This window comes from Oryx dammah, unplaced genomic scaffold, assembly GCF_014754425.2.
Source record: "Oryx dammah isolate SB20612 unplaced genomic scaffold, SCBI_Odam_1.1 HiC_scaffold_8, whole genome shotgun sequence".
Classification (NCBI taxonomy): domain Eukaryota; kingdom Metazoa; phylum Chordata; class Mammalia; order Artiodactyla; family Bovidae; genus Oryx; species Oryx dammah.
The window spans coordinates 35,700,469-35,808,384 of NW_024070192.1; the positions used below are offsets into that span (position 1 = coordinate 35,700,469).

General features: G+C 51.4%; 9 protein-coding genes and 1 non-coding gene across 27 annotated transcripts; 4 read left to right on the forward strand and 6 right to left on the reverse strand.

The window, feature by feature from the left end:
- Positions 1-6,043: 6,043 nt before the first annotated feature.
- Positions 6,044-10,732, forward strand: GP1BA (glycoprotein Ib platelet subunit alpha). Of its 2 annotated transcripts, XM_040243645.1 has the most exons (4): positions 6,044-6,680; positions 6,917-7,837; positions 9,234-9,348; positions 9,747-10,732. In XM_040243645.1, the coding sequence occupies exons 1-3, from the start codon at positions 6,519-6,521 to the stop codon at positions 9,312-9,314; spliced, it is 1,164 nt and encodes a 387-aa protein (XP_040099579.1). In that variant the 5' UTR covers positions 6,044-6,518; the 3' UTR covers positions 9,315-9,348; positions 9,747-10,732. The 2 variants fall into 2 exon arrangements, with proteins under 2 accessions (XP_040099579.1, XP_040099578.1); XM_040243644.1 differs by lacking the exons at positions 9,234-9,348; positions 9,747-10,732 and having other exon boundaries at positions 6,917-9,049.
- SLC25A11 (solute carrier family 25 member 11) lies at positions 10,727-13,713 on the reverse strand. Its single transcript, XM_040243649.1, has 8 exons — positions 13,430-13,713; positions 12,680-12,832; positions 12,387-12,593; positions 12,110-12,200; positions 11,938-12,028; positions 11,753-11,852; positions 11,609-11,660; positions 10,727-11,469 (listed from the first exon to the last, which is right to left on the reverse strand). Exons 1-8 carry the CDS (start codon positions 13,522-13,524, stop codon positions 11,314-11,316), a joined length of 945 nt encoding a protein of 314 aa, XP_040099583.1. The 5' UTR covers positions 13,525-13,713; the 3' UTR covers positions 10,727-11,313.
- Positions 13,714-13,724: 11 nt separating this feature from the next.
- Positions 13,725-18,366, forward strand: RNF167 (ring finger protein 167). The gene is made up of 10 exons (XM_040243648.1): positions 13,725-13,976; positions 14,113-14,614; positions 14,698-14,778; positions 15,960-16,085; positions 16,180-16,267; positions 16,427-16,517; positions 16,741-16,846; positions 16,989-17,082; positions 17,711-17,791; positions 17,870-18,366. The coding sequence occupies exons 2-10, from the start codon at positions 14,531-14,533 to the stop codon at positions 18,166-18,168; spliced, it is 1,050 nt and encodes a 349-aa protein (XP_040099582.1). The 5' UTR covers positions 13,725-13,976; positions 14,113-14,530; the 3' UTR covers positions 18,169-18,366.
- Positions 18,367-18,840: 474 nt separating this feature from the next.
- On the reverse strand, positions 18,841-22,760 carry PFN1 (profilin 1). The gene is made up of 3 exons (XM_040243652.1): positions 21,438-22,760; positions 19,806-19,998; positions 18,841-19,191 (listed from the first exon to the last, which is right to left on the reverse strand). Exons 1-3 carry the CDS (start codon positions 21,567-21,569, stop codon positions 19,094-19,096), a joined length of 423 nt encoding a protein of 140 aa, XP_040099586.1. The 5' UTR covers positions 21,570-22,760; the 3' UTR covers positions 18,841-19,093.
- A 148-nt stretch (positions 22,761-22,908) lies between these two features.
- On the forward strand, positions 22,909-29,500 carry ENO3 (enolase 3). Of its 2 annotated transcripts, none has more exons than XM_040243646.1 (12): positions 22,909-23,826; positions 25,014-25,100; positions 25,364-25,459; positions 25,840-25,898; positions 26,065-26,134; positions 26,554-26,687; positions 27,614-27,836; positions 27,929-28,126; positions 28,313-28,514; positions 28,943-29,051; positions 29,208-29,266; positions 29,353-29,500. In XM_040243646.1, exons 1-12 carry the CDS (start codon positions 23,811-23,813, stop codon positions 29,420-29,422), a joined length of 1,323 nt encoding a protein of 440 aa, XP_040099580.1. In that variant the 5' UTR covers positions 22,909-23,810; the 3' UTR covers positions 29,423-29,500. The 2 variants fall into 2 exon arrangements, with proteins under 2 accessions (XP_040099580.1, XP_040099581.1); XM_040243647.1 differs by lacking the exon at positions 22,909-23,826 and adding an exon at positions 24,063-24,408.
- A 791-nt stretch (positions 29,501-30,291) lies between these two features.
- On the reverse strand, positions 30,292-35,381 carry SPAG7 (sperm associated antigen 7). The gene is made up of 7 exons (XM_040243650.1): positions 34,306-35,381; positions 31,813-31,880; positions 31,496-31,584; positions 31,264-31,348; positions 31,057-31,146; positions 30,803-30,959; positions 30,292-30,685 (listed from the first exon to the last, which is right to left on the reverse strand). The coding sequence occupies exons 1-7, from the start codon at positions 34,388-34,390 to the stop codon at positions 30,576-30,578; spliced, it is 684 nt and encodes a 227-aa protein (XP_040099584.1). The 5' UTR covers positions 34,391-35,381; the 3' UTR covers positions 30,292-30,575.
- On the reverse strand, positions 34,602-50,050 carry CAMTA2 (calmodulin binding transcription activator 2). 7 transcript variants are annotated; one of them, XM_040243636.1, is made up of 23 exons: positions 49,972-50,038; positions 48,604-48,698; positions 48,286-48,389; positions 47,875-47,942; positions 47,657-47,792; positions 46,982-47,068; positions 46,568-46,721; positions 46,080-46,214; positions 44,589-45,529; positions 43,772-43,898; positions 42,088-42,222; positions 40,160-40,275; positions 39,383-39,567; positions 39,006-39,084; positions 38,648-38,870; positions 38,177-38,478; positions 36,993-37,189; positions 36,579-36,762; positions 36,293-36,364; positions 36,157-36,177; positions 35,803-35,972; positions 35,548-35,622; positions 34,602-35,446 (listed from the first exon to the last, which is right to left on the reverse strand). In XM_040243636.1, the coding sequence occupies exons 2-23, from the start codon at positions 48,632-48,634 to the stop codon at positions 35,383-35,385; spliced, it is 3,606 nt and encodes a 1,201-aa protein (XP_040099570.1). In that variant the 5' UTR covers positions 48,635-48,698; positions 49,972-50,038; the 3' UTR covers positions 34,602-35,382. The 7 variants fall into 7 exon arrangements, with proteins under 7 accessions (XP_040099570.1, XP_040099575.1, XP_040099573.1 ...); XM_040243638.1 differs by having other exon boundaries at positions 34,766-35,446; positions 46,982-47,053; positions 49,972-50,050; XM_040243640.1 differs by having other exon boundaries at positions 34,769-35,446; positions 38,177-38,451.
- A 422-nt stretch (positions 50,051-50,472) lies between these two features.
- INCA1 (inhibitor of CDK, cyclin A1 interacting protein 1) lies at positions 50,473-58,091 on the reverse strand. Of its 9 annotated transcripts, none has more exons than XM_040243656.1 (7): positions 58,018-58,091; positions 54,837-54,924; positions 52,451-52,515; positions 52,178-52,217; positions 51,707-51,900; positions 51,082-51,244; positions 50,473-50,867 (listed from the first exon to the last, which is right to left on the reverse strand). In XM_040243656.1, the coding sequence occupies exons 1-7, from the start codon at positions 58,074-58,076 to the stop codon at positions 50,721-50,723; spliced, it is 756 nt and encodes a 251-aa protein (XP_040099590.1). In that variant the 5' UTR covers positions 58,077-58,091; the 3' UTR covers positions 50,473-50,720. The 9 variants fall into 9 exon arrangements, with proteins under 9 accessions (XP_040099590.1, XP_040099594.1, XP_040099592.1 ...); XM_040243660.1 differs by having other exon boundaries at positions 52,451-52,564; positions 58,018-58,039; XM_040243658.1 differs by lacking the exon at positions 58,018-58,091 and adding an exon at positions 57,875-57,954 and having other exon boundaries at positions 52,451-52,564.
- KIF1C (kinesin family member 1C) lies at positions 56,790-78,616 on the forward strand. 2 transcript variants are annotated; one of them, XM_040243653.1, is made up of 23 exons: positions 56,790-56,990; positions 58,652-58,772; positions 59,019-59,150; positions 59,549-59,625; positions 59,964-60,143; positions 60,751-60,816; positions 61,197-61,375; positions 61,462-61,573; positions 61,959-62,036; positions 62,187-62,252; positions 62,344-62,419; positions 62,922-63,000; positions 63,206-63,351; positions 64,323-64,492; positions 64,652-64,731; positions 64,860-64,935; positions 68,978-69,057; positions 69,886-69,980; positions 73,306-73,389; positions 73,775-73,961; positions 74,106-74,178; positions 75,232-75,846; positions 77,398-78,616. In XM_040243653.1, exons 3-23 carry the CDS (start codon positions 59,045-59,047, stop codon positions 78,079-78,081), a joined length of 3,309 nt encoding a protein of 1,102 aa, XP_040099587.1. In that variant the 5' UTR covers positions 56,790-56,990; positions 58,652-58,772; positions 59,019-59,044; the 3' UTR covers positions 78,082-78,616. The 2 variants fall into 2 exon arrangements, with proteins under 2 accessions (XP_040099587.1, XP_040099588.1); XM_040243654.1 differs by lacking the exons at positions 56,790-56,990; positions 58,652-58,772; positions 59,549-59,625 and having other exon boundaries at positions 59,025-59,150.
- Positions 78,617-89,888: 11,272 nt separating this feature from the next.
- Positions 89,889-89,961, reverse strand: TRNAS-CGA. The gene has a single exon. It is a non-coding gene; the product is annotated as a tRNA-Ser (tRNA).
- Positions 89,962-107,916: the final 17,955 nt, after the last annotated feature.

The following is a 107,916-nucleotide window of genomic DNA, read 5'->3' on the forward strand; positions in this document are numbered from 1 at the left end:
GAGGGGACGGAGAAAAGAATCAGTGAGCTGGAAGATTCAATAATGGAAATCACCCATTCTGAACAACAGAGAACAAGAAGAATAAAATTTAAAAAAAAAAAAGAAACAAGTCACAGTCTCCCATGGGGCCTGTGGGATTACAACAAAAGATCTGCCAATATGTCATCAGAACCCCAGAAGCAGAGGAGAAAGAAGATGAGGCTGAAACAGTCCTTAAAGAAATAAGTGCTAAAAACTATCCAAATTTGCAGGAGACATAAACTGACACACGTAACATGCTGAGCAAACCCCAAACAGGATAAACTCAGAGAATAACCCAAAGATAAAGCCTCTCAAAATAAACAGGCAACTACCATATGACCTAGAGATTGCATTCCAGAGCAATTTTCCCCAGGGAAACGAAGACTTAGGTTCACACACAAATCTCTAACATGGACAGCACATCTCTCTGTAACATCACCAACTGGGATCAGCCTTCGTGTCCTTCCACTGGTAAACAGATAAGCTGTAGAACATACGTACTAAGGAAGACTACTCAGCAATAGTAAGAAATGAACTTCTGATGCACAGAACAACCTGTACAAATCTCCAGAGAATTATGCTGAGTGGGGGGAAAAAAAACAGTTCCAAAAGGTTATATACTGTATGATCCCATTAAGATAACATTTTTTTTGCAGGGGGCACGGGGGGCGGGGGGGGCATGCTGTGCAGCATGTGGGATCTTAATTCCCTGACCAGGGATCAAACCCATGCTCCCTTACAGCCTTGAGTTGGAAGCTTGGGATCTTAACCCTGGACCGCCAGGGAAGTCCCACTATAACATTCTTGAAATGACATGATTATAGCAATGAAGAACAGATTAGTAGTGGTCAAGGGGTAAGGAGGGGTGCGGAGGTAGGAAGGAAGAGGCTAAGGGTATCAAAGGGCAACATGAGGAATCCTTACGGTAATGGAAATGTTCTGTATCTTGACAGAACAATGTCAATATCATGTTTGTGATACTGGATGTACTACAGTTTTGCAAGATGTTACTACTGGGGAAAATTGGGTAAAGAGTCCACAGGATCTCCATCTTATTTCTTACAACTCATGTGAATTGATAGTTGTTTCAAAATAAGAATTTTAATTTTTAAAAGTCTACCTGAAATTTTAAAAAGTATCTTTGTAAATAATTCCACTTTTAAAAAAATAGAAAATACAATCTTTAAGTTCATTATGTTCCAAGTGATATTCCAATAACAACCAGTTTTAAAAAAATTAAGAGGATTTTTGGCTCACTGAACTTCAAACTCTGTTTGATAAAGCATTTCAGTGATGCTAAGGACCTGGTTTCTTTTTTCATTATAACTTCCCTGGCATTAACTTCATCCTAAGGTCAGATCCCCTTGTGATCACAAAATAGATGCCAACAACTCACCTGGGGTTACTTATTTTCTTGTCCACATCCAGAGAAAGTACACATACCTCAACCAACCAACAGAAGTCTTGGGCTTCGTTATGAAAGGACCAATGTATTTCCTGTCTCCATCCTTGGACCAGTCACTCTGACCATGGGACACCCTTACCAACTTGTATCAGGGGAGGAAAGGGAGGAGGTCCCCTTGTCCAAGGGGAGGAAGTCTAGTGACTAACTTAGGTCAACATATGCAGGTAAGATAGAGTCATTTGCACCAAAAATTCTAAGAATGGAGTATGAGTAATTTCTCGAAAGAAGAAAAGCTAAATGGGTCTTGAGTAGCCCTCCAACTAATGTCTTCTGCACAAACTCTAAAAATGAACCACAGAGCTTCTCTGGTGGCTCAGTGGTAAAGAATTCACCTGCCAATGTAGGAGTCCCAGGTTCAATCCCTGATCTGGGAAGGTTCCACATTGTTGCAGAGCAACTAAGCCGGTTTACCATAAACTATTGAGCCTGTGCCCTAGAGCCCGGGAACTGCAACTATTGAGCCCACGTGCCACAACTACTGAAGCTGGCATGCCCTAGAACCCATGCACTGTAACAAAGAGTAGTAGTAACTCTTGATATATAAACAGTAGTAAAGACTCAGCAGAGCCAAAACGAACAAATACATAATTTTTAAAAATAAATAAACCACAACCAGAACCCTAAATTAGACTTATTTGGATGCATGCAACAGAAATCAACTCTAACTTAATCCAACACAGAGTTCTTGAAAAGATGCAGAAGCTCACTGGCCACAAGTGAACACTGGAAATCCAGAACTGCTCAGGAGTCAGGTGACTCTGAGGAATTAGCAGCAGGAAGTATTCTACAGCTTTTCCTGAGCCCTTTGTCGAAATGAATCAAGTCCAGTCCTATTTTCTCTACTTCTGTTGCCTCATTCACTGTTTGAAATTCTAGAAGGAGTATGACTGTCCATGATTAGATCACATCCCTGGACTGATCCTTCCTAACAGGAAGGATCTAGTGGAAAGAACTTCCAAAGACATTTTGGTTTCCAAAGCAACAGGCCAGGATTCTTACTCCCATCAAGTCTGCACTCATCAGGGGAGGTGTAATCTCTCAAAAGAAACAGGGTCCTCTTATTTGAAAGGAATAGATGCTGGGTTTAAAAATTACAAATATTCAGGACTACCCTGATGGCCCATGGCTAAGACTCTTTGCTCCCAATGCTGGGGGCCTGGGTTTGAGCTTTGGTCAGGGAACTAGATCCCACATGTGGCAGCTAAGGGTTCACGTGCTTCAACTAAATCTCCTGCGTGCCACAAATAAGACCCAGCACAGCCAAATAAATAAAAATTTTTAATCAGAAATATTCACCTTAGGTGTTACATGATAAAACATGTGAGATGACATGAAGCAGCACTCAAATGAAAAGTATAAACTGAATGAGTTTACCTGAAAATCAAGATTGAAAATAAGTCAACTAAGATTTCAACTCAAGAAAGTAGAAAGAGAACATGAAAATAAGCACACTAGAAACTAACAAAACATCGTAAATCAATTATACTTCAAAGAATAAATTACAAATAAAGAAAATGGGCTCAAAATGTGAGAAATTATTCAAGATAAAAGTAGATATTTGTCTTCAAATCAAAAACCCCAGCTATTGACTCGTGAATATAATAATAAACCTGGTTCTTGGACTAGCCCACTAAAACAGACCAATCTTTGGCAAGTTTGGTCAATAAAGAAAGGGAGGCAGGGAGGAAGACAGAGAAGAGGAAGAGCAAAAATACAAATAAACAATATTAGGGGTTATAACTACAGGTATGGAGATTTTAACAGATTATAAAAGTATAAAATGTGCAAATTTATGACAATAAATTGAAGGCTACATGAAAGAGATATTGTATTAGAAAAATAACAGTTACAAAAATTGACTCAAGATGTAGAAACTTCAAGAAACAAACAATTAGAGAAGGAATTGAAAAGGTATTTGAGGAGTTTTCCCACAAGTGTCTTCAGGCCCAGACAGTTTTATAGGTGAATTCCACCAAAACTGCATGGAAAATCCCTGTGATCTCTAACTTTTCTAGAGAACATAAAAATTTCCAGCTTATTTTACAAGGCCAGTAGAACTCTGAACACAACAAACAGAGAGAGATAAATGTACCCTCCAAAGAAATCTATGGGCCAAAAAAAAAAAAACAAAAAAAGAAATCTATGGGCCACACCTATTTTCTAACTTTGTACATGTACAAATTCTGAATAAAATCTGAGCAAACTAACCTATAACTATGTTTAAAGAATAATTCATAATGGCCAAGTAGGATTAATCCCAAACATTCAACGATGCAAAATTAGAAACAATTCAGCCCATCGACATGTGAAGAAAGCAAAATATTAGGACCGTTTCAGTAGGTGTCAAAGCACATGAATCCCTTTTCTGTGTCTGCAAAATCCTTCAACATGGAAACCTTTGGAGAAGCAGAACCTGCCTTGTATTATAGAAGGTGAAAATGCCAGATACCTTGCTTTCCAAGACTCCTTTGTAACTGGGTCATAGGTACAAGATCAATAGGACTCACACCCAGACTTTTTAATAGTTATTTGTTTTGACTGTGCCAGGGCTTAGTTGCAGCATGTGAACTCTTAGTTGTGGCATGTGGAATCTAAGTTTCCTGACCAGGGATCAAAGGCGGGCCCCCTGCATTGGGAGTGCAGAGTCTTAGCCACTGGACCACCAGGGAAGTCCCTCAAACCCAGACTTTGAATCTGGAGTTAGTATCACAACAGAGGAGGGATAATGCAGGATTCTCTCTCTGCAGTCAGGAGGCTGTGCTGACTCTGAGCTCCTGGCCCAGCAGTTGCAGTGGAACAAGCTTCAGAGACCTGGTCTTGCAGGGAGAGCAGAGATTTCCTTGCCAGACTGGTTCTGCAGCCTGGTTCTCAGCTCTGTTCCTAGCTACACCAGCCCACGTATGGTTCTCTAGCCCTCGTTTAGAAGCCTGTGAAGTAGCCAATGTAGTTTCAATAAGTTCCTCTTCAGCCTAAATTAAGTAGAAAAAATTTCTGTTGCTTACAACTAAAAACCCTAACTGATGCCAAAATGGCAAAAAACCCCAACAGCCTCAGAGGCCTTACTCCATGTCGTGGGCTCTATGCAACTTCACCTCGCTTCTTGCTACTTACTTAGTGCCTCATTTTCTCCATGTCTTTGAGTACTCTTTGCAGCCAACAAATTATATAACAGGTCTATGGATTAACTGCACCTGGCTCAAATATCCGTTCCTTGTCGTCACCAGCCAGCAGATAGGAGCAGGCCTGTGCAATTGCAGGGTACCCCTTCTAGGGGACAGTTAATGGGACACTTTCATCATGGAAGGGGCCGTGGACCAACAGATATGACATCTATCTGAAACAGGCATCCAACTGGGTCTTGGGAAATCCTAAAAGGCTTTTCAGAAGAAGAAATTCTGGGTTGGAACTCTCCAGATAAGTAAGTTAGGCAGAAAGGGATGAAGGGTGAGAAGGCACAAGAAAGAGAGTAACCTAGAGTCAAGGGTGGAGCATTAAGAGATGGGATTAGGGACTTCCCTGGGGGTTCAGAGGCTAGGACTCAGAGTTCCCAATGCCGGGAGCCCAGGTTTCGATCCCTGGTCAGGGAACTAGATCCTGCATGCCGCAACCAAGAGTTCTCATGCCATATCTAAGATCCAGCTCAGTGAAAGAAAGGAAGGAAGGAAGGAAGGAAGGAAGAGATAGGGGCTGGACAGGTGGACAAGGGTCAGATCTTACAAGACTCTGTAGGCCTGTTAGGGATCTCAGACTCCCTCCTGAGGGTTGCAAGGAGCCATTGGTGAATTTCAAGCAGTGGAAGGATACGAGCATTTCTGAAGGACCACTCAGGTGGGGAGAAGAAGGGGGGTCAGTAAATGGGGAGAGCAGTGGAGAGGCTGTCACAGAGACACAGTGGACAGAACATGGCACCCTGCATGAAGATGGTGGCAGTGAGGGTGGAAAAAAGGGGGCTGAGGGGCATTGGGAGGGAAAACCAGTGGGACTTGGTGGCAGGTTAAATAGGGGGTGGAGCTAAGGATGACTCTCAGGGATTTTGCTTGTACTAGATAAACGAGCGGATGACAAAACCATTCACCAGGTTGGATAACACAGGAAGACAGGCTATTTAGAGAGAGGTGATGAACTTAGTTTTTGAACATATTGCTTCGGGGCCTGTGGGACAGCCAAGAAATTAAAAAGGCAGTGGGACATATGTGTTTGGGTCTCAGGAAAGGGGTCTGGGCTAGAGATGAAGACTTGAGAGTCACTAGGGGGACAAGTGGTGGTTGAAGGCAAGGGAGTGGATGAGGAGAAGCTCAGGGGTTTGTGTGGCATCCGAGAAGAAGACCAGTGACTGAACTCTGGGGGCAGGTTAATCTCTCATGAAGGATAGAAGAAGAGGAATCCACAAAGAAGATTTGAAAAAGGTCAGCTAGAGAAGCAGGAAGAAAACCAAGAAAAAATTACTCTTGGATAAACAACAAGGTCCTACTGTATAGCACAGGGAACTATATTCACTATCCTGGGATAAACCATAATAGAAAAGAATATAAATAAGAATGTATGTATGTGTATAACTGAGTCACTGGCAGTAACAGCAGAACAACACAACCTTGCCAATCAACTCCAATTCAATCAAAAATAAATTAAAAAAAGAAAAAAAATTACTGTCATGAGTCCCAAGGTGGGAGTGGCCTCAAGTGTGCGGGCTGTGGAAAACAAGACGGTGTGGAGGAAAGTGTGTCGGGTGGGTGGAGAGGGTCAGGGGTACATGGCAAGAACTGAGTCCATGGAGTAGGGGCCAGGTGGGAAGCAGCCTAGAGGAGAGTGAGGAGTGAGAGTGAGGCCAGGGTTAAAAGTAGGCAATTCTAAGAATGCAGCTGTGAAGGGGAAATGAGGGGGGCAGCTGGAGAGGTTTTTTAAGCCTGGAAGCAAGTGGTGGTTGTAGTCCACCCCCTATCTCCCCAAGGTAGGAGGAGAGCAGGAGAGAACAGAGCCAAAAGGAGGGCTCAGGGCAAGCTGTGGAAGGATGTGATAAGAGCTTGTGTCCAGGATGGAGGCTGTTCCCGGGTTCCGGGAGCCCATATCAGGCTGCCATTTCCTCCCCATCCCTACCCTCTTCCTGCCCTTAACCAGGCCCTCCCTGGAGCTGGAAGACAGAAGGACCAAGTCGCACCCTGGAAGAAGCTCTGTGTCTCCGGAGGTTCTTCTGCTGGTCTGTGAGCTGGGGCCAGGGCTCAGGGAGGCTGGGGCCTGAGGGAGGGATAACAGCCAAGGGCTGGAGCTAGTAGTTTAGGCTTTGCGGGGCAAGAGGAGGAGAGGGGAATGAAGGGAGAGTGGTGTGGGAGGTGAGTTTCTGGAACAATCCTAGAGGACGTAGTGGGGGCCAGGGCCTGGAGGCATACTGCTGGGGGCCCGAGGGGTGCCCACTCAAGCCCCCCTTGCCCACAGGTCACCATGGCCCTCCTCCTCTTGCTGCTCCTGCTGCCAAACCCTTCACACCCCGTCCCCATCTGTGAAGTCGGCAACAAGGACAGCCAGGTAGAAGTGAACTGTGAAAATAAGGGACTGAAGGCACCGCCTCCAAACCTGCAGGCCAACACCGCCATCCTCCACCTGGGTGAGAACCCTCTGGGCACTTTCTCCATGGCATCCGTGGTGAATCTGCCCCACCTCACTGAGCTGTTCCTGGGTAAGAGCCAGCTGACCAGCCTGCAGGCAGACGCGAAACTGCCGCGGCTGGAGGTCCTGAATCTAGCCCACAATAAGCTGAGAAGCCTGCCCGAGCTGGGACGGGCACTGCCAGCTCTCTCCATCCTGGACGTGTCCTTCAACAAGCTGACCTCGTTGCCTCCTAACGCTCTGCATGGCCTGAGCCACCTCCACGAGCTCTATCTGCGCGGAAACCAGCTGAGGACTCTGCCCCCTGAGCTCCTGGTGCCCACACCCCACCTGAGGAAGCTCAACCTGGCTGAAAACGAATTGCAAGAGCTGCCCACTGAGCTTCTGAAAGGGTTGGAGGAACTTGACACCCTTTACCTCCAAAAGAACAGGCTGCGCACGATACCAACGGGCTTCTTTGGGATGCTCCTCCTGCCTTACGCTTTTTTCCATAACAACTCCTGGTCCTGCGACTGCGGGATCCTCTATTTCAGCCGCTGGCTGCAGGACAACCCCAGCAACGTGTACGTATGGGAGGAGGATGTGGACATTAAGGCCATGACCCCCGATGTGAAGAGCGTTCAATGTGTCGATATGAATGGCATGTACGTCTACAAATTCTCGGGGGATGGCTGCAACATCCCTGGTGACGGGGACAACCTGGACTACGATGCATACGATGAGGAACAGGAGGTACCTGTCGTGAACACTGTAAGCAGCCTCTCTAGCCACACCACACAATGGGACCTGCTCTATTTAGCTCTGACTACTTCGCCAGGCAGTCAGGTGTCCTCCTTGCCTCCAGTTAAGAAACTGACCACGATACCAATTACTATAGACTCCATCACCTCCTCCAAAACTCTAAAACCCACTACTGAACCCCCCACAACCCCAACCACCCCAGAGCCCACAACCCCGACCACCCCAGAGCCCACAACCCCGACCACCCCACAGCCCACTACCCCAACCACCCCAGAACCCATAAGTGAGACTTTACAACCAACCATATTCTTAACCTCCACAGAATCCATTTCACTCCCCACTATCTTAGAATCCACCATAACCATCATCTCTGAATCTGACAACCTCTGGAAGGCCCAGGGATTGGCTAGTTCCAGTAACAACCCTCTTCTCAGCTCTGACTCTTGCTGTCTGTTCCTGGGCTTCTATATCTTGGGTCTCTTCTGGCTCCTGGTTGCCTCTGTGATCCTCATCCTGCTGCTCTGCTGGGTCCAGCAGGTGAAGACATGGGCCCTGGCCACGGCCACCCACACGGCATACCTGGAGCTGCAAAGGGGAAGGCAGGTGACGGTACACCGGGCCTGGCTACTTTTCTTCCAAGGCTTACTTCCCACTTTCCGCTCTAGTCTTTTCCTGTGGGTGCGGCCTGATGGCCGCATGGGGCCTCTGCAGGCGGGTCGGCGGCCTTCGGCCCTGAGCCTGGGTCGTGGTGGGGACCTGCTGGGGACAGTGGGTGTTAGGTACTCTGGCCACAGCCTCTGAGGGTGGGTGGTTTGGGGACCCTGAGACAGAGTCTGACTCTCCTGTTGGGGTCTAATAGGGGGCGGGTGGGTATGGGGCACAGGGTCAAGGAGGTCTTCATTACTGTGCCTTTATCAGGAGTCTCCCCCGCACACAGTCCCAGATCCAACAAATCATGGAGGCGTTGGAGGGGAGGTCATGGAACAGAGCTCCGTATGCTGGATAGATGGTGGGGTTCCCAGACCACTAGGTTATTACTAGCACTTTGGGGAAGTTTTATGAAAGAGCAAATAACTTTGTAAAAGTGGCTCCCAAGTGTACCTGTCGAGGAAAACTTGGAAAAAGATGTGCCAACGTGTGGGCCCTGAGTGTCTCTGGATGGTATAAATAGGGGTGGTTTTCTGTTCTTTTCCTCTGTTTACCATTTTAATGTTATTTGTACAATAAACATAATTTTAAAATGGAATTTTGTTTCTTTGGGTGGTGCAGGGAGAGGGAAACAAGGCTGGGGCGCCTTCACCAGCATTCCCAAGGCCCCAGCTGCCCCACCCTAGTTGCACTGCTCAGAAGCTCTAGTCCTGACCTGCGCCTCCCCTGCCTGGGGTGCCTTCCTTCTCTCCTCCAGGGGTCACCAACAACCAGGCCACCGCGAGCAAGTTCCAAGTCAAGAATCAGAAGTTTCCTGGGAGCTCAGGGATGCTACTGAGGGTATCTGCCTGCAGCCTGCAGTACTAGGCCAGGTGGGTGCTTCCTGGCACCGGGGGGCACCAGAAACACAGCTCTCCTGCTCTGCCCAGGGTGGCAGGGCAGGGCAGGGGAGGGCCTGACAGTGTGCACCATCTTGGTGGGTTTTACTGAGTTAATCTCAGGTTTCCTGCTATCAAGCCAGGAGGCAGGCAAATGGAGCCCACTTCCCTTCTCCAGGAGCCGCGGGCTCCGCCATTCCCCTTAGCATGCTGGGCAGACTTTCTCTCCTGCCTCTAGCCCAAGCCCAGACTTGGGGTCCAGAGAATGCGAGTGAGGACTAAGCATTTCTGGCTCCAGGGAGACCCCCTCCTCCTTTGGGTGGTGCAGGGAGAATCTTCCTAATGTGAAACCCTGACATTTCTTTTCTTGCTTTGAACTCTTCCCATAATAGAAGACAGCTCTTGAGCTTGGCCACCGACGACTTCTGTGCACCAATCCACCTAATGGTCCGGCTTCCCCTCTCCCAGCAAACACTTCACTGCCTGTGCTCCAGCTATTAGACTCTGCAGAGATTACCGGCTCCTCAGAGTTTCTCTAAGCCTTTGCTCTCAGAGGGCCAGGAATGCTTCCCCGCCCTGCTTCATTGACCAGTTGGTTACTGTGCAGTCTCTCCCGGCCCAGACCGGCCTGGGTGCTTCATGTCACCCTGCAATGGTCTGCTGGTGACTCTGTTTCTGTGTCACTCTCCCCTCTGGACTTGGAACTCTTTAAGGACAAGATCCAGGCTTCAAGTGTCCCTAAGCAGCTCCTGTGGCCCAGGCCAGCATGTGTGCAGAGCGGGTAGGACAAGAGGCAGAAGTAGGAGGACCAGGCTGCACCGCCAGGCTGTCAAGCTCAACTTCTGCTTCTACTGATGGGTTTTGCCAAGGGGACAGCTCCCAGCTGCTGCCTGCCTGTCCCCTGGCCTGGCTCCGGAGAAGCCTTCAGGCCTCAAGCACCAGGCTCTTCTTCCAACTGACCTTCCTATGTCCTTTTATGTCCTAAGAGGTTTCTAAACTTCTTGAGAGCAGGGCCTGGTATCTCACATCTAAAGAAACAAAGAAGGCAATCACCCTCCCCAGCCTGTGGCCCAGATCAAGTCTCTGGCAAACATCTTCCCCTTCCTAAGCCTCCAGGCTCTGGGGGCCTGACTGTGTGTCCACTCCATAACCTGCCCCCACCTCAAAGGTCAGCCTTCTTCTCTCAGGCTGTAATCCCTCCCTCTTCAGGCTGCAGAAGCAGTCACCAGACCCCCAAGGCTTTTCCTGGGGATTACATGAGACAAACTGGGTGTCTGCCGAGTTCTTGGGGGAGCGGCTGGGAAGACTGGAGTTTGGGTTTTTCTCATATGTCAGCTGCTGCAATATAACTGATTTATATATAACACTTGTATAAAAACTGTGAGTGCTCTTTCTTTAATAATTTTTCTTACAAACTCCAGTTTCTATTCTCCAGGAGCATCTGCTCATTTGTCCGGTCTCCTCCCCGTCCTGTGCCCACAACTCTCCAGATTTGGGGGTGGTGTCAGCAATCCAATTTATTGATTATGTCCTCAGGGAGGTGGAGGGAGGGCCACGTCCTCCTACTGCAGACCTTTGATCATCTTGACGGCTTCTGCTCTTTCCTGTCCCTTCAGCCCTGCCTTGGTTTCCCCAATGAGAAGGGAGGGGCTTCTGCTGTCCTATGCGCCCTGAAACTAATATCCAAGGAGGCCCCAGAAATCCCCAGTGAGCTTCCAAGGTCCCCCCAAGGTATAGCCAGGGACAGAGATGATGCTGATCAGGGCAGGGAGGGCAAGCTGGAGCTGGGCAGGACAGACCAAAGTCTTTAACCGTAGAGCAGGGAACCACACTGTGTTGGGAAAATAAATATAGGGGGCCCAGGGTAGCAGAGTCCAGGCCCCCAGGGTTGGGGGGCACTGTAGGAGCAGGGGGTGAAACGGAGGCCCGGATGCAGTGACTCCAGGCCCCTCACCCGCCTCAGCCACTGAGGAAGAGACGCTTGTAGGCCTTGTTCATCTGCTCCAAGAAGATGAAAGTGAGGACAGTGTGGGGGCCCAGGCGGGCATAGTATGGTGTAAAGCCCTTCCACAGGCTGAAGAAGCCCTCGTAGCGGACGACCTTCACCAGCACATCCTAGACAGGAAGGCAGGCAGGGCACTGAGGCTAGGACCTAGCCTCTGGGGTCCCCTTCCTCTTACCCAGCTACCCGCCTTCTCCCCCGGCCTCCCAGCATCCGATCCTGCAGCCCAAGCCCCAGGCTCTGGTTCCTCACCAGCCCATTCTTGTATTCTGGCTTCCCATCAATCATCCGCATGTTCTGGATCCTGAAGGACAGGAGGCAGGGACATGAGGACATAAGAGGACCTTTCTCATCCCTCTCCAGGCCCAGGTCTGTCCAGATTGTCCAGATACTCACCGGGTCTTGACAATGTCCACGGGCATGGAGGCCGCAGTGGTGACCAGGCCACTGATCATGCTAGCACAGAAGTGGCACAGGATGTTGTCAGAGAAGTAGCCTGGGGGAGGTGGAGCAGGGGGTGGCAGTCAGCTCGAAGCTGGTCCAGGCTAGCTGGGAGCTGAGGGCTCAGCTCTGGGTCTCACCTGAGTCCAGTAAAAACTGCTTGGACTGGGAGTAGGAGGCAAGCTGGGCGGCATTGACGACGACAGCCCGAGCCATGGTAGGGATGCAGCCCTGGGGTGAGGGGTGGAGGGGGAGTCAGAAATGCCCAAGACTGGACCCCAGGTCCCCTAAGTCTCCAGCCCCTCTACTCACCCTCCATAGTGTGAGGACCCCCTCTTCCTGGACAATTCGAAACAGGGCATTAAACACGTTTTTGTAGCCACGACGCTGGTCAACTGGAAGCCTGGTGGGAAGGCAAGGAGAGGCCAAGTTCAGGCTAGACCACTCTGCCCCCACAGGCGCAAAGAAAGGGAGGCCAGAATGCTGTGAATAGGTGAATGCTGTGCCCTAGATCTAGGATAAGAAATCACTTCTTTCATACTAGATTCCAGGGAATGGTGCTGGGGGCAGGCTCAGACCTATAACTCACCGGCCATCAGCGGTCATGCGGATAAGAGCCACCTCAGCTGGTGTCCCCACAAAGGCACCAGTTGCACCTGCAGTCATGCCAATCACGGCCTTCAGCAGAAAGCCAGGGGGTGTACCATCAGTCCCAGTCAGGCGCTCAAACAGCACGGTATAGATACCAAGGCGAGTAGTAGTGTAGGTGGCCTGGCGCAACAGGCCAGCTGATAGCCTGGGGAAGGGAGTGAAGGGGTCTGAGTCAAGCCCAGGTCTAGAGCTGTCAACCCACAACCTACCCCCATCCTTTGGCCCCAGTACCCGGTGTAAATGCCCCTCAGCCCTTCTGCCCTCAGGATGCTGGTGAAGGCATGGAAGCTGGTTTTGTACTCTCGTGTCTTGGCTCCTTCCCCACTCAGCTGCATCCGGTTCTTCACGAGGTCCAAGGGCTGCACAAAAACTGTAGCTCCCATCCTGGGGGAAGACAGGGGTAGCATCAACAGCTAGGTGTCTCAGATCTACCAAAGTCGGGTGGAGCTCAGCAACAAGAGGTCACAAAGGGCAGGGCCTGCCATGACACTGACTAAGTGTTCAGGAGCTGGTGGGCACGTGTACAAGAGTCTCTACCTGTATCAAGAGCAATGGGTCTTAAAAGTCCAGCAGTCCAGACGGGACCATGCAATGAAAGCGTTTCACGCAGCAACAAGGGTGTCAAGCAGTGACCCCGGGACTGCGTGCAGTCCAATCCAAGGAGAGGTGGGCATTCATGATCTGGGACCCCATATAGCCCAGCAGGAGCCACGCAATGACCTGAAACCCCATACAGTCCCGCAGTCAAGCAGTAGGTTGGGAAACTCAGGTGGTCTCGTGGGGCTCGTGCATGCAGCCCAGAGAGGCCCTGCGATGGGTGAAAAGATCCTGGCAGCCCATCAGGTTATCTTGCAATACGATGGGGACGGCACTGACCCCGTGTCAGCTCGGTTCACTGCAACACACCCAAAGAAGAACCGGGCCCGGTTCCTTGCACCCGTCCCTTCCTCCTCTTGTCCCATCCCTGGGGCCTGAGCTTACCCGGCCAGGCCCCCAAACAGGAACTTGACGGACTTAGGGGAGGTACGGGGCTTCCCGTCCATCCCAGAAGCCCCGGGACTCGCCGTCGCCGCCATCGCCACTCAATGGCCCTCGGATCGCGGTACCGTGCGCGCGCGGCCCCGCTCGCGCCCAAGGTGACACCGCGCGCGCAACAGGGGCGAGGGCGCGCGCGCACGCCCCTCCGGCTCTCAGGTCCAGCGCTAGCTGGAAGTTGGCGCAGGCGCAGGCGCGAGCGCAAAGGCGGCCGGGAGTAAGGCGGAGCTGAAGGAGGAGCTTCAAGAATGGGTGCGGGAAGGGGTGTGGCTGATTTTGGAAGCCGAAGCTAAGGCGCAATTTTTATCGAATTGGAATCGCGGGAAAACGGAGAGGAGGGTATCTAAAGATCTCGCGAGATGGACTGAGCTAGGCTAGTCAGAATTAGGCGGTCTCTCGCGATACATAGAGGAAGCTGTCAGCTGGTGGGAGGGAAATGTGATGAGGCCTCTCGCGAGACTTGAAGGTACCGCGGCGGCCAGGAGGAGGACAGGTTTGTAAACTGGGGTGCTGCAGGGTCCTAGGCACTAGCGGGAAAACGACTAAGTAGTCATCTGATGCATCGGTGCTCCTTTCATCGCCACAGGCACTGCCTCCACCTCTGACCTTTCTTTTAATTGGTCTTTTAGAACCGGAAGTCCTTAGTCGTGAGCGTCCAATGCTGGAAGCAGCCTGACTTTCTTTGCCGGAAACTCTTTTCCACGGGAGGGGAAGACGGCCCACCTGGCCGGAAGTCCCACCCCTTTGAGCTCCCCCTCCCTTCCAGAAGTTTTTCTGTCACCTGTGCTGGTCTCCGTCCCCTTTCCCGGTTTTATTCCTATATCAGGAAAGGATTATTTTTAGTCTCTCCCTCCCAGCTCCAATAGACTAGTTGGGTACCTCACTCCCCGAGTCGGAGGTCCTTTCCCGAGCCCCCATGTAGCTGGGAAGTGGGACCTGGGGGTGGTTGGACCCCTGGGATCCTGAAGGAGGGCCAGAGAGGGCGCAGAACTCCGTTTCTGTTCCTGTTATCCGCACGCGGCCCCCTCCGCCTCTTCTCCCGCTGCCATGCACCCTGCGGCCTTCCCGCTTCCTGTGGTTGTGGTCACTGTGCTGTGGGGAGCGGCCCCCAGCCGGGGGCTCATTCGAGCGGTGAGTCGGAGGGGCCAATGGGGGGAAGGGCGCTGAAGGGAGAGGTTGCAGACTAAAGGGCCAATACGGACTCTTGTCCGCAGATCTCGGACCACAATGCCAGCATGGACTTTGCAGACCTCCCAGCTCTCTTTGGGGCTGCTTTGAGCCAGGAGGGACTTCAGGTGATTTTCTTCCCTTTTTCCTGTTTCCTTAAATTATCTCTCCTGGGTAGAGGTTCAGGAGGCTTTCTTGGATGAAGCTGTTAGTGGGGAAAGTGTCAAGTTAGTACTAAGTGCAAGAGCACGTCTAGTGTGGTGGCATCCAGAATCTGGAGATAAAAGACAAAGTCTACTCCTAGAACTCTGGGCCTTGGAAGGGAAACTGAAAGTGGACTAAGATAACAGGTAGGGCTAGTGGCGCTTATCAGTAGGGTCTCTAGAGCCAATTACTGCCCTTATGATCTTCACAAGTTAAGTATCTCTCTGAGCCTTAGTTTGTTTTACTGTAAAATGGGAAAGTAATAGAACTTATCACAGGATTATTGGGAGGATTAAATTAGATAAGCAGTTTTGTAGTACTTTTTCACAGACTATATAGCAAGAACTCAGCTGGGCCATAAATACCAGTATTGTTGTTTGTAAGATGGGTAATTGGAAAATTAAAGGGAGGTGTTAAGAAATAAAATTCAACAGGACTGAATTTTAAAGTTCTTACTGGCTTTTATTTAATGACCCATGAATCGGGCAGCATTCCACCCAGCAGATAGGTCTCTGAAGAACTATACAAAATGAAAGATTTACGGGCAGAAAGGGGGAGGACAAGGAAGTTATACCAGCAAAGATTTGTTTGTGGCAAAATCACCTTGCTTTAGGGGACAGAAAGGGTCTGTCAGGCAGATTACTTCACTAATGCTGACCATGTAACTCCAGATAGACTGGTTTAAGATTCCATTCTTGGGGGAAGTATTGATTTGGTAACAGGGGGCTCAGCGCAAATACCTCCTTTTTTTTTTTTTAAACAAGTATGTACTAGAGCAGGGAATGTGAAATAACTTGAGAAAGTGATGTGGATGAATGGAGAACTGAGTGGGGAACTGGAAGGCCGAAGAATTAGCCAGGAGTGGGGGTACAGATTAGCTCATGTGGGAAAGAGAGAAATGATGCAGAATCTAGTAAAGGGCTGTTGTTTGCCCAGAATTGCATCTTCAGAAGGTTAAGAGGTAGATTTCCAACTGGTGTGGTTGCTCAGACCAACCCCAGGAACGAGGATGTGCGGGATGTGGGAGCCAGTGTGCATGGTGGAACCTGTGGGGAGCAGAACCGAGGGAGATGAAATCCGACTGTTGTTTGCTTCTCTTCCCCAGGGCTTCCTTGTGGAGGCTCACCCAGACAATGCCTGCAGCCCCATTGCCCCACCACCCCCAGCCCCGGTCAACGGGTCAGTCTTTATTGCACTGCTTCGAAGATTCGACTGCAACTTTGACCTCAAGGTTGCTGAATGTGGTGTGGGAGCTGGGAGGGTGAGCACCAGGAATGAAAGGTGGCAACGCCCATGACGGTTTCTTATCTGCCTTTTCTCCCTAGGTCCTAAATGCTCAGAAGGCTGGGTATGGTGCAGCTGTGGTACACAATGTGAATTCCAATGAACTTCTGAACATGGTGTGGAATAGTGGTAAGGCTGGAATCTGCATTTTCAGTAGAGCTTAGACTGAGAGGATGGCAGGAGGGGTGGAGCCTTAGGGAAATCAGTGCTTTGGGTGGGATGGGACAAGAGAGTCAAAGGATTCGTGTGGCAGCTTGGGTCCCCAGTGGAATGCCCTCATCCCTGCAGAGGAAATCCAGCAGCAGATCTGGATCCCGTCTGTGTTTATTGGGGAGAGGAGCTCCGAGTACCTGCGTGCCCTCTTTGTCTACGAGAAGGGGTAGGACCTGTCCCTCCTTCCTACTCTTCCTTCAGCACTTCCATGCCATCCTGGAGCCCAAGCCTGTGCCCCAACTATTCAGCCTCAGGCCCATCATACTCTTCCTCTTGGTACTTTCTCCCCCATTCGCCCCCCCCCCCCGGTCCAGAGCCAGTTACTTTGTCTCTCTTTCTTTGCCCTTTTGCCTTTTCCACCCCTCTGATATTGGTCTTCCTTTTCCCAGGGCTCGGGTGCTTCTGGTCCCAGACAATAGCTTCCCCTTGGGCTATTACCTCATCCCTTTCACAGGGATTGTAGGACTGCTGGTTTTGGCCATGGGAGCAGTGATGGTGAGTAGCTCAGGGACCAAGATGGGAAGAGTCAAGGCCAGATTTTAAAGCCAGATTGGCTCTGGGGTTGCAAGACAGGGATGGTTTGTACTGGATTGTCCAGATTTCTTCTAAGACTGATGCATCCACTCCCTTTCACCAGATAGTTCGTTGCATCCAGCATAGGAAACGGCTCCAGCGGAATCGACTGACCAAAGAGCAGCTGAAACAGATCCCTACACATGACTATCAGAAGGGTGAGGAGGGTTAAGAGCAGGCTTTTCCCACCACTTATCTGGTTCTGAAGGAGTTGAAGCCCAGGAGATAAGGGGCAGAGATGGCAGGGAGATGTCAGTTTGAGATGCCATCTTTCCTTTTTAAACCCGTACATAAAAGGACAGAACAGGTTTAGAGCAGGAGATGGAAAGCAAAGATGATTAAATGGAATAGTTGGGGGGAGGGGGAAAGATGGAGGACCTTTCTCGTAAATGAGAAGGTGGATAAAGCAGAAAAATGGAAGGAGTGGGGAAGATGCTGCCAGAGAAGGAAGGCACAGGTAAGAAGGGGCTGGGTCTTCAGGCCTGGAGCCTTCAATGCCCTTATAAGGCTATGGCAGAAGCCCCACCCCACTTCCTCTCCTCCCACTCACTATCTCTCCACTCACACTAACCCCCAGAAAACTCACTTCCCTTCTTACCTCTGCTTCTCTTTGCTTGTGCCTTCTAACCCCAGATTCCTCATGTTCCACCCTGCTCATCTTAGCTCTTCCTCTGGCTCTTTAGAGACAGAAAAATATCTTGCAGGTTTAGCACAGGCCTCCCAGAATGACTTCTTGTGGGCCCTGGTTCAGAATGGCTCTGTAAAAAGACTTTCTTCTTCCGCTAGGAGACCAGTATGATGTGTGTGCCATCTGCCTGGACGAATATGAGGATGGGGACAAGCTGAGGGTACTCCCCTGTGCTCACGGTGAGGCCCTCACTTCCTGTGCCCATGTCCCCAGGCCCCCAGCAGGCATCAGGTGCTTTACTTCATTCCTCTTGGCAGCTTATCACAGCCGCTGTGTGGACCCCTGGCTCACTCAAACCCGGAAGACCTGCCCCATCTGCAAGCAGCCTGTGCATCGGGGTCCTGGGGATGATGAGCAGGAGGAAGAAACCCAGGGCCAAGAGGGTGATGAGGAAGGGGAGCCAAGGGACCAGCCTGTCTCAGAACGGACCCCTCTTCTGGGCTCCAGCCCCACACCTCCCTCCTCGTTTGGCTCTCTAGCTCCAGCACCCCTTGTCTTTCCTGGGTCTTCAACAGACCCCTCACCCTCTACCTCTTCAGCTGCTATCCTGGTTTAATACTCCCCTCCCCACCACCTCTGATGACCTATTTGCACAGCCCCTCTTCCTCTCTCCAGTCTTCTAGTTTTGAGGGATAGGAAACACTTCTACCCCAGGTTTCTCCCCTTACCCAGCTCCATCCTTTTGAAGGGGTTGGGGGCACAAAGGGACAGGGTCTTCACTTACTGGGTTAATAAAATTGTTTTTGTGGACTAAGGAAGGGGGAGATCATTCTCACACAGGGAAATGTATTATCTTTTGGGGAACTGCCCCTTTCTACCATACAGGGGCGTGCGGAGAGGGGAGGCTAACCTGCCGTCTTGGGGACAGCCCCAGTAGGCATCTGTTGTGACTCAGAGAGGGAGAGCCCCACCCACACATGAGGATGACTCAACTGGCTCTGCCTTGCCCGCAGGCCTGGACCCATTCTCTGGTCTGGATGGCTCTGTTCCATTATCCACCAATTCAGCTAGCTAGCACACTGGGGACCTAGGGCTGGATATGTTATTGGAGAAGGCCTGGCCAATTTGGCCAGGTGTTTAATCCTGGACATGAAAGTAAGAAGCTCAAAATCTTAGACTTTGTAGTCCCTAAACTCTCCTGCCACTTCTAACCCCAAGCCAGGATAAAGGAGACAGGTCACAAGAGCTGTCCTCCATCCTGACACCCAGGCTAAAACCACACAGCACCTTGTTAGTAGAATCTTTTTTATTCAGAAAAAAAACCCAAAAAACAAAAAAGTTTTCCAACCACACACAGGAGGGGTATGGGTTGGGGGCAGGGGGTGTCTGTCCATCCAGCCCAGGTCCCCAGCCCATGTGGTTTTGGCAGCAATAAGGGGTGTGGGGTAATGGCCCAAAAAATAAAAATGGTGTATGTATGTGTGTGGGAAGGAGAGGGGTGCAAAAGCAGTGGGGAGTGGTGAGGGGAGGGCCAGACGAGGTCAGTACTGGGAACGCCGCAGGTGAGAAGCCATTTCATAACATTTCTTGTTGATCATACCGCCGTGGACACCTTCTTTGCCCATCAGCAGGACTAGCGCTGGAGGAAAGAGAAAGGAGGCTAGGACCCAGGTGTCACCACCCCACCCCCTGCCAGCTGTTCAGCAGCTGTCCAACCCTGGGGGCTGTAACCCAACCTCATCTCTCCCAACCCCCCACACACAGGCAGGCTGTCAGTCACCCTGAAACAATAGGTCTTTTCAAAAGGGGAAAATCAAGCTTAAAGGCTGGAAAGGAGCACAGTAAAATTTAGGGGTCAAAGGCTCCCGGACTGTTGACTCGTGTTCAGGCTAGAAATGGCTGTGGATGAGCCGGCCACCTCCCAAGTTTTCACAAAAGAGCTCAAAAGACAAGAACAAAATGCTGACTTTGGATGAACCTTTTACCTCCTCCAAGAAAACAGGGAGTTTCTCCTCTGAAAATGCTCAAGGTAAGAAGGAACTTAAGAGGTAATACAGTTCAACTTCTTTACACCGTATGGTGAGGAACTGAGACAGAACTAGAGGAACAATTCAATGCCCCAGCATCCAGCAAGCTGGGAGTAGAAACCTGGTTTGATCCTTTCATACTAAGTGACCACACAGAAGAACCCGAAAGATTAACAAAAGGAGGTACGTTAGGGATTTTGGAGCTAGAGAATGGGTAAGAACTCACTCTTGGCAGTCATGGTGACAGTGATATTGAAAGTTGGGGCTCCACCAGTGCTCTTGGTACGAAGATCCATGGTAAATTCTCCATCCTGCAGCAGTGAGTCCCGGATCACAGAACATTTCTGGCCCCCAAGCGTTAGCCCATTCACGAAAAAACTTGACCGGTCTTTGCCAACCAGGATACCGACCTCAGCAGGCTGAAAAGGGAACCAAGCACCCAGCAAGTTAGTCAATACACCAAAGTTCCCACCTGTCTTCCATTTCTCAAGGAAGCTAAGCCCCCTGAGGTGAAACGTGTATGTCATGTGCTTTGTACACATTGGTGAAATTTGAGAAACTCAGGATTGTTGGAAGTGCACAAAAATATGACCTTGAAACCTAGAGAACGGTAATAGGAAGGGACAACATGGTCCTCTGACTCAGATGTCGATTTAGATGTCGTTTAATAGGGAAAGTAAACCCAGTAAATAAATGGGGCCAAAAACCAGTTAAGAGAATGGAGTGGAGAGCCTTGGATGCTCAGAACTCTCCTTCAGGAAAAGCAGAAGCGAAGAGGGGAAGGGAGGGGGCGGGCAAAGCAGGAGAAGCAACTTTGCCCTTATTTGGTCAAAGGTTCTGCAGGAGTTGTTAGGGGCCCGGACGCCTGGGTCTCTAAGTAACCTAGAGTTTAGGTTCAGGTATCTATGCTCTAAGATGAGCAAGCAGATGCCTGGGGGCATTCGGGGAAAGTTGAACTTTTGGAGGGGGCCTGGGGCTAGATCCGACAAGCCAGCTCTCGGGTCTAGATACCCCGGGGAACGTATCTTCCCCTCCCCCTTACACCCCAAATCCCCACATCCGGTCCCCTCCCGCCCGGAAATCCCCTTCCCCCCCTTTCGAACTTCCGCTCCCCCTCCCCACTTCCGGGCAGTGTGGACAGGGGAGGTGGTAATCGGGACAGCAGTAGTCATCCCTTCTTCCTTCACTTATACTGTCCTAGAACTTCTCACAAAGTTCCCCTGCTCCAGGCCCTGCCGGATGGCGGGAAGGGAAGGCGCGGGGACTCCCGGGACTGGTCTCTCAAGAATGCTGAGACCGACCGGCCGACTGGCGGGGAGGGGGTCGTCGTGGGGCGCCCTAGCCCTCTCTAATGCAGTTGGGAGGGGCAGGGAACCCACGGAGATCGGGCTAAGGACCCAGGCCATGCGACTGGGGCTCCCTCCCGTTTCAGAGGAACAATAGTGGAAGGGGCGCGAGCTGGCGGCCGGAAGTGGAGCTAGGGGTCCCGGGGTCCCCAAGTCCCTGCTCAATCAAAATCCCGGGTAGAAACTACGGCGCGTGCCCGACCCGCCCTGGAGGAGGCGGAAGTGGGCCGCCGCACCGGGAGGCGCACCCTCCCCGCCCCGTGCCCCGGATGTAACGCCCCGTCGCGGAAAGCGGGGCGGCGGGCGGGCTGGGCGCCGCCGCCCGGGGCGGAGGACTCAGGGGGCCATGGAGGGGCCCGCTCACGTGCAGCCGCCATTCGCGCCACTTCCAGGGCAAGGACCAGGTCACGGCCTTTCGCCGCCCTCCGCAGACCGCGCCCGCCCCCACCCGAGTCCCTCCCTCAAGAGTCCAAGCCGGGCCAGTTCCCAGGACTGTGCAGGCCTCTCAGTACCGTGATGTTGACGAAGGTCTTGCCGGGGACGGCGGCCCAGACGGAGGGCGAGTCCTTATAGCCCACGATGGCTGCGTCCTGACAGGTCCCGTCCGCCATGAGGTTGTCGATGTAGGCGTTCCACCCGGCCATGGCGCTGCTATTGGGGCTGCTCTCGGGGCTGCTGCTGGGGCCGCGGGCTGGCGGGCGGGGGGAGACGGAGAGCTTGGGGCACGCGCTGCCGTCCGGACCGCGGCTCTGCTAGCTGTGCAGCAGCCCTCGCACCGCCACTTCCTGCTCCTCCCCACCCCCCTAGATTTTTATTTGCAAAGGGCGGTGGGGGCGGGGCTTGCTCCCCACTCCCTCTCTCCCTCCCCTCGCCTGCCCAGATACCGAACTTTGCAAATGCATTTTAAAAAATCCCTCCCCCTATTGCAAAATTTGCAGAGTTCGATGGAAAGCGAGGCAAAAAGAATGGGGGTGGGTGGGGACGGGTTAAGGTTAGGGCCCGCTCCACTCCGCCTAAACTATCAGACTTTAGTGGAAGGAAAGGTAGTGAGCCAGAGGGAAGAAGGAAAGTGAAAGAAGTAAGAATTAGCAAACTGCAAATTTAGCAAATTAAAGAGGATTCGGGTAACTCAGGGTTAAACAGAACGACTCCCCCTTCCCCCACCTCTGCCGGGGGCAGGAACGGCGGGCGGCGGCGGGGCGCGTGCGCCGCGCGCCTGCGCCCGGGCCGGGAGGGAAAGCGCGTGGGGCGGTTGGGGCAGACGGCGGGCTTCGCGGGCGCGCGCCCGGGCGCGCCAAGCGGGACGGATTTGGACCCTCGGCGAAGGCAGGCAGTCCGGGGACGTGTCTCCCGCCGGGCGGAAGGGGCGGAGGCGAGGCGTGGCGTGTGCCTGGCCGCTTCTGCCCTCTTGATTTTATTTATTCAAGAAGTAAAGTAGTAAAAGAGAATTTGACCAAATACCCCCGGCCGTCTTCAGAACTGAAGGCACCCACCAGGGACACTTCTGTCCCCAGCATCTGCCCGGGCGGCACAAGCGGTACTCACTGGAGCCCACCTCGACTCCAGGGGATTGTGACTCACTGGATCAGCTCCAGCCTCATTCCTCACTCCACGTCCCAGCCCTTCCCGAACCCCGGTCAGCAGTTTGGGTCACCGGCTGTGCCCCTTGGCCCGTGTCTGCAGAGGTCATTGAGCACCGTGGGGCCAGACGGGCGGGCCTATTTTCCAAGGCGGAAGAATACTAAGCGGTTTTTCAAGATTGCAACTTTTTCAAGAGGAGGAAAGTCCCTTCAACTTTGCCCTTTTGGGTTTTTCTTTTTTTCTTTTTCAGTAAAACTTAGGTTAAGAACTTGTGTGCGATGAGTTCGCTGGCTATCCACCGGGAAGCGGGCGGGGCAGGACCCGGAGTCCGGCTTAGGTGACTTAGCTCGCGCTGGCCGCCGGGGCCGCTGAGGGGCTTGGCCGCTTCCGGTCCCTCGGGGGAGGGGCGGCTCCCGGGCGCGAAGGGGCTTCGTTTCCCTCCTGTCCTCCGCAGCGGGCGCGGCCACTCGGAACCCGCGGAGCACCCGACGCCCCCCGAACCGGTGTTCCTCGACAGCCGCCGCGGCTGAGTCACTGGCCAGTTCGGGCGGGGCCGCAGGCGGGCACGTGGCGGCACTCCCCGCCCGCCATCCTGACCTCTGGCCTACCGCACCCCCTACCCCAGGGTGGAAATCTCCCGAGAGGGAGCGGCCAGAGATAAGGGGGTGGGGGGGTTGGCGAGGAGGCTGGGAGACACACCGCGGGGCAGGGCGGGGAGGGGAGCTCGGGAGAGAGCTTGGGGGTGAGTCACCGGGCGCCGGCGGCTCCGGCGCCGGCAGGCTAGGTCTCCCGAGTCCGGGGCGAAGAGCTGAGAAGCCGGTGACCCTCGCCCGCCGGCCGGCCAGCCGGCTTGAAACCCGCATGCTCTCCGCTCCTGGCCGGAGCTGCAGCCAAAGTCAGGGCTGACTTTACTTCCGCCGCACCCGCTGAGACGGAGAGAGTCACAGACTGCAGAGACCCACTTCCCCGCCGTGCTAGAGGCCCACCCGACTGGCCCCGGCGGTCAGACGCTCAGAAAGGGGCACTTCACCTTCTGTCCATTCATTTTTTGGGGGGTCACTTTTGATTCAGCACCATTCATTGATGGGCTGGGATCACGCCCTAAAGCGCCAGCAGTCGCGATCGGTGGAGAAAGGGCTTCTGACTGACAGCTTCCACGCAGGCTATAAGTGCTGTCCCAGCGCTATCAGCAGGGCGCCGCGCCAACTCCTAGGGCCTGTCTAAATACGTCTGTCTCCCCCCCTCCCCCACTCCCCTCGCCGGCCGGGAGAGGGTAGGATGGGGTGGAGCGGAGAGAGACCGCCATGAGGACCCTGAGAGGTGAGACCCTCTCGCCTTCTGAGTGGGCAGTTCAATTTAGAGCTCTGCTCTCGGCTGGAACCCCGTCCCCTGCTCCCATTGAGGACAGAGGCAGTCCCCCGCCCGCCAAGTGAGCTATGGATGTCACTCCTGCAGCCCCTCTTCCAGGCCCCCTCCCCACCGCTGTAGGGCTCAGGTTACCCTTGGCCTTTCCTAAAGGGCACTAGTTCCTCTTTAACCTTTGCAAAAAAGGAATACAATCCTGACACGAGGAGAGACCCCTCCCCCCAATTCTGAAGCCCCTCTCCTCTTTCTCCCCAGGAACGGAATTAAAAATAAGGACTTTTATTGGAGAACAGAGAAAGGAGGGGATGGTCATTGACCTTTTGGGAAGGGGGCAGGTGCCTAGGGCCAAAAGCTGCTGCTTTAGGCTGTAGTGGGCACTTGGCTGCCAGCCCGGCTTCAGGGGGAGGATGGAGAGGGGGAGAGGCGGGGCTGGCTGGGGTACAGGGTGGCTCCAGGATAAATTCCCGGCCTGAGAGGGGGTGAGCTGACACTGTCCCAGCTGCCACCTAGACTCAGAGCCCAGCGAAGACATCCCAGGTCTGGTGAATCTTCCAGCCCCAGGGGATGGGGGCGGGGGTAAAGGATGAGGGCTGTGCTGGCCTGGGGGAAATGTCAGCTTGTGCTTAAGAATCCTGGAGGGGTTGGAGCATACAGGATGGGGGTACCCAAAGATAGGAAAACGAGACTGTAAAGAGAGGCATACAGAGATGACGGAGAAGGGGAGTTAGAGTTGGAGCCAGGTGGTGGAATTTGGGGCCCCCGAGGATTTGGAGAAGGCTGAGGAGCAGGACAAGTGAGGTAGAGTAACAGGAGAGGCTTTAAGGCTAGGAAGCCATGGAAAACAGTATTTGGCCAGGGGGTGGAGGGAGGAGGCATAGTGCAGCTTTGTGGGAGATGGGGTTCAGCAAGTGGTGGAGTTTTAAAAGAGAAGCCCCGTATTCTGAGGATGGGAGGGTGGAATAGGAGCTGTTCTGAGTGGGGGAGGGGGCTGCGCCTGCCACTTTGGTCTGTGACCTTTTTGTGGGGTATTTTTAGCTCCAGCACCTGCCTCCTTGGGGTGGGGAAGACTCTTAAAGGGCAAGGGATTTGGGGTTCCTTAAGGGATCAGCTGTCCATACTTATTCACACCTCTCACCCTGCAGCCATGGCCATGCAGAAAATCTTTGCCCGGGAAATCCTGGACTCCAGGGGCAACCCCACTGTGGAGGTGGACCTGCACACGGCCAAGGGTAACCCAGGGCTATTGAATTGGTTTACCTGGGAAGACCCCCATCTGCCTTTGCCCCCCAGCTGCATGCCACATCCACTCTTTTCTCTGGAATCCCCTTCTCCAGACTTCTCCCCAGGCCTTGCTCTTCCAGCTTGACTCCGCCCCCCACCCCACAGTGAGGAGCCATGGTCTCTCTACACTGTCTCTGGGTTCCAAGAGGAGACCTTGGCCCTTTGGAGGTGAATGGGACTCTCTGTGATCTTCCAATTCCTCCCATCCCAGGCCGATTCCGAGCAGCTGTGCCCAGTGGCGCTTCCACAGGTATCTATGAAGCTCTGGAACTAAGAGATGGAGACAAGTCTCGCTACCTGGGGAAAGGTGAGGAAAGACCAAGGCTGGAGGAGCCATATGCGAGGGGGGCTTTCAGGATGTGGCATGAAATGTCTGCATAAGGTAGAGAAGGGGTCCCCAAACTCCAGGGCACGGACTGGTACCTCTTGTCAGATCACTGGCAACATTAGATTAGAAATAAAGTGCACAATAAATAGAATGCACTTGGATCATATGGAAACCATCCCATACCCCCACCCCATGCCTGGTCCATGCAAAAACTGTCTTCCATGAAATTGGTCCCTGGTGCCAAAAAGGTTGGGCATTGGAAGAGGAAGGGAAACTGAAAGTTCTCCAGGAGCTGGGGGCCACGGGAAGAGACCTGATTGCATAGGAGATCTGAACCCCCTGCTTTGTGGCCTCTCCAGGGGTCCTGAAAGCTGTGGAACACATCAACAAGACCCTCGGCCCCGCGCTGCTGGAAAAGGCAAGTAGAAGACGCACTCCTTCACCTGCTGCCTCATCCCCAGAAGCTTAGGCTTGGCCAACCAAGCCTTCTGACCCGATACCTGCATGTCTTTTTCCTCTAGCTCACATCCTGACTCCTGAGAAATCTAACTTCTGCTCTCCCCTCCTTAAACTTGCCTTTTCAGAAACTAAGTGTGGTGGATCAAGAAAAAGTTGACAAATTTATGATTGAGCTGGATGGGACAGAGAATAAATGTGAGTGAAGGGCTAGGGACAGGGGATGGGCTGTGGGGGCCAGGGCAGAGGTAGGGGCTGGAATGCAGGGGCGGGGTTGGGGAGGACTGTGGCCTGAGGTCTGGTTAGGATTATTTCTGCATCCCGCATTTTGGGGCACAGTGTAACGGGCAGGATTTGTACTCATCCCCCAGGCATTTCCTGATGCCTGCCCCATGCCAGGCTTGGGCCCGGCTGTGGATACAGACATGAAGTTGACAAGTTTCCCTAGGGTGGGGGATCCTGGGTCCGGGTGGGGTGGGGAAGAGATAAGTTCACTTACTCGGTGCCCAGTGGTTTGGAGCTCTGGATTCTTTCTGGGGTGACCAGAGGGGACATTCTGGGAGACAGCCCTAAACCCTGTGGGTGGAGCACTCACAGTTTATACTTGCTTCCTCCAGCCAAGTTTGGGGCCAATGCCATCCTGGGCGTGTCCCTGGCCGTGTGTAAGGCTGGAGCAGCTGAGAAGGGGGTGCCGCTTTACCGACACATTGCAGATCTTGCGGGGAACCCAGAGCTGATCCTCCCAGTCCCTGTGAGTGCAGCCACCAGGTCACACCCCACAGGCACTCCACCCATCGGGGGAGGGCAGGGGCAGCCCCCAGAAAATCCACCTTCCAGACCCAGCTTCCAAGAAACAGTTTCTTGAAATGGAACCTCTCCTACTGCTGTCCAACCTTCCCCTTTCCCACAATCCAAACCTTCCCTTCAACCTCTCTCTGCTTCTTTCCCTAGATGTAACTGGCTCCTTCACATTCCAATCCCAGGCTTAGTTACTCCACTTTTTCATTCTGCTGTGCCCCAACCCTAGATCGGATGGAGAGCTTCTTCATGGCAAAGATCTGGGCATTTTATTTTTGTGTCTTCTTTAATCCTTATGAAACCAAATTTGCTCTTTATGGAAACCCTTTGAATTTAATCGCAACAATAATGTTACCATTTATTGTTACTTACTAGGCAGATTGTATAAGAGCCTGAGCTCTGGAGACAAGCTGCTGGGTTGGAATCCTGGTTTTGTCTCTTACCTAGTTGTGTGACTTCTGGCAAGTTTATTGAACTTCTCTGAGCCTCAGTTTCCTCATCTGTAAAGTGAAGGATAATAAACTGTACCTAGTTACAGGGTGGTTTAGAGAACGAAATGATTCAATAAAATATATGTAAAGAACTTAGGGCAGTGCCTGGCCTGTAGTGAGTGCCATGTCAATGTTAGGTGTACATGCTAAGAACTGTGCATCCAACTTCTCTTAATTTTTCACCTAAGATCCTTCAGGTAAGCAGGTGATATCCCCATTTTATGAAAATGAGGGCAGAGGCTCTGAGGAGTAAAATTTTTCATCCTAGACCACTCAGTAAGTAGGGGATCCAGGATTCCATGTTGACTTCACCCCACCCCCCACCCCAATCCCTTCTTGATTCCTGGAAAAACTGGCCCAGGTTCTGAGCACCCTCTCCCCGTCTCAGGCCTTCAACGTGATCAACGGGGGCTCCCATGCTGGAAACAAGCTGGCCATGCAGGAGTTCATGATCCTGCCTGTGGGAGCCAGCTCCTTCAGGGAAGCCATGCGCATTGGGGCTGAGGTCTACCACCACCTCAAGGGGGTCATCAAAGCCAAGTATGGGAAGGACGCCACCAATGTGGGTGATGAGGGTGGCTTTGCACCCAACATCCTGGAGAACAATGAAGGTCAGTGTGAGCACTTGGAGGGGCAAGACGCTGGGGGTCCCCACGGAGATAGGGTGCACTGGAGCCTCAAGTCCTCCCTTGCCCTCTCCCAGCCCTAGAGCTGCTGAAGACGGCCATCCAGGCGGCTGGTTACCCCGACAAGGTGGTGATTGGCATGGATGTAGCAGCATCTGAGTTCTATCGCAACGGGAAGTATGATCTCGACTTCAAGTCACCTGATGACCCCGCTCGGCACATAAGTGGAGAGAAGCTGGGCGAACTGTACAAGAACTTCATCAAGAACTACCCTGGTGAGACCCCAGCTTCCACTGCTCCTGCCCAAGTCTGCAGCAGCTGCTCAGCACACCGGCCTCGCCCCCTCTGCTGCCACCACCTCAGTCCCTCCCATCCTTAGCCCCATTGCAATTTTCTGACCCATTACCCCTTTGTGAGGCCCTTCTGACCTTTAACCCGACTCTGCTTCCCTCCTTCACCAGTGGTGTCCATTGAGGATCCTTTTGACCAGGATGACTGGGCTACCTGGACCTCGTTCCTCTCAGGGGTCAACATCCAGATTGTGGGGGATGACCTCACAGTCACCAACCCCAAAAGGATTGCCCAGGCCGTGGAGAAGAAGGCCTGCAACTGCCTGCTGTTGAAAGTCAACCAGATTGGCTCGGTGACTGAATCCATCCAGGCGTGAGTGTCTCCTGGCCCAGGGCATCATGGCCTCCCTCCATCTAGCTCAGCCCTCTCCAGCTGCCCTCTTGTCCACTAACGCCAGGTCTGACCCTCGCTGGGCTCCTGACGCACCCCACTCTCCCCACCTCAAACCTTTGACTAACTCCTGGCCTGACCCCGGAGCTTTTGTCATTCTCACCGCGCCTCAACCCGCCCCCACCCCTGCCATCCCCACCTCCCAGGTTCTGCTTCTTCCCGCCAGCATCTCAGGAGTCCAGATATAGTATTTTAAGATCAGGAATCGCCCCTTCTCTCTTTTCTCAAGAACTTTACCCTCCCCACACATCTCTCATCCCCCAAAATAAAAAGGAAAGGCCTCACTCAGCCCCCTGCCTTTCACCCTGAGGAAGTCCCACCAGGGCTTATCAAGTGTCCTCTCCACCCAGCTGCAAATTGGCTCAGTCTAACGGCTGGGGGGTGATGGTGAGCCACCGCTCCGGAGAGACCGAGGACACCTTCATCGCTGACCTGGTGGTGGGGCTCTGCACAGGACAGGTACTCCTGGGCCCTCCTTTGCCCAGTGTCTGAGTTTTCTTGGGGTCCCTGGCTCCCTGCCCCGGAGCTGAATGCCACCACAGGTTGTTCCCTTGGGGCCAGGTGCAATCCCTTCTCTCTAATCTCTTGCAACTCCTGGAATTCTTCTCTCTTCAGATCAAGACTGGTGCCCCATGCCGCTCAGAGCGTCTGGCCAAATACAATCAGCTCATGAGGTACTGTGGGCACAGTGAGCCTGGGCATCAGGAGCTGAGGGCTTTGGGGTTGGAATATCACAGCCCTGACCGTGTCTGCCTTCCAGGATTGAGGAGGCTCTTGGGGACAAGGCTGTCTTTGCTGGACGCAAGTTCCGTAACCCGAAGGCCAAGTGAGAGGTTGGAGGCCCCAGGAGTGCACAGGACAGACCTGGGCCTTCAAGCCCTTCGCCCTGAAATAAAACACTGGTGCCAACCAAGACAGTGGCCTGCTCGTTTATGGGAAGTGGGAGAGGAGATGCTGGTCCCTGGGCTGGATCAGACAGGAGGTGGAGAGGTAGGGGCAGGAGGGGTGAGTGGACATGGAACCCGCTGCGACAAGGAGGAAGTGAGGGGACTGGTCAGAGAGGAAGTTGGGCTGGATGTAGAACCATTACACTCATATTATGGAAGGAGGCAGGGGAAAGCCTGTGCATTATGTGAAATGAAGCTGAAGAGGAACTGACAGAACGTTGAACCAGCTCCAGAGGGGTGGAGGACCAAGGTCTGACATCACCATGAGGGGGAAGCTGGATCAGATCTGCCCAGAAATGGAAATTTACGGGGTCTGCGGAGGGTACTGCAGTGCTGAGGTCTGAGTGCTTGTCCTTATGAAATTGAGGTACTTGGTGAGGATGGTCATGGGAACCAAAGCAGCTACATTTCCATGGAGCCTCAAGGATGGGAAACTATTATCAATATGCAATCTTTGAAACAGTCCTATCAGGTAGTTACCATTATTATCCCCATTTTACTGGTGAGGAAACAGTCACAAACAGGCAAAATACTTTACCAAGGTGACAGGAAGTGGCAGAGCCAGGATCCAGAGGTAGACCACTTGGCCGTAGTGACTGTGCTCTTAAAAAATACCATCCCTTAGGAATTTCTGCAAAAGTGCCAATATTTGGCCATCTTTGGCCCACAAAAGCAAGTTTATATTATTCAACCTATAATTATTTCACCTCCTTTACAGAGCCTACCTTTCTCTCTGCTAACAAACCAAGACATTGGGTCAAATGGTATTTATTAAATGTAAAGTAATCCCAGCCCCATGGGGAAGAAAATTCCAGGACGAACAGAATAATACAGATTAAATACCCACCTGAGCATTCACACTTTCACATACTAACACACACACACACACACACACACCACATACATATCTGAGCTCGAACAGTGACAAACACTGTGCCTGAGTGACAGCTGTTAGAAGGTGGGGCTCCAGGATGGGTTCTAATAGCAGCAGCCTCGTCCCTCCCTGCCCCCTGCCCTGCCCCAGGAGCTGGGATGCCTAGGAGGTAGATGGCAACTCTTCCCCGCTCTGCCGCAGACGCTTCTTGGCCCGGATCTCATTCATGGCCTCTTCAATGGAGCGTGTGTCCCTCTTGTTGGCCACGGGCACTAGGGGCAGACGGGAGGGTGGGAGGACCTAGGAGTCCTGTGCCTTGGCCTCCCCTCTCCCTCCCCCCAACCTGTGCTCTCTTCCCTGCCCCCTCCCAGCCCCCACTGTGGCCTCACCACAGCCGTAGGTCTTGTTGGCCTGTAGCATGTGAGCTGCATCCTTGGCTGCCCCCTTGCCAATAAGGTGGCTGTATTTGTCTTTGTAATCGCTGGCTGGGCTCACCACCACGGGTCCCTGCTGGGCCGCTTCCTCCTCCTGTCGCTGGGCCAGCTCCTGAGGGTGCAGAGGGGGTCGCCGGAGCTCAAGGCCTGACCTCAGCCCCTCCCAGATGGTGGTGGCAGGGTCCCAGGGACTTCCAGGCATAACTCACCTTCAGCCTCCGTTTCTCCTCAGCCTTCTGGGGGTCCCACTCCTCGCCACGCCGGTAGGAGTCCAGCTCTTCATCTGAGGGTGCAAACTCCTGGGAAAGAAGTGATGGGGTCAAGGTTCCACATACATAGTTTACTTCAATCCTCTCCCCTGGGGCGGGGTACAGGCTGAAAAGGAGAGCGCGGGGAACTCAACTCGGGCCTTTTACCTTTTTGAAGATCATGACATAGCGACACTCATCATCTTCCCCGAAGGAGAAGGATGTCAGGCCAGCCACTTCCACCACATCGTGTCTGGGGAGGGGGAGCCAAAGGGAAAGAGGTTGTGAAGCCATGAGGCGGGCCAGTGCCCTCCTCTAGGAGGTTCTCCCCTCTGAACCTTTCACCCTTCGTGCCTCCTTGACCACCCACTTCCTGTCGCCGCAGCCCAGAGACACTCACAGTATGCTCCTCTCTATCTTATTCATCGGCTGAAACTTTTTCTTGATCTGCCCACTGTCTTGGATGAAATCTGACACCTCTTTCTCCATCTTGGTAGAGGGAAAAGGGAAGAAGATATGAGATGATGGCTCCACCCCACTACCCCTCTCCCCAGCAGGGCCAACAGGCTTGCGCCTCCCACACCTTTCCCACCTCCGTGCCACTGACTTCTGGGCTTCTCAAGACAGTTTCCACACAAACTAAGTCCTCAACCTTCCGATTCTAACTTATTGTTAGTCCTTTCTGATGCTGCCTTTGATCTCTCCAGTTGTTCTTACCCTTTTACGAAATTCTACTTTCTGTTGTTTCTCTTGCTCCTGTAGTTTCTTCAGGCGGGCTGCCTGCTCTGGGGGCAAGAAATGGCAGCATGAGGCCAGGCGTGGAAGTATGGGTGGTGAGAGGGTGTAAGGCTTTGGGAGGGGTCTCGTGTCCACTGGGAGGTGTCAGGGTAGGAAGGGAGGATTACTGTTATTTGCCAAGCATTTATTGATATTTACTCTATCCCTGATACGTTGCTAGGCCCTGAAGTACAAAGAGGATGAAGACACAGCTTTGCCCTTTAGGAGCTCACAGTTTAGTGGGAGAAACAGCAATGAGAATCATGCTCAACCCTGTTTCCCACTGGGGAAACCAACTAGCAAACATTTTTATTTATTGCTTACGACATACCAAGAACTCTAAGGCTTGGGGAGGTAATGGGAACAGACCCAGTCCTGGCCTCAAAGAGTTTATCATCTCATTGTCTACACAGGATAGAGGAAATTATTTAACTTCCTATATTTTGTAATACCCCCACTTCTTATTTCTACAGCCAAGATGAAGCTGAAATGGCCAGTCTAACATTCTTCTCCTCTGGGAGTGCAGGGGTCTGAGCTGTAAAGAGAACTCGCTACCTTTGGGTCTTACTGTCCCCTCTTCTCTCTTCTGCCGTTTCAAATTGCTGACAATCTTAAGGCCTACTTTTTCCACAGGATCAGAACCCCTTCTGCTGCACTGAACCTATTCGCATTTTCCTAATCACTTCATGTCTTTGCACATGTCGTTCCTGCTGCTTAAAATGCTCTTCTTCCCCTTGCAAACTTTGAGATCCACCATGAGTCAGATGGTGAAGAATTACTTGTTCCTCTGGGGCCCAAGCACATTTGGTTCAGACATCCACTACAGCACATGCTGAGAACTAACAGACTATAACTTTTGTCTTCCCTACCCCACTATGAGCTCCTAGAAGCCAGGGACCCTGTTCCTTTCCTATCCAGTTACTCTCCGTGGCTCCAGGGCTTGACAGCTCAGGTGCGCTCTTCTCTTCAACCTCATGGGCTCAGACCCCATCTTGGTCACTGACTGTTCTGTCTTGAGAGTCTTCTCTCTGCAGCTGAGGAGGTGACTTAAGACATGGGCTTAAAAGTCACACCTGGGTTTGAAAGGCCGCCACTAAGTAACTGTGTAACCACAGGCAAGTGACTAAACTCTGAACTTCAGCTTCCTAGTCTGTCAACGGCCGCTGGTGAACCACCTAGTCAGTCGCGGTGAGCTTGAAGTAACTCAGTTCCCAGGTCCCATTATGCTCACTCCTTCCTTATAGCTTTCAAATATCTGCCTGGAGCACTGTGTTGCCCTCTCACTAACTGAATTATCTATTCTTCAGATCTCAGCTCATTGCAGGCTAGGTTAGAAGCCCTAAGTAGTTACACTCCTGACAATTATTTTTCTTTCAGAGCATTTATAAAGTTGATTTTTAACTCCTGTGTGATCATTTCATCAATGCTCCGGACTGTCGGCTCCTTTGAGTGTGCCCCTGGCCCTTAGCAACCATTCAGTAAATATGGATGTTAGTTTGACATTAAGCAGCACTTGAGCACTTTGAAGGCACCCACCCCTGTCCTGGCCTCCCTCGAACAGGTGGGGAGCCGGTGTCCTCCCGCAAAGGCACTCGTTCTGTCAGATTCATTCACACGCTGCGGAGAGAGCTGGAGAGGCTTGCACCGCCCAGCGGGCCGCGCCCTACACTGGCAGTCCAACTTGAACCGCCAGCAGAGAAGTTACTCGAACACAGGCTGGGAGACTATGGCCAATCGGACCGGGTAGGGGCCTTCTCATTCCTCCAATCAACATTCACGACCCGCCCAGGGAACTCAGGAATTTCAGGGTACATATGAGAGAAATGTTGGAGCGCGGCAGAAGGGATCGGGTTAAATCAAGTAGGCGGAGCATAAGGGCACTGAACGGCTCCAGCAGCCAATTAGAGGTGCTGAGGGTGGGGTGGGCTCGAGGAAGGTCGAACAAAACTTAATCGGTAGCCCTTTAAGTTGAGGAGGCCAATAGGGGAGAAAGGGTTGTGGATGGACGTATCCTGGATCCAATCGGAAGGGGACGAGGTGCACGGACCGGCGCGCCGGCAGGGCGGGCGGGGCCGAGCGGTCGATCTTACCGCCCTCCGATCCGAAGGCGGGAAGGGGTTGGGTGGGGTTCAGGGCAGCCTACCAATCAGACCACGCCACCGGCGGACAGGCGGGCCCACGGGCGAATTGAAAACAAGGACTGCGGAAGGCCAGGGCAGGAAGAGGCAGGGGGCTGGTGCTGAGCTTCAGGGAGCCAATCATCGTCCGCTAAGAACAGCGGGCGGGTCAGCAGCCCTTTTAGGGACTCGGAGGGTCTCTGAAGGGGCCGGTGAGGGGTCTTTCAAGGTTGAGAAGGCGGGGTCATCCAAAGAGGGAGGATTGCGATCCGGAGAACCGGGCGAAGAAAGCCGGCTATGAATTTGGGATCCTCACCTCGGGCCTTGCGCCGAGTCTCCTGATCACCGAGGCTGGGTGGCTTCTCCATGGAGCTCAGGATGGAGCCCAGTAGGTCCGCCATCTTGGGAGTGACTGAGAGGGGGCGGTGCGTCTTAAAGGGAAGGGCAAAATGCCTTTAAGGCCGGAAACACGTCGGAGGCGGAAAACCACACACCCGCCCCGCCCCGGCGCGGCTCAGATCCCGGCTTGGCGCGCACGCAGCCTTCCGCCGGCCGGGGCCCCGCCCCTCCCCTCCCCTCCCCGCCGCCCGCAGACAGAGGCCGGAGGCTGGCTGGTGCAGCGATGTTTAATGGCAATTCGTAGAAACCAAGCCCATGCACAAGTAGAAAGTGCTCGTGGAGCCGGCAGGAGGCTCCCGCCGCGCCAGGAACCACAAGCCCGGCCGTGCAGCCCTCCCTGCGGCGCCTTAAATAGATTCTTCACTATACTCTGTATGTTACATTATGTACAAGGCCCCTCCCCTCGGGGACGGGGCAGGACTCCGCAGCGCGTTTCTATATACATCCCCCCCTTTGGCCCCGAGATTGGTGGCCGGAGTCGGTCGGTTGACGGGGAAAGACAGGGCCAGAAAGGGAGGAAACAGACGCAAACATGCGGAGTCGGGGTCGGGGCACGGTCAGCCCTGAAACACGAGGGGCGCGCGCGTAGCGAAGGCAGAGGTGGGACCGAGGCGGATACATTCAGAGACGCGTCGAACAAATAAATAAGGCAAGTCAGGAAGGGGCCGAGGTGGGCACAGGCAGGGAGGGAGCTGTGGAGAAGGGGCAGGCAGGGCTCCGGAGGTCACAGCTGAAGATGCAGGTATGTGGGGCATGGGTCTTCTGGAGCCGGGGACTAAGAGAAGGGGGCGCGACCCGGAGGGAAGAGAAGGAGGCAGGGGTGGGAGAGGGAGTTCAGCACTTCGGAGGGGTGGGGGGGTGGAGACCCAGGACGGGCTAGCACAGAAGTGACGGGAAAGCTGCCGACAGGGGGCTCCCCCTCCCCCAGAGAGCCCTCTCCCTGTTAAGACTGCAAGAAGCGGCCCCCAGGGTGATGAGAAAGGCAGTGGAGAGGTCAGGTGGCCAGCCCGGGTTGGGGAAGCCCTTCCAGCTCCTGGTTCTGCTTCAGTTCCCTCATCCTGCGGAGAGACAAAGGAGTCAGGAGACCGGCCGATCAGGGCGGTGGGATGAGGAGGCAGCGGCGGGGCCCAGTCCTCCCCAGTTAGGGAAAGGGCAACACCTGTGTCGGCAGCGCCGCAGGAATCGCATGATCTTCCGGGCTGCCTGGTCCTGCTTCTTGGTGAGAAAGGAGCCTCTGGTGGAAGGAAGAAGAGATGAGACCGCACAGGACACTCGGGAATCACCTGCCCCCCGCCCCTTAGGAACCTTGGCAGGGCAAGGGCGGGGGAGGAGCAGGATGATGAGTTGGGAGTCCATGGGCAGTGGCCGTGGACACAGTGGGTGTGCACTGAGGGCTGGAGGGTTGGGGCCGTACTTGTTGCGGGCAGGCAGGGTCCCTGGGGGCCGGCGGCGGTAGGAGCGGTAGCGCTGCTGGATGAGGACTGCCGCTCGGCGGCTCTGCTGAAACCGTTTCTGTTCGTAGTAGCTTCGGAACTTGCTCTGGATCAGGATGGCCGCCTGGGTCATCTTCTTATAGAGTGCAAACTGCAGGGGTGGGGAGGAGGGGCAGGGGCTGACATGGAGGGACAGAGACCCAGACCCCTAAGGGTCACCCCCCACCCCGTTTCAAGTTCAGTCGATGCAAGTCCCTTTCTCTAATCCACACGCTCACGGAAGGAAAGGCTGAATCATCACAGACAGCCTCACACCCAGGTCTCATGCCTAATACCTTAAGTGCAATCCAGGTCAGCTTGTGGAGAGAAAAGGGGAGTTAGGGCTCCTGCAGCATTCTGGATACTCTGGGATGGGGTGAGTGGGTGCGTGTGTGGGTTGGTGGGTATGCTTTCAAGAGAGGACAGCCTCACCTGTTTGTACTTCCGGTAACAGCGCTGGATCACAGCGGCTGCTACCTCCTGCTGTTCCTTCAGCCGCCGGCCCTAAGTGGCAGGAAGGAAGTCTCAGCACCTCGATCAGTTAGGAATTGCCCACCTAACACCTGACCTGCTCCTCCAACGTGCCTGGGATCCCTTGACCCTTCTCCCTACCCCTGATCTGTCTGGATGATTGCTGTCTCCCCCAAAGTCCTGGGAACCCATCACCTCCCCACTCAAGATTGTCTCAGTCATCCCCTGAAGCCCCCAAGCGCCCGACCTTGTATTTTCGGAAGGCTGTCTGGATGACTCGGGCTGCCTCGTACAGTTCCCGCTGCTCATGATCCGAGAGGGTCAGCAGGGCAAAGTCACTCTCCATCTTGCCACTGGCAGATGCAGAGAGAAACTCTGCCCAGGAAGGTGCTGGAGGGACAGCCAGGCGACCCCGCTCAAATGGCAGCTCACTGTAGGGCACAGGGATAAAGGGTGTCCTGGACATCTGAAGTCCCTCTTCTCCCACCTGGGCGCTGCTCTGAAGGCAGAGCCCCAGTAACAGGGTCTGGAGAGTGACTTCAGAGCTCGCCAGCCAGTACCAATCCCTTCCTCAAAGGCTCTGGCCATAGTGCAGCTTCTTCCCTCACTCCCTCCCATGTTCCTTTGAAGGAATCTGGAAGCTTTATCCTAAGCTGGTCACCTCGGAGGGGCCGAGCTGGGGAAATGGTCCACGTTCTCCAGGTAGCTGGCCAGCCAGGACATGGTCTCACTGAGCCCCACCGCTCCTGTCCTCTCCCGTATTGTGGCTCCGGCCTCAGACAGCCCAACGAAGTCCTCTCGTTTAATCCGCTCTGGTGTGGCTTCAATAATCTGCTTGGCCAGTGAGATCATGTCCACCTGGATGAAGGAGAAGCTGGGTGAACCTTGAGGGGCCCCCCAGCTGTTCTTGTTCTGCCAAGGCCATAGCATAAGTTCACTTCCTATCTTTCTCCTATCAGCACCAGACGATGAGGCCTCATAGATGGCTGCCCCCATTAACCCTGTCTTTCTTGGCCAGTGTTCCAGGTTCACTTACACTCCTTGGGGTCCCACTCAATACAGCCCTGTGTTGAGACGTTGTGGAAAACATAGGCTAGGAAGGACGTACAGCACATGGGGATTCAGACAGCCCACTGTGCCCCCCAGCCTGCCCCATGCCAGCTCCCACAGACTTGGCCATGTCTGCCACCCCCTCCTTGAGCTTGCCAAGAATCAGCTGAGCGCTTGCCAATCACATGACACCTTATTGAATAACTCCAGCCCTGCAGCACTTTCTGCTGGTCTCACATAAAGACGCCTACTGTGTGGCGTTCTCTAAATCTGTTGCACTTTAGTGCTCCCTGGTTAATCCCTTAGTCTCTCTAAAGCAGGTATGTCCCAGGCCCTAACAGAGAAGCAGGCTGCTGCACGTGAAGAGCCACTCTCCACTCTCATGGGTTCATTCACTCTACAAGATTCTTAGCTCTTAGCATGTGCAAGCCTCCCCCTACCCCCTGGTTAGTGCCAGACACTTCCGCTTCCATCTTGCCGACCTCTCTGACCTCTCTGCTCCTCCTTCCCCGCTTCCTGCCATCGCTCTTGTCCCTTTATGGAACAACAGGTAACCCCTACCACCCAGCTCTAATTGAAGATATTCTCCAGAATTCTAACTTCTGAGGCCTCATGACTTCTGAATCCCAAGCCCTGACAGAAGCTTACACAGAGGATTACCTTGCCTGTCCCCAAATGGGGGTAAATGACCCCTTCTTCCCAAACTGCCACCCGGCTCTGCTTGTTTCATGTGGTGGCTGGCGTCACCCCAGCTGTGCACCCCCCTCTGCTTGGAGCCCTCCACCTAAGCAGTACCGGGATCACATCCACAGCTGGTGGACTATCGGCTTCCTCTGGAGCAGCCCCACCATCCAGGGCTGGTGGGAGAGGCGGCGGCGAGGGTAGGGGCCCTCTGGGGTTGGTGGCTTCATAGTCCATGAGGAATAGGGGGGCCTCTGGGACACTGGAGGAGAGCTGGCCTGGGACCATCTCCATAGTCATCTCAGAGGCTGGCAGAGGAGCAGGGGGAGGACTCCCATCTGGGGCGCTAGAATAGGCCGATGTGACGGAGAAAGTGCCATCCGAGAGCTCTGAAGGTGAGGAGACACTGCTCAGGCCTGCAAGGGGAGGGAAGGGGGTGTGAGCATAAGGCGCCACTTGTCCCCTCACTCTCCATCTCCCTGGCCTTGCTGCTCTTACCTCCCCATCCCTACAACCTCGCTCGTCTCCCACCCTCTAGCTTTCCCCTGGCCTGCGCTTCCACCCACATTCTCCTTAAACCCTCACCAGTGTCGGGGCTGGAGGAGGGTGGCGACAGGGCAGGCGGGGGCTCAGCAGAAGCTTCCTGTCTTTGCAGTTCCTCCAGGCAGCGGGCGAGGCGCACATGACCCCGGGAATGAGCCACGGATAGGGGCAGGCGGCCCAGAGAGTCAGGAATGCTCAGCGCCTGTCTGTTCCAACGGAAGAGGAGCACAGCAGCCTCCAGGTGACCCAGGGCACAAGCCCACATCTGAGGAGAAGAGGGCGGAGGTAGAGGTAAGGCATGGGCCTATCCTTACTCCTTCCCTGCATCCCCCAAACGATCTCTTTGAAGAACTGCTCCCGTTTCCCATTGTTCACGTGCGCTAGGAACCAGCATTCTCACCAGAGGGGTGCAAGAGAAGTGGTCCACATTGAGTGGGTCAACCTCTTGCTCCAAGTCCAAGCTTCCTGTCTCCACACTCCTGGAGGATTTGGGAAAGGGACAGCAGAGCCGTTAGGGATAAAGGGGGCCCAGTAGGAACTTCCGAATCGAAGGGGCTGGCAGGCACTATCAGCAGGATGAGTAATCAAAGAGATTAATGATTATAAGGAGGTCAAGAAGTCAGCATTGTAAGTCAGAGGACATTAAAACTCCCCCAAGTGCAAACCCTGTTCCAGCCCCGCTTCCTTCCCACAGTGACCCCAACTCCCATGGCAGGCCTCCAGTTCCTCCTCAGTCCTTGACACCCCCCACCTCAACTCCCACCAGCCCCAGCTCACCGCCACTGGCTCAGGGTCTCGATGAGGCGGGCATAGCCCTGGGCAGCAGCCAGGTGCAGAAGGCTCATGCCCCGGAAAGGGCTTCCATGGGCCAGATGCTCAGGACCCCTCCAGGTGGAGCGTGGGATCATGTTCTCTACCAGGACCACCACCCGGGCCTCGAACCCAGGCCCCTGGCCTTCATCCTGTGGTGCACACACCCTCAGGCAGAGACCTGAGCATCCCCAGCCTGGGATGGCCTTAGCCACCCCATCCCTGTCCTCTCAGCTTCCAGTTCTGCCCCCTCCCTACAATTCCCATTCTAGGCTCCCACCACCCTGACCTCTGATGGCTGGTCAGTCCTCCCTGCCCCTCCGGCAGCTTTCTCCAGCAGCCAGACCTCATGCCTGCATGCCCATGTGGTGCTTTCACTTTGGCTCAGATCAGTGCCATATCCACAGATGGCTTCTCCCCCTCAGAACCTAGAGCCCTCTCCAGTCTTCTTTCCTCAGAGACCTGGAACCCTCAGAGTGCTGAGCCCCGACTTCTTGGATCCGCCCCCCACCCTCACCTCCACCCTCCTTCAGACCAGAAATAGTCTGAAGCTTGTCATGCCAAGAGGGTGCCCAGAATAGCCACTCCTGCCACAGGGTGGGGGTGGGAGCAGGGTGATGTCACAGAGAAGGGAAGGGGATTGGCTGGGGCCTGGACAGCGAGGGGAGTCACACACTAGAGCTGATTTCTACAGGAAGACCCTCCCCCCCTGCTTCCCACTGTAGAGTGCCCTCATGGAGGTACCTGAATTGGAGGGGTGTCAGGAGCCTGGCAAGGGGCCTGCCCAGCTGCTGCGATCTCTGCCATCCGCTTCTCCATCTGCTCCAGTCGCTCCAGGATGGACATCCGAAACTGGTTGTCTGGGGGGAAGAGGAGTGGGCATAGGGGGCTCAGTGGGCAGGGTCCAGGGGATGCCCTGGGCAACAAAGCCAGATCCTGTCGCAGGGTCTGAGTGATGAAGACACAAGCATATCCTTTCCTCTTCTCCATACAATGGCCCTTTACCCTCCCTGCCTCCACCTTCTGAATAGAGCCCCCCCAGGACCAGTCCTCAGTCTAGGGCTCTTCATACCACGTGTCCACCTAGGACCTGAATGCAGAACCAAGACTGTGTCCTTCAAAGACACAGAGACTGTAAGACTCCCCGCTGGGTGTCCAGCGCCAGTTGCCCCAGATCTCTCTCTCTCTCACACACACACACACACCCCCACACACACCCACCCCAGATCTCTCACACATACATGCATGTACATGCGCATACTCCCAGCCTCCTCCCAGGTGGCTTATTTTGTTCCTTCTTGCCGTAGACACTACCTTTGTCCCCCATGCTGGGGCTGAAGGACTTCAGGGTCCCTCCTCTCTGTTAATCACTGCCCCAAAGAACTCAGAGACTGATTTGAAAAGCACCACCCCCTCCTCCTGGCCCCCCGCAGCTGTCCACAAAGAGGATGGCGGGGAGGGGAGGTGACAGAGATGAATGGCCAAGTCCATTTCTCCTCCTCCTCCCCCACCCCATGCACAAATGCACACGCACACATCCCAAGCTATATCTGTCCCCTCCTGAGATCACACAAGGATGAAGAGGGGAGGAAGAAGGGGGTCAGAGCCATGGGAAAACAAACAGGTGGAGGCTGGGGATGTTTTGAGATGCCAGGACAGACGGGCAAGAAGGTAGAGAGGGGATGATGGGGAGGAGGGTAAAGAGCTCTGAGCAGAGACTTAAGGTATGAGAACAGAGAGGGGAAGACAAACAAGAGGAAGGAGAGGAGAGAAAAAGGGTACAGGAGAGCTGGGGATGTAGAACGAACAAGGAATAGGAAAGGAAGTGGGGAAGTGAAGACAAAAATCCAAGGAGGAATGGAGAGATGAGAGAGTCAGGAGACACACAGGAGAGATGGTAAAGCACAGGTTAAACAGGAGGAAACGGAGACATGCAAACCTCAAGAAAGCAGATGCAGAGACAATTCTGAAAGCCACAGGAGGGACAACCAGTAAAGGGGACAGACAGCTCTGGATTTAAACAAACACACACACAGGTACACATACATGTATGTATGTGCATCTCTGTGTTGGTATAAGAAGATATATTAAAAATGGTGTATGTTATTGAGCATCGTTACAAGGAATTTTCATTTTCTACTTTGTGCTTTTCTGTAACTTCAAAATTTTCTATAATTAATGCCTGTCTTTATAACTAGAGGGAAAAACCATAGGAAAGTTTAAATATATTGTGTAGGCACATATACCGGAGAAGGCAATGGGACCCCACTCCAGTACTCTTGCCTAGAGAATCCCAGGGACGGGGGAGCCTGGTGGGCTGCCGTCTATGGGGTCGCACAGAGTCGGACACGACTGAAGCGACTTAGCAGCAGCAGCAGCAGCAGGCACACATACACTCATGTGTATCCCATGTTTGTTGCTCTGCACTGTCACGGCCCCACTCATGGCCTTGATCCCTTCCTATGGACAGGACAAGCGCTGGGACAAAGCAGCCTCCAAGGTTTACAGGGAAGAAGAGGTGAAGGAAATCTGCTGCTCCTTCAGAAATGAGCAAGGAAGCAGGAGTTGGGAAGAGCGGTACAGTGGGGGCAAGGCAGTGGCCACCCGAGTCCAGATGGGCCTAGGAACATGTCATGCTCAAAGGCGGTGGTGTCAGAAGGTTAGGAACTTACCGTCCAGTGACAGCCAGTCAAGCTGAGTACTAGGCAGTGACAGGAATCGGCGGGCTCGATACTCAAAGAGCACAGATGCAGAAAGGGGCCCCTCACGCCCTGCCACCTGCAGAGACACCAGCCCAACTTCATGGGCTGGGGAGGGCCAGGATCAGCGAGATGGCTCTCTTTCCTGGGCTCCTTCACCAGAGCCACAGGTGGTCCTTCCACATCCACCTCCCCCACCTGCCCTGTTGTGGCCCCAGAGGCCCCTAGCTCCAGTGGCCTTGGCTCTAAGTGGGGAGGGAACCCCTTTATTTGAGAACTTAATAGCTCCTCTGGGCCAGAGACCCCTTGGGTTCTAGACCCTGTAGTTAAGGATGTTGTTCAGCACCAAGGCATAGAAACAGAGTCAAGAGATACCTATGGGTGGTTTAGTCAACCAAGTTGTCTGACTCTTGTGACCCCATGGACTAAGCCCTCCAGGTTCCTCTTTCCGTGGGACTTTCCAGGCAAGAGTACTGGAGTAGGTTGCCATTTCCTTCTCCAGGGAATCTCCCCAAGCCAGGAATTGAACCCGGGTTTTCTGCATTACAGGCAGATTTTTTATCGATTGAGCCAGATGGAGGTGGATGTGTAGAGATACCTATACATATAAACAATTTGATGATGGTAAAATCTCTTATCTCTTAAGATCAAGGTCCAGAGGCCTTAACTCTGTTACTAAGATGGGGGAAAGGAATTAACTGCTCACCAACAGGGTCAAGTGAGAGCGGTGTCCCAGGATCTCAATATCTATAGCCTTGAGGATAAAGCCACCAGGCCCTGGTCCCAAGATTAGAGGCTGAGACTCCCAATTCCCAATGTCTCTGGTCTCAGCCCCTCTCCTGCCATCCACCACTGAACAGGGCTGCTGAGACTCGGGGAGGACACACTGATAGAGAGCAGAGCTGTCGACATGTCACTCCAGTGGTCCTTGGGGTCCCACAGCAACACTGCTGAGTGTCAGGTGAGAGGCAAAGGGGGTGGCAAAAGGGCGGAGATGAATCTTGGCAATGACATCCAGACCAGTGCTGTCCAAAAGAACTTTCCTCAGTGTTGGAGACATCCTGCATCTGCACTGTCCCCTGGCAGGGCACGAGCACATGTGGTCACTGAGCACTAAAATGTGGTTAGTGTGATGGCAGAGCTGAATTTGAAACTTCATTTAATCTTAACTATTAACTTCAATAGGCACACGTGGCTCATGGCTACCATACTGGACAGCACAGTTCTTGAAGTCAATGTCCCTCAGTCTCAGAACTGGTTGGAGGAGACCAACATCTCTCCCTTCTCATTCTCCCAAGAGACTCTCCCTGGACTGGAGTCAGAGGGCCTGGAGAGGCATGAGAGTTCCCTTGGGTCAAATGGCTGATCTTATAGAAGGGGAGGCCAAGGTCCTATGAAAGGAGTAGGCTTACTCAAGATCACTCATCAGCTCAGCAGTAGATTTTTTGGATTAGAATCTAGACCTTCTGACACCTCAACTCAGACTCATCTGCCTGCTGGAGGGCAGTGGCGGGGGGCCAACCACCGGGTTCAGCCCCAGGACTGGATGAGGTTGTTATGTTCTCAGGAACAACCCAACACATTTGTTCCCAGTGCTTCCTAGGAGTCCCAACAGTCATGTCTTAGTCCCTTCTCCTACCACCCCCAGTCCCCATACCGGGACAGTAGCAGCGTAAGACACCAGGCTGGACGAGTGAGGCTGGCACGGCGATGTGATCAAAGACACAGGAGTAATGCTCAGCGGCCTCTGTCCAAGGTCCTGTGATGAGCACCTTGACCCCACCCTGCAGGCAGAAGTCAGAGAGCCATGTGACTGAGGCTCTCTCTGCTGGGTATAATTACTCACTCCTTCATTCATTCAGACCCTGAGAGAGGACCTATTGCTCTCTGTACACCCCAGGGTCTGGGGTAGAGAGACTGGACATGGAGTGGAGTGAGAGTCACCCACTGTCCTTTCTCCCCACACTCCTGCCCTCTACTTGAATCTGCTAGAAACGGGGAACTCATTGCCTCTCCCAAGGCTACCATCCCATTTGTAGATAGCTATCACTGGGAGGAAGTCTTTTCTTGGGGGCCCCCCGGTACCCCCACAGAAGTTCCTGCTTTCTATCTCTGGGGCAGTGCAAAGCAGAACTTCACTGCTGAGTACAGTCTTTCAGCTTCTCAAAGTCTGCCATCACATCTCAGTTGGGTTTTCTCTTCTTCAGGCTGAACTGTCCCAGGCCCTCCCCACCCCACCCAGTCACCAAAGGAATGAAGTCCCCTGGGGCACTTGAGGGACTCACACAACCACAAGTCACAGGTAGAAGGAGGAGGGAGGGAAAAAGAGGTAGTTAAGAAGGCCTGTGAAAACTGTTCTATGTAAAGATAGAGGCTGGGAAGAGAACTAAGCAGCCATGGATGCTGAGGGAAACTAGGTCACGGGCCACAGGGTGAAAGGGATGCAGGAGGAAGGAGAGAAGTCTGAGACTCACCTCTGGGTAGGACCACTCTGGGGAGAAGTCTGTGATGGTGCTCAGAGCAGGAGAGAGCTGGGGGGCGGGGGTGGGGCCGCTTGGAGCTTCGTCACTGATGAGTTCGCCCATGAGGTCCGGGAATGATGAGAGACTGAAGGGCTCCAGCTCGCTGGCTCCCCCAGCTCCTCCAAACAAGGCCTCCCCTCTTCCTACTCTGCCCGATGGCTCCAAAGGGGCAGGTGAGGGTGGGGGTGAAGGAGGGGGTGAAGGTACGGGTGGGGCAGCCCCCTGGGCCTTGAGCTCCTCTCCACTGTCATCATCCTGAATGAAGAAGCAGTTTCCCCTTCTCCCGCCTGCTCCAGACTGTGGAGGGAGACCCCGGGCAGCCACCTGGGGCTCCAGGGCAGCAGCAGGCTCGAGCGCTGGACAGGGGGTATGGGCGGCCTCGGCCTCGGGGAAGTCTGGGCTCACCCCTTGGCCCCCTCCATATGTCTGGCCCCTCTGTGGGCTGTTGAGAAAACGATCAGGATCAAAGGCAGGGCTCGGAGGGGCTGGCGGGGCCGAGGGCTCAGAGCCCACAACCACAGCCACGCTCATGGGAGGCCTCGGATCCGCCTGTGGAGCCAAGTGCCTGGTGGGCGTCAAGCCCCCGGCTCGCTGCTCCAGTCCTGTCAGGAGGAGGATGGCGGTGCCTCCTCTGGAAGAACCCCCTCGGGAGGTTGGAGGGCTCGGTCTGATCTCTAGGGGTTCCGCAAAGCCGGAGGAAGAGGAGGAAGAGGAAGAGGAAGATGGGGAGGTATGTGCCTTGGGGAGCTCTGGGGGAAGCGGGGCTATCAGTGGAGGTGGCTCAGGGGGATGGGGGTGGGGGACAGAGGTCAGGGTTAAAGCTCGGGGCTCCACTTTGGGAGAGATGATACGGTGTTTCGTGCTGCTGCATTTGTGGGTGAGGCTCCCAGAACCTGGAGTGGAAGGGGTGGTGGGGAGAGAAGGGGTAAGACACATCTCTCTCCAGCCCTCCTTTGCTGGAAGCTGTCATGTATTTCCTGAGAAGTCACTACATACCAGAAGTGTCCTACTGCTTGTGGCCACTGGGAGGCAGCAGAAATATTTCTCCTCCCCCACCCTCCCCTTGGAGGAACACTGCAGGGGAGGATCCAGGGCTTGGGGGAATAGCTGAGAGCAATAGGTGAAAGCATAGAAAAAGGACAAAAGAACAGAACCAAGGGGGTGCCAACTAAGAATAAGGCTAAGCCTGTGTGTAAGCGGTAGTGCTGGGGCAGCCAGGAACTGCTAAAGGAAGAAAGCAGACAGAGAGCCCAGGCTGCCAGGAATAAGTAAAAGGAACTAGGCAGTATGCAGACAGGAAGGCCTCTGCTCGTCTGACCCATCTTTCTGGAACATGCAAAAGTCATGCAAATAAGCATGCAAATCCCAACAAGACAGCTAGCCCCCTCGTGTAAGGGCAGACCAGCGAGGAGGGAGGAAGGTTCCAAGGTCAGGGTCACTCACCAAGGCCCCCACTACAGAGACAGGCATGGGTTCGGGGTGCAGGCTTGGTCGGGTGGGTGTCTAGGATCTGCTGCACCAGCTGCTCTACGGAGAACTCCTCTGTCCCGTTTCCACAGCTCCACTTGATGCCATGAACTGGAGGAGAGTTGGGGGGGAAGTGCTGTGGGACCCCCCACAAAATAGGCCCCAGAGAACTCTGATGGCTCCTCCAGGCACCTGAGATGCTCTGAGACTTCCAGCCAGAGGAACAGTGGTCAGAGGCCCCCAGACTGCTCCTACCTGGAGCTCACAGCTGCCCTCCATAGTTGAACACCTTAGATCACACCAGGAACCCTGGTATCCACCCACCCACCCACCCAGGAAAGAAACCTCCTGGCTTGGGGCGACATGGTCACCCCACAGGCTCCTGAGTATAGAAACTTGGCTGCCATGGGAGGCCCCTAGGTCCACTCTCCCCTTGGAGCTCTGTCCTGGCCCTGTTGCCTTACACATGGGCTTCAGCTGTCCCAAGAGCTCCTCCCGGGACCACTTTAGCCACTCTCGGCGGTCGCTGCTGATGGAACAAAAGATGGGGCTGCAGCCCTTTCCACAGTCCTCCAGGGCCGGGACGTTCAGGTAGTGCACAAGCACGATGTCAGGGTTCTGCGGGCACAAGGGTACACACAGAGCGCTATGGGGTCCTGAGGTCCAGGGGCTTGGCCTCCTAATCCTCACTTTCTGCCCAGGCACCCCTAGCCTCACCCTCCCAAGTTCTGGCTCTCTCCATCCCCAAACCCTTTCTCTTCTTCCCAGTCTCCTTTCCACACTCAGAACCTCGTCATCCTTCCCCTTCATTCCGCAGACCCCCACCTCCCTCAAAGAGCCAGGTAGACTCTGTCTCCCTGAGCCCTTCCCGTCCTCACCTGGAGCAGCCAGTAGCAGCGCCGATGGAATGTGGGGACGATGGAAGAGTGAACGTAGCAGCCATAGAGACACTGCCAGGAGACAGGCTGGGGTGGGGGGAGGGCTAGTCTGCTCCCCAACTCTTCCTCTGTTCAGTCCCTTTGCAGGAATCCCAATCTTGCCACCAGTTCCTCTTTAACCCTTACCCACCCCCATCTATTCCCCACACCTTTCAAAACCCAGCACCCAAGTTACCCCGCGGTGAAGAGGAAGGGACAGTGAGGCCAGGACCTTAACAACAAGTACCAGATTTGAGACATGGGACTATCCAGAAATCAGAGGGCAGGGCAATAACACATCTGAGATGAGGAGCAATGATTTGAGAGAAGAGAAACCTGTGCTTTGAGGTACTAAGTACTGTCAGACCCCTACGGGAAACGCAAGAGAAGTGAGGGGATTGGGCATCTGTGGCCTCCAGGGGAAGGCGTGGCCTAAGTCCTGGAGAATTGGGTCATGGAGAGAAAGCAGAGAGTGGGCTGAGCAACCACCCAGCTGATCCAAAGTGAGTGAGAAGCGAAGAGTGACTGACTGGGAGGGTGGTAGGCAGAGAAGGTCACCAAGCCCTGGCAGGGCTGGAACCCAGCTCACGGGGAAAAGCGGGGGCCAAGGCAAGGTGTGCTGGAGGCCTTGCTTACCTCCATGCCCTGGACCTTCAGCTTCATGTGGTCCTCTCGAGTGGTCTTCCCATCCTTCCGCTTCTTCCAGAGGTAACCATCCTTCCGGTATTTCACCTTCTTGCGGTTGTAGAGGATAATGGAGCCATTCTGAGGCCTGAGAAGGGAAGGACTGGCCTTGAGTTCTGTGCACAGAACCCAGGACCCCTGCTACTTCCTGTCTTCAGAAACCTTCTCACCTTGTCTTGGGGGCACAGGATAGCCACTCGTCATGCTTCTCAAAGGTGATCAAGTAGGATGCAATCTCCTGGAGGAGAAGAGGCACTCAGGTGGGGGTCCCTTTCCCAAAGTCTCAGCCTGGCTTCTTGGGCCTCCTCATCTATACCTCAGGGATAACGGCATCCCTGGAGGACCGTGTGAGATAACGCAGGACAAGCGCTGAGCACAGTGCTCTGTAGGAAATACTTTTAAGTGGTAGCATTTATACACAGGTGCATATGCCAAGGAGAAATGAGCTCCTACGAGATGCAGGTCTTTATAGCTCTCCTGTGATGCCCAAAGAGCCTAGAGAGTGTTGAAAGCCGCAGAGGAGAACTCCTCCAGCCTACTAGGCCCTGCTGAGCCCCAATCCCCCCGGCTCCCTAGAAAACCTCATTTGTATTCCACCGGAGCCGCTCTGGAGGCAGCAACGGGCAGCGAGGAAGACACTCCAGCAGCTTCTTGGGGAGAAATATCTTCAGGTGGTGGCTGTTCTCTAGAAGGGATGAGAAGGGAGGGCTTAGCATGAGACATCCCAGTGAGAGCCCAGGGGAAAAGGGCCGAATCCAGAGCACTGGGGTGCGGGGTGGGGTGGTGGTGGTGAATGAAATGATGCCAAGGAGAGCGGGGATCCAAGAATTATAAGGTCACCACCGCTTGGGGGAAATAAAAGGCTGTGCCCAACCTGGAAACCTGGACTGTGAACTCACCAGCAACCTCGGTGGTGTCCTTGGTATTCATGGTGAGGACTCCAGGGGGCAAGGTCACCCCCGGCCTGAGGGGCCGGGGGGAGGGGGAGTCTGTGCTGGGAAGGGAGAGAACAAGGTCATGGCAGAAGCCCCCACACTATCAAGGATGAGAATGAGGTGGGAAACCTGGTACACAACCGGGTCGTGATATCTGAGGAAGCCAGAGGAAGGGGCTGGACTGTGGTGTCAGAGTACAGCCAGGTGATGGAGGAGAGGGTGAACCCAGACATCGTGCCAGGAACCAACACGAGTGGGAGACACAACAGAACAGAATAATCAGGAAGAGACCGGCGGGGTGGGGGAGGGGAGAAGGCCGGCGGGGGTGCGGCGTTTACAGCCCTGGCTCTCAACAGGCTGGAGCTGCGGAGGGGTCAGACCCTGGGGCTAGGACTCAGAGCATCCGGTCCTTGAAGGATGGTTTGACAAATGAGAGCCTGGATGTTGTGGGGAAGGCAGGAGTTCTAAGTCCAGGTGGAGAGCTAGGCCTTAAAAGACACACCCTGAGTTCCTTCTCTTTGATTTTTCCAAGGGGAAGGGCAGATCTGACAACTGATCTTAACCTCCACCCTTTCCTCCAGATTGGTTGGGCCTGAGTAGAACCTGGTTTAGACACCCAGGACCCAGCTACCCAGCCCCAGGTCAACCCATCCTCCACCCTGAGGCTGACCGCCCTGTCCACCCCACCGTACCTCTATCCCCAAAGCCTCTGCTTCCCTCGGCCTCCAGGCCTATCCTACCCTATCTACCACTCTGGCTCCAGCCTGAGCCCCCACCCTCCTGGGGGAACAGATGGAAGCTGGAGGATGCTCTCAGCGCGGGCTCCTCCAGGTGTCTGGGAATGGAGAGGGGGAAGAAGCCCGTCCGAGCACGACTGTGAGCCCTGGATTGGGGTAAGGACTCCGCCCTAGGGCGGCAGGTGCGCAGTCCGGGATGGGCAGCCGCCAGGGTGCGGAGCGGGCCCGGGGGCGGACCCCCCAGGAGGGGCGGTGGTCAGCGGAGACGCTCCGAGGTGGGAGGGTCCCGCCTCCCGCCCTCACGGAGAGATGTCCTGGAGAAGCTGCGGAAGAGAGTCCGCGGGCGCGTGGCGGGCAAGGGGCAGGGCAGGTGCTGGGGTGCGGGGGTCCCCGGGACGGTCCGGCCCGGCAGGTCCGCCGTGGGGCCCTGCGCCGAGCGGCGCCCCCTGGCGCGGGGGAGGAGGACGGAAGCGGGGAGTGAAGGCAAACCCGGGAGAGCGCCGGTGGTCCTCGGCGTGGCGCGCCAAGTCCGGGCGGTGGAGCTGCGCCCCCTGGCGCGGGGGCGGAGAGGCGGGCGAGAGGCCCCGGCTCTTACCTCCCGGGGTCCCGCGGGTGACGGCGGCAGCGGCCATTCTACCCCACACCGACCCCCCCCAGCGCCGGCTGACAGCGGCGTCCGACGTCACTGCGCACGGGGCGGGGCTTCCCAATTAAGGGGATGGGGGTCGGGACGGGAACCTGGGGTCAGCACACGTCTGGCTCTGGGTGGGGCGCGCTGGCCGGAGGGACTCGGTTTGCAAGGCCGCGAGCCAGGCGGAGGGACGGGCTGCCGGGAAGTCCCAGAGGGGGCGGCCGCGCTGAGGGGCAGGATGCGGGGTCCTGGAGGCGGAAGCTCCGCCGACTGACGTGACCTCGGCCCGGAGAGCCGGGTGGGGAACACTGGAGAGGGCAGGACTAAGTTTTGGGGTACAACTCCTTGAATTTGGGGGTATCAGCCCAACTTCATTTTGGCGGGGTCATCGCGAAGCTGAAAAGAGCCCGCCCTCACCATAAGCCTCCCCATCACTGCATCGCAGAGAGAAAGACAACTCTGGGCTCCACTTGCTTGCTTTTTAATAACAGAACGAAGAAGAGAATAGTGACAGGGAGCCTCGGCGGGGCTCCTCTGAGAGTGGAGACGGGAGGCCATCGGGGCTGTTCGTGCCTAGTTCAGAGGCGGGGAGAGGAAGATGGGAGAGGCCAAGGAAAGGAGGAATGCCTTGATGTCCGAAATACTGGAGATTCCAGCTCCCAATCCTGGGCCCCTGAGGCACAGCCAGCGTCTTGAGTTTGGACAGTTTCTCCCTACTCTTCAGACTGCAGTTCCACCCACCAGGGATGGTAAAAGGGGTTCCTAGTGGCTGTGACAGCGCTGAAGGAGCCCATAGAGCCCAGCTGCCTGGAAAGACAAGACCCCTCTTGGCCCAGGGGACTCCAGGGAGACCAAAGCAGCTGTAAGGAAAAAAAAAAAAAAGAATCAAACAATAGGTCTTCAGATTTCCTAGGCCCCAAACCCAGGTACCCCCAAGTCTCAGGATCTGGTCTACTTTGCTTTTGTTCCTCTCACATACAGCTATCCCATGTGGCTCTTGGCTTCCCTTGTCTCCCCATGCAAGACCAGGGGTCCACATCACCACCCACCAAAGTCCTCTTCAGCCATCCATACCTGGGCCCTGCCAGAAATGAGGAAGTGGTTCTCCTCCTGTGGATAGTCTGCCCTCTCTTCCCGATCAGGGTGTTCGGTGGTGCTGGGGAAGCCACAGCCATCGCTGTCAACCAGCAGAGGCCCAGACACAGCCCCAGAGCTGCCCCACTGGGCCTTCTTCAGTCTGTGGAGACGTAAGGCTTAGGAAAGAGGGGCCTGAAGGCCAGGCTTCCTGTCTCTCCATTCTTCATCTTCCTGCCCTGAACTAGTTCCTGCTGGGACCCGGAAGTGTTATCATTTGACTTCCAACTCTCCACTTCCAACCTTCTGCTCCCCTCAGACTGAAGTAGTTTCCCATCCAGGGGCTCAGAGGTGACCTCTAGCTTTGCACCATCCTCCAGTTCTGTGGAGTGCTTTCTTGTCTTCAGTGACCAGGGTTCCACTCCTTTCAGCTCAGGTGACTAATCTCCCATTCCTTCGTTCCCTCCTCCTTCCCATATTATGGGAAACTTTGCTTCAGTCTCACCAAGACCATGGCACACTCCCAAGCAACCTCCAATTCCCTCAAAGCTCTCCACCTTTTCCTTAGCTCCAGCTGCCCGTCCCCATACCGTTTGGCTCCCAGAGCCCTGATGTCTCTCCTTACTCATTGATGATTCTCTGTCGCCTCCTTAGATCCTCCAAGTGATGAGTGACGGCCCTTACCCGGGCTGGGATGCCCCCAGATCCCTGCTGCATTCCTCCCGAATGTGGCCTCCTCCTCTTTCTTCTGCAGAGCACCTCAGGAGGTGGGAGTCCCTCAGGGCCATACTGGCCAGGCTGGGAGCAACCAGTGGCTCTCTGTACCAGATAATGGGGAGAGGGAGCTAGAAGGCAGAACTGAGTCTCTCGGGGGAGCTGGGACTGAAATAGGGAACCAGGGGTCTTGGGAAGACCAGATTACAAAAACATGGCTGTGATCTGGAAAACCTGATGACTGATTCATAGGAAGGAGGGCCTGCTCAGTGCACTAGCTGGGGGAGACCAGAGGGAAGAAAGAATAGGGGAGCTGGGGATGGGAATGGCAGTGGGTGTGATCTTAACCAAGAAGTGTCAAAGGGCAGAAAGTTCATCATACCAGCAAGGGTGGGGTGTACTCTTCTTCCATCCAGGTGGGGCTGTAAAGCACAAAAAGAGGGCTAAGTGCAAAGAGAATATCCCTATCCATGTTGTTTCTCTAACAACCTCTCCCAACCACCTACCTGGCATTAGGAACTACCATGTCCATCACTTGGTGGGGCAGTTATCCTGAGACTAGGACTTATTGCTACAGTAAGGCTTTATGGTAGTTTAAAATTGTACAGGCTCCCCTCCCCACCTCCAGTTAGTCCCGTTTCTCCATTTCTCTCACCTGGGCCTTTGACTAAGATTCTCCCAGAAGGTGTCTCCATAGCGCTGGGGCATCAGTCCAAGGCTCTGGGAAGGCAAGGAGGGGGGTGGAGATCGGCTGACCACCCTAGAACACCTGAGGTGAGGACAAGGTAGGCTCAGGTCTGGCTCTTCCCTTACGGCACCTACTCACTCGAGGGATTCAGGAGTCTTATCTTACCACAGGACCACACAGCTGCCCAGGCTCCCTCAGGTCATGTTTATCCATTTTAGATGAGAAAGGTGGTGAAGACTTTGATTTGAAAGGAGGTTGGAGCTGGAGTGAGCATGGAGATTAGCAATTGTTTGAGCCTCAGATCTCAATGAATCTCAAACTTCTACACCCCACAACCAGAGAACATCATACTTAGCAAGCAGGGCTGTTAGAGAGGGAGGCCCCAGCTACTCAAGTGATTCAACAGGTTCCTTTTAGTCAATGCAAGCAAACAGGAGAGCAGAGTCTCTTCACTCCTGCTATATCTCCGCATCTCAGAAACACCAGGGGCTACCCTAGTTGCTCAGTGGTAAAGAATCCGCCTGCCAAGCAGGAGATGCGGGTTCGATCCCTGGGTCAGGAAGATCCCCTGGAGAAGGAAATAGCAACCCACTCCAGTATTCTTGCCTGGAAAAATACCATGGACAGAGAAGCCTGGTGGGCTATAGTCCATGTAGGCTACAGTCCATGGGGTCACAAAGAGTTTGACATGACCTAGCGAGTAAACAACAACTCAGAAATACTAATATCCTTTAGGTAGGGTGTGCAAAAGTTGTTTGAGAACAGTTCTCATCACTTCTAAAGCTGCCAGACTGACTGACCAGATGTCTGCTCTCCTGCTCTCCAGAAGAAAGTCCCAGGGCTTCGGCCCTGTATCTTCATTCCTCCGTAGGTAATCTCACCCAGGTCCATGACTTTAAATACCATCAATGTGCTGATGACTCCCAAATCTATATTTTCAGCTCTGGCTCCTCCCCTGGACTTCAGATTTGCAGGTTCAACTGCCCACTCAACACCTCCTCCCTAGCTTTCCCCATCTTGCCAAAAGGCACCCCAAAGCCCAGTTGCTAGAACCAAAAATCTGGTATGCCTCACTCTCCCTCACCCCTCATATCCAATCTATCAGCAAATCCTGTGAATTTTACATCTGAAATACACTCAAATTTAACTACCGCTTACCATTTCCACTCCCACCACCATATTCCAGCACGTTTTCCCCTCTTTGGACTATTGCAATTTCGTCCTCCTCCATTCTCTGCTTCCATTTGAATCCCTCAATAATCTAGTCTGCACAGAGCAGTCGGAATAATCTTTTAGAAATGATTATGTTAAATAATACCCTGTTTAAAGTTACTTCAAAATGGTCTAAAGCAGGAGGCTGAATGGGTGTATCAAGAAAAAAATTATCCACCAGGGACTTCCCTGGTGGTCCAATGGTTAGGACTCAGCACTCTTGCCGCTGAGAGCCCAGGTTCAGTCTTTGGTTGGGGAACTAAGATCCCACAAGCCAAGTGGTGTATCCAGAAAAAACAAAGATTATCCATCTAATGATAATTATTGCAGCTGACTAAAAATGGTACTCCGGTTTCATGGTTACTATTTTCTCTACTTCTGTAGTTGTTTGAAATTTTCCATAATAAAAACGTTGAAAGAAAATTAAGTCTGCTCATGTCATTTCCTTGCTTAGAAACTCCCACTGATTTCTACTGTCCTTAGCATAACGTTCAAATTCTTTTCAATGGCCCATAAGGTCCTATGTGATCTGGCCTCTACCTGTCTGCCTTTACTCCACTTTTCCCTTAATCACTAAGTTTCAGTTATGCTGATGGGCTTCCTGGTCCTAGAAGACAGAAAGTTCTTTTCTTGGGACTTCGTTTTGTTTTTTCAAACCTACTATTCCTTCTTCTACTCCTTGGTTCTTAGCAGACTGGCTCCTTCCCATTTTTCAGACCTCAATTCAAACTCATCTCCTCTTCCCCTTCCACAGTCACACGCTATATACTTGTGTCTCAGAGACATTCTACTTACATTATACTGTACATTTATTTTTTCATGTGCTTACTATTTGAAATTATATATAATTTGAAATTATATTTATTCATGTACACATTCTATTTCCTCCCTGTAGAATGTTGGCTTTATGAGCAGGACACCTATCTTTCTAATTGCTGAATCCCCAATGCCTAATATTCAGTGCCTAGAACACTATAGTGTTCAAAAATAATTTGCTGAGTAAATTAATAAATCACCAATCCCCTGAGACCAGGCACCGAGATTCTTGTTTCTTATTTTGTACTCTTCTTGAGGAAGAACCCAGACATGGAATCCTGCCTCCGTCTCATCCCCTCTCCCCCACTGAGTGGGGAGGACTCACTTGGCAAAAGGGATAAGGTTGTCTGCATCTTCCTGTACTTGCATGACTGGACTGGGTTGGGAGGCTGGATTGAGTCTCCTCATTGGTGCTGGGAAGATAATGGAAAATGAATCATTCACTCATGTAATTCACCATGAGTGAATGTAAAGATTGGAAAGAAGATGTGTAGGTCCAGAAGAAAGGAAAGAAAGCTGAAAAGGTATTTCAAGTGCTGAATATTTTATCATTAGCTGAACATACACAATCAAGACAGCAAACACAGGAAATGTAGAAATGGCGAAAGATTTTTTTTTTTAAATCTTTTTTCCTAAGCCGAATACACAGAGTAAGTGAAATTGACAGATGGCAGTTGAGTGACTTAACTGGCAATATGGGATAATGAAATGAAAAAGAATGAGAGGTGAATTAGACAGAGCAAAAGGCATTTGGGGATAATTGGTACAGAACTGGTGGCTGGGGCCAGTTAGAGAACTGAGGGTTGGTAAACAAACCAGGAATGAGGTGTTAATGAAAGGTAAGTGTGGACAGAGCGGTCAGGGTCAATTGGTGACGAGGAAGGAGGGGGCAGTGGGAAAGTCTAGAGATGTAGAAGGTGAGCAGAGGTCAGTTACACAGGACCAGAATTCCAGACAGGAAAAGGTGACCTGAGAGCCAGTTGGGGTGGGCAGACAATGCAGATAAGAATGTTAGATGAGTTAGGAGAGGCAGCATAAATGCCAGAAAATTGGAAGCTGTTGCAGGTGAATAAGTATTTATTCAACGGTAACTAAGATGGGCTGAGAAAGGAAATGAAGAATGAGGAGAAGAGTATTTAGGGCTGAGCTGGCAAATGTCAGTAAAGCTGGGCTGAAAGGGCAAATGGGGTTTTAATGGAATATCTTGGGCCAGAGCAGAGGAAGCTGAACTAGGGAGCAGGTGGCCGCTGAGGGACATTCAGACCTTAGTAATTGGGTGTCTAGTTGGGTGATCCAGATCTAAGAGAAAGATGGGGCTAAGGAAGCTGGAAAGAGTCCTGGATGGTTAACGGGCTTGGGGGGTGGGCGGGGCGGCGCGGGGGGCAGCCAAGTCTGGGAGGGGAACCTGAGCCTGACAGGGCAGAAGAGGACCCGAGGAATCTGGCCGGGCTGAGTTAGCTAGAGCCTGGAGGTCGTTGGGGGTGGAAAGCCCTGTCCAGAGGGTGAGGCTTAGAGGAAAACTCCTTAGGGAGCTCAAGGGACCCTTGGCAGCTGACCCAGGCGTGAGGAGCTGCTAAGCCTGAAGGCACAATTTGGGGGCTGAGGAGTTGATGTGGCTTCCAGGCGGTGGGCCCTGCGGGGCTGAGGCCTGCTGGGGCCAGGCTGGGCAGGCAGGGGTGGTCTGGGCCTGAGGGGGCGACACGGCACTGCGAGCCCTGTCGAACCTAAGGACCAGGCAGAGACACAGCGCCCGAGTGGTGGTGCTGCTGCCGACTGCACTTGGCCAGGGAACCTGAGACAGCTGCTCGTCGAATTCTAGAACGTTACACCAGGCGCTGAGGAGTGAGGCGGCGACAGGAGCCGAGGGCGGAGCCGACCGCGGAGCCGACCAGTGCATCGAGCCTTGGGGCGGGGCCTGAACCGCACCACCTCCTGGGTGGGGCTCGGCGGGCGGCTCCACCCCCTGAGCGCGCCTCCGACGGCGGCGACGTGCGCGCGCCAGGGGCCTGGGTCCCCTAATCGGGTCAGCCCCAACCTTTCCCGGCTTCTCTGGGGCTGGCCACCCTCTGGAGTCACGGCGTCCGGGTCGCCCTGCCGCTTCCGCAACTCAGTTTCCCTGTCTCCGCCTGGTGGGTCCTTCAGTCCCGGGGACATTGCCCCTTTAACAGCTGTCCTGGTCGCTCCCGGGCCGTTCTCGCGACGGCGCGCGCCCGCCCTCCTATCCGCGCGCGCGCGCCCGCCGGTCCCCCGCCCCTTGCTCCCGCCCCAGCTCGCGCTGCCCGGGCGGGCGCCGGCCGCTGGCGCCGCTACTGCTGCCGCCCCCGGGGCGCGAGTCCGCCGCCCGCCGCCCGGGGACCCGGCGAGGGGCGGGGGCAGCCCGGAACCGGCCCCGGATCGCCCCCGCTCCCGTCTCACGCTTCCCGGAAAGTTTGTCCCTTTGCACTCTGCCCAGCCGCTCCGGGAGCCCTGCCGCGACGAGGTGAGAGCTGGGGAAGCGGGGGGGTAAGGGAGGGGACGCCCGCGGAGGAATGTGCCGGGCAGGGGGGCGGGGAGCCGGGGTCCCGGTTTGCACCACTCGGTGGGGGCCGGCTGGCCGCGGGAGCCGGGATCATGTGCTGTTTGTCCCGCGGAGGCGCAGAGAGGTGCCAGGCCCGGGCCGGCCGTCGGTTGGCTGGTCTGGAGGACAGGATCCGCATGGCCGCCCAGAAAGGCCGAGCCGGGGGCCTGTGTGAAAACTGCGGGGCGGGCAAGGTGCAGGTGGCCCGAGGACCTCTTTGGGGTCAGTCGGCCTCACTCCAGCCGCGGCTCCTCCCGTAACCCCGCTGCCCCTGTACAGTGCACCGGCCGACCCCTGTACCTCTCTCTGAGTCCTTTGCGCCGCAGGCCCCCAGCAGTGCCACCCCATTCCCAGTCCCAGAAGCTGTCAGGACGTCATCACAGTGTGTCCCTTCCGTCCCCTAGTCAGGGTCTGGGGGTTAGGGCTGTTCTTCCCCTAGACAGCCTCTGTGGTTTCAGCTACTCCCTTCCTGTCCTGGACAGACCAGCCCTCTCATCCCTCCCATGCCCTGGCCAGAAAGGCTGGTGAGGTGAGGCCCAGCAGGACAGGGGTTTGAGGCCCTCGAGGGCCACAGAAGGGGGACCCAGCATCCCTGATCTGTATTCACCATCCTCCACCCTATTGTCCGTGGGTGTGGGCTGCTCAGCTTCTCCTCCCTGGGTGTGGGCACCAGATCACCCACATTCCTGGGCTCCAGCCTGGCACCTTCCCCAGGGCAGTGGACGCCATCGCACTAGCCCCAGGCTGGAGCTGGGACCTGCCTGCTTCCTTTCCCTTTTCTCCCTTTTCAGGGGGACCCTACTTACCCTAAACACAGGTATTCTGGATCCTTAACAGAGGACCCTGGGGGATGGTAGGATGGTTACAGGATAACCCCACCCTCTCCTGCCCATTGTCCTGGATCCTAAGGAGGAAGTGCTGGGGGCTGGGCAAGGGGTTTGGGGCTTACAGGCAGGCCCTATGGAGCCCAGTTCTGGGCTGTACCTCCAGCCATTGGACTTTGACCATCAGCAGTCCTTCCCTCTGTGTTCAGGTCATGGACCTTAGGTGGGAACTGTTTCTACTTCTCCCTGACTGGCCCTCTCAGGGAATTTTAGGGCAGGTCTTATGTTTGGGACTTTCTCTCATCTCATTTCTTTTTGGGCTTCCAGTTTGTGCTGTAGTACTGCCTGTTGAACATTCCTGTGTTTGCTGTCCTCTAGGTCTTCCTTTCCATTTCTTCCATTATTTCCCTTGTAGCATAATCTCAGTCTTGGTCGCTCTGGTTTTCTTGGTGTCATGGTATTGGGGACTTTCTGCCCCCGCTTCCCCCCGGCCTCAGTGTCTCTGCCCATGTGTCTGAATTGTCCTCTGTCCAGCCTCTTTCTGTCTTCTCTATCTGAACGTCCAGTACACTTGTGAGTGACGAGGAATAAAAATATCACCATCCCTGCCCTTGGATTCACATTGCATTTGGCCACTCCAGAGGGACAGCCAGCCTCACTTTTCCTGACATTACCCCCTACCCCTTGCCCTCCAACCCTGGCAGCCCAGACACCTCTGGAGCCATTGGTGTCTCCTAACCACTCTTCCCCCACAACCAGGGTTTCCCCCACAGCCCCAGCTGGCGCGGCCAGGCCCCCAGTGTAGGATGGGGCTCCTCCTACGAGGGCCGGTGGCAGCCAGAACTGATACAGCTCCCCTGGTCTGGGGCCAAGACGCCAGGTAACTCTGGGGTGACAACCCAGGTCCCTCTGAGCTGGGATATGGCTGGGCAGAGAGGCAGGCATACCTCCGGGAGTCCCCGAGAGTGACACTGGGGAGGAAGGCCAGGGGAACAGAGACTGGGTCTTTGAGGGGCTGGATATCCAGGGACGGGGCGGAGTGGAGAGGCTGGTTCCTGGGAGAAGCTGGGAGGTGACATTTGGGTCCCCCAGCCACTCTGACACCTCTTCTGTCTCTGCTCTCCAGCTGAGGAGGGTGGACGTACTGGAGCCATGGCTGGCGCCTCAGTGAAAGTAGCAGTGAGAGTTCGGCCCTTTAACGCCCGTGAGACCAGCCAGGATGCCAAGTGTGTGGTCAGCATGCAGGGCAGCACCACCTGTGAGTGAGTCCCAGGGGCCCGGCTGGGCGCAGGCAGAGCAGGCTAGGCCCACTTTACCGGCCAGGCCTGCTGGGCCGAACCGGGAGGAGGGCTGAGCTGGGCACAGAGCAGGTGCTAGTTGTAAGGACAGGGACTGGCCTTTCCATGCTCCCAGTCCCTGGGAGGGGGAATGTTGGCCTGAAGCCCTCCATTGCCCAATCCAGGGAGGCAGCCGGGAGGGGGGGCGGGTCCTGGGAAGCCAAAATTAGCTTTGGTGGCTGGAGGGGGTGGGGAGTGTTAAAGGGGAGAGATGAGTTAGGATAGAGATGGGGAGTGGGATACCTGGATTCTGGGGGCTTGTGGAGAGTGGGCAGAGGTTGGGAGTTCCTGACTTTGGCCTTACTTTCTTTGCTCTCAGCCATCATCAATCCCAAACAGAGCAAGGATGCCCCCAAAAGCTTCACTTTCGATTACTCCTACTGGTCACACACTTCGGTGAGGTTGCTGGGCTGGGGGAAGAGCTAAGCAATGAGGGACAGGGGCTACAGGTCCTGGGGAAGGGGGCGTTGCTAGGAAATGGGATCTCCAGGGGATGGGTTGGGAGGACCAGCACGTGTGGGTGGGGGTAGGTAGGACCCTGTGCCTGTGACTTGGACTGGGAGGGGGAGGCAGAGGCCCCAGGGTAGTGAGGACCAGCAGCAGACCAGATGGAACCTTCTGGGACAGTCAGGACCGTGATGCGGGTGGGGCGCACACAGGACCTTTGGGCACTTGGACGCCAAGGACAAAGGCATTTAGGGTTCCTGCTGTCTCTCTTGCCCCCTTTCACCTAGGCGGAGGACCCCCAGTTTGCATCTCAGCAGCAGGTGTATCGGGACATTGGAGAGGAGATGCTGCTGCATGCCTTTGAAGGCTACAATGTGTGCATCTTCGCCTATGGGCAGACGGGGGCTGGGAAGTCCTACACCATGATGGGGCGGCAGGAGCCGGGGCAGCAGGGCATCGTGCCCCAGGTACTCATGTCGCCTGGCAGGGAGGCCGAGGCGGGAGCATCTCCAGCTGCCTCTAGGGGAGGAAGGCCCGGGACTCAGGGTGACGGCTCTCTGAGGTCCTCGGAAATAGGGAAGGTGATGGGGGTTGAGGTTGGCCACAGCCTGGACATTAGGGCCAAGAGGGCTCAGTGAGAAGAGCCACTGCTTTGGTGGCTGAGAGCCCTGGGTCTGAAGCTTGATTCTACCACTTTCTGCCGTCTTACCTTGTCTCAGAATTACTTGCGAGTGTAGTTCTGCTGTAGACTCGTGTAGTCAAGGCGTTGACCATAGGAAAAATCAGTTGTGGATAGCTGAGAATTGACCCATATTCTTCCTGACTGCAGCACTGTGGCCTTGCACATGGGCTCTGGGTTTGCATTTTGGCTCACTGAATACTAGCCTAAGATACTGGGCAAGCCAACCTCTCAGAGGTGACTCTCCTTTCTATAAAATGCAAATGATCCCATCCCTCCTTTGGGGCTGTGGTAAGGGTTAAACAGGGTCACCTGAGACCTGGCCTGGCCTGATGCTGGGCTCCGCAGGTATGCCGTGAACAGCAGCATCTCTGTGCCTCTCTTTGTCTCCCCAGCTCTGTGAGGACCTCTTCTCTCGTGTTAGTAAGAACCAGAGCGCTCAGCTATCCTATTCTGTGGAGGTAAGCCCAGGTCTTGGGAGGGGGCTGGAGGTGGTACACAGTGTCCCCTGGGTAGGGAGGAGGTGAGCAGAGTGATTAAGACCGAGGGCATCTTTGGAGTCAGGCAGCCTGGGATCTATTCTAGGCTCTGCCAGCTTTGGTCAAACAATTTCTCTTTCGACTCCTGAGGATGTTTATCTAAAATGATAATGATCAGGGGTCCCCTCCTAGGGTTCTTGGGAGGATCGGGTGAGCTTGTGCTTGTAAAATGCTTAGCAAAGCAGAGTAAACATAGTAAACACTCAGTGTTACCTGTGTTGTATCCAGTGGGAGTCCACGGTAAGTTTTACACTGGGTATGGTTGTTAGCTTTGTGGTGTTTAGTTTGCTCCTCCCGCTCAGGTGAGCTACATGGAGATCTACTGCGAGAGGGTACGAGACCTCTTGAACCCCAAGAGTCGGGGCTCTCTGCGGGTCCGAGAGCACCCCATCCTGGGCCCCTACGTGCAGGACCTGTCTAAACTGGCTGTGACCTCCTACGCTGACATTGCTGACCTCATGGACTGTGGCAATAAGGCGCGGTGAGGCAGGCTGACAGGGTGGAGGGGTAAGGGAGCCGGGGTTAGGAAGGTGCGGGGACCCACTGACCACTCCCTCCCCCACCCAGGACCGTGGCTGCCACCAACATGAATGAGACCAGCAGCCGTTCCCACGCTGTCTTCACCATTGTCTTCACACAGCGCTGTCACGACCAGCTCACTGGACTGGACTCAGAGAAGGTAGGGCCCCCCTCCCACCTGGTCACAGAGACAGAGATGAGATCAGTGGGCCTTGTGTCCTCCCTCCTGCCCTGGCTTGGTTGAGGGCCTCCTCTGGGCTCCCACGGCCCCTGCCCTGTGCTTCCTCCATCAGATCAATGGGATGCAATCTCCTGTTTGAGTGTTTGTCCTTCTTGCTAGATTCGTCAGGGCAGAGCTTGGAGCCCACTGTGCCTTGTCCTGGCACACAGCAGGCATGTGAACATTGTAAACAAATAAATGAACAAATGGACAAGTAACTAAGCCCTCACTGTCTTCTTGTCTATTCCTCCTCCCTCCCCAACTCCTGGCTTCCTCCATCCCCCACTCACTGCCCAGTCACCTCCTGCCTCCTTCCTCTGACCAGGTCAGTAAGATCAGCTTGGTGGACCTTGCTGGCAGCGAGCGGGCCGACTCCTCAGGGGCCCGGGGCATGCGCCTAAAGGTGAGGTGCTTGGGAGGGACGGACAGGGCCCTGTTGGGTGCTGAGGGCGGTGGTCTCTGCTTGCAACCTGGGGCTCTGGCTGTGGGGAGGAGGGGCGGAGGGGATCGGAGTGGGAGAAGAAGGCCTTATTCCCCACGTTCCTCTCACCAGGAAGGCGCCAACATCAACAAGTCCCTGACCACCCTGGGGAAGGTGATCTCGGCCCTTGCGGACATGGTGAGAGCTGGGCGCGGGAGGAGAAGGGGCTCTGGGAAAGTGGACAAAGCAGGTGGCCACCTTGACCCCTTTTCCCCCTTCCGTCCTTCAGCAATCAAAGAAGCGGAAGTCGGATTTTATCCCTTACAGGGACTCTGTGCTCACCTGGCTGCTCAAGGAGAATCTGGGTGAGGGACTTCTCTTTTTCTCTCTCTCTCTCTCTTTCTCTGCCGACCCTGCCACCAGTCCTGCTAACCCCTGTCGATGCATCTGACTAGACCCACTGCTGCCCCTGGGACCTCAAGTCCTCCAGTTGTCCCCTGACTCTCCGCCTGAGCCTGTGGCATCCTTTATACAGTGTCCTCATGCTGAGATCAAGGCCATACCCTCCCTGCCAAGCCAATGGCCTCACTGACCTGGGGGCTCCCTGTGAACCCTCAGACCCCACAGCCGCCTCTGACTTCACCCTCCTCTCCCTGACCTCTGACCATCCCACAGATGTCTGATATCCCCACTTTTTCTGACTGTCAGTTTCATGATCAGCTTCACCAACTCTTAGCTTCACTTTACCTTGAACAGTGATCGGCTCAGACCCCTGCCTGGGCAGTGAGGCCCCCTGCCCCCGAGACCCAGTCTGACTTTTCTTAGAACTCTGCCCAGCTTAAGCTTTCCCGTGCTCTCCATTCACAGGTGGGAATTCCCGCACAGCAATGATTGCAGCCCTGAGCCCTGCGGACATCAATTATGAAGAGACTCTTAGCACCCTCAGGTGGGGCTCTGGCAGGGCTGGGGTGGGACATGAGAAGTGCCAGGAGCTCAGAGGCTGTGAGCTCAGGAGCCTATGCATGAGAGAGGGCTGACCTTCACCTCTGCCCCACTGTGAGGAAATGTGGGAGGGAGAGAGGGCATCAGGCAGCAGACCAAGGTTGCCTGTGTCTGGCCCTCACCGGTCCTGCTCCTCCCTCCTCTCCCAGGTATGCTGACCGCACCAAGCAGATCCGCTGCAACGCCATCATCAATGAGGACCCTAACGCCCGGCTGATCCGGGAGCTGCAGGAAGAGGTGGCCCGGCTGCGGGAGCTGCTCATGGCTCAAGGGCTCTCCGCCTCGGCCCTGGGAGGTGGGCCTCTGGGAGGAGTGGCTCGGGAGGCCCCTGGGCCCACCTCATCCCTCCTGATTTGCCTTTGTCCAGGCCTGGAGCCAGGGAGGGACCACTACCCAGAAAAGCCCGTATGTGCCCCATGACTTAGCTGCAGCTATGGAGAGGTAACAGATCATGCCTTCAGATGTGACAGCTGGGAGCCACAGGTCCTCCCGAGGAGGGGCAGGCAGGATTCAGAGGGACCTTGACAGGCTCCTGGAACTACTGAAATGATAGGGGCAGGAATAAATAGCCAGTCATGCATTTATGACTTACACAGTAAGTCATTAAGAATAGACTGCTGGGCATCTGCTTTGACAGAAATTCTTGTGAAACATTGGGAATTAAATTGATCGTAAACTTAATTACGTTCAACTTGGAGTAATTCCTGAAATGTGACGCTTGGCCTCTCTACCCTGAAATGGCATCTGTATTAGAGAATCTGCGATCCGTGTTAACTGTGTCCAGTGTGGGTTCTGCATTCAGTCTTGGGGTCCATCCCTTTGAGGAGTCAGGGTGCTCAGGGGCATGATGGGGAAAATAAGGGTTCTTGGGAAGAGAAGGTAGATGCGATGTTGGCCTTTGCACATTTGAAGGGTAGTTTTGTGCAAGAAAAAAAAAACAGTGTAGTCCCTCTCATCGCAGAGGCAGAACTAGAAACAGGTATGTTTCAGATTTTAGCTCAACACAGCAAAGCACTTTCTGATGGTGCATGTCATCTAACAGTAGAAGGAACTGGCTGCCTTGTTTAGTAATGAGCTCTCCATCCCTGGAGGGGAACAAGCAGAGACTCAGTGTCCATTTGAAAGGCTGTAGTAGGAAGGCTGTCCACTTGGTGGGAGTGGACTACATGTCTTCTGTAGTCCTTACAGGCTGGTCTGGTGTGGGATCTCTGTCTCTTGCCAGATGCATCTTTCCTTAGCCTCCTCTTACTTCTTTCTCCCTCCTAGGCCGGAAGGTGGACGAGGGGAGTCCCGAAGGTGCTTTGCCGGCTCTGTCATCAACCTCTGCCCCAGCTTCGCCTTCATCCCCCGCAGCTCACAATGGGGAGCTGGAGCCCTCATTCTCCCCTAATGCCGAGCCCCAGATTGGGCCTGAGGAGGCCATGGAGAGACTGCAGGTGGGATGCTGGAGCAGAGAAGGGGCGGGGCCTGGGGGCCGCTGGGAGTTTTTTCTCCAAAGCCAGGGTCCAAGAGGAAGAAGGCATCCTGGGAGTAGCATGGCCCCCTGGGAGGGCTTGTCCCAGACTGTCCTGATCCCTGCCTGTTTGTGCCCCCAGGAGACAGAGAAGATTATCGCTGAGCTGAATGAAACCTGGGAGGAGAAACTCCGTAAGACGGAGGCCTTGAGGATGGAGAGGTGTGGGGGTGGGGCCCACAGCTGGAGCCCCGGAAGGAGCGGGTTGGAGAGGGGAGGTCGGGCCCTGCCTGGAACGGGTTTGTGGGTCCTGAGGACAAGACCAATATCCACCTCTCCTTTGCCTACAGAGAAGCACTGCTGGCTGAGATGGGGGTGGCTGTCCGGGAAGATGGGGGAACCGTGGGCGTCTTCTCTCCAAAGAAGGTGAGTGAGGGGCTGAATGAGGAGGCCTGGGAGACTCTGGGTGCTGAGAGAAGAGGGTTGAGGTGGCAGGGTAGTGAGTTCTAACTCTGCTTTCTGAGGTCTCTGAATTGGCCCTCAATCATCTCTGCCCCCACTCCTGCCACCTGCTGTTTGTGTTATCAGGCTGTCCCTGTCTTCTCCATCCATCTAGGGTACACAGAAAGATGCCAGGGAAGACCTAGGTATTGACAGACAGAAGCCCACACACGTGTGTGAGTTCACGCATAGTGTGTGTTTCTGGCTTCATAAGAAACTGGTAATGGTGGTTACCCCAGGGGAAGGGAGAGGCTGGGGAGAGTACAGGTTGATTGGGAAATGACTTTTCCACGATGTGCTCTTCTGTATCATTTGGATTTTATACCCTGTGCATGTGACCTGCTTTTGGTGGTTCAGTGAAAAAGAATCCGCCTGCAATGCGGGAGATGCAGGTTCAATCCATGAGTCAGGAAGATCCCCTGGAGTAGGAAATGGCAGCCCACTCCAGGATTCTGGCTTGAGAAATCCCATGGACAGAGGAGTATGGCTGGCTACTGTCATGGGATCAAAAAGAGTCAGATATGACTTAGTGACTAAATAACAACAACCCTGTGTGTGTGATACCTACTCAACAAACAAAACCCCAAACCTAAAAAATGAAAGTTTTGTAAAGTTAGCTTGGGAAAACAAGACTGTAAAGGAATAGAGGAAGAATGAGCACGAAATTGTAAGGTGTTGATTGGAAAGGCAGCAAAAGGTTTAAAGATGGATGTATCAGTGCAGCCTGGAGACTTGTGGAAACTGGTTTCTTGGAGAAGGCGGTTTGGAAAGCGTAGCCTGAAAGAGGGATGGGGTGGTGGGAGCAGGGAAAACATGGTGCTGAGCAAATGTGGAATCTTGTCGCCAGAGTGGGGCCTTGCATATGCCGGTGGTGTAGTCAGAGCTCAGAAAGTCTGTGGTGAGGAAAGAAGGAAGGAAGCAGGGCAGGAGTGATGAGGCTCAGTTGGAGGCCGGGGGGGGAATGATATTCAGAGCCTGTAACAACCAGCACAGCACAAGGACCCACCAACCAGAGTGGACTGGGGCCAGCACAGCTGTACCGGGGCTGGTGAGCAGAGTAGGAACTTCCCGTCTTAGCGCTGGAAGGGAGCCATGCTTGTCTGGGCCTTGGTAGCAAGCATAATGGGACCGGGCCCTAAGAGTGACACACCCCTTCCAGGCGGTAGATTATTGGAAGGAGACCCTTCCAAATTTCAGGTGGACAAGGCATCTGGGAGACTGAGCAAGCAGGGACCACTGAACCGGGATCTAAACAGAGGAGAGGGGTTTGCCTGAGGCTCAGCCTGGGGAGTGAGAGAGCTGTCTGTGGGTAATGGAGGGTGGCCGGCAGTGCTGAGAGGTCAGGTCTGGGGCTAGGTACCTGGGGTTTTGGGGTCCCCAAGAGGCCTACACCTGGGAGGAGGGTCTGGAAAGAGGCTGTCAAGTGTGGCTTGCCTGTCCATCACCTTGGGGTGCTGGGTACCTCTGGACCTTCTGCCACAGGGATGGACAGACTGACAGGGTTCTCACAGCACAGGATGCCACCTGCTCAAGCCTGGGATCAATGGGAGGGGCTTTTGTTTCGTTCTTGTAAAGGTGGCATTCACATGCGGTGAGGTGTGTGGAGTGAAAAGGAAACCTTCCTTCCCACCCTCAGCTTGCTCTCCCAGAGGCGAGTCCTGTTAGCAGTATCCACTGTGTTCTGCGTGCAGGCGTGTGTGAGAGAAAGTCAGCCACATACTCAAGCACGCTTGTCTCTTTGCAGTAGCAGTGGTTCCATACCTGACATGTTATTTTTTTCACATAACAATGCATCATAGTTTTGTCTGCCGTTGTTTTTTCTCTTTCCCACAGTGTCAGGATATTCTATTGTATAGACATCAAATAATTTTTTTTTTTAACCAGCTTCCTACTGATGGACATTTAGGTCATTTCCCATTCTCTGATACTATAAACAATGTTATAGAAGATAGTCTTAAAAATAGTTTGTGGTCTGTAGAACAGATTCCTAGAAGTGGAGATTTGGGGTCCAGCAGTCAGATTTTGATCTCTTTTGCCTCCAGAGATTATTAACCAAGCCCACTTAGACTCCCAGAGCAACATATCTGAGAGCCCACGTTCATTTACCATCTTCACCTTTTTCATCTTTGCCAATCTGATCGGTTAAAAAAAACAGGTGTCTTAGAGGAGATAACTTTTGCAGTTCTTCTGGTGGTGAAGGTGAACCCTTTCTCATGGGTTTAAAAGTTATGTGGATTTCAGAGAAAAAGCTGTTAGACTCACAGGAGAAACAGGTTTAGTGGGGGTGACTCCAGCCTAGGAAAGGTCCAGTGAAGAATTGGGTCTTTGGGGCCAAAGCTCCAGTTTGTCCTGGGGAGAGCCAGGAACTTTCTGAAAAACCCCCTAATTCTGGGACCTTACCCCAGGCCTAAGATCTTCTTAAGTTGATCATCTTCAAACCTGGCTGGGAGCTTCCTTCACGGGGCCAAGATGGGAATGGGGAGCAGGACAGACCTGTGCGTCCCCCACCCCCACTTTGACCTGAGCAGCTCTCTGCTTATCTGCTGGATGTGTTAGGCCTCTCGGTAAGGTTTCACGTGAACAAAGGGTTCTTGGGCTGAACAGAGATTGAAAAGCACTGTCCTAAATCATGTCTCCTCTCCCAGGGGACAGATTGCTTTCTGCTTCTAGGGCCCATCAGTGTTTGCCGTTCCCAGGCAGGCCAGACACTGCAGGGTTGAGGGGCAGGACTGTCCTTCTGGAGAAGAACAGGTGTTGGAGAATGATTGATGAGGGGCCTGGTGGAGGATTAGACATCAGTACTCATTGCACCCACCATGGACATAGCCTTGGGCGTCCTGTTCATGGGAACTTCCAGAGAAACATGGGGCCTCGACTGCTGGGTGTTTCCCCCTGTACCCTGTGCTTTCCGGCTTCCCTGCCTTTGTTCAGACCCCTCCTTTCTTCTGCATGTTCACATCCTCCTCATCGTCAGAGACCAGGTCCCATACTGCCTTTTCCATGAAGTTCCCCTGACTCGCCTGAGCTCCCATTGGTCTTCACTGTACTCATCTTTGTATATAAGCGCCTTCCAGGATACAATGGGATAAATGAATGAATGAGCTAAGTGAGGGCATGAGAAGTTCAGAAAGTCTACTATGAGACATGCATTTCTCACCTGTGATGGTGTTTCCATGCCCAATCTTATCTCCGGTTGTTGACTCTGATTTCCTGACTGATGGGACAGCAGCATTTGGGTTTGGCTCATCTCTGTGTCCTGCCTGGCGCCTCAGTAGAGTCTTGCACCTAGACGGGCCACAGTAACTCCTTGGAGAACAGGCAGGGGATCTTGTGTTCAGGTGGACGGCTTAGGAAAGCTTCGTGGAAGAGGTGGCATTTGAGAGACCAAGAGGGATGGGAAATGAATGATTTTGATGGGTGGGGGTGGCGCGAGGAGGGAGGCTGTTCCAGGCAGGAGGACAGGCAGGGATGTAGGAGCTCTGCTTCAGGAGTGAGGGCTCAGAGTCCAGTGGGTGGGAGCTCGGGAGGGGAGAGGACGCCCTGGAAAGGGGCTTGGGCTAAGTGAGCTGGGCCCAGCCATGGAGGAGGCCCAGAGGTACAGGCTGCAGAAGCAGACTTGAGTCAGGTGGGCTTGAGGTGTGGGCAGGAGACATCTGAACAGTCCTCTTTCGTTACCTCCCCTCACACCCCACAAGTGGCAAAGTGTATTTTGAAGGAAGAAATGATGAGCCTGGGGCCAGAGGGAAAGCAGGGCAAGGGCAGGTAGCTGCCAAGGTTTCCTGCAGGGAGAGTGGTGGGGCCTGGGAAGCAGCTAGAAGGGTGGGGGTGTCCTGTGTGTGAGGAGAGGGTAGGGTGGGTCAGATAAGTGGCAGCAGGAGCTGGGAGAGCTCACCTGCAGAGATGTTTGCCAGAGTGCCTTCCCTCCCTCCTGACGACCCTCTGCTGACTGCTGCCCCCTCCCCCTCAGACTCCGCACCTGGTGAACCTGAACGAAGACCCCCTGATGTCCGAGTGTCTGCTCTACCACATCAAAGATGGCGTCACCAGGTAGCCTTTGCTCTGGGCCTGTGGGGTGGTCTCTTTTTTTGGAGGTTGGTTGCAGAGGGACCTGCCTTTCCTAGTGACCTCATGGGAACCTTCTGGGTCTCAGGTCAGCTTTTCTGTAGCCCTGCTAGCTCTGGGATTCCTGAGAAACGGCTGAGCCTACCTTTGGTGGGGGTGACATGCCTCCTGGGACCAAACGAGCCCAGTGCTGGTGTGGCTGGGTCCTGATCTCCTGGGGCAGAGAGCGGGTGGGAACTTGACCACCGCGTTCTTACCCTGCAGCACCATTGCCTGGGCATCACTTAGTGGAACCTTCCCTTGGGGTCGGGGGAGTGAAGGGAAACATGACCCTGGCCCCACGCTGTTGAGGGACAGTACCCACGTGGCAGGTGGCTTCACTGGCTAATGCTAATGAACCCCCGGTCTCAGAGCCTCCTCTCTCACCTCCTGGAGGTAAGTGGGTGGGAGTGTTCCTTCTTCTTCCACCACAGGCTGTTCAGCTGTCCTTGGTGATCATCATGGTAAGGATATGGGAACCGAGACTGAGAGCATCCACCCCACTGCAGGTTCCCTTCCCTCTTTGCTACATAACAGTACATAACAGATGTGGGCTTGGAGCCAGGCAGATCTGAGCTCACACCCCAGTTTCACCACTGCCAGGCTGCCTGACTTTGGGCAAGTTACTTATGTCTCTGAGCCTCAGCTTCCTCTTCTGCGAAATGGGAATAATTATACTTGGTTGATTGAGTCAGATGAACGTTTTGGTTCGAAGGGGCTTGGCATATGTATGACTGGCACATGCTCAGAAAATGTCGGCCGTTGCTTCCCCAGGGTCGGCCAGGTCGATGTGGACATCAAGCTGACAGGGCAGTTCATCCGAGAGCAACACTGCCTGTTCCGGAGCATCCCTCAGTCAGACGGAGAAGGTAATGGCTGAGGGGGTGAGAGTGGAGTGGCCAGACAAGGAGAGAGCGCTCCCTCATGCTGAATGCAGAGGCCTGGGTTGGGCTCTGGGAGTGTGGCCATGTGAGAGGGACGTGTCCACCCTAAGAGGGGCTTCGAGCTCCTGGTCAGCCATGGGGGCCCTGCTGTGTGCACCCACCCTCAGGGTGCAGAGTGTTTACAAGGGGCAGAGGTAGTGAAGGTCCCCAAGGCAGAAACAGGAGACTGTGGCTCCAGAGGGTAAGATTTTGGGGAAGAGGAGATCCAGCCCTCTTGCTTGATTTTTTTTTAGCCTCAAATAGCACCTTGGTCATTTTTTATGAAAACTTATACTTTTTCAGTGGTATATCTGAATTTATCTCTGAAAACCCACTTACCTGTCCAGCTATGAATGCAAAAGTTCTAGGCAGTTAGTTGACGTGTGTATCCTTTTGGCTGTAAAACTTTCAGAGGTTTTTAGCTGTTTCTGGCCACAGCAGCAAAAGCTTTTAGGAATCACGAGCCCTCAAGTAGTAGTGTGTCTGACAGGTAATACCACAACACTCGTGGTGAAGTACCACTTAGGGTGTGTTCTGAGGTCACATTTTGTTCTGGTTCAGTCTTTTTTTTTTTTTAAAAACGGACTGATTTGTATTCAACTGGGCCTGAGTGAAGTGGAACTCTGGGGAGCGAGTTGGGCAGGGAGGCTGGCCGTGTCACAGCTGAGTCCTTGGTGTCCATGCCGTGTCAACCTGAGCTGTCTGCCACCTCGAGCTGGTGCTGTGTGCCTCAGCACAGGGTGGGGGGATGGTGGGTAGGGTGGGGGGATGGGAGACGGGCATATCAGGGGGTGTTTTAAAATAAGAAAAGATGTATTCTCGTGGCCTGCAGCTCAGGTTGAACACCTGCCAGGTAGGCTTCCATTCCAGTTCAGGGTCAGTGGATTATTGCCTGGCTCGGGTCCCCAGTGGCAGCACACGCTTCCGGCATTGCGAGCTGTGAACTGTTAAATCAGTTCAGCCCAGTGAGTGAGTGCTGAGTTCCTGTTCTGCGGTTCCCTCAAGCTGTGTTCTGGGGTGATACCAAAACCACAGAAGGCCCTTGGAGCCAACCCACCCTTGAGGGGGAGCTCAGAGTGTGTGTGGGAAGAAGACAGGCACACATTGGTTACATCACAGTGAAAACAGCAGCTGTTCTGTGCCCTAAAGACATTGTTTAGTCACTCGGCCATGTCCGACTCTTGGCGAAACCATGGACTTTAGGCCACCAGGCTCCTCTGTCCATGCATGGGATTTCCCAGGCCAGAATACTGGAGTGGGTGGCCATTTCCTTCTCGAGGGGACCTCCCCAACCCAGGAATCAAACATGAGTCTCCTGCTTGGCAGGCAGATTCTTTACCACGGAGCCACCTGGGCAGCCCTCGCCAAAGATGGGGGCTATGTAAAGGGTTAGTCTGTTTGAGCCTTTGCTCTTAACACCAGACTTAAGACCAAAGACAGGCTGAGAAGAGCAGGCCACAGGGATGCAGTCGTGAACATGGAAGAATAGTTATTACTTACCGTGTACTTGTATTGTCTCATCCAGCTCACAGGTGAGAGAGCTGAGGTTCCTGGGGTTGGGGAATTTGCCTGAGACCACACAGCTAGCTTCCCTGGTGGCTCAGATGGTAAAGAATCTGCCTGCAGTGCAGGAGACCCAGGTTCAATCCCTGCGTTAGGAAGATACCCTGGAGGAGGAAATAGAAACCCACTCCAGTATTCTTACCTGGAGAATTCCACGGACAGAGGAGCCTGGTGGGCTTTTAGCACAAAGCGTTACAAAAGAGTCAGACACGACTGAGCGTGTCACACACAGCTAGCAGGAGAACTGGGTTGGGATGCAGCATGGCTGGCTCCAGGGCCAGAGCTGTGAGTCCTGGCTGCCTCAGTTCAGATCTCTGTGGGTTCACCTGGGTTCTCTCCTGGCCCCATTTCCTTCCATTACAACTATCACTGCCCAACCCTGACTTTAGATTATTTGCTCAATTACTTGTTTATCGTCTTACCAAGTAGAAGTGATGTCTGTATGAGAAGCAATTATGTTTTTTATCTCCTGTATTTCCAGGACCTAAAATAGTGCCTGGTGTATTATAGGGGCCCAGTATATTTGTGGAATGGATGGATGAATTTGGGGTGTGGTGGGAAATAAGGGCAAAAGCCGCTCATGGCCTTACAGTCATCTCATCCTGTCCTCTGCCACCACCTTCCATTGCTGGGGTTGGACACAAGTGACATTTTATTACATCTGTCTGCCATCTTTTCCATCATTTCTGCCCCTTGATCTGAGTTTCCCTTCGAGCATCAACTCAAAAGTTAGCACTTTCCCATGATCATTTCCAGTCCTCTGCCCCTAAGCCAAGTTCCTCTTTGCTATTTTTGTTCTCCTGACAAATGACTTAGCAGCAGCAACAGCAGCAGTACCCATAGGCTCATCTTTGCTTTACGTTACCATTTGTTCTGGTTTCTCTATTCCTTGTAACATAAATAACTCATTTTTGTGCATCACTGTGTTTGAGCCTTTCAGCCACTCTGTACGGAAAGACTTTGTTATCCCATTGTATAGCTCTGAGAGATCAGGTGACTGCTCAGTGTCCCTCCACTAAGGAGTCACAGAGTCTGGGTCCTTGAAATTCAGGGCCCCCTGACCATGGGGCACTTGTCCTTGAGGTCAGGGAGCTGCCTCAGGCATCTTTGTGTCCCACAAGAGGAGGGTTCTGTGATTTGTACAAGGAGCACCTTGATAGACTGTGGCTTGGGTTGACTTTAATCTCATCCCATGAAGATAGGGATCTGTGGACTGTGGCTTGAGAGGATTAGTCAGGTAGCACTTTGCAAGCTGCTTCAGACAGAAGTGGGGCTAGGAGCCTGCCGGAGGAATCCAGACCTGGCTAGGCACAGTGTTGTTTGGGAAGGAGGGAGTGAGTTGTCGCCTGGATGGTATGAATGATAGACAGGGCCCACCGACCAGTTGGACCTGAGAGACCACGTTCTCTGAGAGTTCCAGGCTTGTTAAGCCACTGCTGGAGAGGCTGGTGGAGGGTGAACAGGCAGCACCCACCCCCCACCGCCACCGCCGAGGCTCGTGGGAGCTGCAGCTGGGGCTCTAACCCTCCTTCTGCTCTTCCTTTCCCATGCTGCCTGCCACCAGAGGGGCCATGGCACCCCCAACAGGTACTGGAGGGTGGAACTGGGGTGCATGTGTGTTTTGGAGGGGAATGCAGGGTGGGAATCTGTGACCTTACCCCTCTTCCCTTGGAGTCTGATCCCTCCTTCTTCTCTCTCCTTGCCTCAGTGGTGGTCACCCTGGAGCCCTGCGAAGGAGCTGAGACCTATGTCAATGGGAAACTTGTGACCGAGCCCGTGGTGCTGAAGTCAGGTAGAGGAGGGTGTAGTGAGGGGCCTGGCTGTGCAAGGAAGAACTTCGTGGTTGAATCCTGGGCAGGATTCAGAGATAAATAGGAGACAGTGTGGGATATGAGGATCGACTGGGAAGGGGAGAGGAGCCAGGGTTTGGTTTGTCTTGCTGCGTCAGGGCAACAGGAAGAGGATGCCCAGTTCCTGACTTCCTGTGACTCTCAGGGACAGGGCAGTTCCCAGGGTCAACTGGGGGAGCCTTGGCTCTGATCGCCCTGGACTTGGGGTGAAGGGAGAGATGGTGTGTGGGCTTCTTTGATTGGTGGGCAAGGCCCCTTACACCTAGGGCGTGAGGAAGGGGTCCTGCTCTGGGGAGTGAGCCCACATCTCCCTCCTCCCTCCTCCAGGGAATAGGATCGTGATGGGCAAGAACCACGTGTTCCGCTTCAATCACCCGGAGCAGGCACGGCTGGAGCGGGAGCGAGGGGTCCCCCCACCCCCAGGACCACCCTCTGAGCCCGTTGACTGGAACTTTGCCCAGAAGGAACTGCTGGAGCAGCAAGGCATCGACATCAAGCTGGAGATGGAGAAGAGGTGCGTGGGGAGGGTGATCAGGCCCCAGGCCCTCCTGGCCATCCCGCCCAGGCCCTCAGCCCCCAGCATCCTCCTATTGTTAGATGCCCCACTGAGGTGGCTCCGGAACCTCACAGCTTTGCCTCCCCTCCCACCCAACTCCAGGCTTCAGGATCTGGAGAACCAGTACAGAAAGGAAAAGGAAGAGGCTGACCTTCTTCTGGAGCAGCAGCGGCTGGTGAGGGGCTGGCGGGGGCATGTCGGGAAGGCGAGAGTTGGAGGGCCGTGGGGTGCAGACAGGCGGCGGGGAGGTGGGCTGGCAGCACTTCAGCCTGACTCCCACTGAGTCAGAGGAGGGAGTGGCTCTGGGCCGGGGGGTAGAGGCGGTGTCTAGGAGGAGACAGAAGAGAAATGTAACCCAGGGAAGAACCCAGACATCCCAGGAGCAAGAGCTCCTCCCAGGCGACTGGGGCTTCCTGGACTCTTGCTGATCCTGGGCCTCTTGTGTGATTTTTACCACCTGTGCTGTCACTTCCCTGGTGGCTCAGTGGTAAAGAATCTGTCTGTAGTGCAGGAAATGCAGAAGCCTCAGGATTGATCCCTGGGTAGGGATGATCCCTCAAGGATCTTGACAACCCACTCTGGTATTGTTGCCAGGAAAATCTTGTGGACAGAGGAGCTGGTGGGCTACAGTCTATGGGGTTGCAAAAAGTCAGACACGAGTGAAGCGACTGAGCATGCACCCATGAGCTGTTACTTATTTAAGATTGTTCTTTGAGTAGACTTGCTTTTATTCTTACTATTTAAAATATGTATTCATTTGGCTGCACTGGGTCTTAGTTGTGTCACGTGGGATCTTTTGTTGCAGTGCACAGGTTCTTTAGTTGTGGCGAATGGGCTCAGTCGACCCATGGCACATGGGATCTTAGTTCCCCAACCAAGGGTGGAACCATGTCCCCCGCATTGCAAGGAGGATTCTTAACCACTGGAGCAACAAGAAAGTCCCTTGAACTTTTAAATCTTTAACCTCATCCTGAGTGATATATACATGAAACCCACACTGGGCATGGCTGCAGCTTATTAGCTATACTCTGTGCCAGCCACCACACCACACACTCCAAATACCTGTGGGGAGGTGCTGTCATCACCTCTGCTGTGCAGACAAGCAGAGATCAAGCCCTGTGCCCCACACTGCACGGTTCTAACCACTGTGTTTCTGTGTTGTTGGGATGCACGGCCCTGAGGTGTCCTTAGCTGTCTCCCCACCTGTCTCCCTTCTCTCTGGCCCCAGTACGCGGACTCTGACAGTGGGGATGACTCAGACAAGCGCTCCTGCGAAGAGAGCTGGCGGCTCATTTCATCTCTGCGCGAGCAGCTGCCCCCAACCACTGTCCAAACCATCGTCAAGCGCTGTGGCCTACCCAGCAGCGGCAAGCGCAGGGCCCCCCGCAGGGTGTACCAGATCCCCCAGCGGAGGCGGCTGCAGGGCAAAGACCCTCGCTGGGCCACCATGGCCGACCTGAAGATGCAGGCCGTGAAGGAGATCTGCTATGAGGTGGCCCTGGCTGACTTCCGCCACGGGCGGGCCGAGATCGAGGCCCTGGCTGCCCTCAAGATGCGGGAGCTCTGCCGCACGTACGGCAAGCCCGAGGGGCCTGGGGACGCCTGGAGGGCCGTGGCCCGGGACGTCTGGGACACGGTGGGCGAGGAAGAAGGGGGCGGAGGTGGAGGCGGCGGCAGTGACGAGGGAGCCCGCGGCGCAGAGGTCGAGGACCTGCGGGCTCACATTGACAAGCTGACGGGGATCCTGCAGGAGGTGAAGCTGCAGAACAGCACCAAGGACCGCGAGCTGCAGGCCCTGCGGGACCGCATGCTTCGCATGGAGAGGGTCATCCCCCTGACCCAGGTAGGACAGGCCTGCCCGGCCTCTCCCCGCTTTCCTCCCTGCCTGCTATCCTCCCCTGTAAAAACCGGAACCACCCACTACAGAGTCCAGCCTTCATTCTCCTCTGCCTTTAAAAGAATCTTATTGACGTTTAACATAGCTCTTCTCAGCGTAGTTTGTGAATCATCTGCTTCACAACCACTAGGACCAGAACTGAAAATGCAGATTCCTGGGTTTTGCCCCAGACCCACTGAAGCAGCATCTTTGGGCATTAGAAATGAATCTACATTTATACAAGTGCCTGGGTAGTTCTGAAGTGCAGTAGACTTTGAGAATCACTGATATAAAGGGTACAATCCCTTACGGTACCACTCAATGGGTGTTCACATACTGTTCACTCTTAGAACCACCCCTCTCCTGGGTGACCCTCGACTCTGGTGGCCGCTGTACTGAGCACTTCTCCTATGTCACTGTATAAATCTTCACAGTGGCCCCGTAAGCCATAGTGTTACCACCTACCCCGGTTTTGCGTATGTTCAGTCAATAAGAGTTGAGTGTTTACTGTGTGCCAGGCATCATGCTAGCTATAGGGGTTACTCACAACAGACAGAATTTTGGCTGTGTTCCCACTTGCCTGCTGAAGGGGGATGACAGGCAGCTGGTCATGACGACAGTCATGCTTGTTGAAGGCTTACAACTCCACATGCAACCCTTAACCCTGTCTCCTCACTCTTCCCTCTCCAAACCCTTGGGTCCTTGCTCTTCCTTGAACCCCTGGCCTCAAAGCCTTTGAGCCTGTTGTTCCCTCTGCCGAGAACACCCTTCCTTATTGAGACCATATAGCTCACCCCTCACAGGAGGTGTTCACTAAAATGATAACATTTCAGTGAACCTCTTCCTGGTCTTTCATTGCCACTCCTCCCACCCTGGCCTCCTGTCCCCTCTCCTTGTTCTGGTCTTTTCCATGTGCATATATATTTTTGTGTTTATATAAAATCTACAACATGGTACTCTATATACTATATAATATAAGTAATACGTATTAAATAAGTTGAATACGTACGTTCAGCTTTTTATGGAAGTATAGCATACGTACCATGCTGTGTATTTGTCTCATTTATTCGTCAGTTGTGTCAGTCCACTGAAATGATGGCAGGTATTTTTCTTCCGTTTTTACTGACTGCTGTATCCCCGGGGCATGTCATTTATTCAGCAGTATTTGCTGAGTGCCCGCTAGGGGAGGCTTGTGGAATTTCTCATGTAGTTTACAGCAGCCCTGTGTCATAGGTACTGTCATTGTTGACGTCATCTTGCACGTGAGGACAAAGGCATAGAGGTTACAAGCCAATGACTCAGACCCACAGCTCGGGGGTGGCCGACCTGGACTGGGTCTGACCACCTGGCTCTGGGTCTGGGCTCCTAAACCAGTATCCCTCCAGCTTCCTCAACCCCAGGCCCCTCTCAGGACCCTGGACATCCACCCGCTCCAGGGCCTATCCTCCTGAACCTGTATGTCTTCAGAAGGCCACTCTCCTGACATACCCCCTCTCCTCTCACCCCTCCCCCTCCCAGGATCACGAGGATGAGAATGAAGAAGCTGGTGAGACCACGTGGGCCCAGCCCCAAGGGTCTGAGGCAGCGGAGGAGGAAGTCCCCAGTGACCGAGCGCCCCCCGCCCGGCCCTCCTCGCCACCCCTGTCGAGCTGGGAGCGGGTATCAAGGCTGATGGAGGAGGACCCTGCCTTTCGTCGGGGCCGCCTCCGCTGGCTCAAGCAGGAGCAGCTGCGGCTGCAGGGACTGCAGGGCTCCGGGGGCCGCGGCGGGGGGCTGCGCAGACCCCCCGCCCGCTTCGTGCCCCCTCATGACTGCAAACTGCGCTTCCCCTTCAAGAGCAACCCCCAGCACCGCGAGTCCTGGCCGGGGGCGGGGGCTGGGGAGTCCCCAGCACCACCCCAGCCCCCTGAGGAGCTCACTCCACCTCCGGCCACCCCTGCGCGAAGGCCCCCAAGTCCCCGCAGGTCCCACCGTCCCCGCAGGAACTCCCTGGACGGAGGGGGCCGGTCCCGGGGAGGGGGTTCCACACAGCCCGAACCCCAGCACTTCCAGCCCAAAAAGCACAACTATTATCCCCAGCAGCCCCAGCCATACCCAGCCCAGCGGCCCCCAGGGCCCCGCTATCCCCCGTACACTACACCCCCGAGGATGAGACGGCAGCGCTCAGCCCCTGACCTCAAGGAGAGTGGGGCGGCCGTGTGAGCCCCGCATCCTGGGCAGAGAGGGCCTGGTGGGGCCCCTCACTGGGAGGAACACTGCTTCCCAAGAGGCAGGGAGGCCCTGGAAAAGAGAGAGAGAAGGTCCGAGTAGGTGATAGAAGACGTAGGGGTGACTGGGCCGGAGGCTGAGGAAGGACGAGGGCACGGAGCTGCCAGGAGTGAACCAAAGTGAAGGAGAGCGATGGGAAGCTGCCTCGGGGCCCCCCTTGCAGGGGAGGTCCCACAAACGCTGCTAGGGTGGGTGGGGGGCTGGGGTGCTATGTAGTCAGTGTTTGACTTTCTTTTCAAGTCGGGGCAGAGGAGAGAACCTAGAGGGAAGTGAGGTCTCCCCGTCCTGGCCCCTGTCTGTCTGTCTGTCTGTGGTGGGTTTGTTTCCAGGGAGGTGTGGCGGGATCATAAGTCATTCCCCTCCCCCTTCCAGGCCTCCTGCTATATTTGGGGAAACCTGTCTGGTTTCTGGTTTGGCTCGGGTCTCGTGAGGATGTGGGACCCTTCAATAAAAGCTAGCAAACAGAGAAGCCTGTGGCTGATGGTCATTCAGTTTTGGTTTTCAGTGACGGCGTGGATGATATCAAAGCAAAATGCACAGAACTTTAAGCGCGGCTGAGTGAATTTTTGCATGCGTGTGCACCCATGAAGTCGCCATTCAGGTTAATACAGAAGGGTGTTTCCATTACAGTTTCTAGAATGTTCAATATCACGTGTTCTCTCTGGAGAGTGTGTAACCCATTCCTTTCATCCCTTTCATTTCTGCTTACCCAGCATCTCCATCTCTGTCTCCAAAACTGCTATCATTGTCCTCAAGGGAGGCAAGAGAGGGATGAGTGGGGAGGAAGAGGAAGTTCCAGCCTGCTAACACCCAACTGCCTGCTCCTCAGGAAGTTGGAGGGATTTGGGAGCGAGGCCTGATTCTGGTTCTTTGGGTCACTTAGCTGTTTTAAAGTTTCCCCTGTGCCTGTGTTTAGCCGTGTCTGACTCTTTGGTGGCTCTGGGCTGTAGTCCGCCAGGGTCCTCTGTCCATGGGGACTCTCCAGGCAAGGATAGTGGAGTGGGTTGCCATGCCCTCCGCCAGGGTATCTTCCTAACCCAGGTCTCCCACATTGCGGGTGGATTCTTTACTGTCTGAGCCACTAGCGAAGCCCAAGAATACTGGAGTTGGTAGCCTATCCTTTCTCCAGGAGATCTTCCCTGACCCAGGAATCAAACTGGGGTCTCCTGCATTGCAGCCAGATTCTTTACCAGCTGAGCTCTCAGGGAAGCCATGTAGACACAGTTTCCTCAGGTTCTGTTCTATCTCGGGATGTTTAACAATGAATGTGTTGGTCAAGCTTACTGCACCTACCTGTTTTCATCCCATTTGGCAGGGCGCAGTCAGTATTCCAGGTAATATTTTTGTCTTAAGATTGTTTTAAGAAGCATGCTACCTGCTTGTTTTAATGTTCTGGCTTGGAGGAGCATGTCCATGAAAGTTCACATTTTGCAGGAAATTATATCTGTGTTCTCCCTGCCCCAGGCCAGGCTGTGGGATCCCCATGTTTTCAACCTGTACTCAGGAAAACACTTCCACCCATTTGAAAATTTGAGCTGCTTGCCCACAGCTTCTTGATGTCCGTCTTGAGGTGCAAGCAGCCAAAACCATAGACATTATCCCAATTGCAGCCAAACCACAGCTCTGGGCAAGACCATGATTATGTTTACTCTTGGTTTCCGCACCATGATGCTGGCTACCTTTATTTTGGCAACCTCGACTGCCAGGTCTTCAGGGATCTGTTGACAGTGACCCAATATCTGGAATGTAATGGACGGTTTTTCAACTTTGTTTATTTGAACAGTTTATAATCTAGTCAAGGAGACTAAATGTGAACAAGAAAATGATAGAATACAAAGTTCTCTCCAGGTCAGAGCAAGCTGAGTGGTACAGGCAGTTTGTGGAAGTTGAGATGGGAAAGACATTTTACTAAAATACAGTTGGATTATTTTCCCCTCAAGATTACCTTGTATAAGTATGTTTTATACCACTTTTTATCAACTTCTCTTTCTAGATCAGTCTTTTAAAATGTGATGAATTTTAGATTTCATTCAGAGAATTACCCACTAATCTCATCTGTGCTATACATGCTAACATCTTTTATGCATATCATTCTTAAAGCACTGTAAAGTGGGATTCTTTTTGTGTCCATTTCTCAGATAGGAAGACTGGGGTTTGGCACAGTTAGGATTCCAACTCAGGTCAACTTGACTGAAGCCCAGACTGTTTCATGCCTTTAGGATGTCAGGTATCATTTTTCCTCCTAGAAAACCATATTGCCTTCTCCTCTTGCGAGTCTGTCTCTTGTTTCTGGCCTCTTCCAAAGCTGCCCTGAGAGGAAGTGAGAGCCACTACTTGTGCGCTTCCTCCAGGATCACAAGTCAAAGTCATCCAGACCGCCTGCCAGCCAGCTTTCTGTATGTATGTGTTATGTGTGCAGCGCTCGGTCATGTCTGACTCTTTGTGACCCCATGGATTGTAGCCTGCCAGGCTTCTCTGTCCATGGAATTCTCCAGGCAAGAAAACTAGAGTAGGTTAACCATTCTCGTCTCCACGGAATGTTCCCAACCCAGGGATCAAACCCAGATCTGCACTGCAGGCAGATTCTTTACCATCTGAGCCACCTGGGAAGCCCCAAAGTATCTGTAGCTCCCTCAGTTTGGACATTTCTACAATTTTATCCTTGGTTGCCTTGGAAATTCAGGCCAGCAGCCTCTGCCTCATAATACAAATTCTCCCTCCTCCCACCGACTTCTGTCTCTCTTGAAAGGCAAGAGGAGATGGTGGCATCATCTGGCCAGTATATCTCTCCTAAAGGTCTGGTCACCAGATGGGTGTTGTAGAAACTGTCTCTCTCATCATCCCTAGACAATCCCACAGCTGTAGGCACCGAAGTTAACCTGCCATGCCCTGATAGCCTCATCAATGAGGATTTCCACCTTGACTCCTCCAGGTCCTTTCCTGTGTTCCCTCTGTCATTGGACCTGGAAAAGGACTGTGTGAGGATACCTGGGAAAGTCTTGCCCTGACCCCCTTAGTTCTTAGGATGTAGCTGGAGTCCTGCCTGATGCCCTAGGCACATGGACCAGCCTGAAAAGTTCTCCTGCCTAACGAGCTAAGCTTCTTTCAAATGACCGTGGAAATGGTTCTGGGTGTTCTTGCAGAGACTTCTCAGCCAGAGAGGAGAAGCAGGCTCTGGTTTCTCCAAGCCCAGGGCCCCACCCCACCAAAGGTCAGGGCTCCAGTCAACCTTTGGAACACACAGACCTGGGTCCCAAACTCATCACTAGTTAGCTGTGTGTCTCTAAGTAAGTCACCCGCTCTGGGTCTCAGTTTCGTTCTTTGTAAATCGGACTAATACTGCAGTGGAAAGATTTAATAAGATAATAGATGCAAAGGGCCTGGCACATACTAAGGGCTCAGGGTTGGTGCTTTCCCTTTTCCCTTGTTCTGAACTGGCAATGAGGACTGGGGAAGGAGGGTAGGGAGGTGCCGCAAAACGAAGGCGGATTTCCCAGACCGTACCTCCGTGACTCCCGGCACCCGCTATCCACCAAACCCTCTCTCCCAAGCCCCGTTGTTCCGCTGTTGTCCGCCAGGGGGACAAAGGGTGCACGTTCCCTCGCTGGCCGCCTTTGCGCGTTCACAGAGTCTTGAAAGACCGCGGCCTTGCGCGTTCTCGAGTCTCCAGGGTCAGGGCGCGCAGGCGCAGAAGGCTGGGCATGACGCGTCTCTGGGCATGGCTTCCCTTTCCCGCGTCCCCGGAGTTGCACCGGGTTGATTTTACCCGGTTCGGGGGCACCAGGAGGGCGGTTTGGGGCTGGTGTGTAGGGCTGGGGCCCTTGCGGGCATTTCTTACTCCGAGACTAGCTTTAATCTTCGTTTTCCAGAAGAGATGACCCGACTTCCTTCAGAGTTAATATTTTCTTCCCCATCATGGATGATCAGGAATTCCAAAGAAAGGGTAGAGGAAGGACATTCATTGAGCACCTTCTGCCATAGGGGCAGCGATGCCCACATAGTAGAGGAACTTTTGGATTGGGATTTGCTTTGTTCGAAATTTAGCAAATACAGAAGAATGGAAGAAAACAGAAATCATCCACATTTCCTCACCACAAAAGATCCTTTGCTGTCTCCTATAAATTTACCCTAGAATGTTTGTTCAACAAGTATTTATTGAACACCCACCTATCTGCTCAGCAGGTTAGGTTATGTGGGACTGCAGAGGGAAAGGAAAACTGCAAAAGAGGACTGGAACCAGACCTCAGATCTCAGACTCCAGGCTGGTACTGTTTCTATTGTTCATAATAGCCAAATGTGGTTCAGGCTTTAAATTAAATGCTCACATTGTTGAGTTTCATCCTGGAGAGAAAAGTCTACAAATTTAATCAAAGTTTGAGTTCTCAGATCATAATTGATGTTAACTAATTCTTACTAAGGAGATCACTTGTAAACATAATGAATAGCCTTTGGCTATATCATAATTTTGAAAAATATTTACTTATTTGGCTGCATTGGGTTTTGGTTGTAGCTGGAGGGATCTTCATTGCAGCACCAGTAGCCTCTCTAGTGTGGTACATGGGCTTAGTTGCCCCTGAGGCATGTGGGATCTTAGTTTCCTGACCAGGGATCAGACCAGCGTCCCCTGCACTGGAAGGTGACTTCTTAATCCCTGGACCACCAAGAAAGTCCTATATCATAACTTTTAGTAGATAACGATTTACATTGTAAAGTAACTAAATATGTTTAATAAATATGATAAAATGTCAGATGGATTCTTATCTTTGTTAAATTCCAGGGCGTCCACACTTGAATTAGGTCCAGAGAAAGTTTGCCCAGAACCAGGCAGACTCCTGTCACGCCTATGATGAAGGAACCACCCAGTTTGCTTTCTGTATGGTTCAGGACATCATCATGCTTCAGTCATGAAACAGGAAGAATGTGGGATGGTGAGACCGGGACCCAGCTAAAAGTCCTTACTGCAGACTACATGGTTGGGGAAAGGTCTTTGGAAATACCCTTTCAAGAAGATTCTAGAAGAATATCCAGAGTCAGACCTTCAAGGGGGAATGATTAGGGTGCTATGGAGTTCTTAATTTGGTTGTACATTAGAGTCACATGTGAAGTTTCTTAGAAATAGAGCTTCTGGGGCCCAACCTTACAGCCTTTCTCACTGTGCAAATCTGTGGTTCCCAGGACACCTAGGTTGAGAGCCAGTCTCCTTACCATGGCTCACCCACGTTGTTCACTTTACCTCTGAGTGTCTAAGCACTTTCCTTTCCTATCTTTGTGTATCACTTCTGCCTCAATTGAAACATTGTCTCTTCAGAGGACCTTCTTTGACTTTACCATCAGTTACCCAGAGACATTCACACTTTCTGGTGTATTTCACTTTTATTTTCCACGTAGTCCTCTCTCTTTGAACGGCTACTTATCCTACTTCTTCACTTGTTTTTGTTCATCTCAGGGGTCTTTCTGGGGCTTCCCAGGTGACACTAATGGTAAAGAACCCGCCTATCAATGCAGGAGACGTAAGAGACATGGGTTAGATTCCTGGATTGAGAAGGTCTCCTGGAGGAGGGCACAGCAACCCCCTGCAGTATTCCTTCCTGGAGAATCCAGTGGACAGAGGAGCCTGGTGGGTTACAGTCCATGGGTTGCAGAGTCAGACATGACTGAAGCAACTTTGCATGCATGCATGCATGGAGTTGCTCTGGCCTGCCACCTGTTTCTGTATAGCCTGAGAGCTAAGAATGGTTTTTACATTTTTAAATGGTTGGAAAAAATGAGAAAAACCAGACTTCCCTGGTGGTACAGCAGATAAGAATCCACCTTCCCATGGAGGGGATGTGGTTTCCATCCTTGGTCGGGAAAATGGGATCCCACCTGAGGCCAGGCAACTAAGCCCCAGTGGGAAAACAAACGATCCTTCATACTGCCACTAAGACCCAGACACAGCCAAAGGTACTTTCTGAGTAGGTGCAACTAAGCCAAAGCTTCTTTCAGGGACCTCATGTTGAGAAAATGGCCCCATTAGCACGTTCTGAGGGCGGAGTTTGACATCTGAGGCTCTCTGACGTCAAAACGGCACCAAGAGGCACTTGCGCATGCCCAGTTGGAAGGCCCGCGGTCTCAACCAGTTTTAACTGGGTGGAGCTCAAACTGGACGCTGCTGACTGAACGACATCTCACTCAAAGTTATTTTTGTTTAGGCTACGTGAACCTTAGAGGAATGCAGTTTACTGTAAAAACAATCTGAGGCAAGCCTGATCAGTGAAGGTAGGTTACAGTATTTTATTTATTAATATTAAGCAAGTTAGAGTTTGACAGATTTGACTGACGAGCATCCTCGGTGTCACTTGTTCACATCTAGAGAGGCTGGACATAAATGGAAACAAGGTCAGCGGAAGTCTCAGTGAGGAGTGCACCAAACCTAGGGATTCACCATGAATTTTCACAAAAGAGCAAAATTGGGAGACAGGGCATGTGGTACCCCTGGGGAGGGGATAATGGTGGGGGAATAAGCAAGGAGGGGGGCTGTGGGATCTAACATACCCACCTCACCTGAAGAATCCATGTGCTGCTTTTTTTTAATTTAAAATTTTTTTATGACTGCACTGCGTCTTTGTTGCTGTGTATGGCTTTCTCTAGTTGTCGCCAGTGAAGGCTACATTAGTTGCAGAGCAGGGGCTCTAGAGCTCCGATTTCAGTAGTTTTGGAGCCCGGCCTTAGTTGTCTCGCAGTATGTGGGGTCTTCCCGGACCAGGGATCGAACCCGGTGTCTCATGGACTGGCAGGTGGATTTTTATCCACTGAGCTGCCAGGGGAGTCCTCCCTGTGGTTCTTGGTGGATGGCTTCACGGTGCATAAATAGCCCTGCTAACTCTGTAGCACCCACTGAGTTCCTCAGGAAACAGGGCATCCTGGGTAATAGTGCTTTTTTCTTCTTCTCTAATTTGAAAGATTTTTATTTTTATTTTGGAACTGCACTTCCTGGATAGGGAGTGAGTGAGTTCAAGGGGCCTGACACTGTTCTCATTCTGCAGCCACCAAAGATGATGGTTCCATAATATCCAGTCCAAGTAGGTGGGAGGGGCAAGTGGTAAGATTCTCCCATCTCCTGGTTTTCCCTTTCCCCTAATTTCCTTAGTAGCCACGAAGTATCCAATACCTGGAATCCTAGACACTTCTAGGGTTCCTGTGTTGAAGATTTCACAGCAGCATATAACATTCTGATATTGTGGGTCTGTAGGCAGCAGTTGCCCAGGTGGCACAGTTGATAAAGAATCTGCCTGCCAGTGCAGGAGACGTGGGTGTGATCCTTTGGTTGGGAAGATCCTCTGAGCCACTGAACACACACAGGGAAGGTGGACCCAAAAGCCTCATAGCCTTGTGAGGACTGGCCTTGGGGTATGCACCGTGAAGGCTCTTAATTTGTGAACCATTTTCCATGGGGTAAGCCCTTTGTAATGATTTTGATGACTTATCCCACCTCTGTGTCACCTAAGATGGTGATCACAGAGAGATGCTGCCACCTTCCTGCTCTTTGCCTTCTGCTGTGGCAGCCCTGGTGGTTTAGATGGTGAACAATCTGCCTGCAATGCAGGAAACACAGGTTTGATACTTGAGTAGGGAAGATCTCCTGGATTAGGAAACGGCAACCCGCTCCAGTATTCTTGCCTGGGAAATCCCATGGACAGAGGAGCCTGGTGGGCTACAGTCCACAGGGTCGTAAAAGAGTCGAACGAGGCAGTGAATAAATGACAATATCTTCCATCAGAAACTCGTAACCTTTGGAACTCAAATCTCAGAGAGGCCTTGCACTGCCACTTATAGCAGCACTGACTTGGGAACTGTAATGAACTTTGGAGAACATTTAATCCATCATCTTTTTTTTTTTTAATTTCTCTTTTTTTCCCCCTTAAATCCTAATTCTCTCTTTTATAAAAATAATTTTATTTCTTTATTTTTGGTTGTGCTGGGTCTGCATTGCTGTGCATGGGCTTTCTCTAGATGCACGAGCAGGAGCTGCTCTTTGATGCAGTGCTCGGGCCTCTCTTGTTGTGGTACCCAGACCCCAGGCACAAGGGCTCCGGCAGTTGCACCTGGTGGGCTCAGCAGTCCTGCCACACAGCCTTAGTTGCCCTGCGGTATGAGGGATCTTCCTGGGCCAGGGATTGAATCTATGTCCCCTGCATTGGTGGGCAGTTCCTTCACTGTGCTACCAGGGAGATCCTAATCCATTATCTTATTGTGTTTATTATTTTTTTTTAATTTACAGAGGATCTACTGCTTAGGATACATTTTCCTATGTATTTTGGATGGCACAAAGGCATATTAAATATCTCTTTCTTCCTCTCCTCCATTTTTACTGGCATTCTCTGCCTCCCATCAAATTGTTTATGGTTCTTTATAGATACCACACTGTTTCTGCCTGTGTTTTTCCTGGAAGGTGCTCCACACCTCACAGCCCCCTTTGATTAGATCCCTCCTGTCTGTCACTGTGCATCTCAGCGTAACTGCTCTCATCTCAGGAAACCTCAATTCTCTTAGTCTGGGTTGGGGACCCTTTTCTTTTTCAGCTTACCCTGGGCACATCTCCATCACTACTCGTAGTACTGTGTGATGATGCAATTATGAATCTGTGTTTGTCATCTCCCCTTGACTCTGGCCTCTCTGTGATTGTGGACTACACCTATTTATCTTTGAGTCAGACCCAGATTCTCCTCTAATAAAGACTAGCAGGAGAGAGAAGCCATTATGAGGCTTATAAAAGGGGTATATCAAGGTGGGTGTGGCAGAGATCATGAGAGCAGTAAAAGACTAGCATGAAATCACTCTCAGCTTCTTGGCAGCAGGCCAGAGCTAGAAATTCACCTCCAGATAAGGAAGTAGGAAGGAGTCACTTCCTTCCAAACTAAAGCCCTTGAGTCCCAGGGAGGTTTTGTCAAGCACAGAAGCATGAATCATCACCAGGTGAGTGTTCTGACAGTGAAGAGTAGTGGAAGGATCCCAAGGTGGGTGGTCTGGGGATCTGGTCCTGGTTCATGCTTTGTTCCATTTGGTCCACCAGGATACCCACTGGCCGGATGGGACTCCCTAACATTGTCATTACTTTTTTTTGGCCTAGAACCACTTCTGTCCTTCCCCAGATATCTTCTGGTCAGAATACTGCTGTCCTTAGGCTTCCCTGGTGGCTCAGTTTGATAAAGCATATACCTGTCAGTGCAGGAAACATGGGTTCGATCCCTGGTGAGCGAAGATCCCACGTGCCTCAGAGCAACTGAGCCCCCTGGGAGCCACAACTACTGAAGCCTGCGCACCTTAGAGTCTCTGCTCTGCAGCAAGAGAAGCCACTGCAGTGAGAAGCCCGTGCGCTGCAGCTAGAATATAGCCCCCGCTCACTGCAACTAGAGAAAAGCCCACATAGTAACAGTGAGCCAGCACAGCCAAAAATAAATAAAATCATAAATATATAAAAGAATATTGTTATCCTTTTAGATCCAGCTCAGATCCCATCTCCTGAGTGAAGCCTTCATCTTCCAATCCAGATGTGAAGTGAGAGTGTCAACTCTTTGCTCTGAACCCCTATGGAGAAATGTATATACCTCTCTTAGGAATGGGCTTCCCCAGTTGCTCAGATGGTAAAGAATCTGATGTGGCAGACCTGAGTTCATTCCCTGGATCGAGAGATCCCCTGAAGAAGGGCATGGCAACTCACTCCAGTATTCTTGCTTGGGAAATCCCATGGACAGAGGAGTCTGGCAGGCTACAGACCATAGGATCACAAAGAGTGGGACATTACTGAAGCGACTTAGCATGCATGCTTGCTTTTAGGAAACTTCATTTTGTTCTGCTTCACCATTTTCTTATGAGTTTCTGTTTCTCTAAATTACCCCCATTAATTTTTCCCTCCTTGAGAGCAAAGATCATATTTGTGGAGCTCCTTTATCACCTAATTTATGGTAGATACTCAAATATTTGTTGACTGAAAGATTCCCTTTTATTCAGTAAAGAGTCATGGCCCATGGTATGGACTCACTCATTAGCTGTGTGACTCTGGGCAAGTTACTTAATCTGTTTGTGTATCAGCTTCCCCAGCAGTAAATGGGAATAATAGTACCTATTGCACAAGGCTGTATTGAGGAGTCAGTGAGCACTTAGCCTGGCTAGTGCTAGTCCAGAATGTGTTACTCTCTCAGTCGTGTTCAACTCTTTGCGACCTGATGGACTATAGCCTGCCAGACTCCTCTGTCCATGGAATTCTTCAGGCAAGAATACTGGAGTGGGTTGCCATTTCCTTCTCCGGGGGATCTTCCCAACCTTGTGATCAAACTTGGGTCTCCCGCATTGCAGGCAGATTCTTTACGATCTGAGCCACCAGGGAAGCCCAGTGCTAGTTCAGTCTTCCTTCAAACTATCAGAGCAGGACATACTGTCATTAGTATTGAAGCACCAATGGGTAATTGGAATTTTCCCCTCCCTGATTCAGTGGCTTCTTCCCTCATACCCGAATCTGACATGGCCAAACCACTAGTGAGATGTAAAACCCTCCTGGAGAGCTTTATTTATTTTTAAAATTAATTGATTAATTTTTGGCTGCGCTGGGTCTTTGTTGCTGCCTGAGGGCTGTCTCCAGTTGTGGCAAGCGAGGGCTACCCCTGGTGGTGGCTTCTCTTTTTGCAGGGTACGGGCTCTAGAGCATGTGGGCTCAGTAGTTGTGGCACGAGGGCTTAGTTGCCCTGAAGCATGTGGAATCTTCCCAGACCAGGAGTCGAACCCATGTTTCTTGCGTTGGCAGGTGGATCCTTAACCCCTGTGCCACCAGGGAAGTCCAGAGAGCTTTACATTGTCTTAGATATTTGCACAGATTCCTTGGTTTAGGTTTATCTTGGAAAAGTAAGATTCTACATTGTGTTTTCCAGTTAATCTCAGAGATTTATTTGTTAATTTGCACTTGTTTTGTTTTTACAAGAAGGAATGCCTTTAGCTGGGTTCCTGAGAACCCACAGAGGTTATTCTATTAGTGAAGTTAAGTAGAAATAGAGCAGTCATGTTACAGAAGGTTTATAATGACCAGGTTCCTGAGTAAAGTCAACATCCTGTGATAATTAACACACTTTTCAACTTAAGTGAAATGAAGACAGTTTTCTATACCAAACAGTCAAACAAATGTAGATTCCTGTAACAGTCACAGGCTCCGGGTTACAGCAAACGATACTTAGAATTATGAAAACAGCCCTTCTAATATTGATGGAAAAAGCCCTTTGACCCTTTAGGAAAACTAAAACAAGAACCTACTGTATAGCACAGGGAATTATCCTTAGTCTTTTGTAGTAACCTACAAGGGAAAAGAATCTGAAAAAGAATGTGTATATTTAGCTTTCATATATAAATATGTGTGTAACGGAATCACTTTGCTGTACACCTGAAATTAATATAATTAACACAACATCAGCTATACTTCAATTGAAAAAAATGAATAAAATGAGAAGGTAAAAAAAGAAAAAGAAAAGATTTTGAATCCCAGTTTTAGCAGGACAGGATACAGAATAAATAAAGATTTAACTTATATTTTCTGGCCTCTAATATATAGACATTTCCTCACTTATTTCTATTTCAAAAATATTTATTTTATGTCCTTACTTGGCTGCACCAGGTCTTAGCTGCAGCATGGAGGATCTTTGATCTTCTTTGTGGCATCTGGAAACTTTAGTAGCTTCATGCAAACTCGTAGTTATGGCATGTGGGATCTATAATAGTTTCCTGACCAGGGGTTGAACCTGGGCCCTCTGTATTTCGAGTACAGAGTCCTAGCCACTGAACCACCAGGGAAGTCCCTCCTCACCTATTTTCTTATCTTCCCAAAAACCAAGGTTAATGACTACCCAGGACTTGCCTTTCTCAAACACTTCTATCTAATCCAGAGGTATCTGGTATATAGGTTTTTTTAATTCCACCAGTGAGGTTGGATTATCAGATGAAAGAAGTTGAGATGCTGCCGAGAGAAGGGGTCAGATGAGGTAACTAGTGGAGTGAAAGGGAGAAGCAACATGTTGCTCTGATCGTGTTTCTCTGCTTGCTGCAGCACAGTGAAGCTGTATACTGCTGGCGCTCGGCCTGTTTTGCTGCCCTCAACCACAAATGACTTGTTTCAGAATCTTTTCCTTTTGTAAGGCCTGGGTTGGTCATAAGGTGGTGCTTCTTTTCACAGTCCCTGTGTCTGGCACCTGGCAGTAAGGCCTGAGGGAAAGGGGGTCTTTCCAAGCCCCGCTCTCTTCCAAGGAGGGGATGAGACTACAGGCTCCTTTCTTTGAGGTCTTCCCAGGCAAAGCCTGAGCATGTCTGCCTATCCTCTGCTCCATACTGGCTGGAGTGGGGAAAGGAGGAGGCTGCCTGGGTGAGCATCATCGTCCTCTGCAGTTGCCTTTCTCCTTTTAAGGATATTGATTTTGTCTTTGTTCTGACAAACAAATAAGATATTCCATGGAGAACTGGACAATCAGAGGAACTTCAAAGCTGGGGGCCTGTTCCTGCTTCTCTATAGCGTTGCCAAGGGGGAAGGGAAAGAGAATAGGGAAGAGACGCTTGGAAAACTTAACTGCTTCCTGAGAAGGTTTTATATTTCTATTAAAAGTACACTGCACGGACTTCCCTGGTGATGCAGTGGTTAAGACTCCATGTTTTCCCAGGGAGCACGGGTTCAATCCCCGATTGGGGAACTAAGATCCCGCATTCCACACAGTTAGGCCTAGATAAATGAAAACATAAATAAAAATTCTTTAACAAGAACAGCAACAAAAGAACACTGCAGTTTACCACCTTCACACACTGAATGCTCCAGTGCGGCTGAGAGGGAGTGCAGGACAGTAACCATGGAGACAGGGTGCCATGGAAAGCAGCATTCGGGGGTTGGAAAGCTGAGTGTTGATTGAAGAAGACAAACAGGCCTGAGGAAATTTAGAGGTTAGCCTTGTTGTTCTCCCTGCTCAGGCACGTTTGGAACCCGTGGGGAAAAGGCTTGATCCACCCCATTTCTCCTCTCTTACTGCAGAAGTTTCTAAACACATCCTGCATGCTGGTGTTTGCTCCGACCCCTGGGTTCCCTGGACAGTAAGTGTGCACATGTATGAGAAGGTTACCTTCGTCAGGGAGGCCTTTCCTTCATTCTGAAATTATTTTCTTCCCTCCTCCTCCTCCTTCTTTTTAAAAACAAAATGATATTGACAGTGTTCCCCTTGCCAAATGTCTTTATGGACAAAATTAAAAAGCAAGTATTTGTACTGGAAAATGTTTTATATATGTTGGGCCCCACAATTTAGATTTCCTGAGTAGTAAAATTAAGAATTAAAGGGTTTGAGAAGTATTGTGTGGTCATACAGTGTGCCCCTCTGTCAACACAGTCCGTCCACCCCGTTCCTGCAGACTGGGTGGCCGTCCTCGCCCCAGTCCTATTTGTGGAAACACTCGTCTTCACCCAGGCTCAGCTCAGGATGCCATGCCTGCAAGCACACCGAGGTTAATAAGAAAAGAGACATACCTCAGAGACACCCCTAGTAGTGTGAGAATGACAAAAGTTATATTACAAAATGATGGGAAGGGGCAGATGGAAGGATTATTCAATAAATAAATGGGAAACACAAGTGGCCGATAAGCATATGGAAAAAGTACTCTCCCTGACTAGATATCAAAGAAAGACAAGTGAAAACATCAGAGGTATACTGTTTGTCACTTATGAAAAGTAAGCTTATTTTAAGTATTGTTAATTATAAGTATTTGGGGAAAGTCTCAAGATCTGCTGGCATAAACTGGCAGAGGAAAGAAGGATCCAGTTACTAGCAGAAGGAAAAGAAACACTGGGTAGGTAAAAACAGTAAGAACCCATTGCAGAAGTTTTCAAATTTTGGCCTTTTTTTTTCTGAATAAATTCCCAGAAATACAATTATTGCATGAAAGTGTATGGACACATTTATGGCTCTTGTTTCTTTCCCAAATTATTCCCAAATGCTGATTTATCCTCCCATTAGTACAGGAAAAAGCCAAGCTTTGAAAATTAAAGATAAGGTGTTCCCTGGGGGTCCAGCGGTCAATGCAGGGGGCCATCCCTGGTCAGGGAACAAAGATCCCACGTGAAACATAACCCAGCCAAAAATTAAAACTGAAGAAAAACTAACAACCTATGAACCAAGCAAAAAAGTACAACCGTACTACTATGGATATACCTAAGGGAACTGTTGAGTCTTGGGGCCCTCAGGAGTCTAGTCCTGGCTCTTGGTCATAGGCTTGGCTTGCACACCAAACAGCTATGAGCAAAACTCCTGCTTTTTATGTGTCATTGTGTGCAAGTATGAGAAGAAAGGCTTGGACTAATTGAATTTATTTTATTTTATTAAAAATTGTTTTATTTTTGGCTACACAGGGTCTTTGTTGCTGCACACAGGCTTTTTCTAGTTGTGACAAGCAGGGGCTGCTCTTCATTGTGGTGCACAGGCTGCTCACTGGAGTGGCTTCTGGTTGTGGAGCACAAGCTCTAGGTGCAGGAGTTTCAGTAGCAGCTCAAGGGCTGTAGAGTGCTGGCTCAGTAGTCTCGTTGCATGGGCCTAGTTGCTCCATGACATGTGGACTCTTCCTGCACCAGAGATCGGACTCATGTCTCCTGCATTGGCAGGTGGATTCTTATCCACTGAACCATCAGGAAGGTCCCAGGAGTAGTTGATTTTAAAGATCTCTTGTGGTATTAATATTTTATAACTCTGTAGCAGTTTTTATACAGCTTTCAAAGGTTTGGGGCATTTAACAGAGGAATAATAGCTGACCCTGTTTTTTTTTCCTAGGAGCCAAGACAAGCTGATACACAGTAGAAGGAGTCCTGAGCAGGAGAAGTGCATGAAATGTCTGGTGTCAGTCTGTGACTCACCAGTCTTGCTCATTGGTGCACATAAGACCTCCTTTGGGGACCCCCACAATTACCTGGGGAGCACTTTGCCTGGATTTGTGGGTCTACATTGCAAGGTAGAGATAAGGTCTCCTACAGAAGATGAAGAGGAAGTATATTAGGTATGTCCTAACTATACTTTTAGTCTACAATTATTTATGGAACACTTGTTCTGTGCCAGGCGCTTTCCTAGGTTCTGAATACTAATACTTGGCAGTAAGAAAAAAAAAAATCCTTCCCCTCAGTGAACATTCTCATGAAAGGAAAAAACAATAAACAAAGCAAATAAGTGAAATACATAGTATGTCAGATGGTGACAGATTCTATGGAGAAAAATAAAGAGAATAAGGGAATTCTGGGAAAAATCACAACTTAAAAAATTTTAGAGCATTTTTTTATATTTTAAAATTTTTAATTGGAAGATAAGTGCTTTACAGTGTTGTGTTGGTTTCTGCTGTACAACATTGTGAATCATCACAGCTATATATATATATATGTAGCCCCTCCTTCTTGAGCCTTCCTCTTACCCCTGCTTTCTAGAGCAGTTGTAGGTTCACAGCAAAATTGAGAAGATGATGCAGAGATTTCCCATAGACCTCCTGTCTCCACACACGTACAGCCTCCCGCATTATCAACATCCCCACACCCTGGTCAGCTTGGTACGTTTGTTAACAATTGATGAACCTATATTAACACATCATCAACATCATCCAAAGTCCATAGTTTACGTTAGGGATCGTGTTTGGTGGTATGCTCAGCCTCTCACGTTATCAGCACTCCCCCTGCCCCTGCCCCCAGTCAGCTTGGTACACTTACAGTTGGTGAACCTACACTGACACATCTTCAGCATCCAAAGTCCATAGTTTACATTAGGGCTCACTCTTGGTGTTGTATACTCTGTGTGTTTGGACAAGTGTATGATGACATGTATCCACCATAGTGTCATATAAAGCTGATCCAGGAAAAGGAAGGTGTTAAATAATATCCTCTGAACTGAGAAGGAACTTTGAGATAGAAAAATGAAGGGGCAACTTCCTAAACTACAATTACAAAGTTTCTTGTGGGGAATTTACATATAAGCAGCTGAACAATCCGGAAGGTACAGGGGGCTGTAAAGGGGTCAAAGCTAAAAATAGAATCTGAAAAAAAAAAAAAAAGAAAGAGAGAATCTAACTACCATGTGAGAAGCAGGGCTGCTCAGACTGGAACCTTGGTTTTTTCCTACCCTCGGGGGGTATCATAATCTGTCTCAGCAAAAGGCATTCTTTCAGTTTTCATATCAGATGAAGGTAAGGGTAAAAGTTGACAGAGAACTTCCCTGGCTTGGGCACATTCTTTGTGAATGGGCTTAAGTTCAGTAACAAGAGGGGAGAACTGCAGGCCTAAGATAGAACTGACAGTATGGAGTCAGTGTGGTTCAGCCACATTCTCTGCCCAGAAAAATCCTCTGTCCTCTTCCTGTTCTTCCCACCTTCCTCCCAACCCCTGGCTGATCTTTTTACTGCTTCCATAGTTTTGCCTTTTCCAGTGTGTAATCATACTGTATGTGATTTTTCAAGTTGACTTCTTTCACTAAATAATATGTATTTCAGTATTCTTAATGTTTTTTCATGGCTTGATAGCTCATTTCTTTCTGGCAATAAATAATACTCCATTTTCCAGATGAGCCACCATTGATCCATTCATCTACTCAAGCACACCTTGGTTGCTTCCAAGTTTTAGTAATTGGATAAAATTTTTCAGCATCTACCTGCAGGTTTTTGCATGGATGTAAGTTTTCAACTCCTTTGGGTAAATACTGAGAACGTGATTGATAGATTGTATGGTAAGGGTAGGTTTAGGTTTGTAAGAAACTGCCAGCTGTCTTTCAAAGTGGCTGTACCATTTTGCATTCCTATCAGCAATGAGTGAGAGTTCCTTTTGCTCCACATTCCTGCCAGCATTTGGTGTTGTCAGTGTTCTGGATTTTGGGTATTCTTAATAGGTTTTTTTTTTTTAATTCAATATTTATTTATTTGGCTGCTCCAGGTCTTATATTGCAGCTTATGGAATCTAGTTCCCTGACCAGGGATTGAACTCAGGCCCCCTGCATTGGGAACATGGAGTCAGCCTCTGGACCAGCAGGGAAGGTTCCTCTAATAGGTGTTTTAATGGTGTCTCATTGTTGCTTTTATTTGTATTTGTCTGATGACATATGATGTGGAGCATCTTTTCATATGTTTGTCATTTGTGTATCTTCTTTGGTGAGGTGTCTGCTAAGCTAGCTCTTTAGTCCCCCCTCTTTTTATGTGATTGGTGCTACTCTGAAGACTTTTTTAAAAAAGTCTTTATTAAATTTGTTACAATATTGCTTCTGTTTTTATACTTTGTTTTTTTGGCTGTGAGGCATGCGGGATCCTAGCTCCCTGACCAGAGATCAAACCAGCACCTCCTGGGTTGGAAGGCGAAGCCTTAGCCTCTGGACCACCAGGGAAGGCCCTCCTCAACACTTTAAATATTTCACTTTACTCTTGTGCTTGATTGGTTTCTGAGAAGTTGTATGTAATTCTTATCTTTGCTCCTCTGTAAGTGATGTGTGTTTTCTCTCTGGCTTCTTTCAGAATTTTTCTTTATGTTTGATTTTATGTAGTTTGAAAATGACATGCCTAGGTATAGTTTGTTTTGTTTTGTTTTTGAGGAGGGGGCATTTATCCTGCTTGCTCCCTCTTAGCTATCTGGATCTGCCATTTTATGTCTGATGTTAATCAATTTGAGGAAATTCCCATTACACTTGTCACACTTTTTGTAGCTGTCCCATAGTTCTTGGATATTTTGTTTCTGTTGTTTAGTCTTTGTTTTCTTTGACTTTTAATTTGGAGTTTTCTCTTGAGATATACTTCAAGCTCAGAGATTCTTCCTCAACTCTGCCCTGTCAGCTCACAAGCCCATCAAAAGCATTCCTCATTTCTGTTAGAGTGTTTAATCGTTAGTATTCCTTTTTGGTTATTTCTCAGAATATACATCTCTGTTGCTTACATTGCCCATCTCTTCTTGCACACTATCTGTTTTACCCATTATTAGAGTCCTTAGCGTATTAATCATAGTTGTTTTAAATTCCCTGTCTGATAATTCCAACATTCCTCCATGTCTGGGCCTGATGCTTGCTGTCTCTTGAAGCTGCGTATGCTTAGTATGCTTTATAACTTTTCTTTAGATTTTTGTTTTGATGTGGACCATTAAAAAAAAAGTCTTCATTGAGTTTGTTACAAGGTTGTTCCCATTTTAAAAATGTTTTGGTTTTTTGACTGCAAGGCATGTGGGAATCTTAGTTCCCTGACCTGGGATCAAACTGGGGCCCTCATTAGTGAGAGCAGGGAGTCTAACCACTGGACCGCCAGGGGATTCCTGACAGGGAGTGTTTTGTAGGCCAGTGATTAGGCCTCAGTCTTTTTAGTGAGCCTGTGCCTCTGAACTGTGAATTTCATAAGTGTTTCTCAGGGTTTTTTTTTCTCTCTACCTTTTTTCTGACCCACTTGGGTGGGACAGGATGCTTATAGGAGGCTGAAGTTGGATATTTCCCTTTCTGCAGGTCTGTTAGGCTTGATGAAACCCTGGCAGGTTAAGTTCTGATTAGCTAGTTTCTCCTTAGGGCTTCCCTTGTGGCTCAGTCGGTAAAGCGTTTCTCCTGAGGGTAGTCCCTGTTAAGAACAGAGTGCTCTGCAGTATTTCAAAATAGTTCCTTTTTTTCTTCCATAGCTACAAGCACAAGGAGATTTTTCTCCAGTATTTACTGCAAGAAGTTGATTGAGTTCTTAAAAATGAAATTCACAAAAGCATGCCCCTCCCATCCTTGTAACCATGTCCTTTTGAAGATTTAACTCTTAGACTTGTCCATACTCTCTGAATTGTTTCCAGTAATTCTCCAAGTTTTAGTTCCAGTTTCCCTAGCCCAGCACCGGTTCCAGTGGAGGTTTCGCTCCAGTGTGTTGTGATTCTCTGCAGTTACCCGTTTCTCCGATTTTGGGAGGTAGTCGTTTGCCCTGTGACCTCACTTCTTTTATGGATCTCGGAAGAGTTTTTTTTTTTTTTAATTTTTCAGCTTGTTTAGCTTTTTACTTGTTAAAATGGAATGTCAGTTTCCAAGGCCTGTACCTGTGGGACCAGAAGGGGCAACAGATTACAGTTTTAAATAATACACTCCCTTAACTTCCTTGCTCTGTCATACCTCGCCTGCCTGAATTCACATCTCTCCATTTGTCTCTTTTCTAGATTTCACAGGTTTTTCAATTTAATTTTTAAGATGAGCAATACTTTAGTGTGGTGCAGAAAACAAAACTAAATGATACCAGCACCCAGCTTTTCTCCCTAGAATAAGGATCTCAATCCTGTTAGAGATAGGCTGTGCATATACAGTCATATCTGGGATTTTCCTCCCTCTGTTTTTTTAAAATTTATTTTTAATTGGAGGATAATTGCTTTACAATGTTGTGTCGGTTTCTGCCCTACAACAGTGTGAATCATCCATAAATATACATATGTCCCCTCACTCTTGAACCTCCCTCCTCACGCACCCGACTCTGTTTTTGTCTGTGTGTTTTTGGTTATGTTCAATTCACAATTAGTAATGCTCAGTAAAGACTATTCTGAACCTTATTTTCATTTTTAAGGTAGTTCCATATTGGTTTATACAGAGCTTCCTCATTGTTAGTCATGGCTACAAGGTGTCTCATTTTATGCTTGTATAATTTAGGTAACCACTTCCCTTTGGATCCATTTAGACTGTTTCAAACCATTTGCTATTATGAACAATGTTGCACTTAAATAACCTTGTACAGTTGTGATTTTACACACAATAAAGTTTATCTGTAGAACATGTTCTTAGAAGCAGAATTTTCTCTGTCAAAAGTAGACATGTTTTTCGATTGGGAAAATTTGTTCCTGGAATTTGTGCCAATTTGCATTCCTCAGGTAATGAACAAGGGCTCATGTCCCCCCACCCCCCAACAACAAAGTTTTATCAATTAAAAAAAATTTTTTTACCAGTGAGCTAGGTGAAAATGTGACATGTGGGGCCAAAAATGTATATCATACATTATCATAGGATAATTCATACTGGAGAAAAATCATAAACAATGAATTTTATGAGAATTTTCAAAGGGAAATTGGAATTTGTTAGGTGTTGTTGAATCATAGTGGAAAAAACCTAATGAATGTAAGGAATGTGGAGAAACTTTTTTAGGTGGCAATCTTGACTTGCTGAACATCAGAGAATTCACAGTGGAAAAATGCCGTAGGAATGTAATGAGTGTGGGAAAAGTTTCTAGAAGAGTTCATACATTGTTCAACATCAGAAAATTCATTTGAGAAAAATCCCTGTGAGTACATTGAGTGTGGAAGAGCCCTTAGCTACAGCTTAGGTCTCATTGAACATCGGTGAATTCATACTGGAAAAAATCTTATGAATGTAAGAAGTGTGGGGAAACATTTAGATATAATTCAGCCTTAACAGTTCAGAGACTTCATATTAGAAGAGAAACTGTTTAAATATAATGACTACAGGAAAACCTTTCCTCAGAGCCCACATCTCATTCTATATCACTGAGTCTACTCATGAGAGAAACCCTATAATTTATTGAATGCTGTAAAACCTTTAATCAGCTCTTGAACATCAAATAATTCATTCTGGAGAGAAACCCTGTGAATAACATCACAGGTGTTGGAAGGTCTTCAGTTATACTGATGGTTGAGACCCAGAGAATTCATACAGGAGAGAAATTGGCTGTAATAAATGTGGACATTAAAAAAAAAAAAAGAACAAAACTGTAGACATGCTCGCTGACCTAGGTCAAGCTTCACGACAACATCAAAGACTTCATTTCAGGGAAGAATCCTATGAATGTAATGAATGTGGTGATACCCTCACTAGACATGTGCCTGAGAATCTGCTTCTGAAAAAAGAGAATAAAAACTTGAGCAATTGGAATGTCTCTTTGTATTTATTTTGTGATGCGAAGCTGCTGGCAGATCCCTGTATGCACTGCCTTGGTTCATACATTTCCTACATGAGTCCTTGATGAAATGGTATACGTGGAAGAAAGTTTGTTTACATTTCCTCTTTCTAAATCATCAGAAGTACCACACCAGTTGGAAAAGCACTGGACGTAATCCTTGGAAATTAATGGAAGCTTTCTGACTTGTCGTGCCATGTAAGTAGCTCAAATGTCCTTGTCAACCAGGGTCAGAGCTCCTGACAGCTCTTGTAGTAATTTTCTACCTGGAATTAGGGAAATGCAAGAAGATCTTGAACTGAAGGGTCCCGGCAAGCTTTCCACTGCCAAGAAGTAGTTTATATTGGGAAGAAAGATTCCAGGGTGCTGTGGTATAAGAGCCCTCATACCTTTGAAAGGGTTGAAGGGTGGATTGTCCCTGGTAAAAATGAAGAGAAGTGGATGATGACTGATAAAGTTATTTTCTGAAACTTAATGTTGATTGAATTAGCCACTAGGGTGGTGTATGTTAAAGAGGAGGATGTGAAGATGCATTCATGCTTGTGAGAATCAATGCTCAGTTGTTTCCCAGAACCCGGCTTCTGTGTGTCTTCTCAAACTTGCCCATTTCCTCTCAACACATGCAAGACTAGGGGTACAGGTTCCCGAGCAGATACCCTTTCAAGACAGAATGTGAGGCCAGGACCAGAGTAAGTGTCTGAGGTATGGAATTCCTGGAGGCATTTGATCTCTTGCATGACCTTGTGCCTCTTTTGGCTCAGTCTAGTCCTGGCCCTGCAGGGAAGCCCTAGAGCTTGGATGGCTTGCTTGGAGGGGACTGAATGGAAATTTGGATTTTAGGGGGTCTTGGAACAGCTGGAGCAGAGAGGAAGGGATGGAAGGAAAAATGAAGGAAACATTTGGGAGGAAGCTAGCTGAGGGAAAGAGCTGTAGGAATGGGCTTAGTCACAGAGCCAGATGGAAAAACTGAGTGGATCTAAGACAAAGCTCTCCCATCTTCCGAGGCACCAGTAATGGTCCTCCCTGTGTCCACTGACTCATTTACTAAGTGCCGCCATGCTTGACACATTACTGTTAGAAGCATGCTTTGAGACTTCCCTTGGCAGTCTGGTGGTTAAGACTTTGCCTTCCAGTGCAGGGGGTGTGGGTTCAATCCCTGGTCTGGGAGTTAAGATCCTACAATGCCTTACGGCCTAAAAACCAAAACATAAAAAGAAGCAACATTGTAACAATTCAATAAAGGCTTTATAAATAATCTACATCAAAAAGTCTTTTAAAAAATGGTTTGGTTGGATCTTCCTAAGGTCTTCAGAGGCTAGCTCACATAATGGTTCTTTACCATAAAGGTGTTGGGGTTATTATTACTACTTTTTATGGCTTTGTTATAAAAATAGAGAGAGAACTCGGTGGTCTGGGCTGCACAAACTCTGCCCGTCCCCAAGATTTCCAGGGGTGGCCCTTAACGAGCTCTTGGGGGATAACCTTTGAGCCCTTGGGATATCTTGCCTGCTAAGAGAATTTGTATATCTGAGGCCTTGGGCCATACCAGATAGTTTCTGTTAACAATGTGATGCATCCTGAACACCTGTTTTTGTATGCCTACGGGCTTGGGCCACTCTGCATCTGGGCCAAAGACTGAAGAGCTAAGGTCAGTCACACTGGCACTCCATGCTTCCATGACTGACCCCCAGCAGAAATCCTGAACTGCAAGGCTTGAGCTTCCTTGGTTGGCAACACCATGTATGTGTTGTCATATATTGTTGCTGGGAGAATTATGCACTGATTATGTGATTCCCCGGAAAAGGCAGAACCAGAAGTTTGTGTCTGGTCTCTCCTGAATTCTACCCTATGCACCTTTTCTCTTTGCTAATTTTTTTTTCAAATTTGATTTTTCTTTTCTTTCTTTCTCTCATGGCATGCGGAACTTCCTGACTAGGGATAGAACTTTTTGCTCCTTGCAGTTAAAACACGGAGTCTTAACCTCTGGACCACCAGGGAAGCCCGTCTCCTTGCTAATTTTAATCTGCATCCTTTCACTGTAATAAACCTGCTTCCTGAGTTTGGTGAGTCCTGCTAGCAAATCATCAAATCTGAGAGTGGTCTTGAGGACTTCAATATAGATATTCTTGTTGGAGTACCCAGGAAAAGCAGAACAGACAGGCTACAGATTGTTTTGGATCCAAGGCAGTTCGAAGGACTTCTATTTAAGAAATTTAAAAAAATCTCAGCCACAGAACTTTATTTTTAAACCAGTTATAAGTACCCAAAGATAGAAGTTCAAAAGCAAATGAAAAAGAACACAAACAGCTATAGTTGTCTATATATTGCTAACAACAAATGTCAAGCAAAGGATATCTCTAGACTAGAGGCACGGTTAAGGGCCTGGTTTACTGTTGGGCCTCATTTGTTGTTCTGGGAGGAACCCATCTGTGATTTTCCCATTTAATGGGCTTCTGGTCTTTACTATCAAAGCATTCCTTTTCCCAGAGGAAAAGACTACTACTAAATATGTAAGTGAGCTTCCCAGGTGTTGCAGTGATAAAGAATCTGCCTGCCAATGCAGAACCGGGTGCAATCCCTGGGTTGGGTAGATCCCCTGGAGGAGGAAATGGCAACCCACTCCAGTATTCTTGCCTGGAGAATCCCATGGACAGAGGAGCCTGGTGAGCTACAGTCCATGGGGTCAAAGAGAGTCAGACATGACTGAGTACACACACTTGTGAAATACATAATTATAATGTATTATCTCACAGTCCTTAATACCATCCCAGAAAGTTCAGTAAATATAAAAATGAACTACTTGTTGGAAAAGTGTCTGTCCATGGTGACTCAATATTGAATGATTAATACCTTAAACTTCACCTCTACTTGTTAACTTTCTCATCTCAGAAACCAGTGACCTTGAAGACACCCCACTGGTTACTAGTTTGGTGAGTAATTCAGAGTTAGTGGGAGAGCCCAGCTTGTTTCAACATCAGGAGCTTTGTAGATCTTTAATCCTCCCACCCTGGACTTTCCCTCTTCTCAGACTGCACTGAAAGAAGACTCCAATTAGCAGTATTTTTACTGTATTGTTGTTGGCATTTCCCCCTTCTCTTTATGATGCTCGTCAGTCTTATAAGTTTGAAAGTTGTCTTTGCATCTCTGTCACCATCTTCTCTACTTCTCTTTCTTTTTTTTGGTTGCATCAGGTCTTAGTTGCAGCATGCAGGATCTCTAGTTTCCACATGTGGGATCTAGTTTCTTGACCAGGGATCGAACCTGAGGACCTCTGCATTGGGAGCACAGAGTCTTAGCCACTGGAGCACCAGGGAAGTCCCTTATCTTCCCATTTTCTTTATTCAAATATTTTTAAAATACAAAAGTTATTCTTTAAAAACAAAGCCAGAGGGACATCCCTGGTGGTCCAGTGGTTAAGACTCTGTGCTTCCAGTGTTAGAGGCAAGAGGCACAGGTTTGGTCCCTGGTCAGGGAACTGAGATCCCACATGCTGTGTGCTGTGGCCAAACAATAAAAAACAAAGCCAGGGCTCTTACATGAAATGTCAGTTGGATGATGTTTGGCTGTGACCCAAAATAACAATGGCTTACTCATGATTTAAGTTTTTTTTTTCCCTCACATAAAAGGCCAGAGGTAGGCAATTCAGGGTTCCTAAAGAGCCCTCACAGTCTTCTGGGATTATTTCTAGGGTGAAGCTCCTGCCTTCAGGTATAAGGTGGAGCGGCTGGCATCAAAACCATGCTGTAGGCAGAGAATGGAGGAAGATGCCTGCCATCTGTCTCTCAAGGGAATTTCCTACAAACTTCTCTTTCCATTCATGTTGCACAGGTCAGGGCTTAGCTACGCGTCCACACTAGCTCAAAGAGAACTGGGAATTGTACTCTTCTTCTTTTTTTTTTGGCCATACCATGCGGCATATGGGATCTTAGTTCCCTGACCAGGGATCAAACCTGTGCCCTCTGTACTGGAAAGGAGATTCTTAACTGGTGGACTACCAGAGAAATCTCAACCTCTGGGACTCTTAAGAGGGGTGGGTGATACTGGGTCACTCATCTCCACCACAGTTGTCGCGAATGTTCATCACATTTTCCTCTTTTCTTTTCCCCACCAGGGCTGTATCACTGCCGTATTTGCCTATAGAAACAGCTTGTCCTACTTTGGGATGCTGGTTATGATATTATTTTTATATTAAGTAATATACATAGAGTGTGCATGTTTCAACATATCTCTTGGTATAGAAATAATTAAGAATCTAGATGAGGGGAATGGTCTTATATTGAATTTTATGGGTTTATTGAAATGTAAACCCCTGACTTAAGACACTGCCACTATTCAAAGTGGCAGCTGCGTCAGATTGACAAGGGCTCTGAGATTTCACTTTTTCATTCCTTCTCATCTGCTTTCCCACAGAAAGCTGGACTCTGGTTTGTAGGCTTGTGGCGCCACCTGACGCCCATTGAGGACACTGCCTCTTCATCCCCAAGCTGGGAGAGGACGCCTTAACACGTAAACATACCTCTTGCTGTGGTGCCTTTTGAGATTTCCCCATCTACTGTGATTACCCTTTGAAAATCCTCACACAAGCAGTCTTTCCTTCTACCCCTTTCTTTCAACTCTTGCCTGTGTATGTGTGTACTCAGTCATGTCCAACTCTTTGTGACCCCATGGACTGTGTAACCCACCAGGCTCCTCTGTCCATGGAATTTTGCAGGTAAGAATACTGGAGTGGGTTTTCATTTCCTACTCAAGGGGATTTTCTCAACCCAGGAATTAAACCCACGTCTCTTACATCTCCTGTGTTGGCAGGCGGGTTCTTTACCACTGTACCATCTCTCCTCTCCTTGTTTGCACCAGCAGTTGCTGCAGAGTTAACTGCCATTGTACACAGTCTAGAGCCTGGTATATGCTAAGAGCTTTTTGTGCATTATCTCACAGTTCTCACAAGAATCCTATATATTTACTAATTTATCCCATTTGGAACATCCCTGAAGGTCCAGTGGTTAAGAATCCTCCTCGCAATGGAAGAAACATGGATTTAATCCCTGGTCAGGGAACTAAGATCCCATATGCTGCAAAGCAACTAAGCCCATGCATCACAACTACTGAGCCTGTGTATCACAACTAATATTATCCCATTTTACAGGTGAGAACACTGAGGTACAAAGCTGAAGTCATTTTCCCAGGTATGCAGAGCTACTAAGTGGAAGAGTGTAGGGCTGTCTCTAAGCCTATGCTTTACCAGTGGTTCTCAATGCTGGAAAGCACCTGTATTTTTTTTTTTTTAAACTTTTTTAGAAAGTACTTTAAAATGTATCGTTGTGTTATGGGAAAAATACATTTTGGTGGTTATTAAGAAAACTTGGGCTTCCCTGGTAGCTTTCAGCTGGTAAAGAATCTGCCTGCAGTGCAGGAGACCTGAGTAAGATCCCTGGGTTGGGAAGGTCCCCTGGAAGAGGGCATGGCAACCCACTCCAGTATTTTTGCCTGGAGAATTCCCATGGACAGAGGAGCCTGGCGGGCTATAGCCCATGGGGTAGCAAAGGTCGGACATGACAGTGACTAGGCACAGCACGGCTCAAGAATACTTACCCAGTGGTCATGACAATGTTCCAGGGGTACATAAATATATTTCTGGTTTCAACAGCTAATCTAAAAATAAAATTTAGGAGTACTTCCTGCATGTAGGTTAAGGATGCCTATATACTTGTGTGTGTCTCGGCATATGTTCACTGAATCATTCATTCTCTCGAGTGTGAATTTTAGCATCCAGGCTGATTGTGTTACTTGGATACTGAATTTAAATTGAAAGCCTTGTTCCTCAGGGTTAAGGTGACTTTTATATATTATTTATTTAAAAAAATTTGTATATTTGGCCGCTCTTGGTCTTTGTTGCCGTGCATGGGTTTTCTCTAGCTTCGGTGAATGGAGGCTACTCTTCTTTGCCATACGTGGGCTTCTCATTGTGGTGGCTTTCCTTGTTGCAGAGAACAGGCTGTAGGCGAATGGGCTTCAGTAATTGCAGCACTTGGGCTCATTAATTGTGACTCAAGGCATAGTTGTTCCAAGGCATGTGGGATCTTCCTGGATCAGGAATCAAACCCATGTCCCCTGCATCAGCAGGCAGATTCTTAACCCCTGGACCACCAGGGACGTCCTAAGGTGACTTTCATATTTAGTGATGCCTTGAGACATCAGACTCACCTGGGAGTTAAAATACAGGTAGCTCTGCCCCCATCCTGGACCTTTCAAAAGCACCGTCTCCCGAGGTGGGCCTGGGGATCTGAAATCTGCCTTCTGCTCACTAAGGGAAGTGCCTTATAATAGTGTGGTATTACTGGATGCATTTTATGAGATGTTGAATAATTTGAAAGCATGTGATAAAAATTCATTTAATATGCAATAAGTGTAAAAAGCAAATCCCCTCCAATTAAAACAAAATTTCAGGAATCTCAGTTTGAAAGCTCATGAAGCAAGTTGGACACTGTTCACCCTAATGAACCGATAAACAAATGACTGAGTCCTTTGTGAGTATCATGAGAACTTGACCATTGTTTTGATTTGCTTCGTGCCTTCTGTGGTTACGCTGTGGATTGTTATTTTTAAATGTACTGCACAGCCTAGCAGAACCTAAAGAGGCATGACGACTAAAAGTAATGTGTTCTGGATAGGATCTTGGCATGGGAAAAGGCACTAGATAAACACTAGGGAAATCTGAATAAGATGCTGGACATTAGTAACTGTATCAGTTGGTTCTTTAATTGTAACAAATTACCATTCTCAGGTAAGCTGTTAATATGGGAAACAATGTGGGATAGATGAGACTCTGTGTAATACCTCTGCAATTTTTCTATAAATCTAAACTGTTCTAAAGTTAAAAGCTTATTTAAAATAAGTAAAACAAAAAATTACAAACATGGCAAAAATGTACTGTTATAATTTAAGTGTTTTTATGTTCTGTAACCTCATATTTGCATTTCTGTGTAATGGTGTTAATGTTGGGCTTCCCCTATGGCTGGGTAAAGAATTTCCCTGCCATGCAGGAGACATAAGAGGCATGGGTTCCATCCTGGGGTTGGGAAGACCCCCTAGAGGAGGGCTGGCAAACCACTCCAGTATTCTTGCCCGGAGAATCCCATGGACAGAGGAGCCTGGTGGGCTACAGTCTATAGGGCCGCAAAGAGTCGGAAACAACTGCAGCGACTAAGCACACAAGCATGCACTCTAATGTTAGCATTGAAAAATGAAAGCAAGATGTAATAAAACTCCATAGAAAAGTTTTAACAATCACTATGCCACTTGCTCCTATATCTTTAGGAAAGAGTACCTTGTGAAATCACATAGACAACAAACAGCCTTTGAGCAAAACATATTCATTGATTGTAGGTTTATGAGTCATGTGATGATACCAGCTCACCTTATCTTTATTTCTTTGGGGGAAATTACCTTAAATTGTGTAATGTCTCCAGAAACTCATTTCTTGCCAAAACCTGTCAGCTTTGTAATGGTGGTGGCTTTCTTATCAGGTGTGATGAGGGCAGTCGTGTCCATTTTCATAGAGCCAAGAGGTTAAGCCACTTATTAAAGTCTCAGAAATAATAAATGGTAGAGCCAGGACCAGAAGCCGGGTCTCATGGCGTTTAAGCTAATATTCTTTTCACCTCTCTGCAACAACACCACCTAACCCTTTACAAGATACGATGGGCCCTCTTCCTCTTTCCTGTCAGAAGGCCACTTTCACTCACATATCTACACCTGCCTGGAGCACCTGAATTCCAGAGAAGTCAGCTGGGTCTCAGATCTAGGTGGCTCCCCAATTGTCTAACCAGGGATTCTTTAAAAATAGATTTTTAAAAAATTATATTTTGGCCACACCACACGGCATACAGGATCTTCACTCACCAGCCAGGGATTGAACCCATGTCCCCTGCAGTGGAAGCACAGTCTTAACCACCAGACCACCAGGGAGGTCCCTAACCAGGGATTCTTAACATGAGAGCACACTGGAATCCCCTGGGGAGCTTCACTGGTGTTTCTTACCTCCAGAAATTTGGAAATATTTGGTCTACAAAGCAGCCTGGGATTTTTTTTTTTTTTTGGCCCGGAAATTATGGCATGTTGTGGTTTAACATTGCTACCAAAGAACAGATCTGCCTGTTAAACCTGCTTCCGAGGAGGTCATGGAGTTTTTCGTGGGTGTCATTTCTGTTGATCATCTATCCCAGAAGTTAGAACACCAACCCACCCCTTAGAAGCGGATGCCTGGCTTTAGGCAAAGCTCTTTGGGTCTCCTCCCCACAAGACAGACGTTCTACATCTCAGGATATAAAGCAGAATTCATTTCTCATATGTTTTTAGAGTAGAAGGCTAGTCCCACAAGCTGAGGGCTGAAACAAAGGTAGTCATACCCAGACATTGTGTGCTGCTGTTGAGTGTGTTGTTCCAGGGGGCAAAAGTCTTTTGACTGGTCTCTGAGCGGCTGCAGTGTCCACTCTCTCACATAGTTTAACACTTGGGCCTTGTCAAAGGAAAGGAGTCCCCTGATTCTGACAAGGTCTAATGTAATTATTTATGTCCCTCTCCATGAATCCCAGTCTCCTCCAGGTTCAGCCCCTTTCTCCTCTCACCCTAACCAATCTACATCTTAAATAGTTGTTTTGTTGCTGTGCAGTTGCTAAGTTGTGTCCCACTCTTTGCAACCCCATGGACTGCAGCATGCTAAGCTCCTCTGTCCTCCACTGTCTCCCAGAGTTTGCTCAAATTCATGTCCATTGAGTCTGTGATGCTCTCTAACCATCTCATCCTCTGCCACTCCCTTCTCCTTTTGCCTTCATTCTTTCCCAGCATCAGGGTCTTTTCCAGTGAGTCAAC

Bases quoted from the DNA above. Each gene is read 5' to 3' on its own strand.
- SLC25A11 (XM_040243649.1), bottom strand. From the start codon at position 13,524: ATGGCGGCGACGGCGAGTCCCGGGGCTTCTGGGATGGACGGGAAGCCC. The intron at 12,201-12,386 runs GTGAGTTATAGG...CCTTCCCACCAG, and splicing joins CGCATGACCGCTGATGGCCG to GCTTCCAGTTGACCAGCGTC. The intron at 12,029-12,109 runs GTGAGTAGAGGG...CCCTCACCCCAG, and splicing joins GGGTCCTCACACTATGGAGG to GGCTGCATCCCTACCATGGC.
- GP1BA (XM_040243644.1), top strand. From the start codon at position 6,519: ATGGAGGCTGTTCCCGGGTTCCGGGAGCCCATATCAGGCTGCCATTTC. The intron at 6,681-6,916 runs GTCTGTGAGCTG...CCTTGCCCACAG, and splicing joins CTCCGGAGGTTCTTCTGCTG to GTCACCATGGCCCTCCTCCT.
- KIF1C (XM_040243653.1), top strand. From the start codon at position 59,045: ATGGCTGGCGCCTCAGTGAAAGTAGCAGTGAGAGTTCGGCCCTTTAAC. The intron at 62,253-62,343 runs GTGAGAGCTGGG...TCCGTCCTTCAG, and splicing joins TCTCGGCCCTTGCGGACATG to CAATCAAAGAAGCGGAAGTC. The intron at 64,936-68,977 runs GTGAGTGAGGGG...CCTCCCCCTCAG, and splicing joins GCGTCTTCTCTCCAAAGAAG to ACTCCGCACCTGGTGAACCT.
- CAMTA2 (XM_040243636.1), bottom strand. From the start codon at position 48,634: ATGAATACCAAGGACACCACCGAGGTTGCTG. The intron at 40,276-42,087 runs GTAAGTTCCTAA...TCTTCCCCCCAG, and splicing joins TGACTGGCTGTCACTGGACG to ACAACCAGTTTCGGATGTCC. The intron at 38,871-39,005 runs GTGAGAATGCTG...TCTTCTCCTCAG, and splicing joins ACTTCTCTTGCACCCCTCTG to ATGTGGGCTTGTGCCCTGGG.
- INCA1 (XM_040243655.1), bottom strand. From the start codon at position 56,665: ATGTCCCCGGGACTGAAGGACCCACCAGGCGGAGACAGGGAAACTGAG. The intron at 54,925-56,546 runs GTTGGGGCTGAC...TTATCTTCCCAG, and splicing joins CCCCAGAGAAGCCGGGAAAG to CACCAATGAGGAGACTCAAT. The intron at 51,245-51,706 runs GTAAGGAGAGAC...ACGTCTCCACAG, and splicing joins CGACAGAGAATCATCAATGA to ACTGAAGAAGGCCCAGTGGG.
- ENO3 (XM_040243646.1), top strand. The intron at 25,460-25,839 runs GTGAGGAAAGAC...TGGCCTCTCCAG, and splicing joins GTCTCGCTACCTGGGGAAAG to GGGTCCTGAAAGCTGTGGAA. The intron at 26,688-27,613 runs GTGAGTGCAGCC...TCCCCGTCTCAG, and splicing joins AGCTGATCCTCCCAGTCCCT to GCCTTCAACGTGATCAACGG.
- SPAG7 (XM_040243650.1), bottom strand. From the start codon at position 34,390: ATGGCGGACCTACTGGGCTCCATCCTGAGCTCCATGGAGAAGCCACCC. The intron at 31,585-31,812 runs GTAAGAACAACT...CCCTCTACCAAG, and splicing joins AAGTAGAATTTCGTAAAAGG to ATGGAGAAAGAGGTGTCAGA. The intron at 30,960-31,056 runs GTGAGTTATGCC...CTGCACCCTCAG, and splicing joins AGGAGAAACGGAGGCTGAAG to GAGCTGGCCCAGCGACAGGA.
- RNF167 (XM_040243648.1), top strand. From the start codon at position 14,531: ATGCACCCTGCGGCCTTCCCGCTTCCTGTGGTTGTGGTCACTGTGCTG. The intron at 14,779-15,959 runs GTGATTTTCTTC...TCTCTTCCCCAG, and splicing joins TGAGCCAGGAGGGACTTCAG to GGCTTCCTTGTGGAGGCTCA. The intron at 17,792-17,869 runs GTGAGGCCCTCA...TCCTCTTGGCAG, and splicing joins GGTACTCCCCTGTGCTCACG to CTTATCACAGCCGCTGTGTG.
- PFN1 (XM_040243652.1), bottom strand. From the start codon at position 21,569: ATGGCCGGGTGGAACGCCTACATCGACAACCTCATGGCGGACGGGACC. The intron at 19,999-21,437 runs GTACTGAGAGGC...TTCCCTTTTCAG, and splicing joins AGACCTTCGTCAACATCACG to CCTGCTGAGGTCGGTATCCT. The intron at 19,192-19,805 runs GTGAGTTCTTAC...TCTTTCCTCCAG, and splicing joins TGTCACCATGACTGCCAAGA to CGCTAGTCCTGCTGATGGGC.